We start from the raw sequence: 143,524 nt of genomic DNA on the forward strand, positions 1-143,524 counted from the left end.
CCCTGATTTGGTGTATGGCCATGTGCTCCCAAAGCTAACCTCCCTACTCCCCGTTGTTTAATTTCTAACCGTGCTTGAACATCTGGTCGCATGCACAGGACCGCATTGCCGAAAGTCAGACTGGGAACAATCACATCTTTCCTGATTCCGCTTACCACTTCATACCTATTGTAATTCCACAGTGCCCTATATTTTTCATGACAGCTGCATTCCTACTAGCTTTATTCATTACATATTTTTCATGCTCTGTCAGATACTCAACACTGTTATTTATCCACACCCCAAGATACTTGTACTCATTCACTACTTTTAGCACGAACTCCTGTATTCTATGCTCGCCGCCCTCTTCATTAAATATCATGGCTGCAGATTTTTCCTTACTATACTTGAAGCCTAATCTACCTCCCTCTCCGCATATGTCTATCAACTTCTGCAAGTCTTCCTTGTTGTCAGCCATTAGCACTATATCATCCGCGTATACTAGTCCCGGTAATGACTATTTAATCCATTCCCCTTGCTTGAAAAAAGAAAGCTTGAAGCCTAGTCCGCTCCCCTCTAGCTTGGTCTCCAACCCTTGCAGGTACAACATGAACAACAAAGGGGACAGAGGACATCCTTGCCTAAGCCCCCTCTGTATCTCTACAGGCCCTGATACATTTTTTTCCCATTTTATATGAGCACTCTGTTACCTTTATATATATATATATATATATATATATATATATATATATATATATATATATATATATATATATATATATATATATATATATATATATATATATATATATATATATATATATATATATATATATATATATATATATATATATATATATATATATATATATATATATATCTTTTAAAAGATTAATTACTCCATCTTCTACATCCAATGTGTCCAGTATGTCCCACAAATACGCCTGAATAACGTTGTCATAGGCTCCCCTAATATCCAGAAATGCTAGCCATAGGGGCCTGTGTTCCTTTTCAGCAATCTCTATACACTGCGCGTCAATGAAAATAGATTGTCCTCCAACCTCCTTTGTTTCCGGAACCCATTTTGTAGTTCCCCTAGCACCCGCTCGTTCTCCACCCAAGCCTGCAGTCTATCCCTTATAATCTGCATCACCACCCTGTAAACCACAGATGTCACTGTTATGGGACGATAGTTACTTATGTCTGATTTGTCCCCCTTTCCCTTATATATCATGTTCATTCTACTTAATCGCCATTCATCGGGGACTTTCTCATCCACTATCATTTTGTTCACTACCTGTATTAATGTTTGCTTGGATTTTGGTCCTAGCTTCTTTATCAACATAATCGGGATACCATTTGGTCCTGTTGATGTGCCACTAGGAACCTTCTTCTCTGCCCTTCCCCACTCTCCTTGCTCAAGTGAAGCTAATGCTGTAACCGGTCTATCCTCCTTCGATAAATTATGTACAACATTCCTTTCTGTAAATTTTTCTGTCATCTTTGTTCCCATGTGTTTTATTGCTTCATCCTCTTCTAGTTGAATACCCTCATCTGTAACAATAAACCTTTGAAATGCAGACAACCAGCGCCCTATGCGGCGGGATTTTCATTACGCGGTACGGAGGCAGCTGGTGCTCTTCGCTTCGCGAGGTATTGATTGCAGTGCGGCTTTGAAAGGATAAGCGATCTTTATGGACATTTTCGCCGCTCAAATGTCATGAAAGGAGAGCATTTGGTACCTAATGTGTACAGTGTGGAGCAGCTCATTGATGACAACGATGTTCGTGTTCAGGCGAAGTGCGTGTCGCAAGTGAGCGATCACGTCACCTACGACGTGCATCTCGCGGTAAAGTGCACAGGCCTTCCGCTCTTCGGAGAGTAAAGACATTTTTTACTGCTAGTGAGTAACTGTTCGTGTTCTGCATACTGTGTCGCGTCGACTTTTGCATGCTCGGCGCACTCGCCTGAACTCGCTGTTTGGCACGCATGTGGTTTCGGATAGCATTACAGGCTGATGGCTCAAGTGCTGTTTGCTTTTACATTTCACTCGTGAGTGAGCATACAAACGCGGTTCAGCACGCCGCGGCATTCTAGTTCGCACGTTCACGTGTGTACGCACGCGCTTCAACAGCAGAGCCGATATGTGCCATTTGATGCTTGGATGACGACTGCGTGCGAGCACTCCGCTGATTAGACTCCGCTCTACCCGCTGATTAGACTCCGCTCTTACCTTTGGCTGCGCGTGTACAGGCGCCAAGGTAGATGTATACTGGTAGCGAAGGCTCCATAGACGCCCATTGGTCCAAAAAATGGCGGCTCATGGGCACTCCAGCGCCCCCTGGATTTTGGGGGGCAAACTACGCAAACGTGACGTAGAATGACGTCACGCATACGTATGCTTTTGGCGCGAATTATAAAGCGGTCTTTCTGTAGAAACCGCGTTTTCGAGCCCGTATCTCTCGAAGGTTGCTGCCTTTCAGCGCGCCCCGACCTTTGCCAGTCAAATGTGCTCGAGTTCCTGCTAGTTATGGCCTTGTTAATGTGCAATTGGGAACGCAATGAAAGTGACTGGTAAAGGAGGGGCAGCATAGAAAGGCAGCAACACTTCCAGACACTGGCGAAGCATGCATGATTCGTAGTGCAAATACTGGTGCTAGTACTTTTGAGAGCTTTTGAGTACAGCAAGGTATGATGCACAAAACACTGGCTCAAGTGCACAGTTCGCAATAGAGTGTACGGCAAGTATGGTTTTCATAGTTTCATATTCATTGTTTATTGCAGCAACCAAACAAATACAGTCACAAAGCACACCCTTGGCACACAAACAAAAAATACATGTCACAGGCAGCACAAGCAGTATTGTGTAAGTTGGCTAATCATCTCAATAGTCACAGTGCAGAAGGAAAAAGCCCTGAAGTGCCACGAACGTTGTCAGTTAGGAAATTGAAAAGTATAGAAAACATTGCTACGACAGCTTCAATTGAAGCAAACATAACATGACATAAGTAGGCGCATCAACACAGACCATAGAGCACACTGGGATTATTCTTCACATTTAATTTCTTCAGCTGAAAGAATATAGCAGGTGCGTTTACATCTGCAAGGCAATGTTAAAGCCAGCTTTAGCACCCTCAAACGTGCTCAACGTAGGAGCAAATACCATACATTGAAAAAGACATGAAGCCAAGTACGCACGAACGGGTTACAGCTATGAAACACGAGCGAACAGCCCGGCGAAACCATATCGAAGCTATCGCGCATACCTAGAGCAGACGACACACCTGTGAAAGTCCAGCGGGAATCGGTGTAGCGTGACACCAATGGTACTATCCACGCTGTCGCAGTGTACCGCCTTGGTGTACCACGGAGCATCGCTTCTTCACATGCCGCAAGCTCATCTTGAAATGAAGCGCTAAGCGCTTCAAAAGAAGAGCGCGAAGCGTGCAAAGACGGAAAAAGACTTCGCACTGGCCGCACGCCGAAGGAAACGACAAAACCGAGAAAACTGCCGCAGCGGTGCAGCGGGGTGCAAATCTTACCGAACGGTGACAAAGAAGCGACGTGCAAGGACGACGAAAACTTCGCAAAAGGAGCATTTTGAGACCGGCGAGCTAAATTTATACGCTTTACCAGGCACGCCATCGCAGACAGCTGGCGATAAGAAATCGCCACTGTGGCCGGGTTAGCCGGGTATCGAAACAAGGCCTGCAAAGACGCGCTGTAATGCACCGCACACTCATGAATAGGAGGCAGGTCAAGAGTGTTGCAAAAATACAAAATTTGCCAGGTTTTAATAAAATGACTTACCTCTTTCATAAAACAAGGTGCTAATATATTTTTTTCTTTTCTATTGGCAGATAACATTCCAATTTTGTAGTTTTATCATTTATTTATATGAGTGTTTTGCCCCCCCCCCATCCTCTGGTTGTGCTGCAGTCGCGCTAAACCACTTTTCGGCCCAGCCTTCGCCACCACTATAAATCCGCCTTGCAGGCGCCCCAATAGTAATACGGAGCGCGCGAGCGGTGGCCGAACTGGAAAAAACTGCATGCTAGCGCGCTCTATCAGCAGATGCGCGGCAAAGAGCGAGGGTACGTCGGCACATCCGGCTGACCCATCTTGATAACTTGATGCTCGCGTTATCGCCGTCACGAGCGAAGCTGCGTTGCTATCATCCCTCCCCGCCAGGGGCAGGGAAAAGCAAAAAGCGCAAGCTGCCGAACGCCAACTTTCTGCACGGCCCGGACGAACAAACCCTTCCTTGCATGAGGTATAGAAAGCGCACCTGGCGGGCACTGATGGTAGCAGTTCGTGGCGGCGATAACGCGAGCATCAAGTTGTCGAGAAGGGTCAGCTGGATGTGCCGGCAATTTCCTCATTGGCGTGCCGAAACCCCTCTCGCAACGGCTCCTCTCCTCCTCCTGTACCCTCCTCGCCCTCTCTTTTTCTCTTCCCCTCTATTTTCTCTCCTCCTCGCCTAAGCAGGCCTGCACCGACTGGACAAACTACGTCCACGAGGTCTGCTGTGCTGAGCTGTCAGAGCAGCCCCCCATGGGTGGACCTGGCGAAGTGGTGCAGGTGGACGAGTGCCTTATGAGGGGCAAGCGCAAAGCCAACCGCGGCCGGCTTTTGGCAGGCGACAACGTGCCACCGCACCGCCAGAATAACTACGGCGGCGTGGTGGACCGTGGACCATGGGTCTTTGGAATGATTTGGGAGGCCACCAAGGAGTTGCGCCTCTTCAAGGTCGACCGGCGCGACGCGGCGACTCTCGGAGCCATCATCGCCGCCAACGTTCCGCCGGGGACTACCCATCGTCAGCGACGAGTGGGCGGCGTATCAGTGTGTGCCGGGGCTGCTCAACAGCAACGGAGTCAACATGAACTTGAGTCACAGCACAGTCAACCACTCGCAGTTCTTCGCGGACCCTGTGACCGGCGCTCACTCGCAGAACACCGGGAGCTCATGGCAGAAGGCCCGGCTCATCAGAAGCGGACGGAAGCCTACACCACAGCTGACGGGTGTCCTACCTTGGGCGGCTTTGGTGGCTTTCCATCAATGGGAGCTAGGCAGCGCTGCCATGACCATTTCCTTCGACTGATGGAGGCCATGTGAAGCGGGCCCCTCACATCTCTGCACTGCACGAGGCCCTCCGTGTCTCGAAGCTGCTTTGCCAGTTTTTTTTTTATTGCCAAGCAATACTACTTTAGGTCGCACTTCAGCCCATTCCGTGGCGAGGCGGTGGTAGGCACCATTGACCTTTAGCGTGACCTCGCTGCGTGACGTCACACCACATGACCTAGAGTGACGTCACACCAGCTGTGTAAAAACGGGGCCCCATCTCACGCCGTCGCGAGGCGAGGCGGTAGCCACCAACGGCGGCCTAACTCCCGCTCCTCTCACCAGGGGCGCTACGGTCGGTGTGACGTCACACCAGCTGTGTAAAAACGGGGCCCCATCTCACGCCGTCGCGAGGCGAGGTGGTAGCCACCAACGGCGGCCTAACTCCCGCTCCTCTCACCAGGGGCGCTACGGTCAGAGTGACGTCACACCAGCTGCATAAAACAGCTCCGCTCCTCTCGCCAAGGCAGTCATACAGCCAGATGTTACGATGGTGCCTACGAACAAGGCAGCTCGGCAGAATGCAAAGAGGAAGCATCAGCGAGCTACGTAGACGGAAGAAGAACGACTTTCTAAGCGGCGTGCCCAGTATGCAGCTCGGCGACAACCTCCTCTGTGGAAACAGCAGAAGCAAAGGAAGAAATTATGCCCGACAGTGAGTCTCCTTCTACTAGTTCAGAACGCGACTAAACGGCAGAGGCGTGTCCAAGAAACCCCGGAACAGCGGCTCGAGAAGGAACGTACGTTTCGAGAGAGGGAAAAGCGAAGAAAACAGCGTGCAGAAGAAACACCCCAGCAGAGACAAGAGCGTTCGAAGAAAAGGCAGGAGAAATCTCTCACCAAGGCTGGCCCTGCTTCGCAATCACCAGGCTTAACCAAGCTAAGCCACTTATGTTTTTGTTTTGCAATAAAAAGTTCGCCACCATCATTTTCTGTGTGCAGTGAGCTCATTTTTTTTCCCCATCGCCGCACGCAACGCCGCGCGATTATAACTTACTGACAAGAGTGGAAAGTTGGGAGAGTCGGTATTGATGCATGAGAAAAGGAGCGCGAATACTGGACGAAGACAGATACACACAGCACGAGCGCTAACTTCCGACTAAAGGAAAAATGTCGAGTCGACCGGGACTGAAAAACTTGCTGCGCGATAGAAAGCGCGCCGTGGTAGAAATACGTGGACTCTATGTCATAAATGACGCGGCGGAGGACGTTTAGTTTGAGTTCTTAAGGCCGTTTTGGCCTGGCTGCAGCGCCGTGCAAACAAACCGATTGTAGTACAGGTATTTCCTCGCGCGGATCAGGAACTATTCGTGGTCCGACGTGTCCTGCGCTGTATAAAGCACGCGATTTGCACCTCTTCCGAGCAGAAACGCGATTACCTCGCATGACGGTGCTTTCCCGCGCATTTTTCCCCCTCAGCACCCCCGCGCACCCGAGTCCCGCCGGTTTGGCGCCGCTGCTGGGACGAATGGAGAGGGTAAGCGGCCGGTGGGGCGAGTAGGGTTATGCAACGCCTACTAGGCTGCGTGCGGCTCGCCGCTGCTGTCGACGCGTGCGGACCAATATCGGGACGGAATGAAACGGGGGCGCGTGGCGTGCGGTTAATTTTGGTAAAGCGCACGCCATCTAGAAGTGTCCGCGATAAGGTGCTGTACTTGTGGATACGATGATGAAGCTTACACTGCCTAATGAGCTCGGTTATGAATGCGCCAAACGATGTCTGTTTCGGCGGTATGCCGAAAACTGAGGTCGACCGTACTTCTGTACATGCGTGAATAAAAAAACAGAAAGGTAAACGTTGAGTTACACGTTCCGGAGTGATGCAGAGATTATGATGAATACTATAGTGGACGGCTCATTTCAGTTCAGTCCACTTGCCGTTCTTTAACGCCGCACAGCACAGGGGCATTTTTATTTGGAAAATTGCTTTTCGAGGAGAGGAAATGGTGCAGTAATTGTAATAATTGTAATTTTCATCTCACAGCTGTTCCGCTGTTCGCTCCATTGCTTTATATTTTTTCCCCCTCGCGACCTTCCGCGCGACCGGCCGCCTCGCCCATTAGGTGTCAGGCGAGTTCGGTCGCGTGCGCGGGGGCCGCCATATTGCTGACCTCGCCCGAGAAAGCGGCGCCGCTGCACAGACAGCGACTGGGGACGTATCTGCGCGCGGCCAACAAGGTCGAATCGTGGTCTATGCGGTTATTTCGAGCAAAAAAGCGATTCTGCGCGCCATAAATTAACGCAAGAAACTGCAAACGTGCTCCCTCGTGTGCAGCGCTGTATGAAACTCGCGTATTGCGCGCAATTCGAGCAAAAACGCGATTCTGCGCGCCATAATGCGAGATACTGCAAACTACCAGTGCTCCCTCGTGTCAATCGCTGTATAAAATTGCGCTCGAGCTCCATACCCCATACTACAACATGCCCGATACCAGTGTTGCTGCATTGGCCGGTTGGTTTTTCCCAGTTGTCGGCTAAAAATTTCCCATTTTTCCCCACAAATATATTTTTCCAATATATAGTAATTTTAGACTGAATACAACCAAGGTAATAAATATAAGAATCAGTGAAATAAAATAAATACAAAGCCTGTTAATAATGAACATCAGGGCTGGATTGTTCTTGATCACATCATCGTCAATCACCAATTCGTTTTTATTAGTTTTTGCGTTGAGGCTTCCATTTGCTTTCTAGCCTCTCCTGTATAGACTGTAGAAATTTTCGCGAATTCCTTTACAACATAATTGCGTGACTAAAGAGCTGGGAGTGGTTGGAAGTAATTAATAGAAGGGCCACTGCCACAATAGCTGGGAGAAATGCAAGGACGCAGCACTCGAAGCCTGAATGAACCTGAATGGGCCAGGGCTCTGTATCCAAGGCTAGGCAACAAATTAAAGGGAAACATCAAGCCAAATTTCTTCTCGCGACACTAGTCAGGCCGCCATGATAGCAGCATTTTCCCTTCATCTCTGCACATTTTCCCGAGAAAGCACAATTAGGACACCGGTGTTTAGCGACACCAAGATTCCGCGTTTTCAATGGGTAATTAAGCAAAATTCCCTTTTCCCTCGGTGGCTTGATTTTCCCACGATTCGGCAACACTGCCCGATACCCAGACCAATTCCCCTCGTCATACAGACTTTGCGGAAAACCAGGAGACTTTCTACACACCCTGCTCACATGCCCCACCTTCCCTCATCCCCCCTCACCGACCGTGGCGGAGTCTTACAAGGGAGAGACTTATGACCGAGACTTCTCCTCAGTACCAGCGCCGGTCTTCCTGGAAGGAGTGCTGCTGTCACAGCACACCACTCTCCCTCCCCCTTGCCCCGATGGCGTAGCACCCGTAGCTACCTGCAGGTCGGCTCAAACTGCCGGGAGCGCGCAAAGCACGTAACTCACGTTGAGCCGCGGTAGCTTTGCTTGATCCCGCAAACAAATAAGTTCAGTCCAACAAGCACGCAATAAATTCGTCCCAGTGCGGATAGCCCCAAGCAAGACTGCTTCATGTTCATGCTCGTTGCCGGAGCTGACGTCTTGGCTCTTGCCTTGCAGCCGAATAAAGGGAATCTTGCTGTACATTACAAGCTCACTTAATAGAAACTGGAGTAGTCAGCACAGGCGAGAGAAGATGATTCAGGCTGTTCCTAACAAGGACACCTGCTGATTTGATTAAAAAAGCACGAAGCCAGAAAAACTTGTATAACACCGTCGAAGCTTTTGACCGGTGACTTCCCCTTTCGAATCTCACATTAATTCTGTATATTCTCGTTCCGTAATGCAAGCAGATGCAAATATAATTTCACTTTTTTACCCTTCCGAATAACCTCTCTTTTGGTCTCCGGTTCCTTGTTCCTTCCCGGAAATTCGCTTATTATGCCGAAACACCGCAACACGAGGCGAACGCGCCAGCATAGCGGTGTTTTAGCGGCGAAAAAATGCAAGACTATAATGAATGTATAGAGATGTGGTAGCCGATTCATTTTCCTTTTTTTTTTAATGAAGATGTATAATAGAACTGATTATATGCTCGCGCTGTGCTGCTGAGTCGCTGTTTCAAACCTTCTAATATGACGTTTAATGGGGCACACTGTTGTTCGCTTCTGTTTTTAGTGTGCGATTTTTGTTTGTATGTTTCTAATCATTCTCTTTTTTTTTCTTTTCTCGTATGGGATCGGTTAAGTTGGCAGCCTGCCTTGCAGATGACCAGGCACTACGCGTTATCTTTCGTGCAACTATTTTGCAGAAACCCATCGTTGAATATAAACGGCTTAGCAGAATGCACGGGCGGTGCTCGCAGGTAAAAAACGTCGAGGATGCTGGCGTACCATTGATTAGTTCAGTCTTGAAGGAAGACAAGTGATTGACTTAAAGCAATTTTCTCAGACTGGTTGACGAAATGGTACACAAAATTCTGTTGAGGCGTATGGGGGGGGGGGGGGGGGGGGGGGTGCTCGGGAAAAGATATTCTGCTGCGGGGAAATTTGAGCCATGGTGCTCTTGACAGAGAGAGTGGTTCACGCTGTCCCCTCTAGGCCAGTTGTTTTGACCCGTGTGATTTTAATAGGTGACACAGTGTTCGAAGACGTGATCTAGCCCTTTCTTTCAAAATGACGCGGGATCACCGAGTAATCGGAGAATCCGCCTTTTTCATTTTCCTGTGCTGCCACCTCGCGTACAACGATGGAAGCTCACTGGTAGGGTACTGCGCGCCCAGCCAGGCCGGACTGAGTGCCGCTCCGGAGCACGTTTTGTTGGAATGTGTCGACGATGGCGTGTCCTGGGCAGCACCTGGTACCTGGAGGACTTCTAGGATTGGCTGATGGCTGGGTGCGAAGTCCGAGGCAGGCTGCAGTGCCCACCGAAGAGCAAATTCTTCGGTATCTCCGATCATCCGGCATGCGATGCGAACACCAGCTGAGCAAGGGCCGCCGCTTCAGAGATGAAGGCTACATTCGGAACATAATGTTCAATGAAATATCCCCGATCAGTAATGTTGGCGTTTTCCGCTGTATATGCCTGCCATTCATGAAAAGTGGGTACTACATCGTGCACGCCGTAGTACAGAAAACGACTGGGGACAACAGTTTTCACAAGCAATCGTTGTGCTCAAGCGCTGCAGAATAGCTACACGAGCTATAAAAGCACAAGCGTACTCGCAACAAAGCAGATCTGCTAGCATTTCGCTGTATTTTCCCAAAGCACACCGCTGCATAGGTTAAACAAGCATGCGCGTCCATAAAGACGAGCGCGAGAGGCGCACATTGATCCATTCCGGCGATACCACGCAGATGTCTTCATCATGGATATGATTCGAACGCACGCATAACGCACCTTCTTCTGCCTCTTAATATATGGCACATACCCACACGGGGGGATTGGCCAGGGTGTAGTGGCATAAACAAGGAAATTTCCGTAGGAGATTATGACAAAATTTTAGCACCATGCGTGAATGCTCTCGTAGCTACTTTTTCGTTGCCCGCTCCATCGCGCGTTGAAAGCGGCTCACAGCACTTGCCTATTCGGCCTTCTTGCTTGAGAAAGCAAAAAGCGTCGGAACGAAGTCTAAATGCCGCGGTGACATTCGAGGCCTTCCTGGCCATGAACAAAACCTTTTGTGATAGACTGCACACGCATTTAACCGCAGTACCTTGTCCGTACCTGTCACAAAGTGATTCCCGCACAGTCTTGACGTGCTTGACGGTGCCGAAGGGCGGCCACGATCGTCGAGCCGGCGAACTGCTTTTATCCACGCTTTGCGTCGAAGGCTGTCCCGGGAAGCGCTCGGAAAGTGAAAAAATCCGAGTTTGCTTCCCTTTACATATTGGGCATTGCAGCAGTATGCAACACATTTCGTAGGTATCGCGAAATGCGTCGCGCTGAACACCCGACGGCTGCAGCAACGCACCCTGCGTAGGAAGCCGGTGTGTTTACACTTCCACGGCCGGTCTCGAGTGGAGCGCGCGACCCTTCCAATATGTTTCGCGACACCGCCGCCAGGGGATGGGCGCATGCGCAGTCGCGTCGTGAAAAAGGCGGTTTGGATGGATGGATGGATGGATACGGCTGAACCCTTTACATCGGGCGGTGGCTCAAGCCACCTAGCCATGTCTTGTGAAATTTTACTCCTGTCTTGCTTTTAGCCACCAATCAGATAACCTTCGCTTGGTTACTTCTAACCTCTTAAAATCCACTTTCCCTTCACTATCCCTAAACCCCAATGCCTTGGGTAAGTCAGCCCCGCTGCCTTCCACTGTAGGGTGAAGCCCTTTACAGAAAAGTATCAAGTGTTCAGCCGTTTCCTCCTCCTCTCCGCACGCAATGCACAAAGTGTCTATCTCCTGGTACCTGACTCTATACTTCTTAGTCTTACCACCGCCACCTGGAGGGAAGTAGCTGAAATGAGGGAGGGTCTTGACCTCCCAGGACATCAACATCCCTAACTATTAGCTGCAGGTATTCCTATTTTCCCGCACAATAATTGTCTTCGGTTGCTGGGTAATGTACAATATTTAATCAATTATCTGGCAACTTTTAATTTGGTAGCGGTATATCACACTTCCCCGCGCTCATAAGGATACACTGTTAGCATCATCATCATCATCGCCAGCATCTCGAGAGTCAAAGGCGTGTGTCGTTGCATGATCTTTGCAGTATGTCATACATGAGAACTGGCGCGTTTACCTGCTGGACAATCCGAATGTCATTAATGCGGACCGGGTTGTGGGCACTCTTTGTAATGCGTCATGCGCGCATGTGTAGTAAAGTGGGATCCATATGGATCTTGAAATGGGGGTGGAAGGGGGTAGATGGGGGCCTGGTACGACGAGAAATTGCACCGTTATCACGTGAGTAGGTGTGATGTCATATTACAGCGTCGTCACGTGACTAGGTCTGATGGCACATTACATAGCTGTCACTTGACCTGGTATGACGTCACACTCATATGATGTCATCACTAATTATAGTGATTAATCTTAGTTTTGCCTAATTATATTAATTACCATTAATTATGCGACGTCATGATCTTCGTCGCTTGACTCGTCGGTTCGTGACGTCACATGGTGCCGTTTTTTGCGTGCCTCTGTTCGTGTACTGCAGTCGCAGCTTGTCAAGTGTTTTCGAAGGCAACATACAGAGGATTGAAAAGAGCATTCTCGCTATGCCGGAGAGAGCTAGAAAATCGAAATATACTGATATGCGTCTGCATAACCGTCGCATTGGAAAGTACATCGGCGACCAGTTTCTTTATATTCGGTAACTATTCTCAAGCCTAAAAAGAGTATAGTGAATACCTCCCCCTCCTCTCAATTTCTGGTAGATGGTGTAGAAGGGCTGTGTTCGTCAATTGCCGGTTCGTGCGTGAATGAGTGAGAAGCTTCCAATACGAACAAGTATACACGAAGCAGGTTGCCAAATACTGACACATACAAAGTACTCACCGACGTACTGGTGGTAAGTAAGCCTTCCCACGCATTTACATCGTTTTTGGCTACTACTAGTCGGCCCTGCTATTCACTTGAGGTCTTTTTTCTCCGTCCCTTTGATCGTGAACACAAGGCGGCTTCTTCGCAAGTTCTCTTTATGGCGTGCATTTATTCGAAAGTGTGATTTTTTTTCAGTGCTGCGTCGCACTTAAATGACGGAATTGCGCCCTCAACGCGAAAATAACCAAACCACAAGCAACAATTTTCAGGGGGAAAGTTGGCAGTGCCTTAACTTGAATAACCCTGGAATTCAGCGGAAAGCTTCTGCGCGCATGGTTACCCATCACGTGGCTTCACATCACCCCATCGGGTGCTCTTAAGGTCAACCCAAAGGGCACCCCTATGTCAAAGGTCAACTGAAGGTCATGGGTAAAGGTTCGACGCCATAACTGTGCCACATACGTCACCCACTGCTGTCGTTGGCTGGGGTGGTCGTTGTGCTGCCTATCCGAAAACTGCTTTACTTAGCATAATGATGTTTTTCGATTAAAAAAAAGTGAAATGAATCAAGTGACATACGTGTCTCAGTAATCTCAAGGGTGATCACTGCAGCATCGGCTTTCCGGAAAACGCGTTGTTGTGGTCAACTAATCACTGGCAGCCGCTCTGTTTGGCGATAAACTTGCACTGTGGTGCGATGTAAGCGCCCCGTCATTTCCACACTTTTCGAACACAGTCATGCAACTGTGCTCCCATTTAAGATTTTGCATCACTTAAAACAGGACGGCGACAGACGGATTTTTGTTGGACAAGAACACCCGGGGTGCCGTAAAAAACCTCTCCAAGTTAATTTTTAATTTTATTCACTCCCAGTGGTCGTAACGCCAACTTCTCTACAGCTCTCAAAAAGCACGCCTCAGCTGCCTTGTTTACTGCAGTACCGAGGCGCGCGCGAGCCGACGGCACGCGAGTCCTCGTTGGCGTTCCATAACCCTCCTCGCTGCTCCGGCCCCTCCTCCTCTCCCCCCCACCCACTCCTCTTTCCTTTTACACTCCGCCAGCTGTTCGAGCCTTCGGCCGCTCAGCGTGGCACCCCTTGAGCTCCGCGGCTGGTCACGTGGGGGGCTGCTGGTGCCGGCGCGCCAACAGCTGTCCGCATGCGCCGTGCCAAGTGAGGGGGGCGGAGCGGAGAGAGTGAATCCACGTCCAGGAACGAAGATGAAGAAGGCACGCCCTGCGAAAAGCAGCGGCGAAAGACTGACTTTGCAATTCGACAGAGCGAGTTCCACTCGGCCACATCTGGCTCTCGCGTCACTCCAGGTTCAATCAAGGCTAAAGCACAGCCAATTTCTTTCCACCCACTCCTCTCGCTTTCGGCGGCGTGTCCGCGGCAGTGCACTTCCCGCGCCTTTTTCCTCTTTGGGCGGATTTATCGCGCAATAACACGAGTAAAAGTTTAATCATGCGCGTGCCTTTCACACGGCCTTGCGGTTGTTTCGTGCAAACAAAGCGATTGTTAACGTATATACAGTAACGACGTCTTTCCGGTTCCCAATTTTTGACAAAATATTTCCTTCGTGAAATGACCATGTTCAGCCGTCAAAGAAACCCCATAATCGTCCTCCGTCGGACGACAAGTCCGATTTGAGGGCATCTAGTCCACGTGTTTCTACCACGGCGCGCTTTCGCTGCTTTCTGTCGCGTAACAGTCTTAATCGGGCGCATTTCCTGCCCCTACAAGTGTCCTTCAGCATTATACACGGGCACTTGCGTGTGGCAATGCAAAAGAAATTACCCGAGTGCACAGTGGCGATGGTGAACTCTATATTAAAAAACAAGAGCAGTCCAAGCGCCGGTTCCTGCACATAGCAGACTCGGTTTAGAGAGGGGAACTCGGGAGAGAGACAGTGGCACGCACCGTGCTAGCTCTGCCAAGGCTCGTTCGGTGGCCCCCAGAGGGACCGTGAAAAGAAAAAAGAAAGCTGACAAAGCAGCTTTGAGACCCGGAGGGCCTCGTGCAGTGCAGAGAGAGATGACGGGGGTCCACTTCACATCGAGTAGCGCTTGGCGATGGCCTCCATCAGCCGAAGGAAAGGGTCATGGCAGCGCCGCCTCCCGTTGGTGGACTGCCACCAAAGCCAGCCCAGGTAGGTCTCCGTCAGCTGCGGCGTAAGCTTTCGACCGCTTCTGACGAGCCGGGCCTTCTGCCATGAGCTCTCGATGCTCTGTGTGCGAGTGCCGGCAACGGGGTCAACGAAAAACTGCGAATGGTTGACTGTCTGGTGAGTCAAGTTCATGTTGACTCCGCTGCTGTCGAGCAGCCCCGGCACACACTGGTGCGCCGCCCACTCGTCGCTGACGATGGGTGGTCCCCGGCGGAACGTTGGCGGCGATGATGGCTCCGAGAGTCGCCGCGTCGCGCCGGTCGACCTTGAAGAGGCGCAACTCCTTGGTGGCCACCCAAATCATTCCATAAGACCCATGGTCCACGGTCCACCACGCCGCCGTAGGCCACTATACGGCCCATTTCGCTGCTGAATTCGGGATCCCAGCGGACCAAAGAAGACATTGTGGAAAATGTACCCAACAGACGGAAATGGCAACAGTGACGGATGAGTCTCCGAAACCACTTCCAAAGAGTCTGAAGACAATGCAGTTCACAAAATGCAGCGCTTATAGGGTTGAGGCTGTTAGATGCGGGCTCCTGGTTCGCCTGTGCCGTCTCTCGCCAAGGTCGGTGTCCCCGGGTTCCGGATCGGGAGACTGCTGTAGTGGGGTTGACGAAGAGATGAGAGGGTCTTCGAGGTGAAGGAGAGACTGAAGGGTTTATTTACATTTATACAAAGATTGAAAGAGTGAATCGGGAGCTGGCGAACACACGCCAGATCGCTGCTTAAATAGGGTCCGCTGTCCCCAGGTCCCTAGTTGGGGAATCTAGTTCATTAAAAATGCGTCGAATCACTGTGATGTAGATCACGTGTCCAGTCTTCCGGGTCCGCCCCCAGCCACACACTCTTGCCACTTCTGGCAGATTAGTGTCCGCGCTGTCCAGGCTTCAGTGATGAATAGCCCGAAGGGGGTCCCATTGAGAGCGTTGAAGGTCAGTCACCTGCACTTCACAGCGGTAGTGTGGGGCGAATGGATCCCACCGCAGTTCGCAGAAGCTTTCACGTATGGGTGTGGGAAAGCACAGTCTAAAGTCGAAGTTGTTTTCGAAGCACGAGGGAGACGTTGGCTTAGTCAAACCCTGCCGCATTTGTCACGGCTGATTTGCAGTTCCGCCGCTCGCCGGCTCCCCCGCCGTCCCCTCCGGGAGAAAAATGTCCCGGGTGGGTCCGGCGTTGAGAACAAAAGACAAGTTCACCAAAGCCGTTCTCAGACAGCGGGGAGCCGTTTCACCCCGTAAACAGCAGGGGGGGGGGGGGGGGGGAAGGACCCTTGTAGACGCCACCACCTGCACTCGTAGCGCTGCAACCACATCGACGGCCCTTTGAAGCCTCGGTAGATTGATGATTCCCAGTGGCTTTAATATTCTTGGCATGTTGGCGTCTCCAAACGTAACAGCTCCTCCGCGGCCAGGACAATCTCGATCGGCCAGTGGTCACAATCACTGGTCGAGGAGAGATGACTTGAGTTGTAGCGTGGGAGGCCCTTCTTCATCTTGTCTGCAAGCACAGAGTAGAGTCCTAAACCTCGGACAACGGAGGCATTAGTCGAAATCAGCCACTCAACATGGCGCCACTCCCCAGGCAGTGCACGAAATTCACCCGAGAGCCGCCAGGCTGTTTTGCAAAACTACTGCATTGTCAATGTAAACGTAAGCACAAAATTTTGTAGCTGACAGCAGTAATCTCGGCTACTAAGAACAGCTTCCATGTCTGCCAAATTCGCTGCCAAAGCCCGATTCGCCGAACACGGCTTGAAGAGAGGTGGCAAATTTGGAAGCAAAAGAAAAAGGATAATAGGACCGTCCACGCCAAAACAAAGCTAACTAGTACCAAAAAAATACGAAAAGGCACCGAATTGCCACCGAACGGATACCTCAATTATGGGAATAACCTGCTCAATCCGTCGGCATTGCCATGACATTTGCCCCTTTTGTATCGCACAGAAAAGTTATATTGCTGGAGGGCTAGACTCCATCGAAGCAAGCGGCCATTCTTGGGCGACATTTGACGCAGCCATGTAAGCGGACAATGATCTGTCTCGAAAGTAAATTTCGCCCCGTAAACATAACAGGCTAGCTTCTGTGCGGCCCAAACCAGACAAGCGCATTCCTTTTCCGAAGCGCTGTAGGCTTCTTCCCTTACGGTTAACTTCCTGCTGGCATAAAGGATAGGGTGCTCCTCATTGTCGTCTCCGACTTGGCTTAATACGACCCCCATACCCCGGTCGCTGGCGTCACACTGGACCACGAATTCCTTGCTGTAGTCCGGCGCGCGTAACACGGGCCGCGAAACCAGCACGCTCTTCAAGCTCTGAAACGAAATTTCTTTTGCTGCGTCCCAGATAACGCTATTCGGCTTTTCTTTGCGAAGCGCATCGGTCAAAGGACTTGCTAGCTGTGAATAGTTGGGTATGTACCTTTGGTAGTACCCCACCAGACCGAGAAATGACCGTACATCCGTCTTAGTTCGGGGCTGCGGGAATTCAGCGATAGGGGCTATCTTGAGGTCTGACGGTCTCCTCGTCCCTCTACCGACAACATGACCAAGATAGGTGACATGCGAGCAGCCAAAACTACATTTTTCGGCCTTAATGGTTAGCCCAGCGTCCCTCAAACTCGTCAGTACCCTCCTGAGATGGGAAACATGGTCTTCCCAAGAGTTAGAAAAAATGGCCACATCGTCAAGGTAAGGCAGCGCGAAATCCTGCATGTCCTTGAGGATGATGTCCATTAGCTTTGAAAAGCTAAAAGGTGCATTCTTTAGCCCAAAACTGAGCACCAAAGGTCGGAATACCCCCATGGGAGAAATAAATGCTGCATACCGACTCGCGCTTTCCGAGAGGGGGACTTGCCAGTACCCTCTCACCAGGTCAAGGGTGGAGATGTACTGTGCCGCGCTGTCTCGATCCTTTCTTCGATGTTCGGTATTGGGTACAGCTGGTCCTTTGTTATGGTATTCAGCTTCCTGTAGTCCACGCAGGGTCGCGGATCTTTGCCTGGTGCCTCCACGAGTATCAGCGGGGAGGTGTAGTCGCTCTCTGCTGGCTCTATCACGCCAAGTTCCAGCATGTGCTTTATCTCCGCCTCAATTATTTCTTTCTGCCTTGGAGAAACTCTGTAGGCTTTCGATCTTACTGGATCGGTCGAAGTTAGCTCTATCTCATGCGTGATGAGATTTGTCTTCCCCGGCCGGTCGCTAAAACTCTCCCGGAATTCGCACAGCAGTTGCCTCAATTCTTGGAGTTGCTTTGGTTCTAGATCCATGGTGCTCGCGGATCGGGACACGATTTCCTCTATGCTGTTGGTAGCATTTTCTTTTATGCTGCCTTTCCACTCAGGGTTTTCGGTTTGTAGCTCTTCGGGGATATTTACGGCCATGTTTACAACCCCGCTCCTTTCTACATAGGGCTTCATTAAATTGCAGTGATAGATCTTTATCTGCTGTCCTCTCCCTGGCATTTTCAAAGTGTAGTTGGTTTCTGAAATCTGATCCAAAACTTCCACTGGCCCGTCCCAGTGAACTTCCATCTTATTTTTGCGTGCGGACCTGAGAATAAGCACACGATCCCCCGTCTTGAAGGTTCTCAGTCTAGCATTCTTGTCGTAGTACTTTTTCGCCGTGTCCTGAGCCGTTTTGAGATTTCGATCCACTAGTTCTCGTGTGGCACTCAGTCGGTTTAGTAACTGCAACACATACTCCACTACTGACTGACTCTCTCCTGTCCCCTCCCACATTTCTCTAAGCATCCTAAGCGGGGAACGAAGAGCCCTTCCGTACACTAGTTCTGCAGGAGTGAAGCCCGTCGCTTCGTGCGGTACTGTTCTCAGGGCGAACAGCGTTGCCGGGAGGCAACTTTCCCAATCGTCTTTGTGCTCATAGCAGGAAGCACGTAGCACTCTTTTGAGCACTGAGTGCCACTTCTCGACGCTGTTCGATTGAGGGTGGTAAACGGAGCTATGAATCAACCTCACCCCACACCTCTGTAAGAACGTGGTTGTGAGTGCGCTCGTGAAAACTGTCCCCTGATCAGCCTGAATTTCTGCCGGAAAGCCAATTCGAGCGAAAACGGACAGGAGACCGTCCACTATCTCTGCCGAGCTAAGCTCCTTTAGCGGCACCGCCTCCGGGAACTTGGTAGCAGGGCATATCATAGTGAGTACGTACTTATAGCCTGACTTAGTTCTGGGTAGTGGCCCGACGGTGTCAATGACCAGACGTCGAAAAGGCTCCGAGATAAGCGGCACCAGCTTTAGCGGGGCCTTCCATCTTTCTCCTGGTTTTCCGGTGCGCTGACACGCGTCGCATGACTGCACGTAGCGTTCAGCATCTCGGAAACATCCCGGCCAGTAGTATTCCCCAAGCAGCCTTTCCTTCGTTTTGTTCACACCTAAGTGCCCTGACCAACTGTTTCCGTGACAGAGGCCTAAAAGGTCAGAGCGGTACTTTTCAGCACGACCAGCTGATCAAGCGTCTTCCCCTTTTTGTCCCTGTAATGGCGATACAGCAATCCGCCTTTGTGGTGCAATGTCACGTTACGCCTAGCAATACCCTCCTTGGCTATGAAGTGTAACTTTGACAAGCTAGGGTCTCTTTCCTGTTCTGTGATTAAGGAGTTTCTGTCAACGCGCAACAAGCGATCCATGCACAGGGAGGTGGGCAATAACATGGAGTCTGGACTGCACGCTTCTTGTAGGCTGGCATCGATGGGGCTACCTTCGGTAACAGGTTCCTGCTGCTGTTCATGTGCTCGAACTGCATTTTCTTTGCTTGGTTCCGCAATCTCGGGAATTCCCTCCCTCTCACCAGTTGCCTCTGATTCCTGGCTGTACCTAAGCTTGGAAGCAAGCTCGCGTGATTTGGACCTAGTCAGGGCTTTCACTGTCCCCTCAGCCAGCTTCTGACCTCGATCGCAAAGCAGCTGATTTGACTTATTGGAGAATAGATACGGGTACTGCAATGAAACAGCCGACGAGACGGCGGCTTCTGTCACTAGCTCGCCGAACGGGCCGGAAATCACCACCCTTGCCATAGGCAGGCACACACTCTGATTTTCTAGTACCTGTCTTATCCATGCTACTTCCCCAGTAATGTCTTCCTCCTTGACATATGAGGGGTGAACAATGTCCATTGTTGCCCCGCTGTCCCGAAGGACCCTGCACGATTTTCCATTTACTTGGAGTTCGTGAATATATGGACGAAGAAGTTCCAAATTCTCATCACTGTCGTTGGCATATGAGAAAGCTAATCGCGTCTTCGTACACCTTGCTGCAATATGTCCAGTTTCCTGACAGTTGAAACAACGGAACGGCTTCCTGGCCTCGAACTGCTTCGTCAATGCTTTCTGAGCTCCGGCCTGCTTGGCACGATCCTCAGTTTTTTCTGGGGCCTGTTTAGTGCCCTCAACTGTCTCGCGATTCCTAAATTGCGATCGATTTTTGGGAATGAAACGCTTCCTTAAACCGAACGCTTTCTTTTCAGACTCGCTTGACTCGGAACTCAGCTTTCTCCGTGTTGCATATTCGTCCGCTAGTTCTGCAGCTTTCTCCACTGTGCTCACATTTTCTCTGTCTTGCACCCATAACTTAACGGCCTCAGGGATACTGTTATAGAACTGCTCGAGGCCTACACATTCGACAACCTTATCTTTGGTGCCATATGCCTCCGCGCCCTTCAACCACTCTGTAAGGTTGGCCTTCAAACTGAATGCGAATTCTGCATAGCTCTCGCTGCTTCTCTTGCTGGCACCTCTGAACCGCTGTCGGAATTCTTCTGCCGAAAGTCGGTACTTTCTTAGCAAACTCGCTTTCACCTTCTCGTAGTCATCGGCATCTTTCGCGTCAAGCCTCGCGACTATAGTGGCCGCCTCACAGGGTAACACCATTAGTAGCTTTTGTGGCCAGGTCTCCTTAGCGTAACCCCGTTTCTCACACGTCCTCTCGAAATTCACGAGGTAATAACCAAGATCCTCGCCAATCTTATACGGCTGCATCAATCTGTCCATAGGAAACGATTCGGCCTGACTCACTCTCTCTGGAGCCATGCCTCTCGAACTCTCACATTCCAGTTTCTTTTGGTCATTCGCAAGCTGCAACCTTCTGAGCTCCCGTTCCTCTCGCTCGGCCGCTAGCCGTTGGCGCTCATTTTCCTCTTTCTTTCGCTCAGTTTCCTCTCTCTTTCGCTCCGCTTTGAGGAGTTCCCACGTATCGCTAACTGTTTCTTCATTGGCCGTTTCCAAGAGCAATGTGCAAATGTGTGACTTTTTCATCTTCTCCTCTACATCTACACCCAACTCTTCACACAATGACAGCAAATCTGACCTTAGCAACTTCATTAGATCCATGTTTACTGTTCCGAGCCTTGAACTTTGCTGCACAACTGTTGACGTGAGCTACACACACTTGTCTCACTGAACAACTTCCCTCGATTCCCAGCAGTTCAATGTATTAACCCAAACAATTGAAGCCTGGCGAATCTCAAGCAAAGTTCAAGCACTCACCCACGGAAGCAACACCACGCCGCATGGTCGATCCAACCGCTGCCAACCAGTTGTTAGATGCGGGCTCCTGGTTTGCCTGTGCCGTCTCTCGCCAAGGTCGGTGTCCCCGGGTTCCGGATCGGGAGACTGCTGTAGTGGGGTTGACGAAGAGATGAGAGGGTCTTCGAGGTGAAGAAGAGACTGAAGGGTTTATTTACATTTATACAAAGATTGAAAGAGTGAATCGGGAGCTGGCGAACACACGCCAGATCGCTGCTTAAATAGGGTCCGCTGTCCCCAGGTTCCTAGTTGGGGAATCTAGTTCATTAAAAATGCGTCGAATCACTGTGATGTAGATCACGTGTCCAGTCTTCCGGGTCCGCCCCCAGCCACACACTCTTGCCACTTCTGGCAGATTAGTGTCCGCGCCGTCCAGGCTTCAGTGATGAATAGCCCGAAGGGGGTCCCATTGAGAGCGTTGAAGGTCAGTCACCTGCACTTCACAGCGGTAGTGTGGGGGCGAATTGATCCCACCGCAGTTCGCAGAAGCTTTCACGTATGGGTGTGGGAAAGCACAGTCTAAGTCGAAGTTGTTTTCGAAGCACGAGGGAGACGTTGGCTTAGTCAAACCCGGCCGCATTTGTCACGGCTGATTTGCAGTTCCGCCGCTCGCCGGCTCCCCCGCCGTCCCCTCCGGGAGAAAAATGTCCCGGGTGGGTCCGGAGTTGAGAACAAAAGACAAGTTCACCAAAGCCGTTCTCAGACAGCGGGGAGCCGTTTCACCCCGTAAACAGCAGGGGGGGGAGGACCCTTGTAGACGCCACCACCTGCACTCGTAGCGCTGCAACCACATCGACGGCCCTTTGAAGCCTCGGTAGATTGATGATTCCCAGTGGCTTTAATATTCTTGGCATGTTGGCGTCTCCAAACGTAAGAAGGCCTAGAAGACGGAGAGAGGTCTGAAGAGGAGCCCTTGCAAAACAACGTGACTTTCTGCGCGCAGGCCTGAGTGGTCCGTCTCGGAGGGCGGGGTTTGTGTTTTTTCATTTTTTTTACGCCGGGAGTTCGGTGAGCCTCGCGACGCATTTCCCGCCAAAACTCGGTATTCCTTTGTATGCATCTGCGGCTGTAGAAATGCGCGCAGAATCGCGCTTTTTGCTCGAAAGGAGCGTAATTCGCGTGCTGGATACACCACAGAACACGAGGGACCACGGTTCGTACCTGTTTCGCGGGCGTAAGTACGTCCGCAATAGCTTTCTCTACGCGACATGTTTTTTTTTCTGTCGCGTGGTGTATGCTTGGCCCGAATACTTGACTACGGGTAGTTTGTCTCACGTTACTGCGCGTTGGACCACGATTCGAACGCGTACCGAAGGCGACAATGCGTCCCCGAATCGCTTTCTCTCCAGCGGTTAATGAACTGGGCTCTGTGGCTGCATAAATGGGCGCAGAGTCGCGTTTTCGCTCCAAAACAAGCGCACACAAGACGTTGGACCACGATTCGAACGCGTTCCGAAGGCGAAAATACGTCCCCGAATCGCTTTCTCTGCAGCGGTTAATGAACGGGGCTCTGCGGCTGCAGAAATGCTCCAAAATAAGCGCACACAAGACGCTGGACCACGCTTTCTATGCCCGAGCCGCTGCACGGCAAAATGGCCGCCCCGCGCACGCGAAGATACCGCTGTAAGCTCAATGGCGAGGCGGGAGGTTAAAAAAAAAAGGAATTGAGCGAAGAGCGGAACGGCTGTGAAAGAGGAGAACAACTAGGCGAGGAGGCGGAGTGTATAAATAAAGGACGAAGCTACGTTATGCCTCATTGTGAACAAGGATCCCGTGGGGGAGCCGAAACGTCATCCTATCTTTTCTTTTGGTCGGCGCCTTCTTCTTTCGTCATGTACCATCCCGACCAGACGGGTTTCCGTCAGACTCTAGACTTCAAAAATAGAGGGGAAAAGAAAAAAAAAGAAGGCAAGGAGGTCTAGTGTGACGTCTAAGCAGTCTATGTCCATGTATTGGAACTTGCATAGAGCTACTACTACCAACACTAGAGTGAAAGCGGCGGCAGCACTCCCATGTAAACCCTCTCCACTTTTTTTTATAACCGTGGACGACAGTCATCTTGTTACTCCGCTCATGGTTCCCTGCATGGTCCAGGCGACCTAGACCAGGTTTAACGGCAGTTTGCAGCGTACTAATCTGGCAACCTCACAACTTCCCCCAGCATGGACGCACGCTTCGTAGTGCGCGTCAAAAAGTTGTACGAGGAATGGTGCTGCGGCTTGCTTACGTGCTGTGTTGAATTCCTTTCTAGCTCATGCGCAAAATGTTCGCGATGGTGCGCGCACGAAGATACTTCCAGGTGGTGGCGAATCTTGTGCCGCTCATTACGTATGATTTGTGTTTGTTTGAGCCGAGATCAACGAGGATGGTTGGCGAGGTTCAGCAAGGTTTGTTTTGATGTACGGGGTATTGTGCATGACCCATGCCTTTTGGCGTAACCTGGAGTCCCTTTAGTAAAGTGTGCACCATCGCCACCTCCTGTCTTCTCCGGCGGTCAGGTCTCGTTGGTGTTCCATACAGGAGACGAGGCAGAAGGGAGACGACACTCGCGCAGAGTGCAGCGCATGCCTTCTGTACCGCTGCCTGTTAAGATGAGAATTCTGTTTGAATACAACGGATGATCTGTAACAGACTCCGTTCCGAAAGGTTTAATCTGCTTGCAACGAAGCACCAAAGCGTACATACACGGAAGAACTTTATGCAAGAGACATGTGGGATAAGTCGCACTCGGAGAGCACTAACAGAGTATTGTGCAAGGTGATGGTAGTAAAGAGAAACGTTGGAATGCGGTTTGCTTGCGTACAGCTTTGGAAATATTAAAAATTCAGGCCATATTCTGTAAAACAAAAAATTGACAATCAGTGTATCTGCACAATTACAAGCATGTGAGATTATTATGCAACCTGCCACTGCAAAGTTACAGCTGGTTTGATAGTTGACAGTCATTTAACTTCAGCAGTTATGTTTGTGAATGCCTGCTTTTTATTTCTGCCATAAATTCACTGATGGTACTGTTGTACACACTAGACAAATAAAAGTATCATAGCTTGTAAATAATGTATCAGTCATACACAATATAGCATTCAATACTTTGCACATATTTTCACACACTCAAAGAATGCACTTGAAAAAAAAATAGAAACAGTATCAAGACCTCTGCTCTCATTTGTTGAACACCTAATAGGGCAGCCTTGATGCAGTACTAAGGGAAACTTGGAAAAAAACACATGTTCAACATAGTATCAATACAGTGATTTTGCATGAACAATGTTCGAATAAATGTTCGATGTCACTCTTCATCATACTTGTTATCTATAGCAGGACTGTGCATCTGGTGCAGATCCCTTCAGAAATAGCATCCCTCATAGACTGTGCCACTCTGGGATGTGAAACCCCACAAAACCAAAAAAATAGAACCTTCAGAAATGCACATGAGCATCTGTGTAAAAGCTGAAATGTGCAACTGCTTTGCATTTAGATTCCTTTAACGCGAATAAATGTTTGAGTACCTGCTGAGCACTTCAGTGATCTTAGCTTCGGAAACATTTTCTGCACTGAACATTGCACTGGTGAAGAGTTGTTGCATTACACATATAAGGTGTGTTTTAAGGAACTTCAACAAAAGGATTCTTATTTCTTCTACTACAATCAACAGACATATTTACCTCGCGTGTCATGCATCATTGCCATTTATCTGACATAAGGCGCAACAAGAGATCTTTGCAAGGTAATGGAATGCAGTCCTGAATTTCACACTGCGATGCTACTTTATAAACATGCACATTGGCCAGGTTCATTCCTACAATGCACTGGTGATGCTACCCCACTACTGTCGCTGTATCAACAGTTGTTGAACGCCAACTTTTGATAATGTAAAATCAGGAGTATTTAAGAGAATATGCAATGCGGCTAGTTGGAACAGCTGGTACTCTGTATTTTGTAATAAATTTTCGGCGTGTGTAAGACCCCCAGGTATCAAAATTATTGAAGAATCCTCTTCTGCAGCGTGCTGCATAACCCAAGTGCGACTTTGGCTTGTAATAATTTATTATTATTAGTTTATTCCTGTTTCCTTCATTCCTTGCTTTGCACTAAATAATTGTCATTAAGTTGCGGTGCAGACAAAGGGAGATAATCGAGGGGCTCATTATGATATATACACTGACAGTTTATTAACTTTGGATTCCTTCATGTATATGTCGCTAAGTTGATTAGTGCAATTGGAAATGGTTTTTATTGATGCTGAAACAAGATTTGCTTTGTAAGCAGTGCTCTAACATATGCCCCTCTTGCCTTCTCTGTTATCCTTCTAGCCTCCTCTCTCAGTCTGAGTGTCACATATTTCTTCAAAACGAACTTGATCACTCCAATTACATGTGCTGGGCTCTGTTTGTAATGTTCTACTTCCTTCAAGCTCTGCTCATGTCGTTGGCAGAACTGCTGGAAGGACTGTATGGCCAAGCGGTCAACGTTTTTGTGCCCTTGCTCATCACTGCAGCGGAAAATCTTTAAAAAAAATACACGCGACAGTGCCGTTATGAATTTTTCAGAGAATAACAGTACTCACACATAAAGCACGATGGCGGTATTCTGCGGAAACTCTGTGCACGAGCGAGACAAAGCGGTAGATCGCGAGGCGCGGAGCCACAGCGCGCTGCGTGCTTACGGCATCTACTGAGCAACTGACAGGCGAGCGTGTATAACCGGACGGTTGTGTTCTCTATATTATCTTGTTTGTTATCTTTGTTCTTATGCTTTTGAGCGAAGGCGGACTTACTCGCCCGGCCTCTATGGTAGTTTCGGGTGTCGCTCTGAACGCTGCCGACGGGTCCAGAGTCCAGATTCTTCTGTGCGATCGATCGACCGCCGTGCGCGCAAGAGATACGATCGGCCAACGTGCGCACGGGAAACGACTTGCGTGTGCAGCGCTTTCCCGGCACCGAATCAGACATCCAAAACCAACACCAGCAGTGAAAGACTGCGAACCGAGCGGCGGGAGTGAATGAGTCCAAAGTGCGAAGAGTGGCTAGAACGCACGGTCGAAAAAGAGTGAGACCGCTCTCAGTGGACAATGCAAGCGAGTGCCTTGAGCAGACACATGGGGTGGAGAGGTGTGTAATGCAGAGCGGACTGGGCGTATGAAACTGCCGTATCTTAATTCTGTCCTGCGGTCTACGCCGTAAGTAGTAATAAACTAGCATAGGTCGGTAACCTACAGCTGCTAGAGCAGACGAAACGAAAACGGAACTTTCCCAAGTTTTCTTGAACACGTTCGCATATTTCAAATTTTGAAACAACAAAAAGAGTTTGGTGTAATGCTCAAACATCTTCTTGGATGTTTAAAGTTTTAGAGGTCTATTTTTAATGGGTTCTGTGTAGCTATATTGAAAATATTCGCTTAATTTTCAGTAGCGCAAACAACTAATAAGTACCGGCAACTATGGGAGTATCAAGAAGGCGCTGCCCATTGTATGACCATAGCCTCCTCTAAAGAGGAGGCTATGGTATGACAACCCGGAACGCATGACAACCTCCTCACCGCTATGGTGGCTCTAGCCACCATGGCTGCGTTCCAATACTCCCAAGTAGACGGCTACTTAGACGTCTAGCCGGACAGCCGCCATCTTGGGACGCGTTCCATTTCTCGGCGAAGCAGTCTCATAAGACTGCTTCGCCGAAGTCCACATCGATGCAGGCTAACTTGCTGTCTAAAGATGGCGGAGCTGATGTACGCGGATGAGCGAGTCGTGCTCTTGCGGGCGTAAAAATGTGTCATTCCATTATGTTATTTGGTACGCAAACTAGTGGCTAATTAATCTTCGTGGACGTGCGATTCCTAGCAGTGAATCACGCAGGAGAAAATCGTGCAGTTGAGAGCTTTGCTACAGCAGCGGACGCTGTAGGTCTGCTTGCGTGAATTAGCACCTTGATTTTAGAGAATACTCGTCGCTGTCGTTGGTTTCCTCGACGGGCGTTAAGACGGCTGGCGTGACGGTTAACAAATGTGTTCTCCTGTTGCTGTATTAGTTGCATCAACTATTTCGCGTGCATTCATTTTTATCTCTACACTCTCAGAACAAATACACCGGCATGTTGCGAATTGATTTTAGTCTTTGCAGGATTAAAGATCGCTGCTGTATCTAGGTGTCTCGCTGTCTCCGGGTGCCACGTACGGCAGGCAGCAGGTTTAATGTCACGTATGTGTTTTCCTGTTGCAGTGTATATTAGCCGTATCGCATTTCGCGCATATTGATTACAGTCTTTCGTATTCTTTTTTATGTTTACAGGACCGTCTGGACGAGCACGTTCGAGGAGCATGTACAGTTTAGCATCAATAATAAAAGAATAATCGCATATCTCTTTAGCGTCGTCTTCGGAGTGCGGCCCCGTCTGCTACAAGTAGACTGACCGATAGGCACATCCACCAGTCCGGTTTACGCGCAAAGTCATTGCAGAATAAATGTGTAAACTTGTTGAAAACACGTTTTTAATTATCGTTATTGCTCAGTTTGTGAAAAATAGTAGTACAACTGTTCATAAGCTTTAGTTACATTATTATGCCGCGAGGCGGCGTGAGCAGTAGACAACTTCCAATACATGGACATGTATCACCGCGCTTTACCCCCCTGGGAACTTGTCTACTGCTCACGCCTTGTAACTAAAGCTTATGAACAGTTGTACTACTATTTTTCACAAACTGAGCAATAACGGTAATTAAAAACGTGTTTTCAACAGTTTGCACATTTCTTCTGCAATGACTTTGCGCGTAAACCGGACTGGTGGTTGTGCCTATCGGTCAGTCTACCTACCTTGATACTTGTAGCAGACGGGGCCGCTCTCCGAAGACGTCGCTAAAGAGATATGCGATTATTCTTTTATTATTGATGCTAAACTGTACATGCTCCTCGAACGTGCTCGTCCAGACGGTCCTGTAAACATAAGAAAGAATACAAAAGACTGTAATCAATATGCGCGAAATGCGATACGGCTAATATACACTGCAACAGGAAAACACATAAGTGACATTAAACCTGCTGTCTGCCGTACGTGGCACTCGGAGACAGCGAGAGACCTAAATACAGCAGCGATCTTTAATCCTGCAAAGACTAAAATCAATTCGCAACATGCCGGTGTATTTGTTCTGAGAGTGTAGAGATAAAAAGGAATGCACGCGGAAGAGTTGATGCACCTAATACAGCAACAGAAGAACACATTTGTTAACCGTCACGGCAGCCGTCTTAACGCCCGTCAAGGAAACCAACGACAGCGACGAGTATTCTCTAAAATCAAGGTGCTAATTCACGTAAGCAGACCTACAGCGTCCGCTGCTGTAGCAAAGCTCTCAACTGCACGATTTTCTCCTGCGTGATTCACTGCTAGGAATCGCACGTCCACGAAGATTAATTAGCCACTAGTTTGCATACCAAATAACATAATGGAATGACTCACATTTTTCCTTTCCTATACTCCGTGTACAGTCCGACGCCCGCAAGAGCACGACTCGCTCATCCGCGTACTAGTATCAGCTCCGCCATCTTTTAAGCCTGCATGGATGTGGACTTCGGCGAAGCAAACGCGGCTGCCGCAGCCGGAATCGAACCCGCGCCCTCGGGGTCAGTAGCCGAGGGCACTAATCATTGAGTCGTCGCGGCGGGGAGGCAGCTCAAAACATTGCATGAATTCGTGTCATCATTTTCTGCGGAGGAGTCACATTGCGACTGAAGGCTGTTTTCGACTTGTGAACAGTGATCCAGTCACTGTTGACTGCGTTAATTTAAGCGGCACTTTCTTTTTTTCACCACAGCTAACTTGGTCACTGCATGCAAAGCAGGAGCTTCGCATAAAGGACGGCCGCTGCACTTGTAAACCGGGCATTTCAGCGCAATGCAAGCATGCCGACGCGGTGTGTTTTTACATCAACCGCTACGAGAAAACTTCCTGCACCAGCCAGCCTCAACAGTGGGGCAAACCGAGCATGAAACCCCAGAGGCCACGGAACCAAGACTTGATGGCATTCTTTCCCAGTGAGTCTCAGCGCAATTGCATTTTGTCTAAGGTTATTTCCTGCACTTTCAGTTGTGTGCGCATGCTTCTCTTAGTATATGAAGCAAACAGAAACGTTAAAGCCTTGCAATTATTTAGCATCTTGCCGCGCTGGATGTCCAAACAGCTTTCATTTATACTAAAATTAAGTTGCCCTTCTCTGTTCAGAACGTGTTTAACCACGTTGTCTATATCCCTTTTTGCATAACAGGTCAAGAGAGCAATTCGACCAACACACAGCCTGCATCTCCGTCCATTCTATTCAACTACCCAGACGTACTGAGTTCGATGAAGGAAATTTTGGAGATGGGACAAATGAATGCGGAAAGCTTGGTGTACCAGGACGTGCTTAACAAAATTGTCGATCAAGCATCGAAGGTGGCAGATGAAGAAATTTTGGAAGACCTGCTGAAATTAACGGCACGGCGGCCTGTGTGCCACTGCCTGAAAGTTGTCGACAACAGTTTAACAAAAAAAAAACAATCATGTGCAGGGACCTTGCAATAGAGATGAATAGCTTAGAGGCTGCTAGGTACCAAACCGATGTGGTCCTCTCTTGCAGTCCCTGTAAACTGTCTGTCCTAACACAAGGCCAAGCAAAGTGTCCACGGTAAGTTATAATGGTAGTGAACGCAATCTTTCAGCTGATCCCAAATCATTCGTTTAAAACGTGCAGGTGGCTTCAGGAACTCAGATATCAGATTAGCAGCGCCAAAGCACATTGTGTACACACCAAAAGTGGTGAAGATGGCTACCAGAAAGCTGCTGAACAACTAAGGACTGCACGCTCATTCAAGAACGCTGCTATGTGTTACGGTAAGATCTAACTTCTATCTTGCACACCATGATGCAAAGCTCATGACAATGGCATGCTCTCAGGTCAAATATGAGATGTGTTGAAGGCAGAGTTGAAGCACAAATGAGGTTCATTGAAATCAAGTGATTGACATATGGATGAATTAAATGGAAAACTTGAACATTCAACAAGTATCAATGCGGAAGCCAGAGCGCGAGAGGTGCTGGAGCGGCGGCTTGAGACGCATATTTCAGGTGCGATTTTGTTTGTTTGCTTTTCTAATGCGCATAATATGTGCTTCTGCCTTGCGAAGAACCTATTATTTCACAAAATCATTTTTAATTCCTTGCCTTTCCCGACAGGGTTGGTAGTGCTGCCTAAGCAGTCATGGCTGTGTTGTAGCCCTGATGGACTTGTGAAGCTTGAGAATGACAGTACTCGTGAATATAAAGTGCCCATTTAAATATAAAAATACGCCATTCATCAACTATGATGAAAGGTCTATAAAACTGCCCTACCTGGAATTCCGAAGCGACCAAATTGAGCTTAGATCTAGCCACCAATACTACACCCAAATCCAGGTACAACTGTATGTTTTGAACTTAAATAAGGCACTGCTCTATGTTTTCACTCCTCAGCAATCTGTGATTGTAGCAGTAAAGAGGGATGAAGCATTTTTGACTGAGCTCATACCGAAGATGGAATACTTTTATTTCAAATTTCTCATCCCAAACCTTATATACATTTTAGCATAATTTATTTTGTTTCCACTCACATGCAAAGAGGGCTCTTGTAAGTCGGCGCTCAGTGCGCCAACAAATCAAGCTTTCTATTTTCAGTGCAATATTTTTACTCCATCTTCTAGTCCTTAAACTTTGTAACTGCATTCTTACACAGCACAAGTGATCATGGCAGTTTTACATTTAAATATTTTTGGGAGTATTTATGTGTGTGTAGTGAAATGCTGAACAGCGACAATAACTTATCTGAGTGACTTGGTTTTATAACCAGTGATACTAATTGTACTCATGTTTTCAGAAATAAAAGTTTACGTTTTGCAGCTCTATTGGGTACACCATATCATTTCACCATATCATTTCACCATATTTCACCCAGGTGCCTTATCTGTGGGAACGACCACGTGACAGGCACCCGGGACTGTAAGCAGCCCCTCAAAACAGCAGAGGAGCTGCGAGGAAGACCAACCCAGAAAGGCCAGCGACGCAGTCGGAGCCGAGCACGGAGGCCACGTTGGTTCAGGGAGGAAGACTCGGACCAGGGCCAGGGCAGCAACGGCAGCAGACACAAATCACGGAGCTGGAGCCGTAACCGGGGCAGCAGCCAGAGTCGAGGCGCCATCAGGGACGAATCCTACCCTCCCTTGGCGAAGCAGGCCGGCGGTCCGGGCCAGCAGCAGGGGCAGCAGCAACAACCGCAGAAGAAGAGCAGTGGAGCCAAGGTGAGCTGGGGAGCGGGCCCTCCCAAATCGCTAGTCCCGCACTCGGGGCAAAACAACAAAAATCACAACAACAACATGCAGGCAAACTATGATAGAATCATAGAAGAAAACAAAGTGTTAAAACGAGAGTTAGAACTCAGCCGTGAGGAGACGCGCCAGCTTAGGAAAAGAATTGACGACCCAATCGGGGAGCTGCAATGGCAAAGGCAGGCAGGGTGTTCGCCTATCAGGTTTCCACCGCCGCCAACCGAGCAGCCCGCACAACAGCAACATTCAGAAGAGCAGAGCTTTAAAGATGAAGTACGCAACTTCATGGCAGCCATACAAACTCAAATGCAGCAGATGCAGCAGAAGGCAGCACTGCAAGATCAGGCCTTCAGAAACTACGTGAAGAGCCAAAACACCCAGAAAACCATTAATGATGCCAGAGATAGGCTATATAACGAAAGATTTGGACAAGAAACCCAAGGGACAAACGCTAGTAACTCAGCAACATGGCAGGACAAAACCAATTAGAGATTTGGCAATGGAACTGCAAGGGCTTCAGGTGCAAGCAAGGACTCCTGCAGCAGTTCATTTACACCAAAAACATACCACCAGATATAATCGTGCTTCAAGAAACTAATTGCACACCCACGTTGCGGGGCTATAAGTGCCAGGAGAGCGGACGAACCGCAACCCTCGTAAGCAACAAAATTGTAGCCATAGCCCATGACGTGATCGAGGATACACAGATTGAACACGTAATGACAGAAGTTATACCTAAAAAGAAAAGAAACGCTAGGAGTACCTTCATAGTAAACCTATATAGTCCCCCAAGGCAGAAGAAAGCGGACTTTATAAAGCTCTTCGCCGGGGCGAGCAGGCTTGCCGGGCAGAACGCCCTAGTTATAGCGGGAGACTTTAACGCTAAGAGCCTGAGCTGGGGCTACCCCAAAGATGAAAAGAAGGGTCGTAATATCTGCGTAGCTGCAGAAAGCATCAGATGCGAGCTCCTCACAGACGAAAATCAACCAACTAGGCAGGGTAACAGTGTCAGCCCAGACATGTGTCCCGACCTAACCTTTGTCAAAGGAGCAAAACAAGCGGAATGGGAGAATCTGCTAGAAAACCTTGGCAGCGACCATCACATCATAAGAATAAGCACCGCAGCAGATAACGTCAAGAGAAAAATTGGCATGGCCCGCCTCACGGACTGGGACGCCTTTAGGCACCACTGCCGGCAACTAGAGGGCAACATCACCTCGATAGGAGAGTGGTGCCAACAACTTGACCAAACACAGAAAATGTATACCAAGGAGGTAGATCGTACAGAAGAAGCACCAGAGGTGGACAAGCGGCTACTCAGGCTATGGGAGGCAAGACGCGGTCTTACTAAGACGTGGAAGAAACAGAAATTTAATAGGAAGCTAAAGAAAAAGATAGCTAAGGTAACATCCCAAGCAGAAGAGTATGCAACACACTTAGCCAGGCAAGGGTGGCAACAGTTCAGCACTTCGCTGAATGGAACACTCAGCACGGCTAAAACGTGGCGGATTCTAAAGGCTCTAATGGATCTTAATAGGGTAGAACGTTGGGCCAGTTGGTGTAGCGACATAATTAAAAACTTTGCGCAGAATAACACAGGACGGGAGGGAGAAACACGCACACACACACATGAGCGCAAACTTGCAACTGTATTTTCAGAAAAGGTACACCGCCTTAAGAAGCAGAGAGGGCGCAAGCGTACAAAATTCAGAACATCACGTGTGGGAACAAAAGAGCACGCTCATAGATACAGTAAAAATTGCATCATGAATAGGCACATGCAGAATCTTATCAGAACTAATCGGATTTGAACAACAAAAGCAGGCTATCCATTGCGGAGAAAGGCGAGTTCTTTTTTGAGAAGGGCCACCGAAGCCTTACTCACGCAGCCTTCCGTGGTGCTAATTTTAAGGGCCCCTACAATTTCCCGGGCCATCCTATCGGAAACTCGCCCGATAACAACAGTGGAACGGAGGAAAGGACGGCACTGCTGTTTCTTCTTCTTATTCCTGTTAGTATAGTGTTCGCATTTGAGGCAATGCAAAGACAGGTTCGAGCCGCCACTTGCGCCCAGAGAATTGGCATGCTCTCTGAGCCTGTCATTGAGACAGCGCCCTGTCTGGCCTATGTACACAGACCCACAGCTGAGCGGAATTTTATACACCACACCAACAGTACAAGGCACAAACTGCGTTTGGTGTTTGATTACACATTTGTTCTTTGCCCTTTTGCTTTGGCACCTGCTGGTCATGGCGCACAGGCGGGACAATTTTAAGGGGGCTGTAAAAACGACATCAACTCTGAACTTATTAGCCATCCTCTTGACATTGTGCGATAGCTTGTGAACATAAGGAATGACTTGAAAAGGTCTTTTTCTCTTGCCAGCGTGGGGTGAGGAACATCGACGGGCATCTCAAGCTTACTAAATTGTTTGAGCATCGACTCCACCACAGAACCTATTACCGGTCTCGGGAATCCGGCGTGCTCCAAACGTTCGACCTGGTGGTCAAAACTGGATTCGACCCTATGCGTGCATGACTTTGAAAGGGCTGATCTAAGACAAGCAGACACAATGCCACGTTTAGCGAGCTTAGAATGAGATGAGTCATATGGCAACAATGCTTTCTTTGAACGCGGCATATAAGCCCAACAAAGGTGTTTGTCAATACTGAAAAATAATTTTAGATCTAAAAATTGCAGACAGTTGGCCTGTGGTAGTTCAAGGGTAAAATTCAGAGTCTTGGAGCAAGCAAAAAGCTTCCCCAAGACTGAGTCAGCAGCCGTAGAAACGTCATTGTTCATATCTAGTTGTAGGAGGACTAGAAAATCGTCAACATACCTAAAAATACCAACAATGCTTTGGATGTCAAGATCAGCCTTCAAGTCTCGATCAAATTTAGCTAAAAATATCTCGCATAAAACTGGCGCGACACAAGAGCCAGTACATATCCTGCGTTTTTGAACATAGTGCCCATTCTCAAACCTGACTACCATCGAATTCAAGTACACGCTCAATAACTCCAAAAAGCCACCCAGTGAAACACCACATAAGTTTTGAAAAGCCACTGCGCCAGTTTCTTCTATGCACTCACGGACGGCCAAGAAAAGTTCCTAGTGCGGCATCGTATAAAACAATTCCTCAATGTCCACCGAAAACCCACAGTTATATCTTGCAGCGTCCTCTCGAAGTTGATTTACCAGGGTATCGGAACTGTCAAGCTTAAAAGGATCATCAATCACAAGCGTGCTCAGGTGACTCTGAAGATATTTGCTAACTAGTGCCTGCCAGCAGTCTCTCTCTGTGATAATGGCCCTGAAAGGGTTCTGGGGTTTCTGTGTTTTCACTGTGAAAAATACATTCAGCGTATCTGACTTGCATTCCTTCACGGCTTTCATCAGCTTCTCAATGTTCAGATCACGCAGCAACGCCACAGCCCTAGCCTTTAACTTCTGCGGTTTCTGCTTACACATTCTTCAGCACCGCCGTCAAGGCCTTTTCACCGAACATCTGACAAGGCATAACGGTGAAGGCTCCCTCTTTATCAGCTTGCAACAAGGCCAAGTCTGACCCACTGAAGAAATCAGCAACGTTACGCAGAATTGCCTTCACGGTTTGCTTTGCGGAATAGCTGCTGCACACAGCATGAACACCTTCAGCTAGGCAACACGCCCGTTCTTCTTCATCTGGAGCCTTCTCGGCTATTCTGCGCACAGAAGCAAGGACGTCGTGTTTCTCAAGTCGAGTCTCAACCGCAAACTTCGGCCCGCGCTCCAAGACCTTGGCTATTTTTGGTGGAACAGAGGCACCTCCGAGAAGCACGAGAGGAACCATACCTTTCTTGTTCTTTGCAGTCTTGGGAAGGCTTTGAAGAAGGTGGCACCGCAAATACTCTGTGCCAGCCTGTACAGATCTTCGATAGCCCTGCAAGAACTTCAATCCAGAAGAACCAAACCCTCCAACATTGCAGCAGCTCAGTCGAAGCCAGTCGTTGAGCAGACGAACTTGGCGCCAGCATTCTGATTTGAGAATCTTAGCAATTCTTTTCCAGTGTCCAATGGACGGTCCATTCTCATCAAAGAGTATTGCAATCTCTGGAGGGCACAAGCCCTTCCGCAGCGAAAAGGCATAGGACCTTGCTCGGCAATTAGCAACAATTAAAAGACTGCAACAGCGCGCGCACTGTTCCAAAGGCGGAGAATTACATAGAAAAGGGCCCAATGGAGAAGAAATGAAGCTTAATAGGGTAGAACGTTGGGCCAGTTGGTGTAACGACATAATTAAAAACTTTGCGCAGAATAACACAGGACGGGAGGGAGAAACACGCACACACACACACACATGAGCACAAACTTGCAACTGTATTTTCAGAAAAGATACACCGCCTTAAGAAGCAGAGAGGGCGCAAGCGTACAAAATTCAGAACATCACGTGTGGGAACAAAAGAGCACGCTCATAGATACAATAAAAATTGCATCAAGAATAGGCACATGCAGAATCTTATCAGAACTAATTGGATTTGAACAACAAAAGCAGGCTATCCATTGCTGAGAAAGGCGAGTTCTTTTTTGAGAAGGGCCACCGAAGCCTTACTCACGCAGCCTTCCGTGGTGCTAATTTTAAGGGCCCCTACAATTTCCCGGGCCATCCTATCGGAAGCTCTCCCGATAACAACAGTGGAACGGAGGAAAGGACGGCACTGCTGTTTCTTCTTCTTATTCCTGTTAGTATAGTGTTCGCATTTGAGGCAATGCAAAGACAGGTTCGAGCCGCCACTTGCGCCCAGAGAATTGGCATGCTCTCTGAGCCTGTCATTGAGACAGCGCCCTGTCTGGCCTATGTACACAGACCCACAGCTGAGCGGAATCTTATACACCACACCAACAGTACAAGGCACAAACTGCGTTTGGTGTTTGATTACACATTTGTTCTTTGCCCTTTTGCTTTGGCACCTGCTGGTCATGGCGCACAGGCGGGACAATTTCAAGGGGGCTGTAAAAACGACATCAACTCCGAACTTATTAGCCACCCTCTTGACATTGTGCGATAGCTTGACATTGTGCGATTCTCTGGGCGCAAGTGGCGGCTCGAACCTGTCTTTGCATTGCCTCAAATGCGAACACTATACTAACAGGAATAAGAAGAAGAAACAGCAGTGCCGTCCTTTCCTCCGTTCCACTGTTGTTATCGGGAGAGCTTCCGATAGGATGGCCCGGAAAATTGTAGGGGCCCTTAAAATTAGCACCACGGAAGGCTGCGTGAGTAAGGCTTCGGTGGCCCTTCTCAAAAAAGAACTCGCCTTTCTCAGCAATGGATAGCCTGCTTTTGTTGTTCAAATCCAATTAGTTCTGATAAGATTCTGCATGTGCCTATTCTTGATGCAATTTTTATTGTATCTATGAGCGTGCTCTTTTGTTCCCACACGTGATGTTCTGAATTTTGTACGCTTGCGCCCTCTCTGCTTCTTAAGGCGGTGTATCTTTTCTGAAAATACAGTTGCAAGTTTGCGCTCATGTGTGTGTGTGTGCGTGTTTCTCCCTCCCGTCCTGTGTTATTCTGCGCAAAGTTTTTAATTATGTCTCTAATGAATCATACCAAGACTAAAGCAGGGAGCGGAAAAGCCATATAGAGACTAGTGCACCAATATCAAGGAACAGACGAGCAGCTCCTCGATGAAGTGAGAACCAAATGCTACGGCACAGATGAGCCCAAGGGCTACGAAGGAAACTACCTTGGAGAAGAAAATCCAGATATGGACAAGCCCATCACCAGAGAGGAAGTGACCGCGGCAATGAGAGCCATTACGAAAAACACAGTGGCAGGAGCAGATAGAATTAGAAACTCTCTCATAAGAAATTTAAGCGACGAAGTGGTGGACCAGTTGACGGCCTACCTAAACAGACTATGGGAAGAAGGAAAGATGCCAGCTGAGTGGAAGCATGCCGTAGTAGTCATGATCCCCAAACCAGGCAAGAAGCTGCAGATTGAGAACCTCAGACCAATCTCCCTCACTTCTTGCCTGGGAAAACTGTACGAGAGAATCGTCACGAAACGCATCCAGCAACACCTAGAAAACAAGAGGCTCTACCCAGACACCATGTTCGGCTTCAGGGCAAACCTCTCGACGCAGGACGTACTTCTGCAGCTTAAAGAAGAAGTCCTGGAGACAATGCCCAAACAAGGGGAGAACGTAGTCATAGCACTCGACATAAAAGGTGCCTTTGACAATGTCGGCCACGCCGCTATGATGGAGGGGCTAAACAACGTCAACTGCGGGAGAAGAATCCATGACTATGTCAAAGACTTCTTGCCCAACAAAATGGCCACGGTGGGACTATGGGAGCTGAGGAGTGACGTCTTCGCCACCCCAAGCAAAGGAACACCCCAAGGCTCGGTCATTTCGCCCATACTCTTTAATGTGGCGATGATCGGCCTAGCGAGAAGACTCAGCAGAATCCAGGGCATCCAGCACGCGATGTACACAGACGACATCACGGTCTGGGTGAACCATGGATCCCTGGGGGAAAAGCAAGAACTGCTACCACGAGCAGCAACATGCGTTGAAAGATACGTGAAGAAAAGAGGACTGGCCTGCTCTACAGAAAAGTCCGAACTATTGAGGGTAGGAAGACATCCCACCGACGCGCCGCTCGAAGTGAAACTAGAGGGGCAAAACATCCCGGAGAAAAACATGATAAGAGTCCTAGGGATGTGGCTGCAAGCAAGCAGAAAATGCAGCCACACACTCTGCATGCTCGGCAAGTCAGCCGAACAGGTAGGCAGAATGATAACCAGAATCTTCAACCGAAGACATGGAATGAAAGAAGAAGACACGCTAAAACTAGTACGAAGCCTCATAGTCAGTAGGGTCATCTACTCGCTGCCATACCACCCCATGATCAAAAGCGAAACGGAACAGGCAGAGACAATCCTAAGGAAGGCATACAAGACGGCACTCCACCTACCAAGAAACACATCGAATGAGAAGCTGCTGCAGCTAGGAATCAGCAACACCTTTGTGGAGCTGGCAGAAGCACAGCACGAAGCACAGCTGCAACGACTCAGAAACACGGCTGCAGGAAGAGCGCTCCTGACAAGGTTGGGTCGCGACCCAAGGGGGCATCTCGACCGATCCGCCGATATACCCGATGAGATCCGTAAAACCCTGCAGGTCAATCTAATCACCTGCGCAACTACACATAGCGTCAGGATAGCGGAAGCGGAGGAGGTCGCTGTTGCGCTGGTAGCGGCTGAGGGCTATCGAAAACACGAATCATTGGTCATCCTAATGGACTCAAAAGGGACATGCAGAAACTATACGAAAGGTAGAATCTGCAGGGCTGCCTTAGCTATCCTCCGCGAAGCAGTACACCTCAGAAAAACTGCAACCCACAAATTAATCTGGATTCCGGCACGCACGGGGATAGAAGGAAACGAAAGGGCAGACAGCTTGGCTCGAGAGATCACGTACCGAGCCGAGCGGCCATACGCCTTGGGACAGCACTTCACCGTGGAAATCGGATTTTCAGAATACCTAAACTATCAAAGAGGCGGGAGAATTAGATACTCCCCGCCACATAAGGGCCTAACACAACAAGAAGCAGCTAGTTGGTGGAGGCTGCAAACGGGAACATTCTTTAACCTACATATACTTAGCAAGATGTATCCTACACAGTATAGGAACACATGCCCGTGGTGCGGGGCAACCCCCATGCTTTACCATATAACCTGGGAGTGTAAGCGAAACTTTACGTTCCACCAACACAAAACCCCGAGTGCGGAGCAGTAGGGGAGCCGGCTCACCAGCTGCGAGCTCGCCGCCCAAAGGGCAATGGTGCAGCACGCAAGCGAAGCAGCGCGACTCAGTGGAGCCCTGGACTAGGAGCCCAACCCTGCTTTGAAGGTCAAGAGTCTGCAGCGATGCAGACGAAGACCGAACTCTAAACACTTAACGGACCAAATAAAGTTTTTCTCTCTCTCTCTCTCTCACCATACTTAAGACCAAACAAAGCCTTTCTTCCAGATTTGTAAATGCGTTATGTCACAGAAACAATGCTGCTTACACAAAATGAGTATAATGCACATAAGAAATGTAATTAATGCAATTATATGCAACAACTAAAAGCAGCAGGCAACGAATACAACAACCTAAAATGTGAACATAAAATACCACAAGGGTAGTGCCACTACAAAAACATCCCATCAGGTATCATTGCGAAAAATCTTCTGTCACTGGCATGGCACATGTGAAAGAGAACAACAGTCAGAAAAAAAATATGCTAACAACGCAGAGCTTAGCATTGCAATAGTGGCACAGTGCATTCATTCATTATCGTTGCATACACAACAGTGCACTTGCTGGTTGTGCCAAAGGTACAAAGAAGAGGTGCCAGTGCATGACACAAATGCGTGAAATGCATAAATGAGTAAAACACATAAGGAATCTAAGAAATCCAATTATTTGCAAATAATTAAAAATGGCAGTAGAATAACAAATACAACAACTAATATGTGAACCCAAGAAAGTCTTTTTCACTATCCACTGGCCTTTTCAAAGTGCTTTAGGCTAGTATGCAAGTCATTTGAATTCTTGTATTTAAGCACAGTGCATAAGCTTTTGAAAAAAATTGCCAGGTTCGAAGTCAATACGACAGTGAAGGTCTGCTCATTTGTTATTAATTCAAGGCTGAGCCACCTGCTTTAAAACAATGAAGAACTGCTGAAGATCTTCGACACTAAGGTGAAAAAGGCAAAAGCCTGGAGCCTTTTGAAGGAGGCTGGATTTATTAAAGCACTGAGCCAGAAAATACCATAAAATATTATGCAAGCGCAAAGCATTCAAATATCGTGTCAGTACACAAAGCAACTGGAACAACTTATCAGCATGAAACCAGTGATTTCCTTCCCAACTATATCAGGTAAGTGGACATGCATTTAGCGATATAGTAATGATGCCTTCAACACATATCAAAACTTAGAGAAGTAAAACTGAATTCAGGTCTTGAGTGTGAACTAAGTGTGCCCATCATGTCGCTTGCACAGCGTGAGTGGGGAGGGTTAAGGAGCAAACACAAGTAATTACTAACACCCCACATGAGATGAAGAGAAAATGGGCATGGGCAGCAAGGCATTGATTAGGAAAGGGGCTAATTTATGGTCTCTAAGGGTAACAGGCTGGATTCCAAGAGAAGGTAACCATAGCAAGTGCAACACATCCAGGTTGGGATATGACATCAGGAAGCTTGTGGGGTTAAGGCAGCCGCAGTTGGCATAAGTGGAGGGACACGGGAGAGGCCTTCATCCTGCAGTTGGCATATTGGACCGATGATGATAGTTGCAGTGAACACACCAGCCTTATTTCTTGATGATTGGTAGCTGCATATTAACAAGAGCAGCACACACAGAAACTACGTTGTTCATGTGAAGCATCAACTTGAGAGGAATTTTGTTGCTCAGAATGCGGTAGATTTTTAGTCTCTGAATAACCCTTTCAACATGAACGCGAACGGGTGCGATTTCGTAAGTTTTTTCCATGGCTTCCCGAGACAGTTGACCACCTCCTACATTAAAAGGAGGCATAAGTAAGACCGCAGCTTTCCCCACAACAGTAGTTCTTATGCTAGGAAACCCTTTGTCACTAAGGGCTAAATCACCTGGCTTCAGGAGTTCCAAGAACCCAGAATCTTTTGAGTTATAAAAGAATCTGTCTGACGCCCACCACACACATTAGACGCAAATGCAATCATTCTATTTGGTATGAGCCCAAGAAGAAATTTTATAGTGTGGCCGCTCTTGTAAACAAAATAAAATAAGAAAAAAAACAATAAAAGCCGCACCAACAGCTTGAGGTTCACTGGTCATTGACCAAGGTCAACAAAATAATGACGTTTAGGGAGCGCTACGACTCCCTTGTTCACAATGAGCAACCAGCTGGACGTCCCGGGCTTTTTGTAGAGGGTACTATCGTTCTGAGGCATTTCGCGTAGATATAGGGTGCAATGTGCCGTCATTCGTATTTATTGTGTTGGGCGTTGTCTGGATGATTTTAATGACTCGAGATTTCGGCGGGCTGATACATTCTTTTCCGTTGTCACTATATCTGCTTCATCCCAGTTAATTTCATGACCAGTCTCTTGCGCATGATTCGCGATTGCGTTCGTTGTCACTTTTCCTTGGAGAGTAACGTCGGGTGTGCTCCAAACATAGAGCTACGCTCTAAACGTGCATTCCACGTTCCACGGCAGCAGCTAGGCAGCGCTGCACAAACTTCAGTTTCGGTTGTCTTTTTTTTGCCTACCACGGCTTGTTTGCACTAAAGAAAACTGCGATTTAAAATAAAATAAAAATAAAATACAAATCGTTCGTTGAGCGGGAATCCAACCATAGTCTTCCGCGTGTGAAGCGAGTTCACTAACCACTACGCTACGCAGCGCGCGGGCTGCTGACGAACAGGGATGCTGACGAAATCGGCACTAGAAACATACCGGACATTTAAACAGGGAATTGTCAAAGAAAATATCTATGATAATTGTAGGGGAAGTTCTTTGTTGTTTGAGGCCAGGACTGGAGTTTTGCGGACTAAGACGTATAGAGTCAGGTACCAGGAGATAGACACTTTGTGCATTGCGTGCGGAGAGTAGGAGGAAACAGCTGAACACTTGATACTTTTCTGTAAAGGGCTTCACCCTACAGTGGAAGGCAGCGGGGCTGACTTACCCAAGGCATTGGGGTTTAGGGATAGTGAAGGGAAAGTGGATTTTAAGAGGTTAGAAGTAACCAAGCGAAGGTTATCTGATTGGTGGCTAAAAGCAAGACAGGAGTAAAATTTCACAAGACATGGCTAGGTGGCTTGAGCCACCGCCCGATGTAAAGGGTTCAGCCGTGTCCATCCATCCATCCATCCTCTGTTTCATACATAGCTGTCTACACAGCCAAAGGTACGGAAGTAGTCCGTCAAAAAAAAAACTAACAAAATGTGTCACTCCGCCTCGCGTCGTGGCTGAGTGGTACGAAGCGCGGGCATGTTTGTTCATTTTGTGAGGGGGCCCAGGTTCGATCCTCAGCGTAGGTTTGTTCTTTTTTTTATCTTTTTTCGGCGAATCTCTAGATAGAAAGTCTAAATGCAAGCCATATATAAGTGGCCTTTTTTGTTATCAAAATGAAATGACTTCTTTAATAAGAAGCGTGCTGTTAACTTTTTCCGCAGGGAAACGAAAGTGAAGTGAGAGTTGGCAACGGACGTGCTGAGAGGCGCTGTTTTTCGGTGTTCACGGATTTTTTCGCATGCTGCACACAATGAATCATTAATTGTGGGGTGATAGAATTCAGTGTGGCTTCAATTATTTTACTCCGCCAGAAAGACCTTCTTTCTTAAACCTCACAACTGTCCGAGGGCTCACTACCACAATTGCGAGAACGTCACGCACAGTCTTCTCGGGGTGGAGCTTCCTTATGCTTGCGTAGACATTAACTATCACCGCCTTGCAGTCTTTAGAAAACTTTGGAGACTTCACCTTGGAAAAGAGGCGAACAGGAGATGTTTTCGAAGTCGAAGCGGCGGAAGAAAACAAGCGAGCAAGTGACAGCGACGCCATTTTCACAAACAGACCTGCCGGCTCAGCTGCGAAAACCTGATACAGCCGGCGCCTGATAAAACGAAAAATCTGCGTCACTCGGTTCTGGAAAACATAAAAGAAAAATCAATCTATTTGCAAAATAAAACACTTCCATCGGTCTACTATAATATCAACTACTGTTCACTTTGCTTGTCAATTCATTTCTATTTTTATTTTTGACGCACTATATTATGATGCGGACGAGGATCGCAAACAGGCACCGTAGCATTGGCTGCGTAGACAGCTAAGTATGAAACGGAGTGGGTAACGTTCGCAGCGATCCTAGCGGAAATTACCCTTTTTTTTTTTGCCTCACTTTTCGGCTTTCGTTAGGCACACGACAGTCTAGTTCACTCTACCCGCGCCCTCCCGTTCGCGCAGTACTCTAGTCCGGGACGACTGGAAAACTGAATGTGCCCATTGCCTGCCATCCATGAAACGCAGATAGCACCGCAGACAGCAAGATGAGTTCTGTGTCGAGCGCTCGGAGCCTGTTTGTGGAGTCCAAAGAACGGCTATGTGACCGCATACAAGTAAATGTGAACAGCGTTGGATCGCTGGCAAGACAGATTGTCAAAGGATCCAGAACCAGCGAGGTAAGATGCCATTTCTTCGGAAGTGGCAGAAATAAGCTTGGTTCGTTTCTTATAGACGCTCATGCATACTGCCAGAAACTTTGCGCTCCAGGAGCACGCTTTGCACAACTCCGATGTGGTAAGCCGAGCCTCTAGCCCACTTTGCATGGCAGTTACGTATTTTCTCTTTTTCAAGAACCTCTGCAAGATGCAGATCCTCGTCACAAACCTGCAGCTGCAGTGAGTACTGTTTGCATTGTTTCTCGTGCCACCTTCCTAACCAGTTGTCGTTGCAGGGCGGATGCGATTCAGAAATGGTACGTCCACGTCAGTCGGTTGCGCGTATGCAATGTTGAGCCGCATTTGGTTGTTCCAGTGCCCAACATATTGAAGCGGTTAAGGAACAGCTCCACCGGATGCAGTGCTGATGGAAGAAATACAGAGCCGATGACAAGTTGCAAATTTTATTTTCTTTACCGAAACCAAACCATCATGCCCACAACAGTGAATGCCCTGGGAGCAGCAAGTCACAGTGGCTATGTGTAAATAAAGTGTTGGGTACCAATGCGTTCTGTCAATCACAGCCAGTTCATGTGGAGCAGCACCAACAAAGCTTTCACTTGTCATGCCTCGGTCGCACTGATGAATGCTGGCAAAGCTGCGACATGAAAAATGTGTGGTAAGGCTGCTTCTGATGTCCCTCCCCCCTAAATGAATGAATTATTGGCAGCAGTTTCAGTAGAACCTCTTTCTGGAAGTTTCTTGTTGTTTCTGGAACAACACAAGGCCAACCACGATACACAAGGCAATCCCAAGAATGGCACAAAGTACGATGAGGAGGAACTTGGTTCCAGACATGGCAGGCGGCGGGTCGTCCACGTGATCTGCATGCAGCAACAGTACGAGCTGTGAACACAGTGGTCAGCTAATGCACGCACACCCTGCATGTCTGAGATGAGATGGATGACAGTGCGTGCACTATTTCTTATGCAGGAAAGACATTTCCAAGCACTTTTTCAACTACGTCACAGATGACATCAGCAAACGGATTACATGTACAGAAGGTGATGTACTATAACACAGTCAAAAGGCACTCTGGTATAAAAAAAGAGGCACCACTTCTTTAAGATGTCAGCTGATGGGACACTTCATGACGGCAGGCACACGGCTGCTGAGGCTGTATTTCAATGGAGGTGAAAATACCCTCCCTCATAGCCCATGTTGTGTTGTAAAACAAGCTCAAGTGCCACTGAAGACAGTCCAGCTGTTCTCCAAAGCCATGGTGTGGATACAAGACTGCTGGTGCACTGTTTTTTGCCCTTTCACTTTCAGACATTGCTTTCAGTTATCTTTTGTTCAGTGTCATGTTGCCTTCTGTGCTGATGCGATATGTGGGGCCTGGAAGTGTCTTTTCTGCATAAAAGCAGTAGTGCGTACACTGTTGTTTACTACAGAAATATTCACCATGTCTATCTTGGAACAGGGTGTGAAAGCACACTAAATGCATGCGAATTGAGTGCCCTGTCGGACTGACTCCCAGCACAACATTACCTGCACCACACAGATAGGCAAACTTTTAGTCCCCATGACTCCTGCGGTGTCACTTGGACATGGGGAAGAAAAGTGTAGCTGACTAGCCTATGGCAGCAAGGCAAATATGGTCATAATTTGAGAAGCCCTCCCCGCATTTCATTTAGATAATACAAGCCACTAGACAATAAGAAACTACAGCTGGCCAAGTTTTTAATGTTACCACACAAACATAAAACTGGTCTTGCAGCATCATGCAACTAAGTGGAATGAAACAGGCTACAAATGGCACACATATTGTGGACACACGCATTCTGGTCAGTTTTGCCACTTCACTCCCTCATGGGATACACTGGCATGATACGTCAAAAAATTGGCTGGGTGTACTACTGGGGACAAAAGTTTCCGGGACTCGAGTTCTAGGAGAGACGTTTATTGCAGCTCCACCTCGCTACCCAGTCACCTCATATTGTGAAGAGAGGAAGGAGCATTTAGGCTTTAATGCCTTCATACAATATCAGGCGACTGGGTATAGCGAGGTAGAGCTACAGTAAACAATTTTCTTAGAACTCTCATCTCGGAAACTTTTGTCCCCAGTAGTACATACAGAGAGGTGAAATGGCAGAACATGCAAAGCACGCGAAGTGCACTTGATGTGCAATTTACAAGCACATTATAGTTAGAAAAATTAAGGACATGCTTTGCAACACACCCTTGCTTTCAGCCCCCATTCATTCACGTTCCTGAAGCAGCAGTATCGAGGCTACTCGTGAGCTGAATGAGGAGTTTGCCAAACTTACTTTTAAGCAAGTGCCATTGAAAATTCCCAAATGACAACTTCATGGTGGTTCTCTGACAGGAGTACAGTCTCCTTTCAATAAACACTACGGACAGTGGTTTGTTTTATTATGCCCAGACATCTCTCAATGAGAGGCGCCTTTCAACGTGTTGCCCATCAAAATTGTGAAAACAAATGGGCACACACCAAGGCAACAATTTTGCCAATTTCTGGAACGAACACCTGAAGAGCTCCTGCTCACAAAGAATGCAAATTCTGCAATCATTTCTGCATACATTTTCAAGTTCCAGTTTACACAAGCTGTGCAACACACACAATTCAATGCATGCTAAACAAGACTGCATAAGGAACAGACTTCTGCTTGTTGCTAGTGGTTGATTTTTTATGGTGCCAGTGATGCATGCATTAAATACATGTCAAATATCTTGCATTTCTGTGCACCCTTTTAGCAGGTTTTACCCGACCACTGCACTGTTTCTTGTGTGGTGCCACATGTCTATTCACACTGGATATGCCTGTGTGCAGATAATGAATTCAGGGCTGTGCTCTATCACACTGAGCAACAACTCATGCTATGACCGCACAGAAAATGCAGGCATTCATGCTACCATCTTTTTGCAATGGTTGGCACACAGGCAGCACTTGCACTAGCTGGCATTCTATTTCGGAAATTGCGTGGCTGTACTTAGAACAAGCAGTGTAAAGTGAACAGAATGCCACTGGTGCACCTCTTTATGTGATAGGCTTCTCCCACACAGCCGTAATCCTGCTTCCGTTCAGTATCTCAAATGCTTGAAATGCCAGCTGACAGGCAGGCCTTGACCAGGTAGATGTCCGGTTCTGGCTGACAGCTTATGTTCCCTGTCATCAGTCCTCCTGGTTTGGTTTATGGAGTTTTAACTTCCCAAAGCGAGTCGGGCTATGAGGGACGCTGCAGTGGACGGCTCAGGATAATTTTGACCCCCTAGGGTTCCGTAATGCACACCGACATCGCACAGTTCACAAGCCTCTAGACCCATCAGTCCTCCTGCATGTCGGCAACAATGTGTGTGGTTTCAAGCACTTGCACAGAAACCAACAAACGGTTGTGCAGAAACTATTTGATAAAAGAAAGGTATGTCAACTGTGCTTTACGCTATGCACCTCACTGCTGGCACACTATGAAGACATTTGGCTTGTTTTGCATTGGCTGCCCACTCACACACGGGCAACATTGTGCTACTTGGCCCCCTCATCCCACCAGTTCAATTCACATGCTGTACATTAACTAAGAAGCATATACATCTTATGAAAGGAGCACATATTTGCAAATCCTTCAGTTGTACACATTCATCCCGAGAACATGCTGTCCTCTGCTGCACGATCACTCCAAGTCATGGTGAATTTCATCAGGCCCAACTGCTTGCCTAGATCCAAAGGCATTAGACCTACCAAACACAGACAACAATGAGTATCTGAGACTGCCACTAAGCATTCTGTCGACAGCTGTGCGTGCAAAATTGCAGGCATTCTTCAAAACCTCCATGAACTGCATGCAACAGGAACAGCCATGGTCTTGGAAGAGGGCAAGTGCTGACACAACTGTGGTCTCACCGACCACTTGCATCATCAGTGCTGACGGCAGAATTGGTGCAACAGAAATTTAAGTGTAACCTCGTTATGGTGAACTGGTAAAAAATCACAAAATAGTTCCATACAGCCAAAATTCGTAATATAAAATTTTGCTGAAAAACTTCAAGCTGCAGAAGTGAAATTTAGCCAGCGGAAGATTGCCAAATGGGAGAGCTGATGGTGTTGACTTCACACACGGAACAGACAAGGACGAAAGACACAAAACGACCGGGATGTTTTCTGTCTTTCATCCTTGCCTGTTTCGCGCTGTGAAGTCAACGTGGACCTGCTCAAACGAGAATTCCGATCCAACTGGGACTCTGGAAGAGACCTTTTTCACAGTTTAGCACCGTTTCGAAGCTGCAAAAAAATACCAAGCGGCAAATGCCAGTTAAGCTGTCTTCTCTACATAGCACTGCAGAACACGGCAGGTCAAACGACAACTCGAATGGCTTCCTTACATTACAGTGGTGTCACCTAAAACAGCCGTATCCTACCGATACTCTCCTAAGGGGCAGAAACATGGAGGCTAACGAAAAGGGTCCAGCTTAACCCTTTGATACGCTATGTACACAACTGTGTACAAACCAAACCTGCAGCTTTTTTTGAGAGTGATTGCACCTAGCAGTGATTTCTTTATTTCAGATAAAATTTTTCATCTTTCGTGTGGTAAAGAGGTGGTTTTTTATGCTATAATAGGGAATGCAGTAAATAAAATTTCACGAAACAGTGAGCATGGTAGCACGTCATCCGCCATTTTTGTGGAGACATATTTTGCCGCCAATAGTAACATTTTTTTTTTTCACAATTTCAAGCATAATGTGCACATTTGAAATAGAAATTATTGCCACGATCCTTCGGGCGTTTACTTGATAGGTCACAGCATTTCGATGTCACCATTTTCATCAATTATGACACTTAGTATGAAATTTTGCACATCCCTGCAGTAAAATAACTACTAGTATTTAGCGCTGGAAAACTAACAATTGGTCTTTTTTAATGCCTGAATATACTATTCAGGCAGGTAAATGTTTCTTTTCAACTAAACAAAAAAATGGCGTTTCGAAGGGTTAAGTTAAGGACAATGCAGCGAGCTATGGAAAGAAAAATAGCTGTAACGTTAAGAGACCGGAAGCGGGCAGAGCGGGTGAGGGAATAAACGCAGGTTAAAGACTTCTTAGTCGAAATCAAGAGGAAGAAATGGGCTCGGGCAGGGCAAGTAATGCGAAGGCAAGACAACCGCTGGTCCTTAAGGGTAACGGATTGGATTCCAAGAGAAGGCAAGTGTAGCAGGGAGTGGCAGAAGGTTTGGTGGGCAGATAAGATTAAGAAGTTTGCTGGGATATGGTGGCCGCAGCTGGCAAAGGACGCAGTTAATTGGAGAGGCATGGGAGGCGCCTTTGCCCTTCAGTGGGCATGGTCAGGCTGATGAAAACGATGATGATGACACATAAAAAAACGATGCCAGGACAAAAGCTATCGCCATTTTCACCAGCTCCACTCCCGTGCAGAGTGTTGACCGCCTTGCTACCCTTTTGTGGCACTGCTGGCAAATGAGAGATAAAGAGTGAACTATGGCGTGAACGCTTGCTGCACCACCACCAGTCACCCGTACATAGTAGTAGTGCTAAATAACAGGGACAAAGTGTTATTTAGTGCTACTGCTATGTCCTTTCTATATAAACACCAACTAGCCCAGCAGGTGGCAAAGCCTGTCATCCAAGCAGGCACAGCTTGGCACTCGCCAGTTCGATACACATCCATTTTATGAATTGTCTATAACAAGGTTTGACTGATTACAGGACAAGCAGCAAGAGTAACAGTGTAGTAACACAAGAGCAGCACTGCCGTCATTTGTGTCCACATGTGCAGCACAAGAAGCTATAGCTGCTGGCACCTGGTTACATGTTGCCATGGCCACAATACTCAAAACAAGGTTGAACCAATGACGTGTGCACCATACCTCTTGGTGGTGCAAAAAATGATGCGGCAGGAACAATCTTGGACCGGTCTTGAGTGTCGCCTTGCTTCTGCAAAAAACAAAGACCACAGTGCATCAGCTTGCACAGAAGCGAAGTGGTCGAGGGTGGGAAAAGCTACGCACCTCGCCTGGGCCATCAATCTCGTACAGCTTCATGGAAATGATGTCATGGTTATCTGCAAATTCCACAGCAGAGAAACTTTATAGCCAACTGGCTGCACCCCACTGCGATGACAATAAATACAGGAGCAACTTTGCATTATTACAATATATTTGTGCAGTCGTGCTATGACACTCACATCCTGCAACTGCTGAATGGCAAAGAAAACTAGCCGGAACATAAGCTCTACCATAAGGGTATGACGTGATAGCATTGATGGGTCAATGCCCATATATGCTGAACTGGTCATTTTCGGCGTTACATTCGTAGATACCTACTGGCGCAGTGATGCAGCGGTTAAAGGGACACTGAGGAGAAATTGAAGTTGGCTTGTATCGATAGAATACCAGCTCCTGATCACAAAACCGCCGCTATTACTGAAAACAAAGCTCTTGTAAGGTAGAAAATAGCAAGAACCAAAATACAGGTATCGCCACCACAGGCCGATCTCGCAAGTACAAGTGTGGTGATGCCATAGGACAAGAGACGCCACTTTGGAGGAATTTTCCATCCTACTTGGTTTCGCGAATCTCTGAGGCTGACAAAGGCAGGTTGCGCAGATCAATATTGAAGTAAGTTTTGTTTTAAAACCAATAGTGCACTTTTATCACACAAGGAAGGCAGGCAAAAGGCAACCTGAATGTTGGAAGCAAAGAAAACGGATGCTTGGCGGCGCCACAGGCGGCCAGGAGAGTTTCGATTTGTTATGGCGCTTCGCGCCTATGAGCTTTGCGTGCCCCGCGGTTTTGTTTTTGACGCGCTTCGATTTACAAGCGCCGAACAGCACAGGAACTCCAAGTGCCGCTTCAAGTGCTAGTTAACCTTTGAAGGAGCCTGTTAAGGCTTGTCAGATGATCGCCACGGTCGATGAAAAGCTATGATGGCACGATGGTCGGTGATCGTACAAGGCAGCACTTGTGTATTCACACGCTTGCCCGGCGAAACATTCCCGGCTGTGCCAGTCAACTTCAAACTACTTAACGGAAATCGTTTATTAGGGACGGGAGACAAGGTACAAGGCAGTTCAGAAAAATTGCTGATGGCCTAGCTCTGTTAGGCCAGGATATACGTAGCGAAAGCGCGGAGATTTCTGCATCAGAAGAGTGCATTCACTAGATGCGCCTTTATTGACGGCTGTAACTTGAGCCGTCGTGGCGGAGCAGTAGCGTTTCCGCCTCAAACGCCGAAGGCCCTGGTTCGATTCAGAATCTCGGCACCGGACTTCTTTTCTTTTATTTAGTGAGTGGGCGGGGGGTTTTAGTGGCTCCCATGGATGCCGCCGCTGAATACGTTGGTTAGCGGTTAAGCGCAGGCTCTGTTAAGGCGCGTTTATGCTGCGGCGTGGAGCGCGCGCTCGCCCTGCACGGCGAAGTCATGTCGGTCAAAGCGAGACCCTCTATACTCCAACTGCGCTTGACCACTGACGCGTTCGGCGGCTTCGGCGCACTCTGACCGCATTGGCGGGGAGATTGGAGCATGTATCTATTTCGCGCCGAGTGCGCCAGCCGCCGCCGGCCCGGCCAGACTGATTTGGCTCCGCGGCGAGGTGCGCGTTATATTCAATAGCTGCGGCAGTTCGGCGGAGCTGTTCTTTTCGAGTTCGGCTACCTTAATCCATTCACAGTACATATCTGAAGGTACATGCAAGTTGGCGAGAGAGCCAGATCCAGTGGACCAGTTGGATCTAGCGGAAGCCGTTGAAGCATCGTGCGCCGGCTTTGGTTTCAAGCCGCCGACTTTAAATGCGACCGCCGTCGAGCACCCATTTGTTTTTTGTGGCAAAAAATAAATAAATAACTTCGCCCTTGCAACCGTGGGAGACCTCGATGCTGCCTGCTGCGCCGTGCAACCGCTCCGTTCAAGGAATCACAATCCGTTGGCCCCAAAGCTCCGGCCAGCCTCCGATGGGCGCAACGCACCCCTCGCGACTCCCCGCACTGGGGTTATGATATTTAGTTTGCAACGGCTGCTCTCTGAGGAAGGGGGAAACCACCCGCCGGCGCCTAACCTAACCGTGCTCCCTCAAAAGCATCGCACGCTCTGTGGGGCTGAGGTCGCTGAAATGCAGGCCAGAGTTTTTGCGAGAACTACGTCGTCGGGTTCGGGAACGGAATCCATCGCAACGCTGGCAAGACGCCGGTGCAAACGTAAACGAAGCGACGGTGGCGACCCCGGCAATAGCTTTCATTTCGGCAGCTGCTAGACCACACCGCTAGCCGCCGAAATCACGGAGTCTCCGTTTACGTCACGTTTCACGTCACTCCGTTCTGTGTCGTCATAAGAGTTCTCCGTGTCGTTATAAGAGTTCTCGAGTTTGAATCGGAGCGGCGGGAAAAACTTTTCAACTTCGAATCCAAATTTCTTTGGAATAAATGCATCTTTCGCTCCCGGACAAGTGTCAACAAAGCCATGAAATGCCAAACTACCAGATATTGCTAACAAAAAAATTTTGATAGTGTTCTCCTCAGTGTCCCTTTAAGCAATGCGGCACTGCCCTGTGATGGCAGGTGCTGCTACCAGTGGGGTTTGTGTGGCCCAGGTTACTCTTCCCGAGCAAGCAATCATTCAACAGCCACCTGCCACAGTGTGCAGTTTGCTCACAATCCGGTGGGCAGGTTGTGATGACGGCACAAAGCCATGTGACCGAGGTTGCTTCTCTGGGGATTTTTCGCTCACAATGCCACCGGATTTTCTGCAGATTGGGAATTTCATGCTCTCGCATTAAAAGAAGTGAGGTGAAGCTGATGGCTGCAATTTAATGTACTGGTCCTTCACTACTTCACTTTTTCATTCACCCACCTGGAAGAGGACATTGGACTGATTGATAAATTCCCCTTCTCCCTGCATAACTTTTTTGCGTTGTGTTGGGTTTAGTGGCGCATAAGCATCTAAGGCTATCATGCACCAAGCTGAAGTTATATAGAAAAATTCTTTTGTGCAGAATCTGATAAAAACGGTGGTGTAGAGAGCCCAAAAAGTTGTTCGTACTAACTAGTGATGATATATAAAACAAAATTGTTGAAATGGCTAATAGTACAAGATTAAAGAAGATTGGCGTAACTTCCATCCTTGGCTAAAGAAGGATGCCGAGGCTCCCAACAAATCAACTAAAGACCTCAGCCTTCTTAGGAATGAGAAAGTGGCTGAGCTGTACTACAATATCATGCGAAGCACTAGGTCAGAAGTTTGAGTTTCTCAAGAAAACCTTCATCTTTTGAAAAGCTAAAAACATGCATTATCAGCTAAGGGCATCGGGTGAAAAGGGATGCATTCATTATAAAATTGAGTGAAGAACATCTTTCCTAATTTTTTAAAGTTTTACAATCCAATCTAAATTGAGTTTCACATGCAAGAATAAAATGTGATTAACTGTGAATTCCTCTCCACATTTTTTACAAACAGGTTTGTCTTTTGTCATAGGAAGTTGTCTGTGAGGTGTGTGCGTGTGTCCAATGCAGAGACATAAAATTACTTCTATAAAACGTTCCTGGTGCCTACAGGTCTTCCATTCACCCAGGATGGGCTTTACAAAGTGCAGCTGATTGTTTAATTCCTGTATGCACCAGTTGAAGGACGCAAACCTAAATTGTGTACTGGGTCTAGTCGTTTTAAGTAAGATGGCCTTGCTGAACCATATCCTATACAACCATAATCTAAGCAGGACCGCACCACACAGCGATAAATTTGTAGAAGGCTTGCCCTGTCAGAACTCTATTGTTTGTGTGAAAGGACTTTGAGTATGTTCAGTGATCGGGAAGCTTTCTTTTTCAATGTGTTTATACGAGACAGGAAAGTGAGTTTATCAAAAGTTACGCTTAGAAATCTGTGCTCATTTTTTACAGGTAATTTGGTTTCGCTCAGGTGCAGTGTGGGGTCTGTTTGCAAGCCTCGTTTGAGTGAGAAAAGGATGGTCACTGTTTTCTGTGGAGGAAACCGAAAACCATTCCTGTCCACCGATGTTGTCAGTTTTTTACCATTACTTGTATTTGTCTTTTGCATGTTGAAATGTTAGAGGACGTGCAAGCTATCTGAAGATCGTCTACATTGACAGAATACATAACAGACCTTGGGATTATTTTCCTAATAGAATTCATTTTTACAATAGGGAGTGTTGTACTTAAAATACATCCTTGAGGTACTCCATTTTCCTGAATGAAAATTCCTCGAAAGGGTTGAGCCTAGGCGGACATTATATGAACAGTTAGACAAAAAGACTTTAAGGCAGCTCAACGCTGCATATGCAGCGACTCCGGAACTTTTTTGAGTGGGGGGGGGGGGGCAGGACTTCAAGCTTATTTTGTTAATTATTTATTTAATGATAACTTACATAATAAACTTTGTATTTTTATTTCTTTCATTTTTCAATGGTCAAAGGTTGATGCAAACTGTCGCGTTGTGGTGACGACACTAGGGCAGTCAGGAAGACAACGAAAAGGCTTCCAAAAGAAACTGTTTAAGGGGCTGACTCACGCCCACTAAGAACTGAATGACTCGGTGGCGGCGATAGCTTCAAGCGTGCTCGGCGGTTATCGAACTGAATGCCCGCAGTTATTGGCCGCGCTCAATTAAGGCTGTTAAGGAACCTTCGAGATAAAGAACCCAAAGCAACTACAACAATCTGGAAAAATGTGGAAGCATTTGCACGTGGCTAGGATCATCAGAGATAAGTCTGGTCGCATCTTGCATTACAAAACAAAATGATAAAGCTGCATACTGGCAGTTTTGAGTGCGAACGAACAAACAGCGCAAAGATTCATGGCAATATAAAACGAATTGAAATGGGAAGCTTTATGCATGAGGAGTGATTAATTGCATTTAAAAAGTTTGTGCATAGTTTTTTTAAATTATGCTAATCATGATAATGCACACTGGTTAGACAGTCTGCTCCAGTTGGTTTAGGTTACTCATATATGAAATACTCTACAACTGGCTTTGAAACCAAGTAGCTCAGCCTCACTGTACTTTGCATTAAAAGAGTCCTAGAACTGAAGTGTTTCAATTTTCAATTGTCAGAAATCTGATCCAAGTGCAAGCAATTGGAGACGGAAGGGGCGCTGCCCCCCCTGGAAAAATGTTGGCCGGGGGGGGGGGGGCGACTACCCCCCTACCCTCCCTGTTCCGGGGTCCCTGTGCATATGCCAAACTCCGCCACGTCCTGAAGAATCTCAAACCTCCAGGTTGTGTCATATACTTTCTCTAAACTGAAAAAGAAAGCAAGACAGAGTTGTTTGTGTATGAAAGTTTCTCGGACAGTATTTTGAGGACAACTAGGTGGTCGGTATTCGAGCACACCTTTTTAAAACCACATTGGTGGACATCAAGAAGCTCACGGGCTTCTAACAAGGTTAACCTGATATTCAATACACTTTCAAAGAATTTTGCTAGACAGCTGCTGAAGGCTATGGGCCTATAGCTGCTAGGAAGGGTAGGTGGTTTTCCGGGTTTTAAAAATTGAACAATTATAGCTTTCTTGCAGGCTTCGGGTATTTTCCACCAATACCCAAACTTTGTTAAAAATCTTAAAGTGCCTCTACAGCCAGTTCAGAGAGATGGGCTAGCATTTGATGATGTATTTCGTCAGGGCCGGGTGCAGTCTGCCTACCAGCGGACAGTACTGTATGAATTTCTTGAACTGTAAGTAAATTGTTATAAGATTTATTTGTAGTGCCGCTTGTCGGCAGTCTGTCTTCAGCTGTGGTTTTGTATTTGAAGAATGATTCTGTGTGGTGAGATGAACTGGAGACCGCAGAAAAATATTCACCCAAAATGTCTGCGTGCTCTTCTATATTTGTATACGAGGGGGCTGATAGAAAAGGAACTGTGAATGGGGAGTAGCTGCCCTTTCTTTTTTTTGACCATCTCCCACAACTGTTTTGATGTGGCTGAGCTGTTTATAGAGGACACGTAACCTTGCCATTAAGTTTTTTCAGCATTACGGAAGATGTATCGGGCTGTTACTCTGGACAGTTTGAAGTTTATAAATTTCTCCTGCGTTGGGTATCTACGGAAAATTCCCCAGGTTTTGTTTTGTTTCTTTTTTTGTGTCTCAGCATTCTTGTGTATACTAAGCCTTGTGATTTTGTTTTACCACTTCAGACGTCTATGCTGGGATTATCCGAAACTATTTTATCTAGGCCAGCTTTTTCTCTAAACAGTGCGCAGTCAGCTAAATGTAGCTTCCAACGTCGAGGTTTTGTTGGGATGGCTTCGAGTGCAGATGTTAACCTGATTAGTACAGGGAGGTGATTGCTGCCGTATGGGTTGTCAATGACATCCCATTTAAAATCGCTAAAAACAGCGGGTGCACTAAAAAACAAGTCAAGTCTATGTAGGTCACCTTTTCCCTGCTCGTAGAGCAGAAGCAGAATGTGTTTTTGCCGGTATTTAGGAAGCAGACATTATTACTTAGAATAAAATCTAAAACACGACCTCTTGCATCAGCATTTGCACTTCCTCAAAAACTTGAGTGGGCATTAAGATCCCCAACTAACAAGTATGGCTCTGGTAGCTTGTCTGAAAGGGTTTCTAAATCATGAAGTGGTACTGTTATGTGCGGCTCGAAATATATAGTACATATTGTGGTTGCTTTAAAATGGAGGACGGTTAGTGATTGCTTTAAAATGGAGGACGGTAACTGCAACGGCTTCATATTTGGTATGAAGTTTGATTTCCCGGGTTGCAACACCGGTCTGGATGACAACAGCAACACCTCCAGACAGTTTACTCGTTTGCTCTCGGTCACACCGAACGGCATTATACTTGTTTAAAATGTTTTTTTTTTTTGTTTAGGACCTAAGTTGGTCTCCTGTAAGCATAAAGCCACCAGGGACAGTGTGTTTAAAAGCTCTTTTATGTCACTGTAGTTATTTAATAGTTCTAGTTCTAAGCAGTTCCACTGTATACGGAACGCCATGTTGGATGCTTTTGGGAGTGTAGTTTAAAACTTAAGATACCGGTTTTGGGGGTGCCGTTACTGGGGCCTTCTCTTTCCTTTTCGCTCAAGACAGCTGTGGCAGCGGGGGCGAGTTCTGCGTTGTGTCCATCGCCCGTGGGTGTACGGTTTGTGGGCCTCTCCAGACTGAGGGAAGGGCGGCCCACAGAGGGGCCGGCGGGCCATTTTTCAGATCTGGCAGGGTAGCCTTCGCTGCGCCTGCTGGGGACAGGGGTGGCCCTGCCTGAGGCTTTGCCTGGGCAGTGGCCAGAGCCCAGTGCAGTGTGCCACCCTTGCGCACCACACCGGCGAAATTTGTTATTGCTGTGAATTGGAAAGTTGAGGGGAATCGTTTCCGTGCTTCTTGATATGTGATGTTTTCCTTTGTCTTTATCATTATTATTTCTTTCTCTCTTCCAGGTCGGACACAACCTCGAGTACGCGGGGTGGTCCCCTTCACAATTCGCGTACAGTGGCGCAGCGTTGCAGTCCACAGATTCATGATCATTTGATGACCATTTGGCACATGTTTCGCGGTTGCAGCAGCTCTAAGAGCCACGGCCGAATCTTTGACACTTGAACCATCGTCTGGGATTTGGAATGTATGATCTTACAGTTATTCTAAGATACCCTACTGCTATGGATCTGAGGTGTTGGCTGGAGGCAAAGGTCAGGACTATGTGCATTGTTGGTGTTTTCTTGTCGTCTTTTCGGATTTTGATACGATGGATATCGGTGACGTTCTGGTCTTTTAGACCGTCCAACATCTCTTCTTCAGGAAGATTCAGGTAATCGTGTTCGGATATTATGCCTTGCATGGTGTTTAGTGATCAATGAGTAGTTGCAGATACAGGAATGTCTCCAAAGGACATTATGGTTGGGAGTTTGGAATATTGTACTTTGTCTCAGATTTGGAGGAGTAGGTCACCACTGGCTAGTTTCGTCACCTTGTGGCCAAGGCTCAGGATATCAGTCAGAGATTTAGAAACAATGAACGGAGACATTTTCTTAGCTGGTTGGTCTGCATGTTCACTATGTACGACATAGTACCCAGGAAAAGTTTTTTTGTTTTTGTAGGAACTTTGCTGTTAGTCGGTCCGCACTCTTTTCTTGAGGGTGATCGTTTTGTGGGAGAGGAGGAGGCATGAAATGTATGCTTTTTTAGGCCATGGTGCCAGCCACCCACCAAGGAGTCCAGCGAGGGGACGGGGTAGGAACTTGCAAGCAAGTCCTGCCCACGTCAGCTGTACATCCCAACTATACTCCAATATGACGAAACGCAGGCTAATTCGCCACACAAGGTTAACCCTAGCCGCCACGAAAAAAGGAAAAACCAAGAAGGGAGTAGCAGACAGGAGAGTTGTAGGAAAGAGATAGGAAAGTAAAAGATGGAGAGATGGAGGGGAGGAAATAAAAAGGCGACTGCCGATTTCCCCCGGTTGGGTCAGGCTGGATGTGCCGTCTACAGGAAGCTGGGGCCAAAGCAGTGTGTTGCCTCCACCGAGGTCCAAAGACTCGGCATTGGCTCAAGCACAAGGATCTCCTGTTCCCCGGACACGGCTATGCCACACACGGCTAAGCGTGGTTGCTCAGGTCCGTGGTGACGCACTGCTGACCAACATCTCCTTGAGAAGATGTCCCTGCGGATGCTCGGGAAATTGTGTCGCAACTCACCATCATCTGCATGTTTCAGATGGGGTGTAGTTTTGGACCAACATCAGTGTAGTAGATGCCAGAAAAGGAAAATATGCAGCGCAAGAAACTCATGGACGACAGAAGAAAGACAGCGCACAAGCTCTGTCTTTCTTCTGTCGTCCACACATTTTTTGCGGTGCATATTTTCCTTTTCTGTAATGAACCAGCAGGCCCAAATTACCACCCTTCATTAGTACATGCCCTGTGCCAGTGCCCGTTCTCGGATGGAGCCATGGGGCTGCTTGTGTCAAAAAAGGTCATTAATTCGGATGCAAACCTTTTCTGCTCAAGAAATTCCGAATTGCATGCTGTTTATCCAGCTCGTTAGTGCTGGCAATCGCTTCCTTGGACGATCTGTAAGTAGCGCGGCGGCAAACTTCTGATTCTGATAATTTCCAAGGCGTGTGTCGCGCCAGAATGCGAAACTGCAGGACCTTTTGCAGTTCAGTTTGCCGCTAGTCAGACAGGCCGCACCTATGTGTGGAGGCAGGGTGGGTGAACGCTGCTTTTTCGCTTTTGATCTCCACTGGTTTCGGACTCTCTTCTTGAGACTGCATCATTATGTGTTTGTTGCATAGAGTTCACATGCGCTGTCAGACCATCCCACGGGAAACTACGTCAACTTATATTTGGAGTAAAATTTTTTTGGCCAGCAAGGGATACGAGCTGGACCGTCGACTTTTGCGCAGCAATATATGGTAATCACAGAGTTTGTCCAGCTGTGGCGAACTTAAAATGTGCCGGCATGTGAACATAGTCGACTGTAGTCACCACATAGTAAAGGCAGTGCGTTCCCGCAACATAATTTCTTGCCTGGGTCCACTTTGTTTTCTGTGGTTGGTGAACTCGAAAACCCGGTTAATTCGAATACTTGGTCCCAATGACTTGGAATTAACGAGGTTTTACTGTAATTGAACTGTTTATGGATGATACATAGTTCTGTCAGGAAGTTTTTTCAGCATTCCGACGGATGTGTTGTGCTTTTGCTCTTGCCTTTTAGCATGAAAGCGATACTTCACTAGCAAAGCTGAAAAACCCGAGGTATGTGTCAAGCCGCAACCTTTGACGGAGGCCTTGCGCAGCTGCTCCGTAAACGTGCACTGTGCTGGTGCCGAATGTGAGGACCAGGTGTTTTGTATCTGGTTTTTTATTATCCTTCTGGATTTCAATCCAGTGAACATCCGCAACATTTTGGTCGGTGAGCCCTTCCAGCTTTTCTTTTTCAATGCGATGTATGAAATCATTTTCTGAGATAATGCCATGGGCAGTGTTGAGGGATTGGTGTGTTGTGATAGAGACAAGGATGCCCCCAACAGACACTGTGCTTGGGAGTTTGAGTTTTGGAAAATGGTTAGGGGTTCGAGCAATAAATTGCCTCTGGCCATTTTGGATACCTTGTAGCCGGGGCCCAAGCTGTACACCTTAACTACTATAACCCCATATGGCTTAGCACAGGGCAGTTCACCACACACGGTTAACCCTATCTGCCAGGAAAAAAGGAAAAACCAAAAAGGAAAGAGGAGACAAGTCGTGAGATAGACAATAGGAAAGTGAAAGATGGAGAGGACAGGAAAAGGCGACTGCAGATTTCCCCCGGTCGGGTCAGGCCGGAGGTGTGGTCTTCTGGAAGCTGGGGCCAGCCAAGGGGCCTTAAAAAGTCCAAACATATGGCACCTGCTCAGCCATCAGGACCCTTTTTCCCCAGACACGGCTAAGCCCCAGCAGGGATGGATGCCCCTGCGGATGCCTGGGAAACCATGGTGCTGCAACTCACCATCATCTGCACGTTGCAGATGCCCCTGTGGGGATTCCCTGTGGGGTTTTTCTCTCTCCTCCCCAACACAAAGTCAGTGCTTTCCGCCTGCCAGCTAATCATGATTAAAGAGCATCTCTCGCTGCAGGCATGGGTGAGCACACATAAGCAGGAGCAGAGCAGATTTCTATGATGCACGTTTGTTGAACTACACAATACACCAAGGAGATTATTTTGCTATACCAGAGTTAACTGCCTTCATGAATAATAAACATGGGAGGTTGTCATGCCTTCAACAGGAGACACTGTAACACGCTGTGAATAGTGATGGCAGGGAGGGGATCATTTGCTCGGCTGCCACAAGCCATCCCTGCTTTACCGAGGGGTCTCCTCACAGCTAGAAACGTTTTCTTTCCAGGCATTGAAACTGCCCCGCTGCTTTTATTTTGAAACTGCGATATTCCACTCAGCCCCCCACTGTTCATGTGAATGCCTGCGTGACCAGCAACATCATGCACATCCCTCCTTCGTGTGAATACCACTTCACAGAAAATGTGGCAAACTTGCTCACCCAGTTCTGAAGAGATTTGTTAGTGCACATATAATATTATCAAGACTCGGCAGAACCTCGAGGAGAGCTTAAAGATAAAAACGGTTTACTGGTCAACCAGAAGGAGTCCTACGCGCTTTCAGCTTCTTTCTCTTCCAGCCTCGTGCTCGTAGACCCAGTCGTTATCTCTGGCGTCTTCTTGTATTCGGCATTTGCCCCCCCCCTCAAGAAGCATCGTCTCAATGCTTTGGCATCTTCTTCTATGCAGCAATATTCAATCTAGGCTGTGTGCAAAGACAGCCATGAAATTAACCTTCTTGCCAATACCGCGTTCTGTAAACTTGATAGTGGGTGCACATCCTGGCAAGCATAGTAAACCTGCCCCAAAGCTGGCACCTGTTCCCTCCTCAAAGTTTTATTTAACTCATTAACTTACAGTCTTGATGACAAAGAATACAGTGGGCTAAAAATTGGCCGTGGTTTAGCTCTGGTTAAACCTGGTTGAATTGCAAAAGCTCGCTTAGCTGCTTCGGCTTCTCGTCGTTTTCGCAATCGTTCTTCTCGTTGCTCCCCTGTTTCCTGCGCAGTTACACCCCCTCTCTCTCATTCTTCCTAGCTTGCTTAGCTTTCGCCTTAGAATTTAACTGTTCCCAAGTAGTAGAGCAACTAGATTCAGATATAGACTTTTTGTCGGTAACTTCCACGTCGAGACTGATCAACCAACGCGTAGCGCACCGCTATATATCCCAGTGAAGCGGCCACGGAGCGAGCGCAAGGCGAGGAGGTCGTCATATCAACGAAGAGACCACCTGCTAGGCACGGCGCCGGCTCGGGGGCACCGGCACACGCGACGAGCGGCTCCCTTTTAGCTGCAGCGGGGAGCAAGCTGACGTCACGCGTCGTCATAGCAACGGAGAGAGCAGACGTCGCACCACCTGCCAAGCGCAGAGCCGGCTCTGGGGGGAGCACGGCATATGCGACTGGCGGTTAGATTTGGCGTAGTATTGCTTTCGCAATAATAACAAGTCTCACCGACAGGGGGACAAAACAAGCATGCTACAAATGAGAACTACACACGCCATGAGAGAGGAATGTCACCTGAAAGATCTCCAGTGACCGCAGATGCCCCAAAGTAGTAATGCGTTGGCAGCTGAACGCCCTTCACAGTGAAGCACTCCTTCCAAGCATTTTTCCCTTCAATGTCCGTTGCCACCTGCAACATCACAAGAAAGAAAACCAAATACAACAGCATGGCTGAGAAGCATGCCATAAGACATTGCATAGGACATAAGGACGATCGTTTCGTTTATGGGAGTTTAATGACCTAAAGTGACTCAGACTATGAGGAACGCCATAGTGAAGGGCTCCAGAAATTTCTACCATATGGCGTTCTTTAACGTGCACTGACATCGCACAGTAAACGGGCCTCTACAATTTCGCCTCCATCGAAATTCGACCACCGCGGCCAGGATTGAACGCGCGTCTTTCCGGCCAGCAGCCGAGCACCATAACCACTGAGCCACTGCGGTGGCCGGACATAAGGACAAGATGACACTACCGAGTCTTACTTTGATCGTACATACATATACCAGGTGCCTCATCTAATGTAAGCCAAACATTACAATGCAAGATAAGTGGAGGCAACTTCAACCATGCCATTGAACGTAAAAGTATTCAACAATTATTATCACAAATATTATACAATTATTCAGAGTATTTTGTATTTTTGTATTTTGTTTGACTGAATAAATAAATTTAAAAATTAACTTTTTAGCTATTGCACTACCCTCTAAAAATTCCGGTGCCAAATTGTAGAGCGTACCAAAAACCTCTAATTCATTAATATTTATTTTGATGGGCGATATACTCAAGCTTTTTTCTGTGTTGAAAAGCAAGCGAGCAAAATACGTTGCCGACTGATTTTCTGGACACGGTGGGACCCGGCAAACAGTCCGAATCGAAGTCCGAAAAATCCGTGAACTTCAAAACAATAACCTTTTTGCGAAAAAAACTGCTTTCAAAATTGCGAAAATTGCCACTCCCCGTGTTCTGCTTACAAGCGATAATATTAGACTGTATATGAGCCATAGTCATGCTTTTGTCGTGTCTGCGCCCTCTCGCGTCACAACACCAGACAGTGCGATGCGGCCGCAAGTCATGCCGCGAACGAATGCACTCGTCGCAGGAAGCAAGAACAGCTGGTTTGCACGGGGCAATGACACTCACGAAGACCGCGAGGTAACCCATAGGAAGGCGCCTCCGAATGCACTCCCCCCCACCTTACCCCTCTACCACATTTGCTGCTCCGCACCACGTGTGGGTGGCGTCGTCCAAGCCGCGGCGGACGCTGCAGCTGTCCTGTTGTACTGGTTGTACCGTTTTTAATGCAATCGCGCACTCTTTGTAGGCCATCTTGATGGCAGTGGAGTGTGTCCCATTATCTCGAATGGCAATGAGGGAGAACAAATAGCCAAGCCTATCCAAGCCACTCAGTCCGATTCACAACGTGAAAGAACTAGAACATTAGTTTGCTCACGGGCCCCGCTTGAGTGATGCCGCCAATGTTGCAAAGGGGCAAAGTAGTGTGATGGCGTTGCATGCGTCTCCCCTGTAGGGTGCCTTGTCGCGCACACACCTCACTGGTAAATGAGTGCCGCTTTCAGGTGGCCTCATGTGGGCCAGGCCCCCAGATAACGCAAATATTGTCGCAGTATTCCAATGGTCTTCACAAAAATCCCAAAGTGCCAGTCGAATGGCGTTTTACTTGGGGCATTTGCACATGCTCAGAAGCCACCTTTATGAAAAGGTTTGCCAAAGCGGCAAGATTGCGTACTCTGCTTTACTCTTGTCGGTTACATTTTCCTGTTCACATTCTCTCGCACAGAATACCAGAATTCGTTTGCAATATATTGTACACAATATGAGCTGAACACCTTTTCAATCTCTAGTTCACGACTTAAGCTATTCCATTTGAGGAAATGAGCGCAACAGGCCAGCCAATTGAAACAACAGCCACCTTGTTTGCAGTGGTCATTTGCAAGAGAGAGCTACTGATATCTAGAAAGATTTTGGCAGAACTATGGCGGCACCGCCTATAGTTATGCTCATTCAGTTTATTTCAATGATTTAGTACAACTCACTGTTGGATTTGTAAGCACCATATCAGCTTCGCCCGTTCGCATTTTTATGGCTTATTTGAGTTTTTCTTTTATCATGTAAAGTAAGAGTCTTGCTACCAGGTAAAACATTACTTAACAATGCGCACTGCATGCACAGGAATGTGCGATACAGGCTACGTCTAAAGGCCGCTTCCCGATGCCTGAAAAATTTTAAGAAAAACGGCAAAGCGTAGTTACATTCTTTCGGCGACACGTTCTGCGGCAAGTTACCAACAAAGTGATAACCAAACCTTTTGATAAAATTAAGGTACCATTAAATTACACAAAACTTTCAACAGCAAAGCCCGTGGAAAAGCAGGCAAGACCACAGCCGTCTCGCACAGAGAGCCGCGAGTTTCGTGCACGAAGCGCACTTCCGAACCGTATATGCCAAACCATCATTATACACGAGCGCCAACTCACATCACATGCAAAAAAGACCGATGAAAACCCACAGTGTGCACGGTAAACCATACAGTGAAGTCTACCGTGGCAACACCTCCTGGTGCCGCCGCGAAGCGGCAATCTGTCAACATTCGTGACCTCACCTCTTCCCATGAGGTTGCCGCAGAGTGAGCACATTACCTCCATCAGCGCTTGCCGATTCCGTTTAAATCCAAGATGGCACCTTTCACGGTGGTGAATGGGTTGTTTGCGACAGCTGTGCTCGCTAGAGTCTATATTAGGCCGAAACAACGAGCTTTCAGTACTGCTGGCGTCTATTTTAGTCCGAAATCTTGGTTGTGAAAATGTACATGTTCCTATGAGGTGCGGGACGGTTCCTTATATATCGTGCATCCGAATTATTGGAGTCCAAAAAATTCGTCGGCTTTTATGAAAAAAATCCCACATGTCCATGTGCCTATGTGCCGTCACAGCTGCGCTCTCAGATGCAAAATTCGTGAATGTAGCCGCCTATTGATGGTGAAAACAATGAAGTATGCGCTGGTGGCAAAACTGAAAGGAGCACTTGCGAACAGCTGCGACCATGCACACTGAGCCGTTTCAACTAAAAGCAAACACACCCCATGCCAAGCAAAAGAGACAAAAACTTTGGTGGAATTCATTATTGTTCCTAAAGAAGATTCAAGGGAGTGAAATTTACCGCACCTTAGGGGCCTCCCATGGTAACACTATTTCTGCTTTGAGTTACCAATCCCTACCATATGCTGGCAGTGGTCTTTGTGGCTCTTTTTTTGCAGTCCCCTTACTGAACTCAGACACAACTCATGCATGTTCTAATAATGCAAGTTTTTAACCTGTGCCTATGTTCTGACGCAGCGCCGGTAATTACTTTAGCTGAGGCCCACCGCACTCACTCACTACAATATTTCCAGCATCGGGCATTTATTGTGGGACCAGCCGTTTTATAAGCAAACCAGGAGTTGTTCAACATCACCCTGGCCAGGAGCATTAACATTTCCCCAAAGGCAGGAAAAAAAAAGCCATTGTAGGCAGCATCAAAGCAAAGGAGCTGTACAGTTTGCAAACAAGGGGCACAAAGGGTTATGGATACCACAGCAGGCAATCTAAACTACAACCAACAGTGGCTTCACTGTGTCCCATCAGCATTATCAAGTACGGCAGCCAAGCACAGAAAACACTTACTGTGAGAACGTCATTCTCATAACGTATGACAACGTGCGTATCGTGGTCAACATTTCTAAACTTGGCCTCGCACCCAGCCAGCTCAGTGTGGGTGCCGTCACGGTCATGGTCGTACGACAGCGTGCCATTGTTGACCATTGCAGAAATGTAGGGGTGGCCATGCTATAAATCACCAAGAGAACAAGAGTCAGAGAGCACAGTAAATCTAATATTGTGACAAATGTATATGCATGCATGCAGAAAGCATGCTTGTGTCACATTCACACGAGATGTCAGGTACCCGATGCTGCTTGATGCTTGCAACCATGCACTTAACCACAAAAATGCGTCTCCAATGGTAGTTTTAAGGGAGAGGGCCTTTGCAATAAAAAAATTGCAAACATGCTGACACCTTAAATTAAAACCATAATTAAGCACATATCCTATGGCATGGACCAAGATTACAGGATTCTGCTGTGCACAATAGGCTCTGCACCAACTGGTTTGTGCCCAATGCCAACCAGTCATGTGAAATGCTATCACTTTGTCTCCTTGTATTTTAAATCTTACCAGTGGACTTAGTTTAATTTAGATGCACCAATTCCTATACTGATCTGGGCAATAAGCCCTTAGAGCATTACAACAGGTTACCCTTTCATAGTTAACATGCCCGTGAACTTGAAACATCTTCTTCTTGAAGCAGCAAACTCTTGCAAATTAATCAGAGCACTACCTCAGGCATTCAGTAGTTTTGTTAAAAGCTAAATGTACAAAATGAGCAGTGTTAACCCATTCACTTCCACCATTCCGTCCGTGAGACAACCTGGGTTGTAAGAAAGCATTAGCAATAACTCATGCTGAAAAGGTCCCATTCAAGAAATTATTTTATTCGGCTCTTAAGACAATCACAAAATCTAAAGCAAGTAAAATTTTATTGTTTGTCAAAAATCTTGAAGTGCGAAGTCTCCCCGGGTTTTGCACACGAAACATTTGCGTACTGCTTTGTGCTATGCCATCTTTTGAAGGTATTTGGTGATCAAAATGGTGCCACTGACAAGCCTCTAGACGCACTTGGTTTGGTTTATCGTTTATAGAAATTTAACATCCCAAAGCAACTCAAGCTATGAGGGACATCGTAGTGAAAGGCTCCAAAAATCTTTCGGTTCAGCAGCCGAGCACCATAACATGCACTCGGCCACCACAGCGACCAGACTCATTTGGGATGGAGCTACAGCTCAGGGCACCCCATATGAACGATTTCCTTGATGCAGTCGCATATGCAGCTGATGCAAACAGCCAAACACTGACCAATATTTCCTTGCAAGCTTTCGGTATGTCTCAGGTGCCAGGCTCCTAATCCTCACCTTGTGGCCACACTCACTGCTTTCAATATCATCTAAAATCTTAGGGCATTTGCAGTCCCCCTCGCTACAAGATAGCAGCGCATTCATTTCAGCGTCCCTAGCACTTGTTCCTGCGACCCCACGGTGCATTACATTTTCGAAACTGATGCCATCTGGCGTGAAAACTACTATCCAAAAATTAGCAGCCAAGCAAGTGGCGCCATCTGTTTATGCGTATTTAAAGAGAGGATAGCAAATCGCCCTCTTTGAATGGATTAAGCGCAAACTTGCAAATTTACACCTAAACATATATTGTTTTTATCTGGATTACAACCACAATATGAATGGTAAACCTAAGCATGCTGGCAAATTTTAACTGTTCCATCAGAAAGGGTTCCAATTGTGTTATGTTCTACAGGTTATAGCCATAAGTCAACAATAATTTGACAATCTTTTCGCTACTGGTTTGACAAAACCAGTAGCAAACCGCAAACCGCAAACTACGCTCAGTAAAAACATTCTGAAGCAAACAACAAACTGCACAGAATAGTTCATTTCACTGATCATGGGAAAAAAATAGTGCAAATAACTCATGCTCTCAGATTTAAGAGAAGCAGTGCGAGAAGGCATAATGAATAGGTCTGTTGCATTGTGCATCGTTTTTTCAAGGCCTAAGGGCTCTAGAGCACAGCCACAAGTAATGATGCGGCAACAGTAGCCTGCTTACATTATGCGGGCCATTTTGGTTGGCATATGTGTCAAAAAATATTCCAAGACCTGAAAACTTGTCCTTGCTACCGAATACTGGTCCTGCAATAAAAATTTCAAAAAAAAATTGTGCTGTACATGAAAAGCTGGAAGAACACCCATGCATGAAATGACAAATGTAATAATCGCCAGCAATCACTTGTATGCAACCTACCACAACTTTTTTTCAGAAACTACAGTCTTGCAACAATGGGCAACAGAAGTGCAGAGACTTCTATCTAAACCTCCATGGGGACTGAAGGGAGCAAAAATGGGACATCTACAGGTGCCTGCTTTGTAGAAGCCCACTTATGCACAAAGGGTCTGAACCGATATGGCTGCAAGATAGGCACACACAAAGTTGTTCTAGGTTTGGTCTAAACCAGAAAAACACAAGGCTTGCATGGAGAGGGATGTAGTGAACCTTCCAACTCTCCTGGTGGGATGCCCATACTGATGAGCTAGGTAATGAATGGGCCGACAAAATAGGGCTAGTGATGAACACTAGAGAGAAAGAGGAAAATGCCTCCCTTTCCATCTTCAGCTCAGCAAAGATGGAGGCACCAAATGTGCAAACTGCTACCTATGAAGACTTCCGGTACATGCTCAAATGCCAACGTGGGGTTCACAACAGAATATGAAAAGGAAAGCCTGGTGGGACGAAGAAGTTGCCCAGACCTTGGCTCTAAGTGCCTACAGAGAACACAGTTATGCTTTGCAGCAGGATCCAGTGGAAGTCTCCAAGGCTGTGCTAGTACAAAAGAATGCACCAGCTGTTTAGCCACATCCCGCAGACACGCCTGCAGAGCTGGCCAGAGCACACACATTCTAGGAGAGCTCCGGAATGATTTCTGCCCAAGACTCTTTGGAAGGCAATCAACAAAGGTTGGCTCATGGTTTTGCTTTGCTGGGTTATCGGCACATCTGATGATGCTATTAGACCCGGGTTAAGCTGATCTGATCTGTTTACGCCACAGATGGAAGTTGATGAAGATGATGTGCAATGCGCAGTGCGAGTGTGTTGCAATTTAACAAGAGGCGTGATCGGCTGCGGTGATAGCATAGTGCTCTTGTGCACTGGCCAGCGAAGCTGATCTGTTTGCACCACCATGGATTCGAAACCCAGTCGCACCATTATTTTATTTATGTATTTAGGTCAGGCTTCAGCAAAGAAGTGGGGAACACGGCTGGTCATCATTTGAGACACATGAAGCGGCTCACGTACGAGAGGCGCCTCTCCCGAATGCCGGAAGGATGTTAGGCCAGGACAGTCCAAGTATGTATTATCAGGGCAGAATGAATCGCGAACACAGGAGCGCATGAACTGTAGTTAATTTTGGTACAGCGTGCGCCATCTAGCAGTGTCCGTGATAAGCTGCTGACGTGTGCATTGGGTTTGTGGCTTTTTCCTGAGCCACCCTATCTGCAGCCTTCGCTCGAATGCCGCAGTTTGGCAATTCCCGTCTTAGCGCCACCATGGCCCTAGCCGCATTGCCTCGATTGCGACACTCACCATGCCGATGGTCTGGGCAAGCGGAATGATGCTGTGCTTTTCTCTTTTTTTGAGGGACGTGTTATCTCTCAGTGCGATGACAAAGCTTTGACTCCTGAATGAGCTGTGTCATGAACGTGCAAGGGACAGCTGTTTAGGCGCGATGTTTGTGACTAATTTTGTGCACCACAGACGTTTAACTGATATATCAATTGTGCAAGGTATTGCGGTGTGGTGCTAAGATTTTACTTTTCATTTATGACCATTAAGAGTGAATAAAAGCAAAAATTAAATTGGAAAACTTTTCCACTTTTCTAGCACCTCGGGTGTCTTTTGCAACAAAATGTCGTCTGTCGCCATCCTGTTAACTCATGGAAAATTTTGAATGGGAACACTCTTGCACGGCTTTGTTTAGGGCGCTGACATCGCATCACAATGCAAGCTTATCGCCGAACAGAGCGACTGCCAGTTATTGGTTGACCACAATAGCCCATTTTCAGGAAGGGCAATGCTGTAGGGAGCACCTTTGAGATTACCGAGACAGGAACGTAGTTTGATTAATTTTGCTTTTTTTCTGAAAATTGCTGCTTGTGATCTGGTTATCTTCACGCGGAGGGCGAAATTCCGTCTTTTAAGTACGACAGAAGACTGAAAATAGTCACACTTTCGAATAAAGGCAGGCCATAAGATAACCTGCGAAGCTAAGAAGTCTCTCTCTGTCCACGATCAAGGGGATCATAGAAGCGTTTCGAGATGATGGCCACCGCTACAAACTTTAGTGCAGACGGAAAGCAAGGACCTCGAATGAAGAGCAGAGCCGACTAATAGTGGCTGCAGTAGCGAATAACCCAAATTTGACAGCGAAAGAAATTCGAAATGAGCTCAACTTGCCCATCCAAGCTCTTTGAGGACAGGGGATTGTTGCTTCAACAGCCCATCCAGGGTGCTGACATGGATGCAACAGAAATTGACTGGGAGGCTATATGGTAGCGCTCTCCCGCCATCCACTCACTAGGCATCAGCTGAGGACTTGTGGGTGGCAGTGGAGGCAGAATGTAAGCGGCTGCTCAAGCCAACAAAGCTTTTTTGCCCGATTTGGTGTCGCCCTCCTTGATATATCAAAATGTACAGATTGTTAAGAAAAGAGACCAGCAATTCCTACAGCTGCACTGTGCCTGCAGTGTAAAGCATAGGCGCCAATTGGTTATATTAACTTGCAGTAAAGAAAACGGCTGAAATTGAGACTGGTCGTACTTAAACACCTAAACCGTAATTTAGAGGTAGAGCTAAGTAATCTCATATATAATGTAAATAATACCAATCTTTGACAGCAGTCAAAATGCAGGCGACAACGATGTCCTTTCGAAACAATGAGCAGCTTTCAGAGGAGACATCTTACAGCTCAGTGCGAGGAATGGATGCATAATTAGAGTAAAAGCAACATTCATATGTCTCGGGAATAGGATATTGTGCGTAGCCGACTGCGAATTCGTTATGCAAGTTACCAGCAAGGCTCCAGGAGGTTACCTGACGTCGTCGACATCAATGCACATGGTGGTTTTAGTAGCACAAAGGCGGCATGAGCGCCTGGGTAAATAAGAATTTTAATTACCAGCACTCAATAATGTTGGAGCAACTGCAGTCAAGCTCCTGGCGTTACCAGCTGCCTTCAACCCGATACTCGGAAAAAGTCACTTGTAGCAGGCGCCGCGAATGAGTAGCTCAGATAAAATTCCAAATTATTAAAAATCAAATTATCATGAAAATATTAACCAATATTGCAAGCGCTTAATGCCTTCACTTCAAAGCCACCCTGCCTTAATAAGCTTGAACAACGCATTTACAATCGGGGCTGGTATTGTATCCTAAGGTGATTCCCTCTGTTCTCGCCATAGAAGGCCAGCAAAAAGACGTCAACTTCTCTTTCTTGTGCTGAAATTGCTTAACACATATGCCCTTGGCTCAATGGCTTTGGCAACTGTCTGCCAATTCCAATGTCGCGGGTTCGATCAAGGTGGCGGTGGTGGCCATATTTCAATGGAGGCCAAACAAGAACGTCTGTGTGCTGTCGGATGTAAGCGCACGTTAAAGAACCCCAAGTGGACTAAATTAAAATGAGCCCTCCACTACGGCACCCTTCATAGTCTCTGCGTCACTTCGGAATGTTTAGCTCAACATTTAGCTTCTTTTTTTTCCACGCATATACAGAGGAAAGATAGACCTAAGCTTTCAACATACCGCCAAAGCAGACATCGTTTCGCACGTTCATAACCGAACTCATCATTATCATCGCATCCAGAAGTAACTCTGTCGTTAGAAGGATAAAAACCACGTCATCCCGCACGCCGGTATCGCAGTCATGGCTTCAGAATCAAAGCGATGTAGCTGGCGCCATGCTGGTACTGGACGGGGATTGCCAAATCACGGAGAGCCGAGCAAAAGGCTGTATAGGGAAGAAGCCATAAACCCAGTGCACACATCAGCCGCTTATCGCGGACGCTGCTAGATGGCGTATGCTGTACCAAAATTAACTATAGGTTATGTGTTCCAGGGTACGCGTTTCATTTCGGCCCGATAGTACACTACCAGTGCCTGAACACAAAATGGTTTGCGTGCCAAGCAGCTCGCGGATCGATATGGTGTGGAGACCGTTCGACTTCAATCTGACCAGCAATGAGGGGTTTGAGACAAAGAGAAAAGTGTGGAGCTAAGGAAATGGCAGGGGTCCTCCAGAGAGAAGCCGGCACTGGTGCCATACTGCACTCACAAAACCTCTATCAAAAGGGAGATGATCTACAACAACTCCAGGGGCTCCTGTGCGAGGCCCGCAGTGCAGTACTGCGAACATATGCCTTGTTGCGCGCGAAGTTCACTGCTGGTCTCGACACAACCGGCACGCGCAGTCACAGAGCCGAGGAGTCTATGCACCAAGTCGTGCTGGAACGCCCCTACCTGTGCTGCCCCTCGACCATCCCCCATGATGCCACCCACACCACGTACACCAAGTGCCACGGACCGTAAAAACGTCACTGACGCCATGTTCGGCGTCGACTGTGGTGGGCTCGCCAAGGTGCTGGGCTTTCATGGGCAGGATGCGCATCCTCACTGAAATGCAGTGGAGGCCACCAAGCGAAGGCTGGAACACTAGTCGCATACCCGTGCAGAACACAGACTACAACTGAGGGTCGCCAACTGGGTGGAACCCAGTGCAGTGGAAGTTTTGCCTCTTTTTTTCTGTCATTACTTTCATCGACTGCGCGTTACAAAGGGATGGCCACAAGCATCACCATAACCATCAACAGCCTCCATTGCCATTGAGTCACTGCATAAGTTTACAGAATACCACGATCCTCCCCTCCCTACCACTGGATTTGAAAGCTTCATGGCTGGCTCAGAAGCACTGCAATCGCATCCACATTCCTTACAAAAGTGACAAATCCGCGTAGTTGGCACAGGTAGCATGGGGGATAACGGACACCAAGAATAAACAGGAAACAAATGAAGCAACATCTTGCACATGTATGCGGGTCATAGAGGTAAGCCCAGAGTCTAAGGGAGGTGGCTTCCTGGTCCTATGGGGCTGGGATCTAGGGGCTCAAAGGAGCGCCAACTACTTTCCTTTCCCTCTGTTCTATTCTCAGTCTATGCCGAACCTGCTGTAGCAGACGACTCCTGACGCACTACAAGAGGTTCATTCAAGCCCTGTGGAGCAGTTTTTGGGGACAAATTTTTCATCGTCAGTCAGTGTCAGAAATGCACAAAAAATAGAGAAAACGACCATTATTTAAAGTGTAAAGCATCCATACATTGAAGGTTGGTGTTTCTGAAGCATAACGTATGCATGCAGTATGCTCAACTGCGCACGTAATGCAGCAACATTACTAGAGTTGCATGTTTTGACTGCGTAAAAGTTATAGAGGCACAAGACTTTTGTTTGGCCAGTGCGTCAAAGATTCCAACTGTCTTGGGTCAGCAATGCAGCTGGGCTGCCACTGCTCTGCGCCTTGTACAGATGTGTGTAGCTGATGCATGAGCGACGTTTTCACACGTGTGAACAATGTGCTGGTAGTTTTTGCAGCACATGAGTTCATTTGTCACAGTGCAAGAGACTGCAATTCGATAACAAGAACAAACTTTATGGTGAAACTGGATGCGGGTGCTGAATCTGTACCAACCGTGCGCCTGTATTCATTCTCGTTCTTAAGTTTTTGCAGGGAAGCAGTGTCCCTCCCTTCAGCTAGAATACTACTTTGGAACCATTACAGACAGAGTTGTTTTAATGAAAGGAATAATCATGCACCCAATATTTATTTGAACTAAACGCCACGGCTCCAGAAAGCACAGTGTGCATTTGAAATATTGCCATGCTCATGCAAGATTTTCACTGCACTGGTTCAAAAATGGTGATTGGAGCGTGCTGTAAACGAAAAATACACAAAAGTGCAACGCGCGCTTTCACGTGACATGAACTGGCAGACGGGGAGAGCGGAGGAGGCTGGGGCGACAGGAGGAAATGCCGGGGTGAGTCGGGTGGCGGAAAGATCTAATAACATGGCTACTTTTGAAGGATAGTGGGGCTCTCACCACCAATGTGGTGAGGGCTCCTTGCCACTGGGGGTACCTTTTGCTAAAGCTGTCATCGTTGCATGCGTCTCCTCACATTTCCTCTGTCGGCAGCAATTGTGGCTCAGCTCGAGCCAGGCCCGTGTACTTTCCTTCTCAGTCTTCCTTCAGTCACAACAACAACTGCCACTCTATGAGGAAGTCCTTGCAAATGGCAACTTTGGGCCATGGCAGCCATATTTCTTCCAAGTCCGCCGGCACGGGACAAAGGAACACAGTACTTTGAAAACTTATCCAGTGATTCCACATTTGTGTTTTTGTTATGTTGCAAAGCTGCTTTGATTCTGTGCTGCTTTCCCCTCTTTTCTCTCAAAATGAGTGGAAGCCAATTGCAATTCACCACAGCTTTCAAGAAAAAAACAGCACACAGAAAAATTGGCCAGTGTAGAATGAAAAGCGGTTAGATCTTTTTTTACCAAGTATCGCTATCATGACTCCTCTACAGAACTATTAAGACCAGCTGGTATAAGGAGTCGAGCCAAACTACTGTGTCTACAGTGACACGAATAAGTACTTACTTCGGTCAGATACGTATAGTACCAAAAAAAAAAACACACCAAGCACTTAACTGAATACAGATTTTCACAACGACATATTCAAATCCTCCTTTTTCCCATGAGTAATCCGTGAAAGGAACAGCTTGCCTAGCGTTGCTGTCAACTGCGCATCACTCGAAGCTTTCATCGCCAACATAATGCTTTATTGTTTACACCGGGACACAGGCACGCTGCATTGTTGCTCTTTTTTTTTTCTTCCTTCATGATATCTTGATTTCGTTATCTGTCTTCTTCCCTTGATTCTGTTCCCCTTGATATTTGTCAGTAGTTGCTGTGTCTTATCGCTTGCTCCCTGAAAATGCAGCTTGCATACATTTTTATGATTTTAAATTTTTCTTCTGCTTTCATGTTCTTAATGTTCTAACAGGTCACTTACTCCTCTTTGTTTTAGCATTTGTATAATGAAGACAGTTAATACGTATTGCCTCGTCAGTTTGTTTCAAAGTATATTGTGTCCCTTCCCTGTAACGACCTCAAATAAGAGGCTAGCAGTATGTTCAAATAAATAAAGCAACAGATCTATTTTGCACTTGCAGAGTAAACCGTTGGGCTAAATGACCCACTTAAGCTCTGCCTCATGCAGAGAATTTTATTTCCATCCCACATGACAGGAAAGGAATTATACACGCAGAATGGAAGAAAGCGCTTATATCTGTGGCACAACAATGCTCCTGAGCCAGGTGCACACCTGCAAGGCTCACAAGCACATGCAAGCCATCCTGAAGGCTGAGATAAGCTGGAAATGTCGCCTCATACTTACCCAATTCCAAGGCCTCCTTTGCATACCAGATGGCAAAACCATCACCAAATAGGTCCTTTCCAGTGCCATGGACTTTGAAGTGAACGTGCATTTCCCAGTTTTTGGACCTGCATGGCTAGAACACAAACAGCGGACAAATAAACTTGCCCTCAGCCTAAAGGCGAGAATCTGCACTTTGGCTCTGGAACTGGCTAGGCTTTACATAGCACGGCACAAGAGGCCAATGTCCTTCCCGGTGGTCACATTTGTTGTTGCTCTCCACAGATGGAGGCACTTCCCGAGGAAAAACGACAAATCCTACTTATGCCATTCTCCAGTGAACCACATATGGGCAATAAACCTCTGCTCGGAGAGTGGCAGTGCCTCGGTGACCTAACTGCAATGTCTACTATCAAGAACACACACTGTGGCCTTTGGGAGGAACCTGTGAGCAAATCTGGGGTTGCAACTTTTTACAATGTATGGCGAAATTCTTATGAGCCCTTTCCACTCTGTCAGGTCCTGGTTTTTTCTTTAGTCCTTCAGTTTCTCAAATTTTTTGTGAACCGCTTGTGTAAGGTATGACAGTGCAACTTCTCTACCGGATATCGTTAGAAATTAGTGCATTAGTTATACACTTGACTCTCATTTAATACATCGAAGATAGCTAAAGAAGTGATCAAGCTGTCATCCCTAAGAAAGTCAGTTCACAGAAGTTTCCGCAAAAGGCGAAGGGAGCATGGAAGTGAAGGCGTGAAGAATTAACCCCTTAAAGGCCAATTAAATAAAAAAGTTCCGTTCCAAAATTGCTAAATTTTTTTATGACGTGAAATGCTTCAGTAACATGTTCAAAGCATAAAAATATTTACAGAAAATTTACGGCAGATAATCTTTTATTGGTCATTACTTGCCCCTCGTGTAATACTTCATACCTAAGGCCTTCGAGGTGCATTTGGAAATAAATAAACTCTTGAAATTCAAGAAAGTAAGAGTTGGCTAAGAATTGCCATGCAGAAAATGAAATATTCGTTCGTAGCTGCTTTAAAACTAGATGAGACCATTATCCGTGTAGTAGCATTCAAAGCATGGCACAGCGCAGAGGGCCTTCTGGCACCACCTGCACCAGATCCTCGTTTCCTTGCGGATGTTTTTCCCATTTGCATCTCGCTTCATGTAGCACACTACACAGCGGTATGTCTGTTCATTCTTCTTCTCTGTTGGTGGGATGTGCGAGGAAAAGTGGCACTGACGTCTTGGCCGCCTTTCTTCTTGGTATTGCCATTATTTGAGCACAGTCAAACCCACTTATAATAATACTGAAGTGCCGTGGAAATACCACTGTTATAACTGGGTTGGACCGAAAAAAAGAAAAGACGACGAACTTTAGAGCAAACATTGACAGGAAACATCAGGAGGGGTTTGATTGTTCTAATGGCTGTAAAACCTCGTTGATTCAAACTTCAGGGGCCCGGAAAGATGTTCAAATTATCGAATGGTCCTGAAAAACTAACAAGAACCGATTGCATCACGGTATATTTGTTTGGTGAAAGACTGGACAATGGTTGCTTGCTTTTGAGATGAGAACAGCACAATGATTTTTTTCATTTTTATAAATGCATTATTGCAAGCATACTGTCGGCAGCATCCAAGCAGAATTGCTCAAAAGTGGTAAGGGCCTCCCCGACAATGTTCACGGTGCGATGTACAAGCGCTGGAGCTCCACCGCTACTGCGTCACATCCCGCACAAGCGGCAGCGTAACGTGTGAGGAGGAGGGTAGATGTGTAGGCCAGTTGGTGAGACATGAAGGAGCTAGACACCGCAGCGGACACGGGACAGAGAAAGAAGACCGCCCTGTGTCTTCTTTCTCTGTCCCGTGTCTGCTGCGGTGTCTAGCTCCTTCATGTGTGAGGAGGCTTCACTGCACAAATGGCGAAAAGTATGCGACAAATGCGCAGTTTCGGCGCACTGGACGAATCTCTATATACACCCCGTCTTGCAGCAGCCGCGCCCAGATCTCATCACTCCATTTGACCCTCTTTCGCCACCTGCTGCATTTCACTTCCCTTGGGATAAACTCTCTTACCCGAAAGTAGCCATTAGTCCGGCGTAACCTGACCTAGCAGTGTCTATTTTCTTTTCATTACAGCTACCATCAACTCATGCTTGCTCACCGACTCATCCTGTTCTCTTCCCGTCTCTTAACGTTACACCTCTCATTTTATTTTCCATTGTTCGCTGTGCTGTCCCCAATTTAAGCTTAATCCTTTCCGTTAGTCTCCACGCTTTTGCCCCATCTGTGAGTGCTGGTAAGTTAAACCTGTCACGTATATTTTCCTCTGTAGATATAGTCCTAACTAAACTGCTATTCTTCACGTTAGTATGTACCAAATGCACTCAACCCCTGCCTAATTTTACTGTAGCCATTTTCCTCTCATAGACCGGATATGTGGTCACTACCTACATTTGATTTATGTATTCCCATGCACATCACCGCCCATCATAAATTGTTGGCCCTTCCCAGGCTGCTGAATCTTAGTTTCCTTCATATCAATCCTTAGCCCCACGACCCTGTTTTGAGCATTCAAGTCATCAGCGTACTGGGCATTACTCAGGTGTTCTTCACTAACATTTAGCCCAATTCTTCCATATCCAAGCTTCTTAATACCTCTTAGGAATTCGTGGGAATAGCACTGGAGAGACTGAGCCTCCTTGTTTGACAACCGTGATGATTTCATACGCCATGAGCCCAGTGCCGGCTGCGCTGCCTGTCGTCGCTTTGGCAAAGCAGCGATGGTGCTGCTCCCGCTGGCTTGCAGCTTGCCGTTGCCTTGTTACTGCTGTCCGCTGACCTTCTGCTTACACGTCTCCCTCTGAAACTCTATATAATTGCATGTGCCGCCATATGCAGGCTTTAAGAAATGAAGTGATAATTGGACAAGCATGTTATTAATGTCAGAGGTGGGTTTAGGCTTGGAAATTTTGATTTTCCTTCCTGCAGAATTCAGGTGCTCTGCTTTGTTTACGATGTGAATTGCAACCGAATCCAAAGTAAATATCGTGGGAAAAAAAATTGTTCCAAGGATGTGATGAATTTTGCCTATCCTTACCTTGGTTTTCTTTTACGCATTAAGAGCATTATGTTAAACATAGTACAAAACTCCTAACCATGTCCTAACCGTGCAGTACACGGCAGTAGCGAGCTTCATTGGTTGCCATGCGTGACACGGGATGTTTGCATTTTGTGCTGCCTATTTACCTCTGTCATGTACTGCACCGTTGTGCTTCTGGCTCGTTCCTGCGTGCTGTATTAAATCGATAATTTATCTTTACAACAAGCAGATGTCGTTCCAATTCTGCTAACATAGGCTTCACTACAACACTTGTGCACGATTCTGCAAATGTTATCAGACGCTGCTCCGCAGCTCAGAAGGTAAGCATGATACTTCAGAGTGTACCAATCTGCTTGCAATACTATTGTTTGCAGAATACAAATACTTTTAAAAGATACTGATCTCGTTTTGTTATTCGGCGTTAAATGTTGTAATGTTTTTTTTTTAGTGAGGGAGAAATGGTGTAAATAAATGCGAGGTGTAATATCCCAAAACTGCACCTGGACTGTGAAGGATGCCGCAGCAGAGGGTTCCGGATTAACTTCGAACATCCGAGGTTCTTCAACATGCACTGACATTGTGCTCCGCGGGAATTCTTTTGCGTTCCGCTTCCGTCAAAATGATGTCACCGAGGTCAGGATTTGATCCCATTACTCTGGACTCGGTAGCCACTGGTGAGCGGGCATCTTTTGCGCTATGTCCACGGCTTTTTGAGCGGGTGCACAATGCGTGTTCGCGTTTCAGGGGCTCTCTCCACACCTCGCATGGTTGAACTAGGCGTGTTGCAGGGCTCTGTTTTGTCACGCTTTCTGTTTAATGTGTTGACGTCGGTGGTGAAATGCCAAAGCTTCCAAGCAACCAAGGCGAGTAATTTTTTCAGCCCTGTTGGCTCCATCAGAAACAGTGTTATTTTCCTAAGTGTAAACGAAAAACACTGAGTTCTCCAGCTATCATTTTGCTAATAGGGAGAAATTGAACATCAAGAGCCCAGCGTACATACTGACCAAATTTCTGACCATGTAGACTAATGTTCCCAAATCACAATTGATGACATGTGTCAGGTGAAAATCGACCACTCTGTGCAGCTGCTACTTTTTTCTTCAACCAAGAAATGCTGAGTGAGAAAGGTTTACAGCATGCATTACGCCGACAGTATTACCTGTAGTGAAGTAGTTAAGAGTCCAAAAAGTTATCATCTAAAACTGTATATTTTAAAACGTATGCCTTATTACATTTTTTTTTTCGATATTGTGTCTCTTGCTAGTGTGTCAATCAAATGAAAACAAATAGCTACCATGGTAGCTCAGTGGTTATGGCGCTCGGCTGCTGACCCGAAAGACGCGGGTTCAATCTCGGCAGTGGTGGTTGAATTTCGACAGAGGCGAAATTCTGAAAGCCCGTGTACTGTGCGATGTCAGTGCAACAACCCCTGCTGGTCGAAATTTCCAGAGCCCTTCGCTACGGCGTCCCTCATAGCCAGAGTCGCTTTAGGACGTTAAGCCCTATAAACAAACAAATGAAATCAAACGACAGCATACATGACCTCAAGTTCCCATCGCGAACCAACTGCCAAGCCACAAGCTGCTTGCTACATGCTCGCGGCAATCAAAACTAATATACTGAAGCTGAAATTGGCTTACTACAATATTTTCGGAAAACTGGGCTGTGATTCTGTATTATTTAACGCAATGTGTTCTCTTCTGAAAAGCAAATGCAACTAGAAAATAAGAGCTAGACAATTTCATGTCTTAACATTCTAATGAGTTTTTTTTTCTTTTACTGAAAATTATCGTATGAAGAGGCTTTGGCATTACCAAAGCGAGAGTTATTTCCGGGCCGGGTAGGTCAGTTTCTTCACGCTCCGGCTGGGCCCAGGCCTATATTGGAAAAACCAGGCCTGGTGGGTAACTGAAGAGGCTGCCAGGCTCGGGCCGGGCCCGGGTCAATAATTATGGCCGGTGCAGTGCTCTAACATATGCATCAACACCAATTCAGTCTCCTTACAAGCTTATGAAATCAGATTGCTAAAAAACAGCTGATGAAATGCAATTTCTCCGTAATCTACAATGTTTCTTCTTTGCTGCGGTCATGAATGTGCATGCGCTCACTGCCTGCGTTCTAAATCGATGCAACGAGTGCGAGTTTCAATAAACTTATTTGGAGTTGGCACCCGTCCATCATGTTCTTGTCTGAAAAAAGCAGCGCTGAATTACTTTCCTAGAAACAATGCATAATCAACTAGCCTGGCAAAGTGTTTTAATAAAACTTTATTCGCAGATGACTCCATGAGGCACATACCAATGTTCATCTTTGGCTGAAGGCGCGGCACATACAAGAACACGAGGAAGGTAGCAATGTGTTCAAAGCGGCATCCATATTTCTCCGTACATCCAAAATGGCCGACACAACACTAAGTGAGTCTGAGTGTATGACAGATTTTCAATAGAGTAAATTGCTGGGCTAGTTGGTTCATAATGTGCAATGGTGGAACCAGCGAATTGAACGCAGGACAAGAGGAAGTAGGCACACACACAACAATGCTGGACTTACAGCTGATTTATTGCGAGGAATTCAGTTTCTCTCACCTAGTCAAAGTGTGCGCGTGTGCAGGAAGCATGTAAAAATGTGGCTGAATTCCTCGCAATAAATCAGTTGTCAGTCCAGCATTGTTGTGTGTGTGCCTACTTCCTCTTGTCCTGCGTCCATTTCGCTGGTTCCACCATTGCGCATACAGATTTTGTTATTCTGTTTTCTAAAATCTTATCTACAGCCGTGAGGATCGCGAATGCTTCAGCAGTGAAGATAGTCATGTCTTTGTTTATGGTTTTGGTTGCAGAGAACTGTAGCGTCTACAGCAAAATGTGTTTGTAAATAGCACATAAAGTTGGATGTCGTGACATTTTATGGTGGGACGAGTAAGTAGCTTGTATTTTTGCATGCTCTCTGTTCAAATCATTGTGAATGATGCAATTCACCGTTCGGAATGTGTCAATAGGTTAATGTAGAAATTGCACACCAATCTTCTTTGTCATAACCGAAGAAAAAGTGCTGCGGTGGACGTCCACAGTGGTGCCTTAATTCTGAAAATACCGAAGTAGCATTTTCTGCCCTCTATGCACCGTTTTTTCGGGCAAGTGCAGTACGAAATCGGCTTATTGCTGTTGAAAACCATGCTTTTACAAGGACGACTCCAGCATGGAAGCGTTGTTCATGAAAACAGGCCATGGAGAAACACCTCCATCGAAGCGCAGCCGACCATGCAATGAAGACCAATTGATGGTCACACAGAAGCCTCACAACGCTGAGCCGCTGCCAACAAACACAGCACGCTATGATCAGTGCTTAAAGTCAGCGGGGCCACGTTGGCTCTTAGACCCGCACCAGTATTCACAAGCGATCTGGATCCCCCATGCCTAGAATGTAGAGACTGCATGAATCCGAAGCAAGCAGTAATTTTTTATTCTCAGTGTTGGTCGGCACATTTCTTCTCTATCATTTTAAAAATTTTGCTGTTTACTTTTCAGCAAGAATCATTAACACGTTTTTCAAAACCCGAGATGGATAAAAATACAAAGTTGGCAGCACTACACAAGAGGTGGATGAAAAAGGGAAACCCGTGCCCCCACACCATGAGTCAGTCCTGACGCTCAGCTCCAAAGTAACACAATGAGCACATTGGTAGAGCGTGGGGATAGTTTGTTTCACGTCTGTGACATAAATTGCGCAAACAACGACCTAAAATGATTTCTTCGCTTTGTAAAAAACCATATGTAAAACAGGCCGCTTTGTCTCTCTTCCTCTCCACCTGTTATCGAGACCCCCATTGATGCAGCCAGACTTTAAGCACTGGATATGATGGAAGCAACCATTGGCCCAAACAAAATTCACCATGGCGCAGACGCAAAGGCTGCACATACAAGAGCCACGTTCAGTGCTGGAAATTCGGAATTTTCTTTTGTCTGACATCACAGAATAACAGTTTTTATGTTTCATAAGCCATGAACTAAAGAATATTTCTCTGAAGCATATATTCTCAGAACTAAACATTTGTCCATGTCTAATGGACAGTTAGAGAAAGGGAAGAAAATGTTCGTGTTTACCTTCATGCAGCAGCTTTGAAGTGCTATGTCCACAAATATGGACGCTGATAAAATGTGCTCAAATATGAAAATTCTTGCGTAACTTTTTAAAATTCACTTATGCTTGGTCTACTGACCGAGATTTATGGGAAGAAAAAAATTTTCCTCTAAGCAGATTTAATTGGCGCCTGAAGGGGATATCCAGTTTCCAAAGAATCGGGCATGATACTAGACTCAAAAGTGAGGATCGCATGGTTAGTTAGAATCTCCTGGTCATTTTGTTGGATTCTGATTCTCTGGACAGCGATCATAAGGTGTGTCTTGAGCCCTTCACGGATTTCTGCTTTTATTAAGTGCAGCAGGTCTTTTCATATAACTCCGCTACAGTTACAGCTGTTTTGCATTCATGAAAAGATGCTAAGTTTGACAGTTTGTTCAGTTGGTGCTTGCCTCTCAGTTCCAGCAGCAAGTCACTGGTAGCTATTACCGTGGCCCTGTAGCCTGGACCAAGGACTTTGGTCAGACATTTTACTACTAGAAAGGGTGAAACTTTGCATGCTGACATTTTCATTGTCTTAAAGTATCACGATACTTTGGAAAGAATTTGTTAGCTGGATCCACAAAAATGAAATACTTGTTCAGTGCGCCCTAGAGGGACTCTCAGATTTTTGTAAGGAGGAAGGAACAGCCACACTACATTAGTGGCAGTGATGCTAGCCACCCACCATCGAGCCCAACTAGCGGATGTAGCATGACGGGAATAGGTCTTCATACGCTAGCTATACATAACCATATATGGAATAACCGAAGTAGGCTACCTCACACAAGGTTAACTTTAGCTGCTAGGAAGAGGAGGAGATCAACAAAGGCAGCTTCCCCCAGTTGGCTCAGCCCAGGCCTGCCTTAAAGGATCAAACATTCGGCATCTGCTCAACCAACAGTATTCCCTTTTCTCTGGATATAGCTAGTTAGATGAGGGTGTGCCCGGGAACCCATGGTGTTACAACTTACATCTGCATATTACAGATGCCCCTACAGGGAGCTGCAAGGGCATGCAGGACCAACATTTCGGCCTCTGTCAATGTTCCTGGCAGTAGTCTAGAATATTGGGCCAGTTTGAAAACAGCTTGATGCAAACAAGACAACGCGCGCATCAATGTTCGACTGAACATTTATTCAGGCCGTCACCCAGACCAAGAAATGCACATCCCATTCAAACAAGTCTAGAATATTAGGCCGGTTTGAAAACAGCTTGATGCAAACACAAGACAACGCGCGTATCAATGTTCGACTGAACATTTATTCAGGCCGTCACCCAGACCAAGAAATGCACATCCCATTCAAACAATGCCAGGGACTAGTGTAGCAGCATAAATTTTACACAGCAAGCAGCTTCACAGATGTGTTGGCCCAGTTGGCGACACGTCTGGAAAACAGCACAGCACAAACGCCTCTTTGTCCTTTGTGTATGAGCCATATATGCTGCTGTGTGTCTGCTGAATACTTTTTTCCACATATACAGCCATCTATTTAACACATCTGCACAAACCAAGAAGAAAGGCAGATGCCACTCACCATGTTGTTCCAAATAGCACCTTTGGCACTCTGCTGATCAGGTGTCAATCGAATATATGAACTTGTCACCATTGTGTGACCTAAGAAGTCCCAATTTGGAATAGTCATGCCTGCCCCTGTGAAGAGAGAAAAAAGAAATATGCTGCTGTCCTTGTTATACCAGGATGCAAGTAAACAAAACATATACTCCAAATGAGCAGCCATGAGTCCACCAACATGTGCAATCATGCACTAACTCAAGCAAGCCCTACTTTAATCAAGGCCAAATGAAATTTTTTGTAAGTGCAGTCATGTAACTGATGGGCAACATGGACTGACATGATGGACCTCCATCCAGTCAGTTGTAAGTCAGTGCTATGTTATGTCCTTTCCTTGTCCTTTTGCCACCAAGAAACAGCTATTGCAAAAACAGCCACACCTGGCTAGAAAAAATCTGCTCGTCAAACTTGAGAAGCAGCCGACATGAACAGCTCTGCATTGCAACCTGCAGCTTCTATTCTATTCCTCACACTTGCACTCAAGCCAGTGCAGCCACCAATCGTGACAGTGGTAAAAAACAAATTGCAAGTGGCAGCAGTCCACTAGTGGACAACATACTGTACATAGACATGAGAGCATGGGTGCCGCCTTCGACAACTGCCGCACACCAATGCTCTCCTGAAAAGCACCATTTCGGCTTTTGTGTCAGCACAAAAGCCTCGTGCGGATGCATGAACACTTTTTGAGCAGTCGTTTGATACAGGCTGTGTACCTGATGACTGTAAAGATGGCAAGGTAATTCCTCTACACTAACTATCGTCCAATATCGCTCACCGGCATTCTGTGTAAGACGATAGAACACATCACCTTCTTGCAATTATTTTAAAGCTAATTTTTTCGAGTAATTTTCAGCATGATTTCTGAAAAACATTCTCCAGCGAGATCCAGCTTTCATGTTTTGACGAAGGGTCGCTGGCAGACTCAGTATTTCTGGCATTATGTAAAGCTTTCGATCATGAATGACTTAACATTAAACTGAGCAGATTGAATGTTACCGTGCTTTCACGGCTGCACTCTTTTCTAACTAACCGATCTCAATTCCTAACGGCAAATAATACTGTCTCTTAGTTCCCTACTTGATTCTGGTGTGCCTCAGGGTTCAGTCTTGGGACCTCTGCTTTTCCTCATAAATGACTTGCCAGCAAACCTTAGTTCATCAACTTGTCTCTTTGCGGATGAGTGTGTTGTCTATCGTAAAATTAACAATGAATGTGACGTCTCTATCTTACAATCAGATATTAACACCATTTCCGAACGTCACCAATGTTGGAATATGAATCTCAACATTAAGAAGTGTAAGCATATGCGTTTAAGAAGTGTAAGCATATGCGTCACCTGTGTCAGCACAACAGCTCCTAGGTACTGCCTCTTCTTACAAATATTTAGGTGTTCATGCAACTAGTAACTTGTCATGGAAACTGCATGTCCATCACGTAGTTAATAATGCTAATTATACACTTGGCTACCTTAGAAGAACCTTTTCATGTTTCCCAAGCGCACTAGAACTTCTATACAAAACTTTGGTTCGTCCAAAACAGGAATATGGAGCTTCTGTCTGGGACCCAGGCGTCGTTTCACTCATCACTGAACTGGAAAGTGCAGAATTGCACACACAGCTTTTCACATAGCTGTCACTAACCTTTGTAGCACTGATCTTTCATTTTTGCTGTCGTTTCTCAGTTTTTCTTTTGTTTTTAACACATTTATTGCTTTGTTGGATTGCTGCTGATTTTGTACTTTGCAATCGTAAATACTTAGTTTATATTGACCATTTAGTTTTGTGTTATATTTTTGCTGTTTTGTGTTTTATACTGTTTCGATTCACCTACTCCCCTCTGTAATGCCCTTAAGGTAAATAAATAAATAACTGACCAATTCACTCTTTCTTCTGGATGCCAACTCAACCTCAATGTACTGACAAGCCAGTTTTCTTCTTGAATTCAGCATCAAACGCTCCTGGTGGACCATGAAATTTATGCCCAAGTTGTGTATATATTAAGCTTGCTTTCCAGGGATCAGTATTTCAGCCACAAAAGGAATGTCAATGTGAAAAATGTAGTCACAGACAAGTTTCCAGGATCCATATTTGTGGGAAAAAAAATTCTGCTTGGTTAGCAAAAGCAAGTCAATGAAAAGCACAGAAGCAGGAGGGGACACATTCTTCATCATCTGGAACAATACCAGCTAACTGGCTGGGGAGGCTATGCAGGAAAAAAAAATTTTGACGCGAATTTGCATCCTGCAAACGTTTACCCATGACTGTACAATTGAAAATGCGCAGGCGTGTGATGGCAGACTTGTTGCTCACACATTTTAACAGCCGTTTACTTTCTTGGCTCCAAAGAAAAGTTATGCAAGCTGCTAAAAGGCCAGGTTAACTGCTCTGCCATGTTCAACAAGGATTTAGAGAAAATGAGTCCGAGAACTTTACACCAGCATGCAAAGATGTAGTCAAATCTTACATCATGCGAAGTGGACACCTTCACTTTCGCAATTTCGCAAAAAATTGCATTTGGATCCCCGCAGAAAGTAGCTTAATTTTGTGGAACCTCGCTAACTGTAAGCAAACTTTCCTGTTGGAAGCAGTACAAAAACGTTTTTTTGGCTCATGTAATTTCACAGCAAACAAATTACAAACTTAGTTGAAAACTTTATGCATTCCAATAAAGGTAGTATTTAGGTTTATACCCGTCACACGGGCACTTGTAAGGCCTTAGAAATTAAGGTCCTTTGCCCCAAAGGCGCGTGACGCACATCTACACGGCAAAGCGTCGAGACCTTTGTGATAAAGGTCCGTAGCAATAAAGGTGGCCGTCAGCAGCCTTAATGTTGCTTAAAGGAGCAACCCAGACGGCAGCGCCAGCTAGTGAGCTCAAAGAATAAAAAATTGACGCAATTTTTAGTTTTGAAACCGTAAAAAAAATGTCTAATTTATGTTATTTAATGGTTAATTTGGCGTTACAGTGCAATTAACCGTAGGGGAGGCTATGACTAAAGACATTCACACTGCTAAGAAAGGACTTGAACGCTTTTCAGCAGCCGCATTGACACACGTGCTTGCGCATCTCGCTTTGCTGTTTTTTCTTCGTTTGCTCTTTGTTGTGTGCGTGCTTTGAGTTTGCTTGTGTGCACAAAGACACAAGCAACAAAGCACGCTTCTCGAACACGACGAAGAGCCGAACAAAAAAGTGCGCCTACCGTGGTCGGACCGAGAATGATAAAAAAAAAAGAAAATTTGTTTCAAAATATCCGTTTCTCACCGTCAGAACGCTCGTTTATTATCGTGATAGCTACTTTTTCCAACATAAACGAAAGCACTCTTAGCTGAATTGCTACTGTCTGCTTTAATTTCATAATGTTACTAGCGCCGCTTCACACACAGCGGTGACTTTTGGCATTCACGGAGGCCGCGTTCTAGCTCCCTTGGATTTTCCGTGTAGCAGCGTCGCTGCTCCTTTTCGGTTTTCCTCCTTTAGTGCAATAAGACAACTTTACGGCAAAGGCCGAGAAGAAGTCCCGTGTGACAGGGGTATTAGACTTATAGGGTTTGACGTCCCAAAGCGACTTAGGCTATTAGGGACTCCGGCAGTATTTAGGACAAGGAGCAAACACTTGGGGATAAAATTTTTCACAGTGTTAACCTGTCGTTTTTACTATCGTTGGACAGAATTTGTACTTCTAGAACAGTCAGATAAGTTTTAATTAGGCGTTAAAATTATCTGAAATTTGAAAAATTCAAAAACAAGCGGACTTTGACGGAAATGAAAAAAAAAACCCATCCCAATTTTCCCCGAAAGACCTTTAGTAATCTGGTAATTCCAGATCACTAAAAAGTGTTCCATTATATTGTTTTAAACTACAAAAACAAACACTTAATGCCGACCGTATTTCATTCAGTTACCATTAGAACTGAGAACTGAAAGCTGTTCCAAGAGGTATTACGAGGCAGCTGACTGATGGAAAAGACTCAAAAGCTCAGCAATTTTTCAAATTTCATTTTTTCTACAAAATGGACCTTGTCGAACTGTACACCCACGCTTGTAAAAACACCAAGGAGACCTAATAGTGAAAGACAAAAAAAAGGTGAATGGTTCATTAGTATGCAAGCACGCAATTAACAAGGTATGTAGGTGCACCGTTTTAGTTTGCTGGCACCTGAAGCAAATGGGACTCGTGCGTCCTACTTTTCTACAAAGGAATAACAGAAATCCTGTCACTGACCACATCAAGAAGAAACAATTGCTGATATTTTAAAAACTGTACAGGTTTCTGGGTCAAGTGGCTCAAGTCCAAAAAATATAATGCAAAGAACCCTTCAGTCCTGTTAAGGGTGTCATTAATGGTTAGGGCACGGTGAAAGCATAGGAGAGGTGTTGTGTAGGGTGCACATTTTGGTCACTCGCTGACAGATGGCATGGAAGTTGAGAGGCCTACGATGGCGCTTCTCGCAGTTTTCACAAAGCGTTTTTCCCCGACCATGTTGATATGACCTTGAAATGGGAAGGAAGTGATCCGTGCCCTGCTGCATGATGTCGTACACCTTTTCTGTTGCGGAGCTCTCAGTCTGTTCAGCTAGAAAAGCGCTGAGCAAGTGCACTCTGCACAGAGCTACCCCAAGGAGCAACCACAAATGATACATCTGTGAAAGGCATTTGAGAGAAAGCAACCGTTGGGGTGCGTTCGAGGTTAATTTATTTCTTGACGCACTACTCAAAGAAGTCCGTGTTGGGTTGGGGCCGATCTTGCTTCGCCACTGAACTGGTGCAATATAGAAGCAAGAAAGAGATATAGCATATGAAAAAAATTTAGGGGAGCTTGCTCTTGCCAATTTCTTGTATTACAACTATTAAGGTACCTTCTAAACGACTGCGAATCCAAACATTTTTCAGCATACAGCAACTTTCATCAAGCTCAGGCTTTTTTCTTCATTCAGTCAACTGGCTAGAACTCGAAATTACCACCAATCTCAGTGCAATATCTGCAATCCCACTTACGATTTAGTCAAACCTGCCAGAAGGAAACTGCTGAGTTCAAGCTGGAAAACGGTGCACCTTTTCGTATACACGGTGCATACATAATCCCACAACACACAAGCTTATTTATTTCTGCAAGGTTAAAGTCCGACGTAACACTGTGCTCTTAGTCTGTGAAGGAACTGAATTCACATTTCAACGAAGCTGTTCAGATCCTAAGGAGGATGCATATTTGAACATCATCTGCAGAGCGTGGCGCAAAACGTGCACAATATGCTTGCCACCTGGATGGCCTTCATCCAGCTGCCTATGATATTCTTCCACCTTGGGTTAGGGTAAGTAATGAATCCACGACAGCTTGTATGAGCAACGATAGCATAGTACAGAACAACACAGATTATAAAAGGGCAGTACTGTATCTCCTGACGGACTGCAATGTGAGCACTGGCCACAGCAATGTTGCAAACAGAATTCAAGGTAGTACCACTAAGCAGAATTCTTACTTGCATTGGATACAAAGCACATAATGTAGGAGGTCTGAAGAAAAAAAAGCTGCCTCAAAGATGCCACCATCATGGCATCTATGTTGAGTGATGCCACAACTGTGCAACAAAATAAAAGTTTAGAAATTGATTCAAAATTCACAGCAAGAGCAGCACAGCAGAGAGTTACATACAGCAAGACTATGCACATAACGCAGTTCATGATCATCACTGGAAATAATGTGCACCGTAAATTAATTTTTTGACATCAGCACAAAATGGGAGCATAAAATATGTGGCATTATGAGTGTGCCAAACAGTTTAAAGATTTCAATAAAAATTACAATTCCACAAAATATGACAAAATAAAAAAATTGTGCACTTGACTTTAATTTGCTTGTCACTGCAACAAGATACAGGGTCAGTCTTGAAGTAATTTCAAGGTGCTTCAGAGGTAATGCTATATACAAGCCAAATCGTTAAATTTTCAAATGATGCCGCAAAATTCCCCATTCTGAGCATTCCGTGTTGCTTCTGGACAAGTAACACCATTCAGTATGTTGCAAAAGGACTGCACATCAGTTTGGGAATCTGTTTTTTCATCAGCCACATGAGGAAGAACTTGTAAACTTTGCACAAAACCTGTCAGCATGGAGCGATCGTGCAAGCATGGCGCCCAAGGTGGCATCCTCTCCTCACACTGACCCTGCTCAGCAGAGACAGTGTTCTTGTGATTTCCATTAGTCTTATTTTGCTTCACATCGATGATTGCTCCTCCCAGCACAGACTATCGACAGGCGGCCGTCTGTAGCTTTCGTTATCATTTCCAAGGAGGTTCACTGCTTTCAGGGCATCTCTGAAGGTACGGCCATGTTCTTAACGATTGTGTGACCCCAGCAATGTAGCAGGAACAGTTATCTACAACGGCCTGGGGTCCACTTGGCACTGCACAGCGGAGTAGCCCAAAGCATTGCATGCGAGCAATTGATATTTTTTTTTGCTGACCGGAAAACTTGGCTTAACGTGAAGAGTACTGTAACTCTGAATATTCATTTATGGCATAGCAGTGCATAAAACATTTATTCCAGATTTCTTCATTCTCCTATATTCCGACTGGACGTGCTTAATATTTTTGAGACTTTTTAGGAGTGTGTCTGAAATTTAGTAATCAAAAACTTCTTGCTTTCGTAAGCAACATATGTTCTCTTTGTTTCTTTGCATCATTGAAAAGAGAATTCTATTAGCTACACTATGATGTGCTACAATAAAGAAAATTTTTTAAAACATGGGTGAAAAAAAATTTGTGCGCACCATCCTGAAACTGCCCGTTTTTCTACGCTAAGGAAAGAGTTAAAGGGCCTCTGAAAAGGGCTTTCAATAAAGATGCCGTATGCCTCTGATGTTAAAGGATGCTGGTTCACAAAAATCCTCAAGCAAGAATTTTTTTAATGTGCTTTCTAGAAGCTGAATTATCTGTAGTTTTAAAATTTGAATTTCCGTGTATTCGTGCCTTTCCTTCTCGTCTCATCCCTTTTCACACGCTGAAATGTCAGCGCCGGCTCCACCCACTCGGCCTCTCTGCAGGCTGCTGAAGCACGCGAGAATTCCCCAGAGGGGCAGAGCTTCCTGACCCGCTGGAGTGGCTACGTGACGTCTGCAAAAGTTGGCACAGCGAACCAATGATAGCCCTCTGCTGCTGATGTAATGAGCACTACACGACATGTTGTGCATGGATTCGGCCAAAAGCCCAGCACCGTTGGTCAGGACGCGGCGCGAAAGTTTTAAAAATGTATTGTAGATTATCGACTCACTTTGGAGGTTTTGTACGCGGCATGAACGCTTGATGGCCTGTACTCTGCATAATGCAAGCAATTTATAGCCAACCTCAAACACCCTTTTCAGGGACCCTTTAAAGGGCCCCAGAAAGGGGCTCTCAATAAAGTTGTGATAAGTCTTGGATGTAAAAAGACGCCACTTCATAATTATCCTACAGCAAGAATTATTTTTATGCGTTTTGTGGAAGCTGAGTTATATGCAGACAAAATTTGAACTTCCGCGTCTTCGCGCCTTTCCCCCTCCTCTCGCACGCCAAAACGGCAGAGCTCCTTCGGCCCCACAGACTATGCCCCTCCCCTACCTCCACCGGCTGCGGCACGTGCAGAGTGGACGCAGTAGCGCCCGACGTCTGAAAAGAATTTAACGCTGTGAACTAATGATAACCCCTGGCTGCTGACGTCACTTGCACGACGTGACGCCGTATACCAGGTTTCGCGCGAAAGCCCTGCACGGCGCGTCGCCGCGAGGTGCGAAAGCGGGAATTTTCAGAAATTTATTGTAAATTTCCTGCTAAATTTTGAGGTCTCGTACGTGGCATGGACGCTCGGTGGCCAGTACTCTACATAGCGCAAGTATTTTAAAGCCATGCTCAAACACCTCTTACTGTGGCCCTTTAATGTTGTGGGTAATTATTCATTTTGCAGCACTTGTTGCTTATATACGTCAGTCCTCAGATCTTAATTTTCGTGGATTCTCTATTCCACCTTGTGTATACTGGAGAAGCTTTCTGTGAATTACCCATGTTTTTCAGGAAAATTTAGTCCCGCTCAGTAGAGTGATAATGTAGTGGGCCTGGGCCAGGCTTTGAGTCTCGAGCTTAGGCAGAGCTCAAGCTGGGCTCAGGCCTCACAGTGCTCTAATATTTACACAGCCTTCTCCACGCACTGGTTATGCAATGCTTGCATACCCACTAGCATTTCAAGTGAATCATATGCATTTTGGTAATCTATAGAAGCTGCATTTAGCACGAATGCTTGAGCGCATGGATTGTACCGACATTGCGCTTCTGAGAGACCATGCTGCATGGTGTGTTTGAAGTGCCTGACAGCAGCCAACCCTTAAAAGCGGGACATAACTCGCACCATAGCATGGTCTATTGTGGAGTAGCCTTTCCTGTTCACTTGGATGACTCAATTCGCAATAATCAAAAGCTGAACAGTCAATAATTTTCAAGTCTGTTTGATTATTCATACTGTCAGCCCAAGTAAGGGCCTTTACAGGAGTGGAAAAAAATACAACAAAGAAAAGATACAAAGCCTCGCTCCAAGCCGAAAGAGAAACTGCATTGCAATATAATGGCAGTATCTACAAAAAGAGACTTGCGGTGAACACCACCACCTTACAATACACAAATTACAGTCAACAGATAGCAACACGTAGCTTATATTATCAGACGAAGTTAACAGAAAGTGGGCAGAATAACCATTCTATGCAGCCACAGCATTATTTTTCTCTGGCGCGTTTTGTGAAATTGGATATGTCAGTGTGCATTTACGCTCCAAGCGCTAACCCAAAACCACAAATCACTAAGTAAAATGATTTGCTCGCTTTAAAGATTCAGCCACTGAGAAAGGTCACAGGGGCTTGCCCCTATCGCAGGTGTTTTCATGCTCCGCAGGCGCTGACGTGTGCTTGAAACGTATCACATGGGCTACCTATATGCGTATCACACGGGCCTAGCTATATGCGCACCACATCTAGCACGATGACCTGGCGCTCGAAACATGGCAGCCGCAAAAAGTTGTCTCGCTTTTTTTGCATACTCTCCACGAAAGATACAAACGTCGTACAAAAAGTATTTGAACAAAGAGAAAGGTCAAAAACATTTCGTAGCAACGCTTTTTCCGCAGGTGGAATATTTCCTTTCGACCAGTACCACAATTCGAGTAAAACTAAGCCACCGACTGCAGTGAAACCGCGCTCTGGCAGCAGGCTCTCGCTCAGCCATGGCACGCTCCCCGGCGTTTTAAGAAACCAACTCGACGATAAGGCCAGTTTTTGTCAGCAGCGTTTCCTGCACGTTAACACGCCTGACTCGTTCAAAGATACGCGAGACTAATATTTTCAGTACGCTGCTCAGCTTCGTGGGAATCGAGTTCGGCTCCACCCCTGTCGTCTGAAAAGTTTCAACAGCCGAACTTCCCGGCAACAAGAGCCAACTGCGTAGAAGCAAACACCGAGTAATGCATACCTTGGTAAGGTTTCACCAGCGAATGCTCCTTCTTCATGTAGTCATTCGTATTCCACTCTGCTGTGGCGAACAAATTTTGTTTTACTCGAAATATGATGCCGAAAAGGAATAAGCACAGTAACCGCCGCATTATCTCCAGTGGTGCCATGATAAGTTCTGACCGGTTATATCTTGACTTGGCACTGCACTGACTGGTGCACCAGTCGTCTCCCGCCGCTTGCGCAATAGTTTGTTTGAAAGTTTACATAAGGATAACTTATGTTTAAAACAAACATTTACTGAGCATGAAAGAGTGATGTTTTATTTCTACCACTCACAAATAACCCTGTGTCTTTACAGTTAATAGGTTAATACCACTGATCTCTACTAGGGGGCTGGATGCCGCATCGGGCACCCGCAGCTAGAAGTTTTGTCAAATCTTCAGCCTGAAGCAGGGTTGCCGTTGGTGGCTACTTTGCGCCAAATTGGCTACTTTTCGACCCCGTCTGGCGATGAAAATTTCACGTTGGCTCCTTGGCTACTTTCTGGCTACTTTGAACTTCTATTTTGGCGCATTCACTAGCCATTTTTTTTTTGCAATTGCATATACAATAGCAAGCAAGAACAAAGAAGAACAATTATTTTTAAAGCTTTGCTCTCCTCATGGCTGTTCCGGTCGCCTTGACGCGCGCGCGTCCTGTACGCATATATTCTCTCCGCCGGCGGTGCGCACATAGAGACCAACTAGCAGACGCGGGTGCGCAGACGCACGGACTCTGGGTGATGGGCGCACGTCGAAGCAAAGCCCGTGAGGACGTTGCGCGCCATCTGGAGAAAATAACGCTAATTCTAGCGCACGGCGAAGCAAAGGCCGCAAGGACGCTGCGCTCCATCTGGAGAAAATAACACTAATCTAGAGTACTTTCTCCGTTAGGGTCATGCATCCGAAACCATGCGTTTAGGTGCAGCCGTGTGCACGGCATGACACCAGAGAGGAACGAGCAGTACAGGTGAAATAACACTTGTGTACCCCAAGGCGACAAAGCTTCTGTTTTTGTGCCTTCGGCTTGCCGACACCGGCGTCTACCATGGGAAAAGACGCAAGAGCAAAGCGCACGTTTCGAGAAGAATGGAGAAAGGACAAGAAACTGAGCGGTAAGCAAAACGGAAACTATTCTTTAGGCGTTTAGTCGCATGCCGCTTAGTATCTAATATGCATATTACCATGCGTTACAGGATGGATTTCGTCACGTGACGGCGGAACGACTGCTCACTGCAAGTACTGCAATTGCAACATTCGACCCCACTACAGTGATCTGTTGAAGCACGCAGAAACCAAAAAGCACCGCGAGTGCGCAGTAATCCCAAGTTCGCAACAAAAACTGCCGCAGCTTCTAGCGTCTTCGAGTCGAACGTACTATGAAAAGGCTCGCCGAGAGTTAAGGATCGCCTTGTACACTGCAGTGCACACTTCCATAAATGCTGTCGACGAACTTGGTGAGATTCTGCATTCCGAATTCAATGATTTTGATCTGCACAGAACGAAGTGCACGGCTATAATTACGAATGTTCTCTTCCCGTACTTCACGGAAAACATGGACAAACAACTGAACGGCTCCAGCTATTCTCTAATGGTGGATGAATCAACCGATGTATCCACGACAAAGCAACTTTGCATGGTTGTGCGGTTTCTGAGTTTAGAAGAAAACAGGATTGCAACCACCCTTCTTGATCTCGTAGAGCTGTCTGATGGAACGGCAGAAACGCTTCACGACACGGTATTGAAGACGTTGGACAAGCACGGCCTATCGATCAAGAACTGTCTCGGACTCTGCACCGATGGTGCAAATGCCATGTGCGGCAAACACAATTCTCTGTTCAGTCGTCTTAGTGAGGACAACAAAGACTTGATTCTGATCAAATGCTCTTGCCACAGCCTGGACCTTGTGGCATCCAAGTCGATGGAGGCGATTCCTTCTGCGGTTGAGCACTTAGTGCGAGAAACCTACAACTACTTTGCACACAGCAGCTGCCGGCAAGATGCTTATAAGAGACTGTATGCCAGTATGACAGTGGAAGATGAAAGTGCAAATCCACCGCCCAAGATTCTGTCGCTTTCGCAGACGAGATGGCTTGCTATTGCAGACTCTATAGAAAGAATTTTGGCGCAGTACCAGTCTCTCGAAGAGTTTTTTTGAGAAAGCAGAAGATCGCAGCTACAACGTGCGCATTTTACGAGAGATGTATCGAGACAGAAAAAATTATGTTTACCTCGTGTTTCTTGCCTCAGTTCTCCGTAACGTTAGGCGAGTGAACAAAATGTTCCAAACACAACTGACCCACTGGTTGTCTTCCAAGAGCTAGAAAATTTGTATTTGGAAATTCTTAGGCGGATTTTGAATCCATCAGTTTTGAGGCACAACACAACGGCAAGTCTGCTGTCGCTAGACCTGGCAAAAATGAAGTCGATTTTCCTGCAACCAGAGGTAGCGGACCTAGGTGACGTCTTCAGAGAGAAGATTTCACTAGTCCCTATTGAAGACCAACGGGCCGTGAGGGAGCGCTGGTTCCAATTCTTGAGGCAAATGGCGATGGGACTGCAGCAGCGACTTCCAAATGCCTCCTCTGCACTTCGAAGACTGTGTGCCATAAATCCCGATGGCATAGAAAGTGCTAAGAGCCGTGAATGCATAATGAAGCTACCACTGCATTTTTTTGGATGTTCCTCAATCGAACTGGAGTCTGAAATACGCCAGCTGCAGAGTGTTAGCGGTGCACTTGATCGCGCATCATGTTTGACTTTCTGGCACGCAGCGGCATCGTACAAGGACCCTTGCGGCGAATGCCCTTTTCAACACCTGGCGCAAGGAACACTGAAAATTTTGACCCTTCCAATTTCTAACGCTGATGCAGAGCGCGTGTTCTCTTGCGTGAACTTGACGAAAACAGAGATCCGTAACAAAATGAAGCTGGACTTGCTCATGGCGATTCTGCGAATCAAATTTGGGCTACGACTTCAAGAAAAAACAGCATCATCGTTTGACGTTCCTGCTGAGTTGTTGAATAGAATGTGCCAAAATTACTCCGGCATGAACACTATCTACTCTAGATAAACTACGCGGACTGAACTTTTATTTATTTGCAACGTACCTGATGCTTGAAGGCCAAGCAAGAGAACCAAATTTCCTTGCTCTTTATTTACTCTGTGTTCTTGTGTTGATTCAAAATGATATTATTTATTGTTCATTAATAAAAGTTGCTTATAATAATGGTACTTTTCTACTTGGCTACAAATTTGGCGCCAAGACCAGGTGGCGTGGCTACTTTTGGCTACTTTTAGCCTCAGTTCTGGCTCTTTTGAAAAATTCCCAACGGCAACCCTGGCCTGAAGGAAGGAAAACTCGGGAGAGGCTAGGCCTAAAGCCCCTCCATGACGTTTTTTTCCGACCAGTTAAAGCGGTAGCGTCATGGAGGGGCTTTAATAACAACATGGGAGAAAAATGCGGCGAAAGTGACGTGTTTTTCTCGATCGGGAGGCCATCTTGTCAGGGCAGCTTGTTTACAAACCGGGCTGCTAACCGGCCGGCAGCAGCGGGCCGCGGCGTGCCATTTGAGGTGCGGCGTAGGCGTAACTGCTCGAGTTTGTTTTTGGTGGTGCCCACAGGTTGACGTTGACGGCGCTCGCCCATATCTCAACGTGGAATTCAGCGCAAAAAAATATTTTTGCTTTCCCGGAGTTGAACGCGCTCGGCGACAACGATAGCACGGGCATTTCGTCTACTGCGACACTGCTCGGAGCCGTCTGGAGACCGCCGCTGTTCACTGAGGAGCATTCGCGCTGTTCTTTCATCATTGGTTCAATACGGCGTGCGCTGCAGTGTGTTCGTCGGCGTGTAGTGCGAACGTTTCGTGTCTTGTGCGTGCCGTGTGCTATTTGCGCTGCCGTTTCCATCGGCAGGAACCTCGTTGCTACTTGTATGTAGTACGTATACGTACAGGCGCAGCCAGAATAGTACTGAGCACAGGAACGGTCGCAGATCTGCGGAGAATTGCTTATACCCGCTACCTAGCATGAGCGTCAGGAACTGTGTGCCGGCACGCGCAGAGAGGCGCCGGGGCACGGACCCACTTTTTGCAGCAGGCCTATCGGCATCACTGGTTAACGTATAGTCTGCATGCCTGCAGCAAAGGAAAGGCTGCGCGCTTCGTAGCGCAACGCAGCTTGGCGCTCGGCATCGACGATAAACTCAGCCCGCTTGGAGGAAGGCATCACCTGGCGGAATTGCTCGGAACAGCTCAGCATCTTTCGAACAAAGATAACGCCAGGGGTGATGCAAAGAGTGGGGCCGGGTGGTGGGCACTCTCGCTGCGCGCGGACTGCCGGGTGTTTGTGTCTGTCGTTGATAGGTGGCGCTTAGATGCTTTGGGTTCCGGAAACAAAGGAGGTTGGAGGACAATCTATTTTCATTGACACAGTGTATAGAAATTGCGGAAAAGGAACATAGGCCCTTATTGCTAGCATTTCTGGATATTAGGGGAGCCTATGACGACGTTACTCAGGAGCATTTGTGGGACATATTGGGCACATTGGATGTGGAAAATGGAGTAATTAATCTTTTAAAAGATTTATATAGAGGTAACAGAGTGCTCATAAAATGGGAAAAAAATGTATCAGGGCCTGTAGAGATACAGCGGGGGCTTAGACAAGGATGTCCTCTGTCCCCTTTGTTGTTCATGTTGTACCTGCAAGGTTTGGAGGCCGAGCTACAGGGGAGCGGACTAGGTTTCAACCTATCTTTGTTCAAGCAAGGGGAATTGATTAAACAGACATTACCGGGACTAATATATGCGGACGATATAGTGATAATGGCTGACAACAAGGAAGACCTGCAGAAGTTGTTAGACATATGCAGTACAGAGGGAGATAGATTAGGCTTCAAGTATAGTAAGGAAAAATCTGCAGTCATGACATTTAATGAAGAGGGCGGCGAGCATAGAATACAGGAGTTCGTGCTAAAAGTAGTGAATGAGTACAAGTATCTTGGGGTGTGGATAAATAACAGTGTTGAGTATCTGACAGAGCATGAAAAATATGTAATGAATAAAGCTAGTAGGAATGCAGCTGTCATGAAAAATAGGGCACTGTGGAATTACAATAGGTATGAGGTGGTAAGAGGGATCTGGAAAGGGGTGATGGTCCCTAGCCTGACCTTCGGGAATGCGGTCCTGTGTATGAGGCCAGATGTTCAAGCAAGGTTGGAAATTAGGCAACGGGGAGTAGGGAGGTTAGCTTTGGGAGCACATGGCAGTACACCAAATCAGGGGGTACAGGGTGATATGGGATGGACGTCTTTCGAGAGCAGAGAGGCTAGCAGTAAGATAGCATTTGAGGAACGATTGAGAAGGATGGAGGAAAAGCGGTGGGCTAGGAAAGTTTTCAGATACCTGTATATAAAGAATGTTGACACGAAATGGAGAAAGCGAACTAGAAAATTGACAAGCAAATATCTGGACAGCAGTAAGGGGGCAAATCAGCAATTATCGGTTAAGAAAAAGGTTAAAGGAACAGAGAGAGCTTTGTGGAAAACAGGGATGGACGAAATCGGCACTAGAAACATACCGGACCTTTAAACAGGAAATTGTCAAAGAAAATATCTATGATAATTGTAGGGGAAGTTATTTGTTGTTTGAGGCCAGGACTGGAGTTTTGCGGACTAAGACGTATAGAGTCAGGTACCAGGAGATAGACACTTTGTGCATTGCGTGCGGAGAGGAGGAGGAAACGGCTGAACACTTGATACTTTTCTGTAAAGGGCTTCACCCTACAGTGGAAGGCAGCGGGGCTGACTTACCCAAGGCATTGGGGTTTAGGGATAGTGAAGGGAAAGTGGATTTTAAGAGGTTAGAAGTAACCAAGCGAAGGTTATCTGATTGGTGGCTAAAAGCAAGACAGGAGTAAAATTTCACAAGACATGGCTAGGTGGCTTGAGCCACCGCCCGATGTAAAGGGTTCAGCCGTATCCATCCATCCATCCATCCATCCATCCATCCATCCATCCATCCATCCATCCATCCATCGTTGGTAGTAGTAGCTCTATGGCTTTGGTGGCACAAAAGCAGAGAGGTGACATACGTTTTAAAGTGTAGGGAGGCGTATTTTAAAGAAAATGGCGAATTTTATTAACTTACAGCAGAGTTAAGCAAAAATAAAGGAAAAAAAAACAGCATGGTTGCAACTACCACTGCCCCGTTTCAAAGGGGACGCTCTTACCTTTCATCCATCCATCCTAGTGTTCCTGTGTATGCTATACAGGAACACTAGTTTCTCCTTGATGCGTCGCGTGCTCCGTATTAATCTGGCCGCGCCTGTACGTGTTCTTGCAACGCTCCAGCGATTGCAACTGGTGTTGATTATAATACAACTGCCAATGTTTTTCGGAAATTGCGCTTGTGTTAGTGGCGGGGGCCATAACATGGGCTATTGTAAAGGAAGCAGCTGCGCTCGCTTTGTTCTCTGTTGCACGCCCGTTTGAGGGACTTCAGCCGGCCGCTCGTACCGGCGACGCGCTGTTTGGAGTCTACGCCAGCGCCGCGCCGCGGCAACGGCTTCTCGGGGAGAGCGCCGCTTTTGCCACTGCAAAGCCTTCTAGAACACTGTAGCTTTGGTCAAAGAAATGCGGCACTGAAATCAAAGAAATTACCTCCCAACTTTCCAAGACCACACATCAAAAAAGCGTAATTTATAAATTTGTACTGAATATTTTGCTATAATTTTTCGTCACGAAACAAGACTCCAGGGCTAGGAAAGAAAATAATTCCAGAAATCAAAAATTTTTACCAAATCGTCCAGTTTAACAAGGGGAGAAGTCGGCCTGGCTGGTGCGTGATCATGCGGCTGAAAACAACGCCAGCACTTCCCCTCACTACTGTCGCGAAGTAAAATCATTCCGGCTAGTGCAGAGAGTCAAAACTTGTTTTATTCAATGCCTAGCGTATAAATCAACGGCACAAACGCTTTCTACTAACCATATATACAATACACAGCGGGAAACTATTTCTCTGAATACGCCGCACCTGGGCAACGCGAGCTCGTATACTTCGAGAAATTACTGAGTTGGAAGCATCAACCACTGCTGTGATTCGCAGAAACTAGAAACGCGCCTACAAGCCTTGAAAACCCGCGCTCAACACCTCCCCGCGACGGCACTCCCTGGCCTTTTGCCTACCGTGAGCCCGCCAGCGACTGCAGCGCCACCTCGTTTGTTTGCAAACATGCAGCAGGTAGCGCCCGGGAGCTCGTCCTTGGAGCTTTCACTCGCGTTAGGCCCGTTTCACATGCCACGAATTCGGTGCCGCCGCTGACGCCGCAATGCGATTACCGCTCAGTCCTTTCAGATGCAACGCAGAACCTGCGAATTCGTTCTACCAGCCGCGGTGGCCCAGTGGTTAGGGCGCTCGACTACTGATCTGGAGTTCCCGGGTTCGAACCCGACCGCGGCGGCTGCGTTTTTATGGAGGCAAAACGATAAGGCGCCCGTGCGCTGTGCGATGTCAGTGCACGTTAAAGATCCCCAGGTGGTCGAAATTATGCCGGAGCCCTCCACTACGGCACCTATTTCTCTTTCTTCTTTCACTCCCTCCTTCATCCCTTCCCTTACGGCGCGGTTCAGGTGTCCAACGATATATGAGACAGATACTGCGCCATTTCTTCCCCAAAAACCAATTGTTATTATTATTAATTCGTTCTGTTGTGACAACAGGGTTGCTAGATGTCTGCTTATCCAACCTGTGAATAAATGCGGCAGTAATACTAACATGGAATGTGTTGATGTTGTAGTGATGCGCACTTTTAGATACAAGGTAGCATTTCGTATCTTTTTATCACAGTAAACAGTTCCGAATTATTCGAAAAGTACACGATGGCAAAAGCCAAGCCTGACACAGAGCCAAGCAGTGGATGCTCCCTACTGCTCAGTCGCAGAGCGAACACACCGACGCTGCGCATAAAATTAATGTGCATTAGCTCGGCTAATCCAGGATATACAAGGCGAAAGATATCGGCTTTTGCTGTGTTCATTGGCGTTGGCAATGTTCTAGACGGCGATGGCTTTGAGCAAAGGAAGGGCGCATAACTGGCTTCCTGGATATGTGGACGTCTCATTCGTGCTTTGAAATTCGTGGTGAGATAGATGTGGAATGAATGAATTTAGCGCTGACAGCGTTGTGGCTGACATGCGGCACTGCAGCAATACCTAGGCCGCAGCGTTCATTCGGTGATCAATCTCTCGCGATCAACCATTAACTGCATGCGACCTCCCAGGGTGGCAGGGAGGGCGCGCTGCCTATCCGGTGTGCGGAACGCAATCAAAGCAGGCTTTTGCAGTTGGACAGCAACGCCACGTTCATGAAAGATTGTCTCTCCACTGAATTGTGCGCCTTTCCTTACGTGAACACGAACAGCCTTTGCAAAGTTGTCAACGAAAATGATTTCTATGAACGCCGTCGGCTCATTTGTTTTGTTTAATTTTTGAGGAAAGGAAATGGCACAGTAACCATCCCACACATCTCGATGGACACCCGAACCGTGCCGTACGGGAGGGAAAGAAGAGAAAATCAACGTTGCATTTTGAGGAAAGGCGCGGCGCAGCGGCGGAAGAACACCTGTGGCTCAATGTGACTAGGGTGCGCGCGCGCGCGAGAGAGAGAGAGAGAGAGAGAGAGAGAGAAGGCGACGGCCACCTGCGCCGTGCGTGGCGTCAACTCCTTCGTGCTCCAGCATACCCTGGCTAGTAACAGCTTTTCGCTTCAGATTCCATCCAGACGATAATAGTTTGCAAGCCGTCTGCGGGCCACAACCTGCCGCACTCCGAACGAGTTCTTTTCAGTCACTTGACGCACGCCAGCGCTCAAGACGCAAGAACTGCGAAATCTGTTTTTTGATTGGATGACAGCGGCTGTACTGCTCAGCCGCGGGCTGTTTGGCCGGTGGCCGGTCCCAAACGTCCCAAGCGGGAGTGCTATGCTGGGCCAGCCCATGGCAGACCATGGCTGAAGAGAGGCAAGCCTCACACTCTGCCGCATTATAATAATCAAATTAATATTGCGAGTCATATCGACCCTATATAATATATTACGCTTAATATTAAAGGTCCATTTATTACCCATATAAACATATTAAGCGTATAAGAATAGATACTATTAAGAGAAGTTTATTGGACTGATAACAAGCAGGGACTCTCGTCCCTCAAACAAACAGTGATACAAAAAACGACCTAAGTCGTCGGTGGTACAAAAAACTGCACATAACAAAGTGCACATGTTAAAAACACTTTACAAAAAACACATGACAAGAATGCACATGTCAAGAGTGCACTGAAAGAGTTCTTGAGCGATGCCGCAACAGTTCACGTCGTGAAGTTTGCCGCGCACTCGCGTCACTTGTAGACCACGGCACACAGCAAAAAAACGCGCACACAATTCTGCCGGTGGCTAGAACGGCAGAGTCAGCACAGCCACACGGCCGCGACGTACATCGATAAAGCGGGTGGACCACCGCCGAAGGAATTTGTGTTCCTCTAGCGTCACAAGGTCTTCGCATGCTTGCTCTAGCATACGTGCGCGTACACGCTGCAGTAGGGGGTACATGGCCCTCTGTGGGCGGCCGCGTAAGGCCGCAGCTCCCCTCTGCCGCCATAGGACAAATGCGCCGACGCAAAGTAGCATGCGGACGAATGGCTCACGCGATCTTGTGTTGGAGTTGAGACGAGCCCCAAACATGCGTGACATGAGCCGCCAGAAGATTCTGGCTACTACGCATTCGAACATTGCATGCTCTTCGCTTCAGATTCCATCCAGACGATAATAGTTTGCAAGCCGTCTGCGGGCCACAACCTGCCGCACTCCGAACAAGTTCTTTTCAGCCACTTGACGCACGCCAGCGCTCAAGACGCAAAGAACTGCGAAATCTGTTTTTTGATTGGATGACAGCGGCTGTACTGCTCAGCCGCAGGCTGTTTGGCCGGTGGCCGGTCCAAAACGTCCCAAGCGGGAGTGCTATGCTGGATCAGCCATGGCAGACCATGCCTGAAGAGAGGCAAGCCTCACACTCTGCCGCATTATAATAATTAAATTAATATTGCGGGTCATATTGACCATGAAGGTCCATTTATGACCCATATAAGAACAGATACTATTAAGAGAAGTTGCATGATTCAAGCCTCAAAAGAGAGAAGCGATCGAAGTAACTGCGGGCCCACGGCTCGAAGCCCTCTCGGTCGACCCTCGACCAGGCCCCAGCCGCCGCGTAAGCCGCAAGCGGCAATGCTCCCTAATTACGGTGCTTCTCCCGATGGGTCCGCTTCATTGGCCATAGTAGCTGCATAGGCGCTTGTCTTTTAGTGCTTTGAAGTTATTAATAGCCCAAACTGCTCACAAATTGCACAACGATTACTCAGACCAAAGGCAAAAATCGCCAGCGGTCGCCCTGGCGGTGTCGTCGCGCAACCCCAATGAGGACGTGTCCAGAATAAAAAAAAAAAGAGTGCATGAAGCTAGATATAAAAAAGTTGCACAAAGTTATTAGGCCTATGTTTACCATACGAAACGGAATGAGTCGTCAATGGCGAAGTGCAGTTCAACAGAAAAAATCACAGCAGGGGAAGTCACGCGCGCAACATGGCTGCTGGTGGTAGTGGTTTTATTAAAAATAATAGTAAAAAGGAAGGAAAAGATTTTTGCTAGCCCCGGCATCTGCCATCGATACTGAAGCACCTGAGCTGGGGCAGCGGAAATAAAGGACAGCAGGCAGAATGGAGAAATGAAATGAAAGAGGTGAGCGGACAGGAATAGAGGACAGGGGGAGAAGTAATATGTACAAACTATTTACACAATAAGAAATGTGTCCAGGTTGTGCGCGTGATTAGTTCATTTTAGAGGAATTAAATCACACACGCGCACAGCACTGTGTTCGTTACAACTGGAGTGGGGCGTCCAGTTATTAATCGTTCAAGGTAGAACTCGCCGAGCGTTCGGTCACTGCGTGTAACTACCTGACGGAGAACAGACGGGACGTCAAGCCCGTGTGTTCGAGGAATGCACAGAGGCTCACCAAAGTTCGCTCACGAGTGCGCGCACTGCCCTGCGGCCACAATAGCGTCTTGATGGAGTCTGGTAGTATGCCCTGCGCCCTATAGGCCGCGAGCATATCGCGACGAGCATCGGCGAACGCGGAACAGCGAAGGAGCAGATGTGTTTCCACTAGTGTTTCCACTGCACCGCATCCGTCACACACATCACTCGTCGCGAATCCGTGACGCACCCGTCGTTCCCCGGGCCACACGCAGCCAATGCGCGCGCGGAGGATCATTGCACGTTGTGACCGTGTAAGTGCGCGACAGCCGGTGACACTGTCGATGCGCTCACCTCCCGCGATGCGTGGGTCGGGGTGCTGCTTTCGGAGATGGTCGTGGATGGCCGCACGCACGTCCTCCAGCGCAAGGGGCAGATCGCTGGCAGGTAGTTGGTGTGCAGCGGTCGCGAGGCTTCTTCGTTGCCGGCGATGCCGCAGTGACCGGGCACCCACTGTGCACGCACGGCACAACCTCTCTGCGCGAGGCGCTCGATGCGCGAGCGAATTTCCCGCACTAGTGGGGTACCGCGGCCGTTAGATTGCAGGCGGCTGAGGGCGGCGCGGGAGTTGCACAGCAGAGCACTCCTGGGCCGCGGAGGGCCGAGGGTGAGCAGCAGGTCCAGCCCGAGCCGGATCCCCATCAACTCCGCCGTGGTGGAGGAGCCCAGGAAGGCTGCGTGTTGCTGGCTGTGCAGTCGCAGGGCGGGGATGGTGGCCGCCGCAGCAAGGGAGCAGCTGTCGCGGGCCACTGAGCCGTCGGTGTACACGAGGAGATGGAAGGAAGGAAAATCTTTTCCTTCCTTTTTCTTTTCCTTCCTTTTTTACTATTATTTTTTTAATAAAACCACTACCACCACCTTATCGGCAGTGACTGCTACAACAGGGGCCCTATTCTCGACATTTCGCCATTTTGTTCAAATTGTGACGTAGGCGTGACGTAACCATCAAGGCGGTGCCAGGTTACGTACCCACAGAATCTGATTACGTGCAGAGAAAAAAAAGTAAAAGCTGATCTAGAAATAAATACCGTCGTCTGCTACTATTGGCGCCAAGTACGGAACAGAACGCCGCTCCGGGAGCTTGCGCTGAGCCTCTGCGTTGCAAACTTCGGTGCATACGCGTCGAGGGGCAGTGCGAAGGAGTGAAATATGTTGCGGCCTCTTGAGTATCATGTCGGATGTCCGGCAGCAGCTAAGGCTTAGGCTTCTCAGTGCGAAAGACTCGCACGTCGGTTGTCAAAGGATTCATCGAGTTCGATGCGGCGGTGCGAGCGAGGGCGCAGCCTAGACGACTTTTCAGTCGAGGTGAACTGATGGCGTACCCGCGAGTCACGAGCGGCGCCACACGCGTGCGTACCGTTGCCCAGAGAAGCTGGCGAACATCAGGAACGGGGCCAGGGTATTCGTAATGGCGTACGTGCCGAATGGGAGCGGAAAGTGAAAGCTTTGGCCGGCACGATGCCTTTGTGGCATTGCTCCTTATAACGATCGACGACAGCTTCGCACATTTGCTTACCAGCCACAGTTGAATGCAGGAACTGAGACTAAGGCAGTTTTCTGGGGGAAAAGTCATTTCGTCCGGGCCAGGAAAGGAAGCAACGAGAGCTATATTTTTAGAGTGGTGCCGCCACTGCTGAAAAGGCGCCTAAATACGCGCAGGCCAGCAGTCCCTGTCTGAGGACAACGCTCGCATACTTAGCGTTGTGAACTCTGCGGAAACCCACTGTTTCCTAGGCGCCGCGTCAGCTACCGTCAGGTCAGCAAAGGTGCTAAAGCTTTTAATCGCTACGTATCGGCTTTAACAGAGAGCGGGGTGCAGCGGAGTTGTATCTGTGTGCGCTTGGAAGGCCTCCAAGATGTGTTTAGTGCTGAAATGCATGCTTGGCTAGGCAAGCCGATGTGCACATTTTAGGCAACGCGTTGCACCAGACTCTGTTGTTAGTCATGTTTGCATGCACCCGCGCACGAAACGGAACTGCAAAGCGCGGAATATCGGAGTAAATCTCGTCAAGGAGAACACACCGAGTGCGCATCCCTTATTATCAACTTAAATGTGCAAAGCCGGGGAAAAAAGATTCTTTTCTGGCATTAATAACAAACAACATAAAACAAAGCGAAAACTCCCCCCCCCCCCCCACACACACACACACACAACATAATTTGAATAGCGCGTACCCTCACAAAATTCAGTGATGTACTCATATTTTGCTTCGCAAGCCTGCACGCATGCACTTTTGTGATGTAAGTGGCACATATATTACTTCATAAAAATTACAAATGCTGTCAGCAATTTTGCTTGTTTTTCCCTTCCTAGAAAGCCATAAATTTTTTCTACTTGTTCAAGTGAATGCGTAACACTCACGACCACCACACAGAAGCAGCTACACTATATGTGCGATGCAAGTAAGCACAACATTCTGTGAGGTGGGGCAAAATTATTTTCTTGAGCACTTACAGGCCGCCTCACCTCCCTTGCTGTCCACACAAGCAACACGAGCCAGGCAGCGTCTTGAATTTTCTTCGTCGTAGAATAACAGTTATGCACCTACCATAAAATCAAGCAGCTCCTTTAGATGCCTGATCAAGTACAGTACAGCAAGCTTCCAAGTAAGAGAGAAAGATATATGCCAGAAAAGGTGGAGAGGTCGGATAAGGAAAAGTTCCTTCACCTGTTATTCCACAAAGGGGCAGGGGAGGAACATAGAGGTAGAGAGTAAATATCAGTGACGACACCATATTATAGTAAGACACATGCAATGTGCAAGATACTTGCTTTATTTGCTTTGTTTTATGGGGTTTATGATCCCAAAGTGACTCAAGCTATGAGAGATGCTGTAGTAGAGAGCTCTCGATAATTTCGACCCCCTCGAGTTCTTTGCCGTGAACTGTCATCGCACAGTACACGGGCCTCAACCGCTGCGGCCGGGATTGAACCTGCGTCTTTCGGGTCAGCAGCCAACCACCATAACCACTGAGCCACCGCGGCAGCTTTATTTGTATGATGCAAGAAACTTAATTTAATGTTCATGTATGCACACTCATTGCCTAGTACATGTCACACAAAGCCCGAACATGTGTTTTGGGGCCAAGCATTCCGGTTGGTCTTGCACGCAGTATTTAAAGAGACAACTAAGTGGCACCATGAGCCGAAGAGCTGAAGGAGAACAAAAACATGACAGTAAACTTAGGAGCACTACAGACAAGGAGGAAATTAATTTATTTCCATACTCTGAAGGCCTGGAAGTATACAAAGAAGAGTGGGGGAACACGTAAAATTGGTAACTGCTTTTTTTAATTTAATACAGCCCAATATTGCAGCAATAGAGGCAGGAACATGGCAGGAAAAACAAAAGCGTAAGATTAGAGAGAAAATAGGCAAGACATTCAATGTTGATGTCGCCCTCAGGACAACATATGGGAGGCACCAATACAGACAGTGGTAGTGTTCTGGTTAGGGTACTATTAAGATAAAAGTCTCCAGGATGCACAAAAAGCAATCTAGCCAGCGACGGTAGCCACTGGCTTTCGGTAGGTTTTTTAATGTGTGCACCACATAGGATGTATTCATGATAATTAATAAACCACAGGAGATTGTTCAACACGAAATAAATTATCCTCACAGCACCATACAATACACAGCTAAAAGGAGAAGTCAGCAGTAGGAACTGCAACGATACGGTGCATGTAGACCCCTACGTGAAGACTTCACGCCACAGGGTTAACTTTTTAGCTGTGTAGTGGAGTATTCAAGGCACCCATCATGCTATAAACTTCTGCAAGGTGCGAAAAACCCTTGTTTTAGCCTTTCAAGGCCCTTTAAGCTTCAAGAATACTGAGTTTCGCACTTCGGGGATCAAAAGCAGACCATGTGGCCTGAAGACTTGACTACAACCCTGCAATTCATTACAATTGAAGACAGCTGGCGCACCATTAAAAACCAAAACAGAAATGCCAAATACAAAGCAGAACAAGCATTCCAATTTTTGATCTAGGCATTGTTTACAAACATACATACTGGAGCAGTTGCTATGCTGTTGTATTCTGCCAGAAAAATATGTTCTGCAACCATAAAAAGCACCCTATTTAGAGGACGATGGATGCTAAATGGGATTGAAATGAATAAATCAGTGACAACTAAAGCAAACCACGAGAAAAATTATTTCGCAATGTACGCAGTTGTGTACAAAGTGCCCTAAAGGGTTGAATGGAATTTTCTCATGCATTTAGTCATCTGCATCTTTTTTTTGCCGAACATCAGCACAGCCACGCATGCATAGATAATTTTACACAGAGGTGGGATTAGACATTGGTGGCACTGACACAGTTAATCGCAAGGGAAGGCCTGAGTACTGGGTAAAGTAGACAATAAACTGGTGATCAGGATAGATGTAAGTGAAACTGGTGCATTTTATTGACTAAACAAATCAGCTGTAATACAAAGGCAGAGAAAACTGCAATATGTTAGTGGAAATTGAGTGCACTGGAAGATATATTGCACAAAATTTGAGCCCCCTGAAATATTAGCTTGTTTTAAAAAAATTTATTGCTTTGCTTCCAATTTTCTTTTGAAGTTCAAGCAAAATTTCGGAGCAAGTCAGCTGTGGAACAAACTTCCTTTCTGCAAAGTATCACAACAAACACATTTGTTTTTGATACAAAAGAAAATTTCGCGACTGCTGCAGGACATGTGATGGCAATGACAGTAATGAGCCGATTGCTGCTGCCACACAGCAAAAGTGATAAAATCCCGCACACATCAGGGTCACAGAGGCAGATTTCTCCGGTAACAAGACAAGTTGCAATGTGTGAAAGAAGTGTGATGCGGTATATGTGCACATTGATAATGCCCATTTCACGAAGTGCCAAATCCAGTAGATTCCTGTGTTGACTCAAAAAATAGCAATGCGTCCATTGATGCCCCAGTTTTACCAAAGAAACATAGGTTGAACAGATTGTCTGGAATTTTTGTCAAATTCGCCTAACAGCATTAGCAGCAGCCAAGAAGCAAAGTGCCAGCAACAAGGTTGGTAAAAGTGGGGCGTTACACAGCGAAACTGGTCGAACTAGCAGACAGCTGCCTTGTCTTTCATTCATACAAGCTTGGCAGATGGCAAACATGAAAGAGTTGCCTCACTTTTTGCTCAGAGGAAAACTAGTGGATTGCTGTATCACTACACATAGCATTTAAAAGCAACAGTAGAAAACAGGTACACAGGCAAAGAAATGTCAGGAGACAAAGCTTGCTTTGCTCTGTGAGCACACACAGATGACACATTAGGGACCTCCTATCGGACGAACAGTTGCCTACAAAATCAGACTGCGCCCTGAGCAAGATGTGATAAATGACTGCACACACATCCCTATGTTTCGTGCATGTCAAGAAATTTCAGTGAAGCAGTAATCACGTCATGGAGCACAAACTTTTAACAGAAATCAAAGAGAAGTACTGGTTCAAAGCTCTGCTGGCAGGAGAAAAACATTTTGGTGACTTCCTCTGTTTCACTGCACTAAAGCACCAACATGCACATTCTGCATAAAGAGAGCACACAGCATTGCAGTACATTAAGAATTAGCAACTGTTCAGTAGCGTTAAAGCATGTGTTTAAGCACACATCTGGCCAATTTGCAGATGGTAGGATTAAAGTTTCTTCTACGCTTCCTGTCACGTGAAGAACTGCAGCATTAGAGAAAAGCCTAGTCTACACATCAAACACACCTGTCATTACACACTCTAGTGACAAACTGAAAGCAAAATTTGGTCCTGTTTAAAGAGCAGCACAAAAATCACAGACTTGAACAGCTTTCTTGCTGTGTGCAATGAATCTTGAAGCACAAAAAATGTTTACATAGACTGATCATAGCATGACTACAGGTGAAAAACTATGGCAGTGAGTCCTGCAGCTAAGTGCGGATGCATGCAATGTGTCGCACAGTGCAAGTTGTGATCGCCTTTGAAAAGAATCCTGTTCCATATGTACAGCACTTGACACCTGTGAAGACATCCAATGCAACCCTTCCAAAGAATGATTCTTTGCTTGAGAAGCACTCTAGCTGAGAGGTGAACGATGTTGAACCTTGCAGCAGCATTCCTCAGCACATGACTTCCTAGGATAGCAGTGATGCATCGAAGAGGCACATTATACACATGTCACCTGGAAGGCAATCAACAGTCTTTAGTGCGTGAGCTTGAGTGCAATGCAAGTTTCATACACACAAGAGAAAAGACTGTCAAATACGAGACATCACAGGGCTGTAATTATTAAACTAAAGTTTCATGTATGACTATAACTACTACTCAAATAAACTGCTTTTGTAACAGTTATATTTTGTTGGTCATCTCTATCAAAATGATGGAGGAAGTAAAACAAAACTGTGAAAACAGCTTGACTACAGCCAGACTGATGGGTATAAATAATTATTACATATTTATTTTTATTGTGTTGCAGTGAAGGCAACTGCTACAAGGCACATTGTAGGGGAAGTCCAAGGTTAACTTTACCTCAGAATATTGAACTGCACTAAAATCTCACTACACGAATGCTTTTGCAACTGCATTTATCAAAATGCAGATTCCAAGCCATTGCGTTTGTGTGCAATGAAAGAAAACCATAGACATGCAGACGCCCTACGAGTCACCCACATCCGCATATTGTAGTAATCTGAAAACTCGTGCGTTTTACTTTACAGACAAGACTATTTTGAAATGCTGTTTTTATTTGCGCAAGGCTTCCTCGCTTAATAGGCTACAAATAAATGTGCCATGAGATTCATAGCTGTTTGCATGCGACCAAAAAAGGGTAGGAACATAAGGGACTTGTTATTACACACCCGAAGAAAGCCACCAGCCATCAATATGAACTTTGCATGCAGCCATCTGAAGAAAGTCAACAGCAATTTTTCGTTGCTGTTTCCCTTACCTCATCGATGCTCGAGACGATGTACCCGGCACATGTACCGTACGCTGCCTTGCTGACACCGCTGTCTTCAGAAACTGCCCTTATGCACAAAGACACTGATGCACACAAATTAAGCACACAGATGATGCACTCATGACCACAGTCCCGCCGACAAGCCGAGCACATTCTGGAAGCATGTTGCTCAGCCGGCAGACAACCCTTTGTGCCACCCTCTCATCACACACGCAGTTGAATATCAGGTCAGCGACAGCGTGTAAATAGAGGCAAACACTGAACTAATTGGTGTCCAGACGTTCACAGCTACCGATCGCGCCTTGAAACACAGGATCAGAGTAACGGCCGGAGCACCTACAATCCCATGTTTAAGGCAGACCAAGGTGCTCACGCGCTGCCTCTTGCCGCAAAGCTTCTTGCAAAGCCACCACACCATATATCACTGGCCAGGCCGTCAAACTCACGAACCGTGCAGTCCTTCGAAAACACTGAGGCGCACTCACGAATGCTTCGCTTCTCGCAGCCCGTGACAACAAACGGCAGCTACGGACGCCGCCATATCCGCGCTGTAGCAACCGCGCGGACCGATAATTTCTTAGCATGAGAGAAGCGTTTGAAACGGGAGCGCAGCTAGAGTCTTCACGCGGGTGTAAATTTACGCTCTGATAATTAAGGCTCTAAAAGGCTGCTTAATTAAGAGGTACCATTATAACGCCGTTTCAATGCTTCTACATTCAGAACAACCATGTTTCTGAACAATTTATTACTTGAAATAAGCGCCTACCAAACTACAGTGAGCTAACAGCTGTATAATTCAGTGTGGTCATAATTCGAACCCGACCGCGGCGGCTGCGTTTTTATGGAGGAAAAACGGTAAGGCGCCCGTGTGCTGTGCGATGTCAGTGCACGTTAAAGATCCCCAGGTGGTCGAAATTATTCCGGAGCCCTCCACTACGGCACCTCTCTCTTCCTTTCTTCTTTCACTGAAATGGTTTTGGGCGGGAGTCCTAGTTATTCTATATAAGACTCAAATAATGCATATTCAGCGTTTATCAAGGTTTTTGTAGAAATATATAAAGAACATTAAGCAGTCTAAACGAATAAGAGAACCATGGATCACGCCAGAGCTCAGAAGAATGATAAAGAGCAAGAACAAGTACCATGCCTTTTTAAATAATCGCTCTCTAGAATCTCTTATTAAAAAAAAAAAAAGAAATAATCTAAATGCTCAGCTTAAGCGTGCTAAGATTGTGTATCATCAAAAACTGTTCTCTGATGTTAGAATGAAAGATTCAGACGCTGTGTGGAAAGTTGTAGATAACTTGTTACGTGGCAATACGAAAAATGCGCCAGCTCAACGAATAATCTATTAGGGCTCTGAATTATCCGGTCAGGCTCTTGCTGGCCATTTAAAGAGCGATTTTTTAACTACCCATTTACCTATGATGCATCTACCTGAAATTCCTTCATCTTGTAGCCCTTTCGAAAGCCTTTTCCTTGAGCCCACCAATGAGACCTTTATGAATTTGAATAATAGCAAAGCCTTAGATGTTGACAATATTTAGATAAAACCAGTCAAATATGTACTATCATATATTGCACCTGTGCTTGCATACATCTTCAATTTGTTAACTGAAACGGGAGTTTACCCGGAAGAAATGAAGAAAGCAAGAGTGACAGTTGTGTTTAAAGGGGGAGATAAAGATGTAGTGTCCAATTATAGACCAATATCTGTGATTCCAGTCTTTTCCAAGGGCTTGGAAAAAGTAATCTTTTCTCGTGTAGTGAACTTTTTTAATGCAAAACAAATCCTGTCTGATGCTCAATTTGGCTTCCGAAGGGGAAAGTCGACGGAAACGGCTTTGTTATCACTCAAGGAATGTATCCTGCAAAACACTGAAGCAGGTATTCTCACTGTCGGACTCTTCATTGATTTTAGTAAGGCTTTCGATTCCCTAAACCATCAAATTTTAACTCATAAACTTTCTCAATACAGAGTTCGTGGAACACCTTTAGACCTCATGAAATCATACCTGCAAAATCGAAAACAATCTGTCTATATCCCCAACCATCAGTCTTCTTTTCTGGCGGTACGAAATGGTGTGCCTCAAGGCAGCATTCTGGGCCCGATGCTTTTTAACATCTATATAAATGACATTGGTCATATTTATGACAAAGCGAAATTTATTATATACGCCGATGATAGCAGTTTACTAATCCCTGGTCACGACATAAACAAGTTAATTGAAGAGTGCAACGTAATCCTTACGAAACTAGAGAACTAGTCCTCTTCTAATTGCCTACAGAGGAGGAGGAAAAACATTTATTCAGAGCACAAAAACTGGGTGGGTTCAGTACGAGAACCCATTGGTCGCCATCATAATCCGACCCCTCTCAACCAGCAATTTCTGGTCGAGTGGGCTGTGGCTATGAAGGGTTGCCTCCCAGCGCTCATGAGTCGGATCGGGATTGCTGTCCAAGTCTGGGTTTTCTTGACATTCCCAAACCGCGTGAAAGAGTGTGCCAACTGCTCCACAGAAGGGGCAGGACGAATTGTATGTTTCTGGGTACCATTTACTCATTAGGTAAGGATTGGGCAGAGTATTAGTTTGTAGTCGCCTGATTATGTGCTCTTCATATTTACTTAGGGTTTTGTGAGGAAGAGGATATTCCCTTCTTGTGATCTTATAGTACTCCGTAATTTCTGCGTAGCTTAGTAAGGGTGAGGGGTTGTCAACTATGTCAGAGAGAGGCTGCGTGCCAGATGCTCGGAGGAGGAGAGCTCGAGCAGCTGTGTTGGCCGCCTCATTGCCCGTCGTTGAGAGGTGCCCTGGCGTCCAGAAGATCTGGATGTTGGAAGGATTAGACCTTTCCAAAATTTCCCAACACGGAGCGCCAACGCGGCCTCTGAGGTAATTGCGTACCGCTGCTTGTGAGTCGGACATAACCGTTGCCTCGCTGTTCTTTGATATCGCTAGTGCGATAGCTGCTTCTTCAGCCGATGTGGTATCCACCGCTTGGATAAGGCTGCTTGCAATGATATCTCCCCGGGGTGAAACTGCTGCAATTGCCGCGACTCCGTTAGCGGGTCCAGCCGCATCGACGTAGATCGTGTCCTTGTTTCCATCCCAGCGCTTAGAGAGGTGTCTAGCTCTGGCTAGTCTCCGTCCTCTGTTATATTCCTCATCCATGCGTTTTGGTATGGGGTGAGTCGTAATGTGTGATCTCATCTGCATGGGCATGTCGATCTTGTCAGCGACTTCCCGGGGTGGACTGATTCTCAGCTTCTGTAATATTTTCCTGCCAGGCTTAGATGTTGAGAGCCTGACAATTTGATTTACACGGTGGGCCTCTATTAGTTCGTCGATGGTGTTATGGATCCCCAGCTGTAGTAAGCGCTTAGTGGATGTGCATAAAGGGAGTCCCAGCGCCGTCTTAACTGCCTTTCGAATAATAACATCTAGTTGGTCTTTTTCCTTTTTGCTAAGCCGTAAGTACGGGGTGGTGTATGTTAGTTTAGAGAGAATGAAAGCCTGAACTAATCTTAGGGCCTCCTTCTCTCTTAGCCCATTTCTTTTCTTGATTACCCGGCGTAGCATTCTAGAGACTTGTTCGGAATAGGCTTGGAGCTGTCTGATTGTAGTGGTGTTAGTGTTGCCGCTGGGTATGATGGCTCCCAGGATCTTGATCTCTTTCTTGATCGGAATGCTCATACCCTGGACCGTAATGGCGACAGAGGGAGTGGACGGCAAAAGCCCCGTATTCTGCCTCTTGCCACGGTCGATCAGGAGTAACTCTGATTTCTCGGGAGAGCACGTTAACCCATACTTCGCCGCATGCTGGCACACGACATTCGCTGCTTCCTGAAGCCGGCCTTGAATTTCCCCTTCATTACCGCTGCAACACCAGATCGTAATGTCGTCGGCGTATATAGCGTGCTCAATGCCTTGGATGCGGTCTAGCTTCTCTGGTAGCCCACGCATGGCCAGGTTGAAGAGAAGCGGAGACAAGACCGCTCCCTGCGGAGTGCCCTTGGAACCTAGATTGAACGGAGAGGAGGTCCGATCACCAATACTTATTGACGCTTTTCTATTGGAGAGAAAGTCCCTCACGTAATTATATGTGCGGTCACCACAGTTGACGCTGTTAAACTCATCCAGTATTCCCTGGTGGTTGACATTGTCAAACGCCCCTTTTAAATCGAGCGCAAGGATGGTCTTGACCTGACATCTACCGGGGTTGTCCAGAATATCCTCTCTGATACGGAGGAGAATATCCTGTGTAGACAGCTTTTCTCTAAACTCGTACAGCGTGTCAGGGAGGATATCAGTCTTCCTCAGGAGTCGCTTCAGTCGGGCGTTCACGACCCTCTCGAACAGTTTACCCAGACACGACGTCAGGGAGATCGGTCGTAAATGATCAATATCGCATGGCTTATTGGGCTTGGGAATAAATCGCACTAAAGCCAATTTCCAGGAGTCGGGGATCTGGCCCTTGTGCCAGCACTGCGTGTTGAAGTATTTCACTAATTTTCTTAAAGAGATGTCATCCATATTAAAGAGCATCTTGGTGTTTATCTGGTCCGGTCCAGGAGCGGTGTTCTTGCGCATGACGTCAAGCTTCGCCCTCAGTTTCTCAACCGTTACGTCTTGGTCCATCTCTTCATTGGGTGCACCGGTGTACGCAGGGAGAGGGTACGAGGATCCCAGATCGAGGAATTTCCGTGCAAGTTCTGCAATGAGGGCTTCGTTGTCCCCTTTATAGCTGTGCAAGGCGTTACAGAGCGTGTCTGTTTGCTGTTTCCGGCTTGAGTTCGGCTCGATAAGGGATCTGAGGAGTCCCCATGCTTTAGCCGTGCCCATTTTACCGTTGAGCTCATCACACAGCTTGAGCCAGTTTTGGTTAGCGAGGTTATGTGCGTAGTCATCCGCTTCTTTGGTGAGTTCTGCAATCTTGGTCTTCAGCTTGCGATTTAACTTTTGCCTTTTCCACCTCCTTGTCAGAGATCTCCTGGCTTCCCACAGGTGTAACAGGTGCGGGTCAACTGCCGGAGTTTCCTCCGTGGTGTTCACTGTCGCAGAATGCCTGGCGACGGTTTTCATCTGCAGCGCTGTCCATGCCTCAATATCTGTGATATCTTCGTCCGGGAGACGTGCGAGTTCCTCTCTCCACTTGTCCCAGTTCACAATCTTAGCCTTGCCAAATGGTTTCCGACATTTAACTCCCTGAACAGTGCAGGATATGATGAAGTGATCACTGCCCAGGGACTCGCCAGTGTTAGACCAGGTGGACTGCAGGCAGTTTTTCACAAGCGTGAGATCGGGACAGGTGTCTCTGCTGACGCTATTACCCGCTCTGGTGGGATGCAGGGGATCCGTTAAGATTATGAGCCCTTCTCTGTTAGCGATCTCAAGGATCCTCCTGCCTTTCGGGCTGTTAAAGTGATATCCCCATGCTTGGTGGGGCGCATTGAAATCCCCGGCTATGACGAGGGGGTCCTTACCTGCCCTCTTGATAAAATTATTAAATAGCGTGGCTATCTGACGACTTGAGTCCCTGGGGCGACTGTACACGTTCAGTATGTGCAAGCTGCGTTTTCCCCTGTGTTTGGGAAGAATTTCAATGTAAGCATGTTCGATATTTTCGGTTAGCGGTTCTTGCAGCGTTGCGGTAAACTCCTTGTGAACAAGTATTCCTAGGCTATGCTCGTCTTGGAAAGTTTTGTACCCCTTCATGCTGATGACCGTATTTGCTTCTTGAAGTACTATTACAGCAGGTGGCGCCTCCGACGTGTCGATGAAAAAATTGAAGGCTTGCTTTTTTCTTTTTAAAGCCCCGACAATTCCATTGCCAAATAATTGTTTCCTGTCCCCTATGTGCCATGGTCCTTATTCGTCCTCTTCTGGAAGGGGGTGCCTGTCGGCATATTTGGATTTCCTATTTCTGAAGTTGCACTCGTTGAGTTTCGATTTGAATTCGTCTCGGACTGTAGCAATGGCAGAGTTTATGTATTTCCTAGTGTTGGCGGACTCGTTTGCGAGCTCGTTTTTGACCATCTGAATAACTTGTAGGAACTTTATATTCTGCTCCTCTCTGTCAGCCCTCAGCTCTGCAATGACGCGCTCATAAACTGACTGTGAGTTTGGCCGGGCTTCGGGTGTTTTGTCGTGAGTTGTTTGTGACTGCAGCCTGACCAATTTAAGTTCAGCTCGCAACGCCTCGTTCTGTTTTTTTAGCTGAATAATTTCTGCTTTCAGGTCGTTAAACTCCTTAGATATCGCGTTTCCGGGGAGGGATGGAGGCAACCCAGCATAGCCCACCTTTACGATGTGTCTTGAGTCTTCTTGCTTCTCAGAAGACGGTCCGCGTTCTCGGGTGCGTGGCGTCTCCTGTGCCGGTGGATCCGCCTTAGGTGCAAAGGAGACCGACCTGGTGGTCCCCTGCTCTTTATGATGTCTTGACTCTTCCGTTCCGGATCGGCCTGACGAGTTGCGACGTTGACTAGACTTAGATCTTGACCTGGACCTGGACGTAGAATTGGAGGCCGCTCTTCTGGATTCCTTCTTGTCGAACTGCTCTTTTCGGCTGGTGCGTACAGCTGCCGCGTAGCTCTTGCTGGTGCCACTGGTTGTCGGTTTCTCTTCCTGATCATCGAAATGTTGATGTTTCCTAGGCTTATTGATGGGATCCAGAAACTTCATAAACCCTACAAAGACTAAGGTAATATATTTCCGTACAAGGAACAAGCCAGTCGAACTACAACGCGCTCCTAAATACGCAGGTCAAGAAATTCAAATTGTAGACAGCCACAAAATCCTTGAAGTTACTTTCTCGTCGCATCTCAGGTGGGATCGACATGTGGAAAATATTTGCAAAAAGCTCTCCAGTAGCAGGTGTTCTAACACGATGTCGATGGCTCCTTCCCACTCACGTGAAAATTCAAATTTATCATGCTCTTTTCGGTTCCGTGACTCTGTTTGGGCAACCACCACAAAAACAAATGTGATAAAAATACAGGTTCTGCAGAAGAAAATGATCCGCTACATTGAAAACCTTCCTTATCTGTCTCTCCAACGCAAACTGCTTTTAGAAATTATAACATAATTCGTTTTGAACATATATATATATATTTCGCATTTTGAGGTTCTTTTACCATTCTTCTCCTGCTTATAGAGATTTCTTAATATATAAGGACCGCTTCGAATCGACTCTACACCTGAAATACCGATCTCTGGTATATTCCATATTTTCGAATTAATTATAAACTACAAACGCTTGAACACAATTTACCGACCACTCTTAATAAGTACAAAGTTTTGGATAGTGTTAAACCAAGCGAGTTAAAAATGTATTTTGTTAATATATAGCCAGGTTGCATTTAATGTTCCTCTGTTGTCGGTCGGTGCCATGTATGCCTATTGAGTGTTTCTTTTCTCTTTATTTTTCTCGGGTCTTCTCTTTGTTTTCATGCGTCTGTAAACTATTGCTAGTGAACATACATGCTCATTGTTTTCATTGCATTTAATCTATATGTCACTTGCTTCATTGTTTTTGTGTTTGTTGTAATATATATATATATATATATATATATATATATATATATATATATATATATATATATATATATATATATATATATATATATATATATATATATATATATATATATATATATATACATATGCCACCTGAGAACACCAGGTGGCATTACTCCCCCTCCAAAAAAAAGAAAAACAAAAGCGGGGTTGCAGTATGGGCAGTGGAAAGAGAGAGAAAAAAAACAGCACAAGCACACAAAAATGTACAAGGGAGGTGGGCGAAGGTGTCCCACGCGAAAACTAGCAGAACACTGAGCGTACTATCCATTACCGCGTGAAGTAGGGTTTCATGCGGACAACGTGCACAACCTCAGAGCGGGGTGGACGACGCTGAGGCTGCACAGTCCCGTCAGGAAGAACTTCGTAGGTCACTTCGGTGACGCGGCGCAAAACTCGGTACGGTCCAAAGTAACGGCACATCAGTTTTTCAGACAAGCCTGGGCGGCGTACCGGGGTCCACACCCAAACTTGGTCTCCCGGATGGTATTCGACGTGCCGATGACGGAGGTTGTAGCGGCGTGCATCCGTGCCCTGCTGCCGCTGAATGTGAAGACGGGCAAGTTGACGTGCTTCCTCGGCGCGCTGAGCGAACTGCTCGGCGTCTGGCGTGAGTGGGTGGTCATCAGTGCTGCATGGAAGCATTGCATCCAGCATCGTCTGAACGTCACGTCCGTAGACCAGACGAAATGGTGTAAATCGGGTCGTCTCCTGGGTGGCCGTGTTGTAAGCGTATGTGACGTACGGGAGAATCTCGTCCCAGGTTTTGTGCTGCGAGTCTATGTACATTGCGATCATGTCGGCGATCGTTCTGTTGAGTCTCTCTGTGAGCCCGTTCGTCTGTGGGTGATAGGCAGTAGTTTTGCGATGGTTCGTGTGACTGAGCTCGAACACGTCGCGCATGAGCTGTGCCGTAAACGCCGTACCTCGATCAGTGATTACGTGGGACGGTGCGCCATGACGCAGCACGATTTGTTGCATAAAAAACTGGGCGATCTCAGATGACGTACCGCGCTGCACCGCTTTAGTTTCCGCATACCTTGTTAAATAGTCGGTCGCGACTATGATCCATTTATGACCGGCCGATGACACAGGGAATGGGCCCAGAAGATCGATGCCGACTTGATCAAAAGGCGTCCGAGGGGGTTCAATAGGTTGGAGCAAGCCCGCTGGCTTGAGAGGAGGCGCCTTACGACGTTGGCAATCGCGGCAGCCTCTGACGTAACGCTGGACGGCGTGAGAAAGTTTGGGCCAATAATACGTCTGGCGCACGCGTGCAAGTGTGCGGGCAAAGCCCAAGTGGCCGGAGGTCGGCTCATCGTGACAAGCAAGAAGGATATCGGCGCGGAGATCTGCCGGAACGACGAGGAGGTGCGCTCGGTCAACAGTGCTGGAGTTTTTCTTAAACAAAATGCCGTTCCGGAGACAGAAGGCCGGCAGGTTTCTAGAAAATTGTCGGGGTACGACAGAAGCTCGGCCCTCCAGATAATCAATGATAGGTCGCAGGTCTGGGTCAGCTCGCTGGCGGGTCATTAGGTCTAAGGCGCTGACAACTCCAATAAAACCACTCTCGTCCTCTATGCTATCATCCGCTAACCCGACGGGCGCGCGAGAGAGTGCGTCAGCGTCTTCGTGCGTCTGGCCAGATTTGTGCACAATGGTGTAATCGAATTCTTGGAGGCGGAGGCTCCATCGGGCTAGGCGCCCCGATGGGTCGCGAAGATTTGCAAGCCAGCACAACGAATGGTGGTCGGTAACTACTTTGAACGGGCGGCCGTAGAGGTACGGACGAAATTTCATGGTTGCCCACATAACCGCAAGGCATTCTTTTTCTGTGGTCGAATAGTTTGTTTCAGCGCGAGAAAGCGTGCGGCTTGCATACGCGATGACCCTTTCCACGCCACCTTGGTGTTGGACGAGTACGGCGCCGAGGCCGACGTTGCTCGCGTCGGTGTGGACTTCGGTTTCAGCCTCTTCATCAAAGTGCGCAAGAACAGGGGATGTTAGCAGTCGTCTGCGCAGCTCGGCAAAAGCCTCCTGCTGCTCGGCAGCCTACACGAACTGTGTATCATTGCGCGTGAGGTGGTACAGGGGTGCGGCAATCTTTGAAAAGTCGGCGATGAAGCGGCGGTAATATGCGCACAGACCCAAAAAACGTTGCACACTTTTCTTTGTTGCAGGAACAGGAAAGTTGGCGACGGCAGCAGTTTTCTCGGGGTCGGGCTTAACGCCATCGGCACTCACGAGGTGACCGAGAAACTTCAACTCTTTGTACCCAAAGTGGCACTTCTCGGGCTTTAGCGTTAAGTCGGCCGATCGGAGGGCATCTAATACTGTCCTCAGGCGTTCAAGGTGTTCGGCAAAGGTTTCGGAAAATACGACGACATCATCGAGATAAACCAAACAAGTTTGCCATTTTAGTCCAGCGAGAACGGTATCCATCATCCGCTGGAAAGTTGCCGGCGCTGAACATAGCCCAAAAGGTAGCACTTTAAATTCGTACAGTCCGTCGGGTGTCACGAACGCCGTTTTTTCGCGGTCCCGCTCGTCGACCTCTATCTGCCAGTACCCACTCTTTAAATCAATGGAGGAGAAGTACTGGGCGCGACGAAGTCTGTCGAGCGAGTCGTCGATACGAGGCAGCGGGTAGACGTCTTTTTTGGTGATGTTGTTCAGTTTCCGATAATCCACGCAGAAGCGGAGTGTCCCATCCTTTTTCTTCACCAGCACGACAGGTGAAGACCAGGGGCTGCTGGAAGGTTGAATGATTCCATCTGAAAGCATCTCCTTCACCTGCGTTTGGATCGCCTCACGCTCCTTCGGTGAGATACGGTACGGCTGCTGATGGATGGGGCGGGCATCGTCGGGCGTAATGATGCGGTGCTTGAGAAGAGCCGTTTGCCGGACTTTCGACGAAGAAGCGAAACAGGAGGAGTATTCAAGTAGGAGGGCACGTAGTTCTCGCTGTTGAGTCCCCGAAAGGTCCGGGCTGATGTCAAGGGATGGGCGCACAGGTCTAACAGCTTCGAACGCGAAACATTCAGAAACCTCCGCTAAGGGGTCGGCGAATGCGATGGCAGTAGCACGAAAAAGGTGCCGGGGCTCGTTAGAGAAGTTAGTCACCAGGAGCTCAGAGCAGCCGTCGCGGAGATGGATGAGACCTCGCGCTGAGCAGATGCCGTGGGTGAGCAAAAGGGACAGGTTGCCCTCTGCGACCGCTGTCCGTTCACGTAGTCCGTCGCAGTGAACACTCACAAAAACGCTGGCGCGTGGCGGAATCCAAACGCTCTCGGCGGATATTCTAAGGGCGGCGCGGCGTGGACAATCCTCGGAGTAAACATCAGCTTTCTCGGTAGAAAATGTGACAGTGCGCTTTCGGAGGTCAATAATAGCTCCATACTCTCGGAGAAAATCAACGCCAAGGATACAGTCACGGGAGCAGTTCGGTAGAACTAGGCAGCTGACAACTCCAATAAAACCACTCTCGTCCTCTATGCAGCCAGCCAGCCAGCGAGAGACACTTCAACGTCTTCGAAGACACTTCAGCGCCACCTGAGAACACCAGGTGGCAATATATATATATATATATATATATATATATATATATATATATATATATATATATATATATATATATATATATATATATATATATATATATATATATATATATATATATATAGAGAGAGAGAGAGATTTAAGAGAAGTGGGCACTTCTACAGCGACACATTTATTTATCAACGTTTCGACCGCGGTGCGGTCTTCTTCAGGACTGTAGTGGTCTCGCGTAAAATGAACGTTTTAAGTTTGTGAGCTGCAGAGGAGGGCAAAAGGAGTGTAACAAGCAAATAGCAACAACAGTTCAAAAATTTAACAAAAAAGTAAAAAAAAATAAAGATAGGGGTGTGGGGAGCAGACAGGGACAAGATTGGGGGAGGAAGCAAAAAATGGAAAGAAAAGAAAAAAAAGGGGGGGGGGAACTATTATAGTAAGGAAGGACGGGGTAAAAAAAGGAGATGGCGAAACGAGAGAAAGGGAGAGGAAGACGGTGCGGGGGACATGGGCAGCGCGGCAACCACAGGCGTACGAAAGCAAAACGTGCAGACAAGACACAAACAAAATGCACAAACACAAAGATGGGCGCCGCTGCAAATGCGTGGCCAAAGAGGCGCCGCTGCGCAAATGACACTGGCAGCGACGAACAGGCCAAACCAGGCGCCTTTTGGGGGGTCTCACTAATTTCCGGTGAGCCGAGGGCTAGAACGTTAAGGAAGGAGTGGGCTACGTTAACGAGCACATGTGTGAGAACTTGCTCAGGGGGTCTGGGTTTCACTGAACGGTGCACCCCTCTCCCTGGGCGGGTGGATACTTGGTTGTAGTGGAGGAGGGCTGGGCTAGCTGTGTACAAAGATTTCAAATCGTAGGAAAAAAGTAAGGAAAGAACGTCAAAGCTTAATAATACTGCACGAGGCAGGATATTGTAAGTAAGGAGGGGTATGATTGCCTGGGATATACACTAGGAGTAATAAAGGGTATATCTGAGTTAGCAATTAACGAGAGGTGCAGTATTATTTTGTTTGGAGGTCGTGAATAAAAGAAAGGATACCAGGCTTTTCGTTAAGACATTCTTGAATAGTATTAAACTTGCGGATAAAATAGAATTCACGTTGTTCACGTTCTCGCCTGTTTTTGAAGCCCCCTTGAATAATTGTTACTTTTAGTTGATCAAATGGGTGTCCTTCTGAGTTTACATGCTTGGATAGGGGAAGATTGGGGAGAGACTTGGTGTGTGCTCGGTGGTTGTTAAATCGAATGCGGAATGCAGTGTTTGTCTCTCCTACGTATTGCTGGTTACACACAGTGCATTCAAGAAGGTAAATAATGTTTGATGAGGCGCAGTCAAACTTGCCGTTGATTGAAAGCTGGAAAACTGACCTCGTACTAGTTGCGGAACACGGAGTCTTCATGTGCTTGCAAACTTTGCAGCGACCTTTACCACAGGGATGGCATCCATATTTTGGGGTCTTGTGTTCCTTGGAGTGAACTAGATGGTTCTGAATGTTTTTGGCACGCCTGTAAATCACGCGGCGTGCTCATGTAAATATTTTTGATAGTCGTTGACTTTGCTGGAGAATATTAAAGTGCTTATTAAGAATTCGGTTTATGTTCGGTGCATCACTGTTAAATGTGAGAATAAGGTTTGTAGTGTAATCATTTCGGTTACCGTGCATTCAAGAAGGTAAATAATGTTTGATGAGGCGCAGTCAAACTTGCCGTTGATTGAATGCTGGAAAACTGACCTCGTACTAGTTGCGGAACACGGAGTCTTCATGTGCTTGCAAACTTTGCAGCGACCTTTACCACAGGGCTGGCATCCATATTTTGGGGTTTTGTGTTCCTTGGAGTGGACTAGATGGTTCTGAATGTTTTTGGCACGCCTGTAAATCACGCGGCGTGCTCATGTAAATATTTTTGATAGTCGTTGACTTTGCTGGAGAATATTAAAGTGCTTATTAAGAATTCGGTTTATGTTCGGTGCGTTACTGCTAAATGTGAGAATAAGGTTTGTAGTGTAATCATTTCGGTTACAGTGCATTTAAGAAGGTAAATAATGTTTGATGAGGCGCAGTCAAACTTGCCGTTGATTGAATGCTGGAAAACTGACCTCGTACTTGTTGCGGAACACGGAGTCTTCATGTGCTTGCAAACTTTGCAGCGACCTTTACCACAGGGCTGGCATCTATATTTTGGGGTGTTGTGTTCCTTGGAGTGGACTAGATGGTTCTGAATGTTTTTGGCACGCCTGTAAATCACGCGGCGTGCTCATGTAAATATTTTTGATAGTCGTTGACTTTGCTGGAGAATATTAAAGCGCTTATTAAGAATTCGGTTTATGTTCGGTGCGTTACTGTTAAATGTGAGAATAAGGTTTGTAGTGTAATCATTTCGGTTACAGTGCATTCAAGAAGGTAAATAATGTTTGATGAGGCGCAGTCAAACTTGCCGTTGATTGAATGCTGGAAAACTGACCTCGTACTGGTTGCGGAACACGGAGTCTTCATGTGCTTGCAAACTTTGGAGCGACCTTTACCACAGAGCTCGCATCCATATTTTGTGGTTTTGTGTTCCTTGGAGTGGACTAGATGGTTCTGAATGTTTTTGGCACGCCTTTAAATCACGCGGGGTGCGCATGTAAATATTTTTGATAGTCGTTGACTTTGCTGGAGAATATTTAAGTGCTTATTAAGAATTTGGTTTATGTTCGGTGCGTTAGTGTTAAATGTGAGAATAAGGTTTGTAGTGTAATCATTTCGGTTACAGTGCATTCAAGAAGGTAAATAATGTTTGATGAGGCGCAGTCAAACTTGCCGTTGATTGAATGCTGGAAAACTGACCTCGTACTGGTTGCGGAACACGGAGTCTTCATGTGCTTGCAAACTTTGCAGCGACCTTTACCTTTACCACAGGGCTGGCATCCATATTTTGGGGTTTTGTGTTCCTTGGAGTGGACTAGATGGTTCTGAATGTTTTTGGCACGCCTGTAAATCACGCGGCGTGCTCATGTAAATATTTTCGATAGTCGTTGACTTTGCTGGAGAATATTAAAGTGCTTATTAAGAATTCTGTTTATGTTCGGTGCGTTACTGTTAAATGTGAGAATAAGCTTTGTAGTGTAATCATTTCGGTTACAGTGCATTCAAGAAGGTAAATAATGTTTGATGAGGCGCAGTCAAACTTGCCGTTGATTGAATGCTGGAAAACTGACCTCGTACTAGTTGCGGAACACGGAGTCTTCATGTGCTTGCAAACTTTGCAGCGACCTTTACCACAGGGCTGGCATCTATATTTTGGGGTGTTGTGTTCCTTGGAGTGGACTAGATGGTTCTGAATGTTTTTGGCACGCCTGTAAATCACGCGGCGTGCTCATGTAAATATTTTTGATAGTCGTTGACTTTGCTGGAGAATATTAAAGCGCTTATTAAGAATTCGGTTTATGTTCGGTGCGTTACTGTTAAATGTGAGAATAAGGTTTGTAGTGTAATCATTTCGGTTACAGTGCATTCAAGAAGGTAAATAATGTTTGATGAGGCGCAGTCAAACTTGCCGTTGATTGAATGCTGGAAAACTGACCTCGTACTAGTTGCGGAACACGGAGTCTTCATGTGCTTGCAAACTTTGCAGCGACCTTTACCACAGGGCTGGCATCCATATTTTGGGGTTTTGTGTTCCTTGGAGTGGACTAGATGGTTCTGAATGTTTTTGGCACGCCTTTAAATCACGCGGGGTGCGCATGTAAATATTTTTGATAGTCGTTGACTTTGCTGGAGAATATTTAAGTGCTTATTAAGAATTTGGTTTATGTTCGGTGCGTTACTGTTAAATGTGAGAATAAGCTTTGTAGTGTAATCATTTCGGTTACAGTGCATTCAAGAAGGTAAATAATGTTTGATGAGGCGCAGTCAAACTTGCCGTTGATTGAATGCTGGAAAACTGACCTCGTACTAGTTGCGCAACACGGAGTCTTCATGTGCTTGCAAACTTTGCAGCGACCTTTACCACAGAGCTGGCATCCATATTTTGTGGTTTTGTGTTCCTTGGAGTGGACTAGATGGTTCTGAATGTTTTTGGCACGCCTTTAAATCACGCGGGGTGCGCATGTAAATATTTTTGATAGTCGTTGACTTTGCTGGAGAATATTAAAGTGCTTATTAAGAATTCTGTTTATGTTCGGTGCGTTACTGTTAAATGTGAGAATAAGGTTTGTAGTGTAATCATTTCGGTTACAGTGCATTCAAGAAGGTAAATAATGTTTGATGAGGCGCAGTCAAACTTGCCGTTGATTGAATGCTGGAAAACTGACCTCGTACTGGTTGCGGAACACGGAGTCTTCATGTGCTTGCAAACTTTGCAGCGACCTTTACCACAGAGCTGGCATCCATATTTTGTGGTTTTGTGTTCCTTGGAGTGGACTAGATGGTTCTGAATGTTTTTGGCACGCCTTTAAATCACGCGGGGTGCGCATGTAAATATTTTTGATAGTCGTTGACTTTGCTGGAGAATATTAAAGTGCTTATTAAGAATTCTGTTTATGTTCGGTGCGTTACTGTTAAATGTGAGAATAAGGTTTGTAGTGTAATCATTTCGGTTACAGTGCATTCAAGAAGGTAAATAATGTTTGATGAGGCGCAGTCAAACTTGCCGTTGATTGAATGCTGGAAAACTGACCTCGTACTGGTTGCGGAACACGGAGTCTTCATGTGCTTGCAAACTTTGCAGCGACCTTTACCACAGGGCTGGCATCCATATTTTGGGGTTTTGTGTTCCTTGGAGTGGACTAGATGGTTCTGAATGTTTTTGGCACGCCTGTAAATCACGCGGCGTGCTCATGTAAATATTTTTGATAGTCGTTGACTTTGCTGGAGAATATTAAAGTGCTTATTAAGAATTCTGTTTATGTTCGGTGCGTTACTGTTAAATGTGAGAATAAGGTTTGTAGTGTAATCATTTCGGTTACAGTGCATTCAAGAAGGTAAATAATGTTTGATGAGGCGCAGTCAAACTTGCCGTTGATTGAATGCTGGAAAACTGACCTCGTACTGGTTGCGGAACACGGAGTCTTCATGTGCTTGCAAACTTTGCAGCGACATTTACCACAGGGCTGGCATCCATATTTTGGGGTATTGTGTTCCTTGGAGTGGACTAGATGGTCCTGAATGTTTTTGGCACGCCTGTAAATCACGCGGCGTGCTCATGTAAATATTTTTGATAGTCGTTGACTTTGCTGGAGAATATTTAAGTGCTTATTAAGAATTTGGTTTATGTTCGGTGCGTTAGTGTTAAATGTGAGAATAAGGTTTGTAGTGTAATCATTTCGGTTACAGTGCATTCAAGAAGGTAAATAATCTTTGATGAGGCGCAGTCAAACTTGCCGTTGATTGAATGCTGGAAAACTGACCTCGTACTGGTTGCGGAACACGGAGTCTTCATGTGCTTGCAAACTTTGCAGCGACCTTTACCACAGGGCTGGCATCCATATTTTGGGGTTTTGTGTTCCTTGGAGTGGACTAGATGGTTCTGAATGTTTTTGGCACGCCTGTAAATCACGCGGCGTGCTCATGTAAATATTTTCGATAGTCGTTGACTTTGCTGGAGAATATTAAAGTGCTTATTAAGAATTCTGTTTATGTTCGGTGCGTTACTGTTAAATGTGAGAATAAGCTTTGTAGTGTAATCATTTCGGTTACAGTGCATTCAAGAAGGTAAATAATGTTTGATGAGGCGCAGTCAAACTTGCCGTTGGTTGAATGCTGGAAAACTGACCTCGTACTAGTTGCGGAACACGGAGTCTTCATGTGCTTGCAAACTTTGCAGCGACCTTTACCACAGGGCTGGCATCCATATTTTGGGGTTTTGTGTTCCTTGGAGTGGACTAGATGGTTCTGAATGTTTTTGGCACGCCTTTAAATCACGCGGGGTGCGCATGTAAATATTTTTGATAGTCGTTGACTTTGCTGGAGAATATTTAAGTGCTTATTAAGAATTTGGTTTATGTTCGGTGCGTTACTGTTAAATGTGAGAATAAGCTTTGTAGTGTAATCATTTCGGTTACAGTGCATTCAAGAAGGTAAATAATGTTTGATGAGGCGCAGTCAAACTTGCCGTTGATTGAATGCTGGAAAACTGACCTCGTACTAGTTGCGGAACACGGAGTCTTCATGTGCTTGCAAACTTTGCAGCGACCTTTACCACAGGGCTGGCATCCATATTTTGGGGTTTTGTGTTCCTTGGAGTGGACTAGATGGTTCTGAATGTTTTTGGCACGCCTGTAAATCATGCGGCGTGCTCATGTAAATATTTTTGATAGTCGTTGACTTTGCTGGTGAATATTTAAGTGCTTATTAAGAATTCTGTTTATGTTCGGTGCGTTACTGTTAAATAAGAGAATAAGGTTTGTAGTGTAATCATTTCGGTTACAGTGCATTCAAGAAGGTAAATAATGTTTGATGAGGCGCAGTCAAACTTGCCGTTGATTGAATGCTGGAAAACTGACCTCGTACTGGTTGCGGAACACGGAGTCTTCATGTGCTTGCAAACTTTGCAGCGACCTTTACCACAGGGCTGGCATCCATATTTTGGGGTTTTGTGTTCCTTGGAGTGGACTAGATGGTTCTGAATGTTTTTGGCACGCCTGTAAATCACGCGGCGTGCTCATGTAAATATTTTTGATAGTCGTTGACTTTGCTGGAGAATATTTAAGTGCTTATTAAGAATTTGGTTTATGTTCGGTGCGTTAGTGTTAAATGTGAGAATAAGGTTTGTAGTGTAATCATTTCGGTTACAGTGCATTCAAGAAGGTAAATAATGTTTGATGAGGCGCAGTCAAACTTGCCGTTGATTGAATGCTGGAAAACTGACCTCGTACTGGTTGCGGAACATGGAGTCTTCATGTGCTTGCAAACTTTGCAGCGACCTTTACCACAGGGCTGGCATCCATATTTTGGGGTTTTGTGTTCCTTGGAGTGGACTAGATGGTTCTGAATGTTTTTGGCACGCCTGTAAATCACGCGGCGTGCTCATGTAAATATTTTTGATAGTCGTTGACTTTGCTGGAGAATATTAAAGTGCTTATTAAGAATTCTGTTTATGTTCGGTGCGTTACTGTTAAATGTGAGAATAAGGTTTGTAGTGTAATCATTTCGGTTACAGTGCATTCAAGAAGGTAAATAATGTTTGATGAGGCGCAGTCAAACTTGCCGTTGATTGAATGCTGGAAAACTGACCTCGTACTGGTTGCGGAACACGGAGTCTTCATGTGCTTGCAAACTTTGCAGCGACCTTTACCACAGGGCTGGCATCCATATTTTGGGGTTTTGTGTTCCTTGGAGTGGACTAGATGGTCCTGAATGTTTTTGGCACGCCTGTAAATCACGCGGCGTGCTCATGTAAATATTTTTGATAGTCGTTGACTTTGCTGGAGAATATTTAAGTGCTTATTAAGAATTTGGTTTATGTTCGGTGCGTTAGTGTTAAATGTGAGAATAAGGTTTGTAGTGTAATCATTTCGGTTACAGTGCATTCAAGAAGGTAAATAATCTTTGATGAGGCGCAGTCAAACTTGCCGTTGATTGAATGCTGGAAAACTGACCTCGTACTGGTTGCGGAACACGGAGTCTTCATGTGCTTGCAAACTTTGCAGCGACCTTTACCACAGGGCTGGCATCCATATTTTGGGGTTTTGTGTTCCTTGGAGTGGACTAGATGGTTCTGAATGTTTTTGGCACGCCTGTAAATCACGCGGCGTGCTCATGTAAATATTTTCGATAGTCGTTGACTTTGCTGGAGAATATTAAAGTGCTTATTAAGAATTCTGTTTATGTTCGGTGCGTTACTGTTAAATGTGAGAATAAGCTTTGTAGTGTAATCATTTCGGTTACAGTGCATTCAAGAAGGTAAATAATGTTTGATGAGGCGCAGTCAAACTTGCCGTTGGTTGAATGCTGGAAAACTGACCTCGTACTAGTTGCGGAACACGGAGTCTTCATGTGCTTGCAAACTTTGCAGCGACCTTTACCACAGGGCTGGCATCCATATTTTGGGGTTTTGTGTTCCTTGGAGTGGACTAGATGGTTCTGAATGTTTTTGGCACGCCTTTAAATCACGCGGGGTGCGCATGTAAATATTTTTGATAGTCGTTGACTTTGCTGGAGAATATTTAAGTGCTTATTAAGAATTTGGTTTATGTTCGGTGCGTTACTGTTAAATGTGAGAATAAGCTTTGTAGTGTAATCATTTCGGTTACAGTGCATTCAAGAAGGTAAATAATGTTTGATGAGGCGCAGTCAAACTTGCCGTTGATTGAATGCTGGAAAACTGACCTCGTACTAGTTGCGGAACACGGAGTCTTCATGTGCTTGCAAACTTTGCAGCGACCTTTACCACAGGGCTGGCATCCATATTTTGGGGTTTTGTGTTCCTTGGAGTGGACTAGATGGTTCTGAATGTTTTTGGCACGCCTGTAAATCATGCGGCGTGCTCATGTAAATATTTTTGATAGTCGTTGACTTTGCTGGAGAATATTTAAGTGCTTATTAAGAATTCTGTTTATGTTCGGTGCGTTACTGTTAAATAAGAGAATAAGGTTTGTAGTGTAATCATTTCGGTTACAGTGCATTCAAGAAGGTAAATAATGTTTGATGAGGCGCAGTCAAACTTGCCGTTGATTGAATGCTGGAAAACTGACCTCGTACTGGTTGCGGAACACGGAGTCTTCATGTGCTTGCAAACTTTGCAGCGACCTTTACCACAGGGCTGGCATCCATATTTTGGGGTTTTGTGTTCCTTGGAGTGGACTAGATGGTTCTGAATGTTTTTGGCACGCCTGTAAATCACGCGGCGTGCTCATGTAAATATTTTTGATAGTCGTTGACTTTGCTGGAGAATATTTAAGTGCTTATTAAGAATTTGGTTTATGTTCGGTGCGTTAGTGTTAAATGTGAGAATAAGGTTTGTAGTGTAATCATTTCGGTTACAGTGCATTCAAGAAGGTAAATAATGTTTGATGAGGCGCAGTCAAACTTGCCGTTGATTGAATGCTGGAAAACTGACCTCGTACTGGTTGCGGAACACGGAGTCTTCATGTGCTTGCAAACTTTGCAGCGACCTTTACCACAGGGCTGGCATCCATATTTTGGGGTTTTGTGTTCCTTGGAGTGGACTAGATGGTTCTGAATGTTTTTGGCACGCCTTTAAATCACGCGGGGTGCGCATGTAAATATTTTTGATAGTCGTTGACTTTGCTGGAGAATATTAAAGTGCTTATTAAGAATTCTGTTTATGTTCGGTGCGTTACTGTTAAATGTGAGAATAAGGTTTGTAGTGTAATCATTTCGGTTACAGTGCATTCAAGAAGGTAAATAATGTTTGATGAGGCGCAGTCAAACTTGCCGTTGATTGAATGCTGGAAAACTGACCTCGTACTGGTTGCGGAACACGGAGTCTTCATGTGCTTGCAAACTTTGCAGCGACCTTTACCTTTACCACAGGGCTGGCATCCATATTTTGGGGTTTTGTGTTCCTTGGAGTGGACTAGATGGTTCTGAATGTTTTTGGCACGCCTGTAAATCACGCGGCGTGCTCATGTAAATATTTTCGATAGTCGTTGACTTTGCTGGAGAATATTAAAGTGCTTATTAAGAATTCTGTTTATGTTCGGTGCGTTACTGTTAAATGTGAGAATAAGCTTTGTAGTGTAATCATTTCGGTTACAGTGCATTCAAGAAGGTAAATAATGTTTGATGAGGCGCAGTCAAACTTGCCGTTGATTGAATGCTGGAAAACTGACCTCGTACTAGTTGCGGAACACGGAGTCTTCATGTGCTTGCAAACTTTGCAGCGACCTTTACCACAGGGCTGGCATCTATATTTTGGGGTGTTGTGTTCCTTGGAGTGGACTAGATGGTTCTGAATGTTTTTGGCACGCCTGTAAATCACGCGGCGTGCTCATGTAAATATTTTTGATAGTCGTTGACTTTGCTGGAGAATATTAAAGCGCTTATTAAGAATTCGGTTTATGTTCGGTGCGTTACTGTTAAATGTGAGAATAAGGTTTGTAGTGTAATCATTTCGGTTACAGTGCATTCAAGAAGGTAAATAATGTTTGATGAGGCGCAGTCAAACTTGCCGTTGATTGAATGCTGGAAAACTGACCTCGTACTAGTTGCGGAACACGGAGTCTTCATGTGCTTGCAAACTTTGCAGCGACCTTTACCACAGGGCTGGCATCCATATTTTGGGGTTTTGTGTTCCTTGGAGTGGACTAGATGGTTCTGAATGTTTTTGGCACGCCTTTAAATCACGCGGGGTGCGCATGTAAATATTTTTGATAGTCGTTGACTTTGCTGGAGAATATTTAAGTGCTTATTAAGAATTTGGTTTATGTTCGGTGCGTTACTGTTAAATGTGAGAATAAGCTTTGTAGTGTAATCATTTCGGTTACAGTGCATTCAAGAAGGTAAATAATGTTTGATGAGGCGCAGTCAAACTTGCCGTTGATTGAATGCTGGAAAACTGACCTCGTACTAGTTGCGGAACACGGAGTCTTCATGTGCTTGCAAACTTTGCAGCGACCTTTACCACAGAGCTGGCATCCATATTTTGTGGTTTTGTGTTCCTTGGAGTGGACTAGATGGTTCTGAATGTTTTTGGCACGCCTTTAAATCACGCGGGGTGCGCATGTAAATATTTTTGATAGTCGTTGACTTTGCTGGAGAATATTAAAGTGCTTATTAAGAATTCTGTTTATGTTCGGTGCGTTACTGTTAAATGTGAGAATAAGGTTTGTAGTGTAATCATTTCGGTTACAGTGCATTCAAGAAGGTAAATAATGTTTGATGAGGCGCAGTCAAACTTGCCGTTGATTGAATGCTGGAAAACTGACCTCGTACTGGTTGCGGAACACGGAGTCTTCATGTGCTTGCAAACTTTGCAGCGACCTTTACCACAGAGCTGGCATCCATATTTTGTGGTTTTGTGTTCCTTGGAGTGGACTAGATGGTTCTGAATGTTTTTGGCACGCCTTTAAATCACGCGGGGTGCGCATGTAAATATTTTTGATAGTCGTTGACTTTGCTGGAGAATATTAAAGTGCTTATTAAGAATTCTGTTTATGTTCGGTGCGTTACTGTTAAATGTGAGAATAAGGTTTGTAGTGTAATCATTTCGGTTACAGTGCATTCAAGAAGGTAAATAATGTTTGATGAGGCGCAGTCAAACTTGCCGTTGATTGAATGCTGGAAAACTGACCTCGTACTGGTTGCGGAACACGGAGTCTTCATGTGCTTGCAAACTTTGCAGCGACCTTTACCACAGGGCTGGCATCCATATTTTGGGGTTTTGTGTTCCTTGGAGTGGACTAGATGGTTCTGAATGTTTTTGGCACGCCTGTAAATCACGCGGCGTGCTCATGTAAATATTTTTGATAGTCGTTGACTTTGCTGGAGAATATTAAAGTGCTTATTAAGAATTCTGTTTATGTTCGGTGCGTTACTGTTAAATGTGAGAATAAGGTTTGTAGTGTAATCATTTCGGTTACAGTGCATTCAAGAAGGTAAATAATGTTTGATGAGGCGCAGTCAAACTTGCCGTTGATTGAATGCTGGAAAACTGACCTCGTACTGGTTGCGGAACACGGAGTCTTCATGTGCTTGCAAACTTTGCAGCGACCTTTACCACAGGGCTGGCATCCATATTTTGGGGTATTGTGTTCCTTGGAGTGGACTAGATGGTCCTGAATGTTTTTGGCACGCCTGTAAATCACGCGGCGTGCTCATGTAAATATTTTTGATAGTCGTTGACTTTGCTGGAGAATATTTAAGTGCTTATTAAGAATTTGGTTTATGTTCGGTGCGTTAGTGTTAAATGTGAGAATAAGGTTTGTAGTGTAATCATTTCGGTTACAGTGCATTCAAGAAGGTAAATAATCTTTGATGAGGCGCAGTCAAACTTGCCGTTGATTGAATGCTGGAAAACTGACCTCGTACTGGTTGCGGAACACGGAGTCTTCATGTGCTTGCAAACTTTGCAGCGACCTTTACCACAGGGCTGGCATCCATATTTTGGGGTTTTGTGTTCCTTGGAGTGGACTAGATGGTTCTGAATGTTTTTGGCACGCCTGTAAATCACGCGGCGTGCTCATGTAAATATTTTCGATAGTCGTTGACTTTGCTGGAGAATATTAAAGTGCTTATTAAGAATTCTGTTTATGTTCGGTGCGTTACTGTTAAATGTGAGAATAAGCTTTGTAGTGTAATCATTTCGGTTACAGTGCATTCAAGAAGGTAAATAATGTTTGATGAGGCGCAGTCAAACTTGCCGTTGGTTGAATGCTGGAAAACTGACCTCGTACTAGTTGCGGAACACGGAGTCTTCATGTGCTTGCAAACTTTGCAGCGACCTTTACCACAGGGCTGGCATCCATATTTTGGGGTTTTGTGTTCCTTGGAGTGGACTAGATGGTTCTGAATGTTTTTGGCACGCCTTTAAATCACGCGGGGTGCGCATGTAAATATTTTTGATAGTCGTTGACTTTGCTGGAGAATATTTAAGTGCTTATTAAGAATTTGGTTTATGTTCGGTGCGTTACTGTTAAATGTGAGAATAAGCTTTGTAGTGTAATCATTTCGGTTACAGTGCATTCAAGAAGGTAAATAATGTTTGATGAGGCGCAGTCAAACTTGCCGTTGATTGAATGCTGGAAAACTGACCTCGTACTAGTTGCGGAACACGGAGTCTTCATGTGCTTGCAAACTTTGCAGCGACCTTTACCACAGGGCTGGCATCCATATTTTGGGGTTTTGTGTTCCTTGGAGTGGACTAGATGGTTCTGAATGTTTTTGGCACGCCTGTAAATCATGCGGCGTGCTCATGTAAATATTTTTGATAGTCGTTGACTTTGCTGGAGAATATTTAAGTGCTTATTAAGAATTCTGTTTATGTTCGGTGCGTTACTGTTAAATAAGAGAATAAGGTTTGTAGTGTAATCATTTCGGTTACAGTGCATTCAAGAAGGTAAATAATGTTTGATGAGGCGCAGTCAAACTTGCCGTTGATTGAATGCTGGAAAACTGACCTCGTACTGGTTGCGGAACACGGAGTCTTCATGTGCTTGCAAACTTTGCAGCGACCTTTACCACAGGGCTGGCATCCATATTTTGGGGTTTTGTGTTCCTTGGAGTGGACTAGATGGTTCTGAATGTTTTTGGCACGCCTGTAAATCACGCGGCGTGCTCATGTAAATATTTTTGATAGTCGTTGACTTTGCTGGAGAATATTTAAGTGCTTATTAAGAATTTGGTTTATGTTCGGTGCGTTAGTGTTAAATGTGAGAATAAGGTTTGTAGTGTAATCATTTCGGTTACAGTGCATTCAAGAAGGTAAATAATGTTTGATGAGGCGCAGTCAAACTTGCCGTTGATTGAATGCTGGAAAACTGACCTCGTACTGGTTGCGGAACACGGAGTCTTCATGTGCTTGCAAACTTTGCAGCGACCTTTACCACAGGGCTGGCATCCATATTTTGGGGTTTTGTGTTCCTTGGAGTGGACTAGATGGTTCTGAATGTTTTTGGCACGCCTGTAAATCACGCGGCGTGCTCATGTAAATATTTTTGATAGTCGTTGACTTTGCTGGAGAATATTAAAGTGCTTATTAAGAATTCTGTTTATGTTCGGTGCGTTACTGTTAAATGTGAGAATAAGGTTTGTAGTGTAATCATTTCGGTTACAGTGCATTCAAGAAGGTAAATAATGTTTGATGAGGCGCAGTCAAACTTGCCGTTGATTGAATGCTGGAAAACTGACCTCGTACTGGTTGCGGAACACGGAGTCTTCATGTGCTTGCAAACTTTGCAGCGACCTTTACCACAGGGCTGGCATCCATATTTTGGGGTTTTGTGTTCCTTGGAGTGGACTAGATGGTCCTGAATGTTTTTGGCACGCCTGTAAATCACGCGGCGTGCTCATGTAAATATTTTTGATAGTCGTTGACTTTGCTGGAGAATATTTAAGTGCTTATTAAGAATTTGGTTTATGTTCGGTGCGTTAGTGTTAAATGTGAGAATAAGGTTTGTAGTGTAATCATTTCGGTTACAGTGCATTCAAGAAGGTAAATAATCTTTGATGAGGCGCAGTCAAACTTGCCGTTGATTGAATGCTGGAAAACTGACCTCGTACTGGTTGCGGAACACGGAGTCTTCATGTGCTTGCAAACTTTGCAGCGACCTTTACCACAGGGCTGGCATCCATATTTTGGGGTTTTGTGTTCCTTGGAGTGGACTAGATGGTTCTGAATGTTTTTGACACGCCTGTAAATCACGCGGCGTGCTCATGTAAATATTTTCGATAGTCGTTGACTTTGCTGGAGAATATTAAAGTGCTTATTAAGAATTCTGTTTATGTTCGGTGCGTTACTGTTAAATGTGAGAATAAGCTTTGTAGTGTAATCATTTCGGTTACAGTGCATTCAAGAAGGTAAATAATGTTTGATGAGGCGCAGTCAAACTTGCCGTTGGTTGAATGCTGGAAAACTGACCTCGTACTAGTTGCGGAACACGGAGTCTTCATGTGCTTGCAAACTTTGCAGCGACCTTTACCACAGGGCTGGCATCCATATTTTGGGGTTTTGTGTTCCTTGGAGTGGACTAGATGGTTCTGAATGTTTTTGGCACGCCTTTAAATCACGCGGGGTGCGCATGTAAATATTTTTGATAGTCGTTGACTTTGCTGGAGAATATTTAAGTGCTTATTAAGAATTTGGTTTATGTTCGGTGCGTTACTGTTAAATGTGAGAATAAGCTTTGTAGTGTAATCATTTCGGTTACAGTGCATTCAAGAAGGTAAATAATGTTTGATGAGGCGCAGTCAAACTTGCCGTTGATTGAATGCTGGAAAACTGACCTCGTACTAGTTGCGGAACACGGAGTCTTCATGTGCTTGCAAACTTTGCAGCGACCTTTACCACAGGGCTGGCATCCATATTTTGGGGTTTTGTGTTCCTTGGAGTGGACTAGATGGTTCTGAATGTTTTTGGCACGCCTGTAAATCATGCGGCGTGCTCATGTAAATATTTTTGATAGTCGTTGACTTTGCTGGAGAATATTTAAGTGCTTATTAAGAATTCTGTTTATGTTCGGTGCGTTACTGTTAAATAAGAGAATAAGGTTTGTAGTGTAATCATTTCGGTTACAGTGCATTCAAGAAGGTAAATAATGTTTGATGAGGCGCAGTCAAACTTGCCGTTGATTGAATGCTGGAAAACTGACCTCGTACTGGTTGCGGAACACGGAGTCTTCATGTGCTTGCAAACTTTGCAGCGACCTTTACCACAGGGCTGGCATCCATATTTTGGGGTTTTGTGTTCCTTGGAGTGGACTAGATGGTTCTGAATGTTTTTGGCACGCCTGTAAATCACGCGGCGTGCTCATGTAAATATTTTTGATAGTCGTTGACTTTGCTGGAGAATATTTAAGTGCTTATTAAGAATTTGGTTTATGTTCGGTGCGTTAGTGTTAAATGTGAGAATAAGGTTTGTAGTGTAATCATTTCGGTTACAGTGCATTCAAGAAGGTAAATAATGTTTGATGAGGCGCAGTCAAACTTGCCGTTGATTGAATGCTGGAAAACTGACCTCGTACTGGTTGCGGAACACGGAGTCTTCATGTGCTTGCAAACTTTGCAGCGACCTTTACCACAGGGCTGGCATCCATATTTTGGGGTTTTGTGTTCCTTGGAGTGGACTAGATGGTTCTGAATGTTTTTGGCACGCCTTTAAATCACGCGGGGTGCGCATGTAAATATTTTTGATAGTCGTTGACTTTGCTGGAGAATATTAAAGTGCTTATTAAGAATTCTGTTTATGTTCGGTGCGTTACTGTTAAATGTGAGAATAAGGTTTGTAGTGTAATCATTTCGGTTACAGTGCATTCAAGAAGGTAAATAATGTTTGATGAGGCGCAGTCAAACTTGCCGTTGATTGAATGCTGGAAAACTGACCTCGTACTAGTTGCGGAACACGGAGTCTTCATGTGCTTGCAAACTTTGCAGCGACGTTTACCACAGGGCTGGCATCCATATTTTGGGGTTTTGTGTTCCTTGGAGTGGACTAGATGGTTCTGAATGTTTTTGGCACGCCTGTAAATCACGCGGCGTGCTCATGTAAATATTTTCGATAGTCGTTGACTTTGCTGGAGAATATTAAAGTGCTTATTAAGAATTCTGTTTATGTTCGGTGCGTTACTGTTAAATGTGAGAATAAGGTTTGTAGTGTAATGATTTCGGTTATCTCTTCGGTGCCCCTGGAGTATTTGACTACGGTTCAGATTTGAAGCTCTGCTTATGGCGTCATCAATAAAAGAACGTGGATAGCACTGCGTTAAGAGCACGTAAACATTTTTAATGCTTTTTTATACGTATATGTAAACATTTTTTTTTTGCTTGAAGTGCGTTTGTCGTGTACTGCCATTTTAGAGGCACTTGGGCCCAGTCAAGCTGCTCTTTAGCAGCTTTTAGCCCTTGCATCTCTGTAGTATGTAACTTGCATTTTGTAAAAATGAAATGAAATTGCATTTGGAAGAGAAAGACAAGGTTTCATTTTGCAGTGTAAGCTTGCGTCTCTAGAACGAACAGAGAACGTTGCCTTACACTGCTTGGGCCTGTCGTTTGACCCCTCTTTGACCGCACGAAAAAAAAAGGACCTCTCTAGGAAACTATTTGCGGGATCTTTCCTCTGCTTCAGGAGGGGAGGGGGAGGGGAAGGGGGTTGATGGCCTCCCCTTTGCCGGGTTCGCCGCGACACGCGACGCACGACGGACAAGACGACGAAAGGAAGCGGGCAAAGCTGCCTTTCCGAAATTGACCGTGACTTGCAGGTGCCTATAGCTGTGTTTGGATTCCAGGGAAGTAACGTGCCATGTCGCACTGTGCGGTGAAAAGAGCAGTGTGCAGAGTTTAAATTAAACAAGTATGAAGCTATACAATGAAGCCAATTACAGACAGCTAGAGGAATTTCAAGAGCATGCTGTGTGATGCTAGTTATCTCAGTGAAAACTAATGCAGCCAACTATTATTTCGTATTTTTTTTTTACCGAACAGACATGAAAGGTCTGAAGATGAATTAGTACCAAACACATCGGCGCATCAGTTGTGATGCCTGAAAAAAGTTGTACCGACATATAGATGCCCATGTCGTGATAATCAGGAATACTGAAGAATTAAGGAAAATTAAAACATTTTTCTTTGTTCGGGCTCACACACCTGCTACAAACATCTTTATTCGTAGCAATTTAAATGACTCTGTAGGAAGATTTTTGGGTAAAAAGTACAGTATGGCAGAAAGGAGTCTTTAGGAAATGCACTGTGTAGAAATAGCCATATCAATTTCATCTCATCGTTCGATAAATGTAACAAATACCGTGCAAAGAAGCTTGCTGCATAGTATAGTTGCAAGTTACTGGTTGCAGACCGCTCTGCAGTCACTGGACTGTGATTGTGTATGTACTGCATGACAGTGCGTGGATAGCAAAGCAGTTAACCAACAAAGAGATGCTTGTTCATATCGTTTACCACACATATAAACATCAGCAATGAAACAGGATGCTATGTGTCACTTTTTGACATGTTCCTTTTCGGCAGCCTCTAAAAATGTTCCCGCCTAAATGAGCTGGCTTGTTTTGCAACAATATAACCACGGGACTGCTGTAAATTGCCACATTTTCAAATTGTATGAAAATCATTGCATGTGAGGGGTCACAACCATATCCTCTTTCTTGAAGGTCCCGTTGCTTTGTTGGCAATGCTTGGGCAACCATGGCCAGCTTTCCGCATTCATGTTCACAGGGTATGTCCATTACGTGCATGCCTTTCCACCTAGTAATGGCTTACATTGCAAACAGACAAAAAAAAAACACACACAGAGCACAAGTACAGATAGTATTTGTAGTCCACACTCTTCTTCACCTCAGTAAATATGGCACATACCCACGCGGGGGGATTTGCCAATGAAGTATTTGCACGGGGGAAAAAAAAGACGTGAGGCGGCGGCGTAGAAGGCTGAATCAAGATAAAGATAGGAAAATTCAATTAAATTTAAGAAATATGAATTACCAGGAATAGAACCAAGCATTTTGGACATGATACAGAATTTTGTATACAGCTAACAAGGTAATCGATCAGTTGCACTTATGTAATCATGAAGGTAGCCACAAACACTGCATAACGGGAATTCCTTGGCGCTCGCACCGAACGAGAGAAGAACTGGAAGAGACTGGAAGAGGGACCTCCAAATACTGATTTCCTTGAACAACCGCCGGCAAGAGAGGAGAAAATGGTATAATGTTTCAACTTGCCCACATGAGACACAAAGGTTTGTCGCAGGGAACCCGTATCTGCGTAAGTACAAATTTAAGTGAGGGATTCTGCATCGCAGAAGCGTCATTGACACCTCAAAACGCCTTGATTTACACCACCGGACATCCCATGGGTACTTTAAGTGGTGAAAATCCACGGTATTGAGCAACGGATCACTCAAGCTGGCTGAAATATGTTGGAACCACTGGAAACGTGAAGTTTCCAACAGAATGAGGTGAGGGACGGGATAGATTAAGATTACAGGAGCGCTGAGAGCTGACCTTGCCAATAAACCAGCCACCTCGTTAAAATAGACACCCGAATGCCTGCAGGTACCCGGACAGAGCCGATCTCATGCACTGTGCACGGAACGAAAAACCTAAGCGGCCGATTCAATAAAGATTTTCCGGAGTTTTGGAGAGAGCCTTAAACTGAGAGGCAGCCTGCAAGGATAAGAACCCGTGCTACATGTCTGGGAATTTTGAGAAGAACCAAACCAATTGCCAGAAACTCTACGAAGAATATAGAAGTATAATCAGGGATACGAACGGAATAGCTCCAAGCCAGATCCTGCGAATATATCCCAATCGCCGCCTTCTCACAGCTGCCGGAGGCATCAGTGGAGATAACAGTGTGATGGGGAAAATTGTGTAGGTGTTCAGAAGGACGACCATTTAGGATATTTGCGGGCATATGCTTCGCATGGGACGGGTAAATATGGTCGTAATAGAAGACGGGGTCAGCCTGCGTATCAGCAACTCGTTGCAAGGAGATCAGATCAACCTGTAGTGGAGCTTGCGTGAACCTAACTTGCGGAAGCTGATAGCGTGGCCAATGCTGCTGTTGTTGTTAGCCTATCAAAAGATGGCACATACCCACACTAGGCGATCGGCGAAGAATCCGGTGGCTATTCACCTGTACTCAATTAACAAAAAAGAAAACCACGCGGGAATGCAACACTGGCGGATGTGCTGAATTTCAGGAACAAACCGTGCAACAAGTAACAAAAATATTCCTGAATCAGATTTTACATTGCATATTGAACCATGACTGTACCAAAGCAATGAGACATAAGTGAAGCATTTCATTCCTTTCGTGACAGAAATAAGTTATGAGGTTTGTTGAATAATTTAAGTGATTTTTGATGGCAGCTAGTACGGGTCATTTCAAGTTATAGCTCAAGATTACAATCACATCTGATATAGATGACACGCATGCTATGAAAGCAAGATAATTTTTTCCTTTTTTTATGAGAAATGCACAGGCAGTTTCAAGGCATGCTTCACAATTTGATTTCTGACGTATACACAAAGGCATGCCTCTAAATTATTCGTTTGTTACACCAGAACCAACACTACCTAAGTTGGTAAATCATGTTCATTACCTGGGTGTCATTAATAGCAAACGTATACTAATGCTGCTAATCCTATAGAAGAACAAACAGCGGTTTTATGAAGAAGTTAAATAATACATGATACCGTTTTGTCTATCAGGTAATGAACTGTGCGGCAGTTTCAGTTTCTCTTCTCTTATTTTCAAATTCAATTCTCTTACTTTCAGTTTCTCTTCTTCAGAGTTTCAGTTTCAGTCACATGCATGTTGCTTGACACCGCGTATACGTGACGCAGGAAAAGTAGAGGGGGGGGGGGGGGCGGAAACTTGGCGTCAGCATGACATCGTTCGCTCCGGTGTGTCGTTCGAACTTGCATCTACAATGCAACAACGTGCCGACGAGGTAAACCTTTACTATGAGTTTCACGGGATCTTACGCCCCCTCGTACATTCCTGGGAACCCCGGGCCAGCCACCAAAACCATGGAACCAGTGGAAGGCACTGTTTTGTACCTACTTAGAGGCGTCTGGCGCTTGAGTTTGCTGCATCCCGGCGCAAAGCTATGCTTCTGCATTCGCGCGGCGTCGAAGGTCAGCGTCGTTGCGGAGCGTCTCCCGCCACGGGCGCAATTTTAAAACGAAGGAGCAGGGACCTCAATTAAATGAAGTTACGAAAGGCGAAGATGCGTTTCTAACCGCGCTCAACACTTGCGACCGTCTGTTCTCAGCCACGACGGAACGCCAACGTGGTTCAAGATATGTTTACAGAACCCTGGTGAGCCTGTCAGAGGTTTATATTGCTCAGTTACGCGAACTTGCGAAGAATTGCGACTTCGACAATTCCTGCCGCTCCTCGCGACTGCTCGGTGCGACAGCGCGTTTCTCTCTCTCTCTCTTCCTTTTCTGGTATTTCTCTTTTGTGCCCATCTTCTTTTCAGCATCTGATTGTTTGTTGCTCTGTTCATGTGGCGGACATGTGTGCCAATTCCAACTCCTTAAGAAGGGGAGGAAGATCGCTGTAACTTCAGTCTTGAGACAGGACAGGATCTGTCCGAAACGTCAACTCAAAATAAATGTCTAAATAAAGCGTTTCTCAACTTTTCGCGCGCGCGCACGCGCACACGCACGTACGCACGCACGCACCCCCCCCCCCCACACACACACGCACACACACACACACACACACACACACACACACACACACACACACACACACACACACACACACACACACACACACACACACACACACACACACACACGCACACGCACACGCACACGCACACGCACACGCACACGCACACACACACACACACACACACACACACACACACACACACACACACACACACACACACACACACACACACACACACACACACACACACACACA

The 143,524-nt window shown here is 46.3% G+C and overlaps 5 protein-coding genes, 1 long non-coding RNA gene and 1 other non-coding gene across 10 annotated transcripts; 3 read left to right on the forward strand and 4 right to left on the reverse strand.

The window, feature by feature from the left end:
- Positions 1 to 12,689: 12,689 nt before the first annotated feature.
- LOC144109540 (uncharacterized) lies at positions 12,690 to 43,281 on the reverse strand. Of its 3 annotated transcripts, none has more exons than XR_013309617.1 (3): positions 43,070 to 43,281; positions 31,279 to 31,443; positions 12,690 to 13,764 (listed from the first exon to the last, which is right to left on the reverse strand). XR_013309617.1 is itself a non-coding variant. In XM_077642375.1 (3 exons), the coding sequence occupies exons 2-3, from the start codon at positions 31,429 to 31,431 to the stop codon at positions 13,612 to 13,614; spliced, it is 306 nt and encodes a 101-aa protein (XP_077498501.1). In that variant the 5' UTR covers positions 31,432 to 31,452; positions 43,070 to 43,281; the 3' UTR covers positions 12,690 to 13,611. The 3 variants fall into 3 exon arrangements, 2 of the variants coding, with proteins under 2 accessions (XP_077498501.1, XP_077498494.1); XM_077642375.1 differs by having other exon boundaries at positions 31,279 to 31,452; XM_077642368.1 differs by lacking the exon at positions 43,070 to 43,281 and adding an exon at positions 42,273 to 43,063 and having other exon boundaries at positions 13,337 to 13,764; positions 31,279 to 31,572.
- On the reverse strand, positions 14,579 to 21,879 carry LOC144113262 (uncharacterized). The gene is made up of 2 exons (XM_077646244.1): positions 19,327 to 21,879; positions 14,579 to 14,978 (listed from the first exon to the last, which is right to left on the reverse strand). The coding sequence occupies exons 1-2, from the start codon at positions 21,036 to 21,038 to the stop codon at positions 14,579 to 14,581; spliced, it is 2,112 nt and encodes a 703-aa protein (XP_077502370.1). The 5' UTR covers positions 21,039 to 21,879.
- A 136-nt stretch (positions 43,282 to 43,417) lies between the features above and the next one.
- BORCS7 (BLOC-1 related complex subunit 7) lies at positions 43,418 to 44,311 on the forward strand. 2 transcript variants are annotated; one of them, XM_077642351.1, is made up of 5 exons: positions 43,418 to 43,767; positions 43,823 to 43,885; positions 43,943 to 43,986; positions 44,043 to 44,063; positions 44,123 to 44,311. In XM_077642351.1, exons 1-5 carry the CDS (start codon positions 43,636 to 43,638, stop codon positions 44,172 to 44,174), a joined length of 312 nt encoding a protein of 103 aa, XP_077498477.1. In that variant the 5' UTR covers positions 43,418 to 43,635; the 3' UTR covers positions 44,175 to 44,311. The 2 variants fall into 2 exon arrangements, with proteins under 2 accessions (XP_077498477.1, XP_077498484.1); XM_077642358.1 differs by lacking the exon at positions 44,043 to 44,063.
- Positions 44,195 to 93,502, reverse strand: LOC144109514 (vesicular integral-membrane protein VIP36). The gene is made up of 9 exons (XM_077642341.1): positions 93,290 to 93,502; positions 83,769 to 83,884; positions 75,024 to 75,138; positions 67,572 to 67,654; positions 65,523 to 65,684; positions 61,855 to 61,969; positions 49,791 to 49,843; positions 49,650 to 49,716; positions 44,195 to 44,630 (listed from the first exon to the last, which is right to left on the reverse strand). The coding sequence occupies exons 1-9, from the start codon at positions 93,435 to 93,437 to the stop codon at positions 44,482 to 44,484; spliced, it is 1,008 nt and encodes a 335-aa protein (XP_077498467.1). The 5' UTR covers positions 93,438 to 93,502; the 3' UTR covers positions 44,195 to 44,481.
- A 139-nt stretch (positions 93,503 to 93,641) lies between these two features.
- Positions 93,642 to 96,155, forward strand: LOC144109502 (zinc finger protein 862-like). The gene is made up of 2 exons (XM_077642332.1): positions 93,642 to 94,423; positions 94,505 to 96,155. The coding sequence occupies exons 1-2, from the start codon at positions 94,357 to 94,359 to the stop codon at positions 95,464 to 95,466; spliced, it is 1,029 nt and encodes a 342-aa protein (XP_077498458.1). The 5' UTR covers positions 93,642 to 94,356; the 3' UTR covers positions 95,467 to 96,155.
- A 4,541-nt stretch (positions 96,156 to 100,696) lies between these two features.
- Positions 100,697 to 100,768, forward strand: TRNAS-ACU (transfer RNA serine (anticodon ACU)). Its single transcript has one exon. It is a non-coding gene; the product is annotated as a tRNA-Ser (tRNA).
- Positions 100,769 to 107,596: 6,828 nt separating this feature from the next.
- LOC144109561 (uncharacterized) lies at positions 107,597 to 111,879 on the reverse strand. The gene is made up of 2 exons (XR_013309619.1): positions 111,313 to 111,879; positions 107,597 to 110,547 (listed from the first exon to the last, which is right to left on the reverse strand). It is a non-coding gene; the product is annotated as an uncharacterized LOC144109561 (long non-coding RNA).
- Between the last annotated feature and the right edge of the window lie 31,645 nt (positions 111,880 to 143,524).

The sequence above is a fragment of the Amblyomma americanum genome, chromosome 1 (assembly GCF_052857255.1).
Source record: "Amblyomma americanum isolate KBUSLIRL-KWMA chromosome 1, ASM5285725v1, whole genome shotgun sequence".
Classification (NCBI taxonomy): domain Eukaryota; kingdom Metazoa; phylum Arthropoda; class Arachnida; order Ixodida; family Ixodidae; genus Amblyomma; species Amblyomma americanum.

Excerpts from the sequence above, each read along its gene's own strand:
- LOC144113262 (XM_077646244.1), bottom strand. The coding sequence starts at position 21,038 with ATGGATCTAATGAAGTTGCTAAGGTCAGATTTGCTGTCATTGTGTGAA. Across the intron at positions 14,979-19,326 it reads CTGTGCATGGATCGCTTGTT|GAGTTGCGCCTCTTCAAGGT; the intron begins GCGCGTTGACAG and ends GTGGCCACCAAG.
- LOC144109514 (XM_077642341.1), bottom strand. The coding sequence starts at position 93,437 with ATGGCACCACTGGAGATAATGCGGCGGTTACTGTGCTTATTCCTTTTC. Across the intron at positions 83,885-93,289 it reads GCTGGTGAAACCTTACCAAG|GGGCAGGCATGACTATTCCA; the intron begins GTATGCATTACT and ends CTCTCTTCACAG. Across the intron at positions 67,655-75,023 it reads AAAGGAGGCCTTGGAATTGG|GACCAGTATTCGGTAGCAAG; the intron begins GTAAGTATGAGG and ends TTTTTATTGCAG.
- BORCS7 (XM_077642351.1), top strand. The coding sequence starts at position 43,636 with ATGAGTTCTGTGTCGAGCGCTCGGAGCCTGTTTGTGGAGTCCAAAGAA. Across the intron at positions 43,886-43,942 it reads CTTTGCACAACTCCGATGTG|AACCTCTGCAAGATGCAGAT; the intron begins GTAAGCCGAGCC and ends CTCTTTTTCAAG. Across the intron at positions 44,064-44,122 it reads GCGGATGCGATTCAGAAATG|TGCCCAACATATTGAAGCGG; the intron begins GTACGTCCACGT and ends TGGTTGTTCCAG.
- LOC144109540 (XM_077642375.1), bottom strand. The coding sequence starts at position 31,431 with ATGGCGCCTCGACTCTGGCTGCTGCCCCGGTTACGGCTCCAGCTCCGT. Across the intron at positions 13,765-31,278 it reads TGCGTCGCTGGCCTTTCTGG|GGCGTGCCTTCTTCATCTTC; the intron begins GTTGGTCTTCCT and ends TGCTTTTCGCAG.
- LOC144109502 (XM_077642332.1), top strand. The coding sequence starts at position 94,357 with ATGGGAAAAGACGCAAGAGCAAAGCGCACGTTTCGAGAAGAATGGAGA. Across the intron at positions 94,424-94,504 it reads AAAGGACAAGAAACTGAGCG|GATGGATTTCGTCACGTGAC; the intron begins GTAAGCAAAACG and ends CATGCGTTACAG.